Raw genomic sequence first — 144,179 nt, forward strand, 5'->3', positions numbered from 1 at the left:
TTCATAATTTACATAAGCAAAAGGGATTCTTCCAACACGTTTCCAGAAAATAAACAGGTAAACTGTAGAAATGAGGATAATAAAAAATGATGGCAATACCGTTTCATTTAAAAGCTTGAAAACTAATATTGCCATAAAAATATAACGCAACTGATGAATAAACTCCAACTATTATGATTTGTAAAAGAAGGAATTTCTTTTCAGGAAAATAGGTCTTTGGGATGCCAGTTGTGAACTATTCCCAACTCCCATGATCTCCCACTGTAAAGCTAGAAAATGTGTGACATTGTTGTAGATTTCCCATGTAATATCCTGATAAAAGAACAGCAATATGAAGCTCATTGCTATTGCCATTTTATGTTTTGTGACTGGACATTTAACTTATAATAATTTTCTGACCCAGAGCGAAAAACAAGCACTTCTGTCAAGTAGTACAGAAAATGGCATATGAATTTTAAACTTCCTTTAGGGTAGATAAAAGTATTCTGAATAGGTAAGAACACGAAGTATAGCTTTATTATGCTACTATAATTTTGATTTCAGTCCAATTTGCTCAGCAGGAGATCTGCAGTTTACAACCTACTGCCCTCAGATCTGATATGACTACATGGAAGAGAACGGATCCCTTTCTCTTTTTTTGGGGATCAGAGGTAAGCGGGTGTAAATGGACACAAGTCCGTTTACACTCGCCAGTCCATAGAGATGAATGGTCCATCCAATCAGGTCTGCCTGAAAAACTGACAGACGGACCGAATCGGAATGGTCGTGTGAAAAGGGCCTAAATCTGCAGCTTTAATTAAAATAATACCTGGAGATCTTGCATTTAAGTTCTTGTTCATGGACCGAAATGAACTATATGTCACTCTGTCCATCTTTAAATTGTGCTCCTACATTGTCACCCTGTCATATGGTCTTCCAAAAGAGGCCATTTTAACACAATTTACACTTGGCATGGTCCACTGTTCACATCAGGAAAGCTGCCCTGAGAAATGAGATGCAGCTTGAGTGGCATGCTAAACAGAAAGTGGCTGCAAAGCGAATACAGAGAATCAGCAGGTGAATTTAGTCTAGTTGGGGAGTATATCTATTTTAAGTATAGACCATTTGTAATAATTACAATAAAGACAAAACAACTTTATTAAGACAAAGGATTGTTAAAAAAATCCCAGCTTTTATTATAGGCATATCTTTTGTACAATATATGTTTTTCATTTTGTGATTAGCAGCCATCAACAGTGTAAAGAATTCTACAATCAGTATTTAAACCTCTGCACTGGATGCATGCTCAAAATTAAAATAGATAAATAATATTAACACCCTCCTAAAATAATTATCCAGAATCAGTCATAAATGAATGCAAATCACTGCTGCCACCTTATCTAAGAAATATAGCAACTCTGTATCAAAAACATGTACACATCAAATAAAAAATTTTAAAAAGTCATTATTAACATAAGTCCATCAAATCATGTGGGTGTCACATTCAATAATTTTATCACTTTACATCCCAAACCAATATCACCACGTGCTCATGAGAAAACATTCCCTTCTGGGCGTACATTCACCAGACCAACATGTTTCCCACTCTCATGGTTGGCATGCATCGCTTGTTGAGCCTCCATTTAAAATTGAAATTTGTGGTTTTATATATTTATACATTTATTTTTTATCATTATGTGGCTATTATACATAAATATAATTTTTGTATCATTTTAGTTGCTTTTTTGTTGTTATATGTAATATTTACTGTATTAAGGGCTATATGGAATGGCGTCACATCTCCTCTTTGCCATTAGGTAGGCATATTGGGGAGTGAGATATATATATATATATATATATATATATTGGAGTCCTTCTTTCCTGTTTAATTTTTAACTCCTGGTCTGTGGGAGGTTAAATGCATTGGTGGTTTTTATTTCGGCAATGCACGGTAGGTTATATGTTTAATTGGGCAGTTTAGCAGAGTGTTCCGTCCAATGAGAACGATGGACCAGTATTGGTGAAGAGGAGAGTATATATGGGCAGTTGCAGCCGTCCCCTATGACTAAGTTGGAAGTGACAAAACATGTCACGGTGAGGCGACCAGATGTGACATCAGAGCTGGGACCGGAAGTGACGCGGGAGCGTTGTCTGAGAGGTCCGGTGGTGGTGAGAGTACACATGCCCACATCTGATATCGATCTACAGTGTTAAGATAAGTGTTTTTAGCTCTTTTACTTTGTGAGTGGCTTTCCATTTTTATGGAATAAAACTTTGAACATTGGTTTTTGTACCATTGGAGATTATTTTTTTTCTTTCCATGGCAATGATACCTGGTGGAGAAGAGTAAGGAGGTTTGTGAAGCTTTGCTTTTAAGTGGGGGCTCAACAAGCAATACATGCCAACTATGAGAATGGGATGCATGTGGGTCTGGTGAATGTACACCTAGAAGGGAATGTTGTCTCATGAGTACGTGGGGATATTGGTTTGGGATGTAAAGAGATAAGAAGGGTGAATCACTTATGGTGACACCTACATGATTTGATGGACTTATGTTAGTAAGGACTTTTTTTTTATTTTTATTTGATGTGTACACATTTTTATTCAGAGTTCACAGCACCATTGGGGAAACTGTTTCTTCACATTAGTTAAAGAATTCCACAGTTGAGCAAAATATTCAAGTATTATTTGCAAAAATATTAAGCCATCACGTAGGTCTAGATACACAAATCTGCAGCAACCCGTGACCTATGTAACTATTTTATTTTTTTTGCCTTTCAACAATGGAAACAAAAATATACAGTAGATACATATAACATAATTCTCATCAGTCTACAATGTCATTGACTCACTGCCTGTTCCAAGAAAGCTTGAGGTTAAATTAAAGACAGACCATTGAATGGCATAATGAATGCTTTCACCTTTTGGTAAGATATCTGCAGCCATGTGATTACGGTGATGACAGAACCTCCTGCTCGGATCTCATTTTAAAGTGAATTCTATAGGATATCCAATCTTAAAGGATAAGTTCACCTTATTTCACCGTATTTCAGGTGTAACATTTTAGAGCACATTCACACTTAAGTGACTTTGGGGTTTAAAGTTGCATGTCACGTCGCACCCCAAGTTTCCCAATGAGTACCATTCATATATGTGCGACAATGAGTACCATTCATATCTGTGCAACTTCAGGTCACAGCAACTTAAAAGTATTTCCTGCACTACTTTGATCTGACTTTATTGCGACTTGAGGGCCATAGACTTCAATGTAAACCCTCCAAAGTTGCACCTGAATAATATACATGTGACTTGTGTGTGACTTTGTACAGCACAAACAATTATCCTTGGTCAAAGCTGAAGTCGCACTTATCCAAAGTTGCATTAAAGTCGCACTGTAAAGTCCCAATGAAAGCCGCACAATTTTGAAGTCACAATGAAAGTGTGAATGGAGTCTTACAGTACAGCACCTGCCCGCACTACTCTCAACCTCCCCCATGACAGTGGGCGGGAGATCTTTTTCCCAAAACCACTGTCAGAATTCAAAAACAGTGCAGCCTTGCAGTGCTCCACCCACACAACCGCATCATTCACAGTTTCCTGTAAATGAATGAACTACAAGTACCATTAGATGGCTTGTAGTACAAGTAGCATGGCAGATGGCTTGTAGTTCTAAATGAACTACAAGGTCACTGGTGAGTTCATTGATTCTTCCTGCAGTTCATTAACCACTTGCCCTCCAGATTTACCCCCCATCCTGATCAGGCCATTTTTTGAGATACGGTGCTGCATTATTTTAACTGACAATTGCACGGTCATGCAACACTGCACCCAAATGAAATTTTTCCAACAGAGCTTTATTTCTGTGGTATTTGATTGCCTGCCTGTGCGTTTTTTATTTTTATATACAAATAAACATCGACAATTTTAAAAAAAAACTATATTTTTTACTTTTTGCTATTAAACATGTCCAGTTAAAAATCAAATTTCATCATAAATTTAAGCCAAAATGTATTCTGCAACATGTCTTTGCTAAAAAAAAATCCTAATACATTTAAATTAATTGGTTTTTGTGAAAGTTATAGCGTTTACAAATGGCGATATATATACTGGAATTTGTTACTAGTAATGGCTGTGATCAGCGACTTATAGCGGGACTGCAGGAGTGCGGTGGGCATGCTGACATTGGGGGGAACTGACTTGTTGACTTGGAACTGACATCCCCAGTGACACCAGTACAGTGATCAGTGCTAATAAAAAGCACTGACACGGTTCTAATGGCACTGGACAGGAAGGGGTTAACATGTGGGGCGATCAAAAGGATAACTGTGTGCTGTGTGTTGTTTTACTACGTGGGCTGTGTCTGTGTTTCACTGTAAGCACACTGCTATGCAGAGCCATACAATGCAGTGTGCAGGAGCTGACAGGGGAGAGATCTATGTTGTTTTTACATAGGTCTCTCCCCCGTCGGAGATACACAGCGATTACCGGGTGCCAGCGAGTAATCATCGGCGGAGACCCAGTGATTGACAGCCGAGGAAGCGAATGGCGGTGCGCATGCCCTATCCAGAACTGCAAAATCACATATATACACGTGATTTTGCACACCCATGCTGCCCTGTAGCAGTATTTCTATAGGGTGGCGCAGAATTGGTCAACAGTCTGCATGTATTGGAGGTTCAGGCAGACAGCTGACTGAGAATCTGCAGGATCCTGGCATTGCACCCACAAAAGGTGAACTTATCCTTTAATGTCCACAAAACAGAAGCAAGAAGTGATTTTCAACTAAGTTTGCTAAAAATCCTTGCAGCATATTTAACTGACCAGAAGCATTCTTCCCCCTAAACTGCAGTTTCTCAAATATCAGTGCCCAAGGCCAAACTGCCCCAAAGTGTCCAAATTTTACCAATTGAGAAACTAATTATAATATTTTTCTATGTACTAAGTACATCCATAAATTATTTAAAATAATATAAATAAAATTATATTTTCTGTAATCAAAGTGATCAATCTGTCTCAACATAGAAGGTTGCATTGCTATTCTTTGACCATATTGCCCGCTTCAGTTCACTTGGCTTGTTATATGCTGTTTAACTAAAGCAAGATTACGGTCATTATTATTATTATTATACAGGATTTTTATAGCGCCAGCAGTTTGCTCAGCGCTTTACAATATAACGGGAGACAATACAGCAACAATACAAGAGGGAAAGGAGGGCCCTGCTCCTTGGAGTTTACAATCTAGGGTCATTATGGTGTAATCTCTGTTCCAGCAAGAGTTAATGTTGACTAAATAAGGACACAATGAAGAGTATATGTCCAAGAGGTAGTTCAATATATATCACCAAACAGGATGCATTTATAGCACACTTTTACATACACACTACTTAAAGAGACCCTGTCACCAATTTAAAAAAGTGCCGGTAAAAACACTGGAAACATCAGTTATATAAATGCTTACTTCCAGTGTTTTTACATAAATTATTTATATTAACTTGCAATGTGCCTCTGAACTTGAAAAGGAACTTGACTACACTATTTATTTATTTATTTCAGGTACTTATATAGCGCCGTCAATTTACGCAGCGCTTTACATAAACAGTTGCAAGAAAAAGTATGTGAACCCCTTGGGATTACGTGGAGTTTTGCATGAATTGGGCATAAAATGTGCTCTGAACGTCATCTAAGTCACAACAATAGAAGAACACAGTCTGCTGAACATAATACTACACAAACATTAGATGTTGCCATGGTTTAATTGCACATAACATGTAAACATTCACAGTGCAGGGAGGAAAAAGTATATGAACCTTTGGACTTAATAACTGGTTGACCCTCCTTTGGCAGCAATAACCTCAACCAAACGTTTCCTGTAGTTGCAGATCAGACCTGCACAACGATCTGGAGTAATTTTGGACCACTCCTCTTCACAAAACTGTTTCAGTGTAGCAATATTCTTGGGATGTCTGGTGTGAATGGCTCTCTTAAGGTCATGCCACAGCATTTCAATCGGGTTGAGGTCAGGACTCTGACTGGGCCACTCCAGAAGGCGTATTCTGTGCTGTTGCAGCCATTGTTTTGTTGAATTACTTGTATGCTTTGGGTCATTGTCCTGTTGCATCACCCATCCTCTGTGGAGCTTCAGTTGGCGGACAGATGGTCGTACGTTTTCCTGCAAAATGTCTTGATAAACTCTGGAATTCATTTTCCCATCAATGACAACAATCCATCCAGGCCCTGAGGCAGCAAAGCAGCCTCAAACCATGATGCTCCCTCCGCCATGTTTTACAGTGGGGATGAGGTTTTGATGTTGGTGTGCTGTGCCTTTTTTTTCTCCACACATAGTGTTGTGTGTTCTTCCCAAACAACTCAATCTTGGTTTCATCTGTCCACAGTATATTTTGCCAGTAGTGCTGTGGAACATCCCGGTGCTTTTTTGCAAACTTCAGACGTGCTGCAATACTCTTTTTGGACAGCAATGGCTTCCTCCGTGGTGTCCTCCCATGTACTCCATTCTTGTTTAATGTTTTCCTTATTGTAGATGTGTCAACAAAAATGTTAGCATGTGCTAGAGATTTCTGTAGGTCTTTAGCTGACACTCTGGGATTCTTCTTTACCTCATGCAGCATTCTGCGCTGTGCTCTTGCAGTCATTTTTACAGGACGACCACGCCTAGGGAGAGTAGCAACAGTGCTAAACTTTCTCCATTTGTAGACAGTCTGTTTTACCGTGGACACACGAACATCAAGGCTTTTGGAGATACTTTTGTAACCCTTTCCAGCTTCATGCAAGTCAACAATTCTTGATCGTAGGTCTTCTGAGAGCTCTTTTCTGCGAGGCATGGTTCACATCAGACAGTGCTTCTTGAAACCAGTAAACCCAAAACAGGTGTGTGCTTTTTAAGGGCAGGACAGCTGTCAGCAACACATCCAATATCATCACACTGATTGGAGTCAAGGTTGGCTCACTCCTGGCTCCAATTAGCTCTGGGAGAAGTCATTAAGCTAGGGCCTCACATACTTTTTCCTCCCTGCACTGTGAATGTTTACATGTTATGTGCAATTAAACCATGGCAACATCTAATGTTTGTGTAGTATTATGTTCAGCAGACTGTGTTCTTCTATTGTTGTGACTTAGATGACGTTCAGAGCACATTTTATGCCCAATTCATGCAAAACTCCACGTAATCCCAAGGGGTTCACATACTTTTTCTTGCAACTGTATATATATATATATATATATATATATATATATATAGTACATTCACATCAGTCCCTAACCCTCAAGGGGTGGACAATCTAAGGTCTCTAACTCACATTCATAAATACACATACTATGGACAATTTATACAGGATCCAATTAACCTACCTGCATGTCTTTGGAGTGTGGGAGGAAACCGGAGTACCCAGAGGAAACCCACACAGGCACAGGGAGAACATGCAAACACCAGGCAGTTGGTGCCGTGGTTGGGATTCAAACCAATGACCCTAGTACTGCCAGGCAGAAGTGCTAACCACTAAGCCACTGTACACTAGAAAGTCTTTCCTAGCACAGCCCCCTCCCTTCTTAGACTCCTCCTCTGGGAGTGTCTAATTATTCTCTGTGCTGGCCGAGCTCCCATGTCTATGTTATGTAGAAATCACAGGGAGAAGCACAGGGAAGTGACAGGTCTGAGTCTGCTAGGGCTGCTGACATCTCATTCATGATGGTGGTGCTCACAGCAGGCTCAGAGCTTTTGAATGACTATACAAGGGAGGCTTTTTGTAGGTAATTTGCATGCCAAAAAACCTAAAATGCACATACATCATTATGGTAAGATTGTTCCTGAAATTAATGGTCTGACAACAGAGTCTCTTTAGGCATTACATTATCTGTACATTTTAAGGTTATAGTGTCCTTTTCCAAGTCACTCTCTGTTATGAAAATCACAACCTAAACTAATAAAGTATACAAGATTCATTATTGTGATGTAAAAATTAAATATCCACGGTCACTACTGTATTATTAGATAAAAACATTTATGCTGAACGAATACACTCATGCATCAACATCCAACGGAAATCATCCCTTGGATCACTGAATTGGGAATATATTGTTTAGCATAGGATAGACTAAAAGAAGGCAGAATTCTCAAAAAAAGAAATAGCTATAAACATATGAATCAAATTCCTCTACCCATGCCACATGTGGCATTCTGAGATGATGAAAGCACCATGTCAGAATGCCTCCCAATGCCATACTGTGTATGTATCAAGGCATCAGTGTCCATAAAAAAATGCTTTTTTTATTTACTGTGTTACACACACACCGTATGTACACACACACCATATGTACACACACCATATGTACACACACACCATATGTACACACACCATATGTACAAATACCTGAAAACAAATCATCGCTACCATACACTTTACACAATATAATTCACATTATGATATATATAATCCTCTAAAACCAATTGTATTTGTATACCTATAGCTAGATTGTATCATTTTATTCCTCAATGCTCAATAATAGGCATAACAAGTGCTAGCTGTGCAGAACACTGCAGATTAAACGACACATTCAATTATACAATACACCTAAACATATACAATGGATGTAAAACGTCTACAAACCCGTTAAAATGTCAGGTTTCTGTGATGTAAAAAAATGAGACAAATATACATCATTTCAGAACTTTTTCCAACTTTAATATGACCTATATACTGTACAACTCAACTGAAAAACAAACTGAAATGTTTTAGGGGGGAGGGAAGTAAACATAAAAAACTAAAATAATGTGGTTGCACACTTATGCACACCCTCTTATAACTGGGGATGTAGCTGTGTTCACAATTAAGCAATCACATTCAAAATCATGTTAAATAGGAGTACGTACACACCTGCCATCATTTACAGTGCCTCTGATTAACCTCAAATAAAGTTCAGCTGTTCTAGTAGGTTTTACCTGACATTTTCTTAGTTGCATCCTACAGCAAAATCATGGTCCACAAAGAGCTTCCAAAGCATCAGAGGGATCTCATTGTTAAAAGGTATCAGTCAGGAGAAGGGTACAAAAGAATTTCCAAGGCATTAGATATACCATGGACCACAGTGAAGACAGTCATCATCACGTGGAGAAAATATGGCACAATAGTGACATTACCAAGAACTGGACTTCCCTCCAAAATTGCTGAAAATATGAGAAGCAAATTGGTCTAATGTTGCTGTAGGTGTCTTGGCAGCCTCCCAAAGGAGCTGCAGGAATCTCTGGCAAGTACTGGCTATGTGGTACATTAAAAACGTTGGTAGCGTCAACTGTAGAATGCCACGTTAAAAATCAAACGTACACATATGGGAAAGACCATCTGATTTACCCTGGTCACTTCCTGGAGGAGAGCAAAGCTGTAGTATGGTATTTCAAAGCGTTTTTAAAGCTGGCAAAATGTAAGCACCTTAATTAAAGGTCAATTTTATGATTTATCTTGGCGGTATTATACTATTTTGTCCCTTATATGCTTATACTTATATGTTTGATGGGGACATATGGAGTCTCAAGGCTTTTGGATCCTGATAGTATTATGAAGGCGGATTAAACTGAGTAAAGATCCACAGGAGGACTATCTCCCACCTATCTTTTTGAAAGATATAAAAAGCTTCTGTTTTTTGGAATATTGGTAAGGGTATGCATTCCTTACTGCATTTGGAAGTGTCACAGTGTTTGTTTGAGTATGAGCACTGAAGAGTGATTCACATTCACAGTGGTACTTCACTGTTTGGATTCACGGTTTTATTTTTGTTCACTTTTTCACAGATTATTAATGTGATTGGGTATTCACTGGAATGAAGTCACTATAATTTATAATTGTTTAAATTTAAAAGATAATACACTATGTGATATTTTTTCTTTTTTTGAGGAATATTACCGGGGAAGTTTCTGAAAGATTTTTTCGAACACATTATCACTTGAGAAGGATTTGATCTAATTTTGGACTTATAGGGTTTGGACTGCACGGATTTATTTATTATTGAGGACTTATTTTATAGCATCTTCTGCTTATTAATATGTGGTATATGTGACAACAATCTTCCGTATTCTTCATATGTCTGGGCTATGGGGTAGAGTGGCAAGACGGAAGCTTTTTCTTATGAAGAAAACCATCCAAGCCCGGCTAAATTTTGCAAAAACACATCTGAAGTCTTCCAAAAGCATGTGGGAAAATGTGTTCTGGTCTGATGAAACCAAGGTTGAACTTTCTGGCCATAATTCCAAAAGATATGTTTGGCACAAAAACAACACTGCACATCACCAAAAGAACACCATACCCACAGTGAAGCATGGTGGTGGCAGCATCATGCTTTGGGGTTGTTTTTCTTCAGCTGGAACTTAGTCAAGATAGAGGGAATTATGAACAGTTCCAAATACCTGTCAATATTGGCACAAAACCTTCAGGCTTCTGCTAGAAATCTGAATATGAAGAGGAACTTCATCTTTCAGCATAACAACGACCCAAAGCATACATCCAAATCAACAAACGAATGGCTTCAACAGAAGATTAAAGTTTTGGAATGGCCCAGCCAGAGCCCAGACCTTAATCCGAAGGAAAATCTGTGGGGTGATCTGAAGAGGGCTGTACACAGGAGATGCCCGCGCAATATGACAGATTTGGAGTGTTTTTGCAAGGAAGAGTGGGCAAATATTGCCAAGTCAAGATGTGCCATGCTGAAAACTCATACCCAAAGACGGAGTGTTGTAATAATATCAAAAGGTGCTTCAACAAAGTATTAGTTAAGGGTGTGCACACTTATGCAACCATATTATTTTAGTTTTTTATTTTTACTTCCCTCCGCCTAAAATATTTCAGTTTGTTGTTCAACTGAGTTGTACAGTTTATAGGTTATATTAAAGGTGGAAAAAGTTCTGAAATGATTTATCTTTGTCTATTTTTTTTACATCACAGAAACCTGACATTTTAACAGGGGTGTGTAGACTTTTTATATCCACTGTAGATATAACATTATATCCATCTTCCATTGACATACAATATCATTCACCAAAAAGGAGCTAGGGCAATATATTTCCACAAGACAGTAATAACTTTGAGCTCTAGTGATTGATCCGAGGTACATTATACATTACATTATAGTGAATTGCCAGCACACACTATAATACACACAGAAAAATATGACAAGTAACTTTGTAAGACTAAGGCAAATCTATTGTTTCATTTTACTAGCTAAAACAGGGAGGTACAGTATCTGACTTTGGACTGCTCAGGCTACTGGACCCAGTAGTGGTTGAACCCACTGCATCCCATGTAATGATGACCCTGAGATAGATATGTATTTATAATAAAAAGCAAAGATACCTCTACAGGTGTCCACTATAATATAGTATAAGTGTATGTGAGATGTACTGTGCCATTGCCCTAAAGTCGTCTAAAAGCAAACAATTTGTAACCTTAATGTATTCTATGCAATAAGGTAAAAAACATTCTGGGTGCAGCCCCCCCTTAGCCCCCCTTATACCTTCCTGAGTTCAATCCAGCAATGTGCATGAGACCAATGGCTCTCTCAGGTCTCTCTCTCCTCATTGGCCCACACAGCAGCAGGAGCCATTGGCTCCTGCTGCTGTCAATCACAGCCAGTGAGCCAATGAGGTGAGAGTGGTGTGGCGGGGCAAAGCTGCGCTCTGTGTGTGAATGGGCAATGTCCATTCACAGGAGTGCATCTCAGAAGCGAGCATGCTCGAGTGCCCCCATAGCAAGAGACTTGCTATTGGGGACACTTGGCTGAGGGGTGGAGCCAGTACCACAGGCGGGGAACCCAAAATGAAGAGGATTGGGGCTGCTCTGTGCAAAACCAATAATACTGAACCAACCTATAGAGTCACTTTAATACTAAATAGTCTGTGATACCTGCACATAGCCTTGAAGCTAACATGCAAATGCCCACACTTCCTGGTATTTTTGGAAGCCCCCCCCACCCCCTATTCCCTGCACATTTTTACTCCTCCATTATCAGAATGTGTGGCCTTGCTGCCCAACAAGAAGCTGTGGGAACATGGACAAGGTCATCCAGTTCTTAAAAGTGTTACAATTTCCATTTTAGTGTGGATAATGAGTTGGGGTACTTGAGGCACTCATTGAAGATATCCAATTGAGGTTTCTGAATTGTATTACTGCAGCCTATTAAGAACCATTATGAAACTGGCAGATTTACTTTAACATCCATTAATGTTTGCACTGTGTTTTAGATGGAAGGGTCTTATTTAGTTGGTCATTTTAACATACAGCATGTATTTTTTATGTGTATGGCTAGTGTGAATTAGGCTAACAAAAATAAAACTTTTAGCATAATCTGAACTAAAAAGTGAGGTAAATTGTGTCAGTTAGACTTAAAGCGGAGTTCCACCCAAAAATGGAAGCTCTGCTTTTCTGCCTCCTCTGCTGCCACATTTGGCACCTTTTGGGTGGGAGGGTGGAGTAGGTACCTGGTTTTGACAGGTACCCACTCCCACTTCCGGCTGAGTTCGCTGCAGTCAACTGAACCGAAGGTTCAACATCCCCCGCAGCCCTCTGGGACACTTCCATGGTCCTAGAGGACTGCAGCCCATTCACAAAGCACAGCGCAGTAGGAAACTGGCGGTGAAGCCGACTGAAGAATCAGCTCAGGGTGAGAATACCGCTGGATGCATGGACAGGTAAGTGTCCTAATATTAAAAGTCAGCAGCCACAGTATTTGTAGCTACTGACTTTTCTTTTCTTTTTTTTGGGAGGTGGCTGGGCCTGGAACTCCACTTTAAGAGACTTGCCAGACATGCAGGAATGATGTAACCACCCTCAAGAAAAAAGAAAAGAGGTAGGCATAGATATGCACGCTCACCTTTTTCAAGCTGAAACCTTAACTCTACAGAGAGTGGAGGGGTGAGCAGAAGAAAACAAAAGCATTACAGTTTTCTGATAGGTTGTACCCCCTGCAGAATGGCTGGTTGAGGCACCACAGACATCCAATGTCTATGGGTAACTTTCCTAGGTGAAATCCCAGATGCCCACGTTGCATTCATTCTGCTCAGATTGCAACCACCTCCAATATGTCAGTTCCCTTTTGTTTGGTTTACATTTATGTATCACAATTCTGAATTCTAGAACATACCTAATTTTAGATTTTCCATTTATGGTGAGCTTGCTCCAAACTACACATTCAAAAATATTTCAATAACCTAACATTTCCACAGGCTAGCTATCCTTGGTCCCCTGTACTATGTCAGCAGCAAGGCCTATACATAAACATTATTGCTTTACTAAGATTAGCACACTTTGGTCAAGACCACAAATTAAAAAAATGATGTACTGACTATGCCAAGGCTGCTTCTTAGTCCCACTCCAGCTACTCCTAAGCTAAAACTAACTAAGCCCAAATCAGTAGCCAGGAGAATTCTACAAAAAAACCTGAGGTTTGTGGTGTGTTGCCTGTAGATTGTTTTTATATATATTTCCTGAGATGTATGACCAAAAAAATGTATTTTCCCTGGTTTCATAAGAACTTTTTGCACATGCCTTTTAAATTGATCTATTCCAGATTCTATAACAGTAGCATACATTTCCATAACCCACACTGTGTGGATTTTCATTGCTATATGACTGATTACTGCATATTGGTCTGTATTTTTAGATTGCAAAATCTTCTTAGATTGCAAAATCTTCTTTTAGCGTCTATTGCTGGGGTATAAATTGGAGAGATTGCAGCCATTGGAGTCTTCATGTTTCTGTTTTGTAAAAAAAAAATATATATATATAATATTCAGTCATACAATAAAAATAATGTTATCCAATAAGGTAGTGCAAAGAACAATAACTGCAAATAACAATTACTGCATTAGAACCACTGGCAGTGGTGGTCAATCACTCAACAATGCATGTTCACACTCAAACAAATTGCTGGAAGACTGGCAGATAACTCCATGTCTACTGTGATATAGGGTTGCTTAGCTCTTGTGGTAGATGCATTTTGTACAGTGAGCCCACAGCAGACAGGGACTATACTTAAGGGGCTGGTAGCCCACTTTTATTAAAAGGAAACAGAAAAGTAAAGTCTTTACAACATAGGGCTTCCTACGCAGGGGGTTTCAGCTTCACGCAAAACAAAAATGCAATACCGTTCTGCACGGGCCCACTCCTGGCCTCCAAATATGGTTCTCCAGCCCCTAGGGAGAGTTTTTCCTGATACCACAGGCGCTCTTATCCCTCTGAGACTCAGATTCCTCTGGCCCCCTGGACTCTCTCCCAGTTGCCTCAGCTCTAGTCTCCCAGACTTTCTTAGCTGGCCCAACTCTCTTGGTCCAATGGTCTGGAACCTCCCTCACATGGAGTGCTGTCTCAAGGATATATCCTTGGTCTCCAGACAGGAGCACACCTCCCTCCTGGCTGCAGCAACTGCAACAACTCCAACTCTACCTGCTACTGTAGTAACACCTCATCAAGCTTATATCACCCCTGGACATCTCTGAACTCACACAGGCTGCCAGCATTTAGCAAATCTAGACACCAGATTAAAGATTCCATCCCGCAGCCCGCCCAATACTCTTTAGAACCTTCCAGATCCAAGCTCTGATACAGAACTACCAAATCCGGAGAAAGCACAGAACACCACTTTCTCCATTCACAGCCAACCTGCCAGAGCTTCTCAAACTGCTGCTTTGAGAATCCCAGATCACTTTTATGCCATTTACATAGTGGCAGGGTCTCACACTGTCACACCATCATTCTGGGGATGATATTTGCCCTTCTAAGGCCACACTAGCTTTATTTTGTTAAAACATGAGAATATTGTTATTCTGATAAATTATGCTCTCCAGTAGCGTGTTTCAAGCTAGCTAGTGAAATAAGGATTAATGAAAAGATTGCCTCTTCCTGAAGATTTAGCTTGATCTGTGCTGTCTTGTACCCTGTCATTTCTTTCATTTCTAGCTGGTCAGAGTCCTGCATGCATGATGTCTAGCAAATGGAAAAAGAAAATGTTATCAATTATTTTTTTTTTTACAGGTGCGATACAAAACTTGCATACATCTTAGCTACACGATCTCAGCTATTGGCAATTTTAAGCAACCCCTATAAAATTATTTTGGTGTTTAGAAGATTCAGGAACCCCCCTCTAACTGTGAAGCATGTTTTACTTCACTTCACCTCACTCTTAATTCATTCATTCACATTACATTCTATTTACAATAGACTGCACATAATGCTATATATCAGGGGTGTCAAACTGGCAGCCCTCCAGCTGTTGCGAAACTACAAGTCCCACCATGCCTCTGCCTTTGGGAGTCATGCTTGTAACTGTCAATCTTGCAATGCCTCATGGGACTTGTAGTTTGGCAACAGCTGGAGGGCCACCAGTCTGACACCCGTGCTATACATCATGCTTACAATTCATTTCAATCATTCTTAACATTTTATCTAAAAAATGCACACAGCATTATTTTAGTCACCGTACCAACACTAAGGCTGGAATGCAGTCAACATCAGTAGAACGAGAACTTTTTTATATGCAAGAAGTGAACATAAAAGAGGGATGTTGCTGTGGGTGCGAAAATGTGTGTGTCTATAGGCTTTTGTTAAGGAAATCTGGCTTCAACACATAAACACTAACAGCCTCAATCAATAAAAGCATATCTAAAGACAAAACCCCTGTCTGTGTCCTATTTGGGAGAGTTCCTTCACTTCCTCCCCCTACAAGCATACAAGGAAATGATAGGTACGTTAGCACACTTTTTTTTATGAGAATATATAAAACAGAGATATTTAAGCCATTAGCCAAAATATTCTGGGCTGCTGGCAGATCCTTCTCTTTTGGCCTGTACCTATTTGGTAGTATGCTGTTCTGTTTCTTATCAATCCATTACTTTGCTGCACACTAAGGTCCATGTAAGCCTGGAAACACTAACAACACTTCTCCTACAGCAGAATCCCTGAAAGTAATCACTGCTATGAGAAAGGCCACTTAGGCTGATATTTCAATAAAATATGTTATGGGGCACTTACAAAGTGCTGGCACGCTTTATTTTTTCATATGTGTGATCCCACATATAGGGCTTTAACTGGGGGGCTTAAATTATAACTAAGGCATTTTTTTTTTAGTTTTGGATAGAGTGGAGATGGATTAGAACACCTGTCAGGTTTTTATTGCTGTCTGCGCCCAGACTCACACTCTCTATTTGCCCTGTTTACCATTATCATTGAAAGCAAAAGTAAAGCAAAGCCCACATTTTGGGTTGTCCCCAAAAAAGTAATAGAAATCTTCCATTGGGGACACTAGTTCTGGTGATCTGGGGGCCCCCAAGGGATTCCTTTAATTTGTAGGGATTTCCTTACATTTCCTGTTTTGGCTATGGGACAGGAAATGATGGTAAATCTCCCCAATGGGACACAGATGCAAAAAAAAAATGACAAGGGCTATAATCCTCTATCCAAAATGAAAAAAAGTTTAGTCTATAGTTCTACTTTAATTGGAGGTAGAGCAGGGTTATCTAATGTTACTGAACCATTGAAATCAAACTTTCAGCATCACTTGTGAAAGTTGGTCTGCCCTTCCTCAAACCACTCCAAAGGATAATGTAAGAAGTATTTCAGCACTTCTGTTGCTGGGGAGAAGAACCCAGCACCAGAATCACCCACCAGACATAGGACACCCTTTGTTCTCTACACCTGGCTAGTCTCTTTTGTACTGTATATTCTCACACTCAAGCAGAAAGTCAAAATAGGATTCCTGAATTATGATGCAGGGAAAGGTGGAGGTGGTTATACAAAGAAACAAAGATATATTCAGATGTGTGTGTGTGTTCTCATTATTAATCACTCCTAATCTAAGAAAAGATATTTACTTTGCAGAAAAAGCAAAAGTAAAGTCAATGTAATCTGCTATGCTGTACAAAAATTAAAAATGTATGACCGTTAAATTCAAAATTCTCCTACTCTAAAATGATGTTCATTTCAAATAAACACACAATCATGTGTACAGAATAATTGGAAAATGTTATCATACCATATCTAGTAGAACATTACTACAAGGACGCTTCTTCTGCTTCTGTATGTGTAGAACAGCATCATGAATTGTCAGGAAACAAATGCCAGGTTTTATAGTGTCTTGGAAGAAACCACATGATTCCAGTTGTCCAAACACTTTGTCTGCACAGGGTAAAATGTGTCACATTAAACAAAAAGCCTATTCCATTCACATTATTTATGTCAGTCATTCTTATCCAGGGTTCTGTGAAACACTAGGGTTCCTCCAGAGGTTGCTAGGGGGTCCTTGAGCTGTGGCTGATTGACCTCCACTTTGTGCATAGCTCCAGGGCCAATGCCACTTTGCAGAGCCAGCGGCATGACATCAATGATCTTTTTAAAGGTTTGTAAATATGGCATTCTAACCACTACTGTAAGGAGGTCATTTTTTCCACTGACCACCAATGAGCTGCTCATAGCTGGGATTCCCCAAGATCTGAAAACTATTTCAAGGGTTCTTCTGGAAACAAGAGGGTAAGGAATGCTGGGCTTTTTTGCTTTCTTCAGTAAAAATGTAGTTGCAAAGTACATACAGTTATGTATAGTCATACAGGCAATATAACAAAAGAGACAGTTATTCAAAGAGATTTTCTTGTCTTTCATCTTTTTTTGTTTCACAGATATTCCTCTGTTTTGTACAGGATTAGCAATATGTGTATTTTCATATATACAGAAGAACTGTTTATTTTATGTATACAGTATATTATTTCCCCTAATTATCCTGAACATTTTTTGTTACCACAGGGCACAGATGTCTGCACATCAGGTCCATTTTCCAAAAGAGTTGCCCCAGTCTCCCAAACCCAGAGCACTGTGGTATACAAATATCAACCCCATTTATGGATAATAATCTTCCCTACTTCTCAAAGTTCGCTAGCCACACCATTGTCTGGTTAAATCACCCATCACAGTGATAGGCTAGTAGGGTAACATACGCATTTAGATATAATTCCTAAATATACCAGTTAATAAATAAGAAGAAAACAGAAAACTAAGAAGAAAACAGTAAAAGAAAAGGTAAAAGGCATGGCAGAGAAAACTAGGATGGAGAAAGAGAAAAATATACAGTATATTTAGACACTGAATTTACACTAAGAAGCAAGCAACAGTCAACTTACCATCACATCCTGCAATATATACCTCTACATCAATCCTCTGGAATTCTTTATATATCTAAAACACAGGAGGAATCTCAATGGAATAATGCTTATTTAACAAAAACGTGCAAAACACAACTGTTGTATTAGTAGTAACAAAGTATATGTACAGTATGCAAGAAATATTATTCATTGTTACTGATTCAGATGAATCAGTAACAATTATTATTTTCTACTTATATTATTATACAATGAGTTGATATTTTTGAAACAAAATACTAGGAGGAATTATGAAATGAATATTGTTGTATTTATATTTATATCCTGAAAGGGATTCAAGCAAAACATGTTCTTAAAGGAGAGTTATGGGAATCAAGAAAAGGAAACCTTCATACTCACCCTATGCTGCAGCATTGCTGTGCTGCTTCAGCTATCCCATGTCGGCTCTAAGACTGAGAACTGAGCAATCAAATGACCACTGATCGCTCAGCTCTTGGACTTCTCAGAGAGCAAACTGTTGGCGCTCGATAAATCCTGTATAATAAAAAAAATGGCCTAAAAAAGCTTTGGCCATACTTCTCTTTTAATCTCCCTGGCGATATGATTATTTCAGATTTTTGGTGCTGAAAGCGGTACCATTATTTTGCATGGAAATTTGGCATTTTATATTGTAGGCCTGTAATTCTTAGGAATAACTCACTGAAATCTGTCCGAACAAGAGTCTAGTAAACATCCCAGGTAGGATAAAACTTGAAACACGAAATCATAAATTATAATTTAATAAATAATCATAAAAAATAATAATATAATAGTAATAAATTTAATTCAAAATATAATCAAACCAAAAACACAGAAATTTGAAATATAGCGCCAAGTTCGCACATCACTGAGCAAAGTCGGAAAATCGTTTTCAGTGTCTGATGATGAATTTCTCCACGAATCATTATCACTCAATTTTGCAAGTAGTTCTAATTTACTATCGCTGTTCTCTAGCTGGTCTAAAACCGCTTTTGACCTAAAGGGACGCTGTAAAATATCGTATTGTCTCGATATTTTATTAACTTGTGTTGATGAGAAATATTCAGATAGAAAGTCCTTCCACTTTTTGCAAAAACTCAAAAAGATGATTTAATAATAATGTTGCATAAAATTAGAAATACAATATTGGAATACAGAATGTTTAAATAAAGTCCAAAAAGTATAGTTAAGTTCTTAATAATAAAATTGTATGTAATTGTGTGTGTATAATATGAATCTGTGTGTGTATGAACAAGCAGCTCCCTTCGCCTTGCTCTGAAAAGAAAGTGTGCTTAAAAAGTCTTTGTTCTGCTCTTAAAAGAGCAATCCAGCCCCCACCTTTTCCTAAAAATGGGCTGGTATACTTGTAGTCCCACAAAGATAATTGGAAACAGATGTGTATATATAACAAACGTCCAGTCTACTTCTCCTAAAGTCTGAGCGTAACCTAAGAAGGCCTAGACATTCCATCAATCAGAGTAAATTAGATGTATTACACACACACACATATATATATATATATATATATATATTTTCCTAAAAATAATCTTAACAAGAGTTATCTCATATATAAATATCGCAATCAAGAAATATTACAGTACAAACCTAGCATGTATGAAATATATTTTTACAATTCTCTAGTTAGTGAAACAATCTCTTACATAGATGGGGGAGGATGGATAGACCAATTGCTACCACATGTGTGGCTTGAATGTAAAGAAAACCCAAGATATATGTTCATATGTATATTCACAGACTATGAAGTCTAATTACTTGCTTTTCCCAATCTAGAACAAATATAAATAAAATAACTCAATTATTCTATTAAGATCCAACTCATTCATACTTATGTTAGTACTGTTAATAAGAAGATATTAGATATTAGGTTAAGGAAAGCTTCTAACATTTCCCTCTCAAAATGATCGATTTTATCGAATCTTAATCATTTTCCTTATCTTAATCCATTTATACACATTCTCGTCACTTTCGTATCCATTCATGCGTTTTTGGATCTTAAGATAATTGATCTGAACATATCTTTAATTTGATTCTATAATGGGAAAACAAATTCTTTGATAAACCTTTTGTTATGTATCACATAAAAATATTTTTACCCTTATTATTTTCCTTTTACCAAATAATTCCTCCCCTTAATAAATGTATAACTGTAACATTATAGTACAATACTTTAAAATATGTCACTTAAAAAATAGATGTTTCGTATTTTCCCTCCAAAATGTGTGTAGCACACAGTTCTATAATCCACTACATCTTTTCAAAATACCTTATTAACATTTAAACATAACATATGTTCTCTAGCTTCAATTCATACATGTATATCAAATTATTTTTTATTTTTTTTTAAAAACATACATATAACAATGTAAAGCTTGCCTAAGTTTTTCTATATGTACCTTAGAAAAACTTATCTCTAGCTTAATTAACAACAGATGTTCTAACTAAGTAGAGTGACTCTGTTGTAACAAAAGTTTAACCCTTTCACTTCTGAAAATACATAGTGTGTGATTGCAAATGTTCATGTGAAAACTGATCTCATCTTGATATGGTAAACATTAGAGATGAGCGAATCGAACCTGGCGAAGTGGAATTCGTTTCGAATATCAGGAAAAATTAGATTCGCATCGAATCCGAATTTTAGCAAACTTCGGGTGCACGAATCGAATTTTTCCAGTTCAGCCGGCAAAAGTGTCACTGCAGAGAGCTCCGCTATTTCTGACAGTTCTGACAGTTCATTTACAGCGGTTGAAACATTGTATCTATTTGTTTCCATTTAGGATACAGATGTTTTTATTCGGAAATAAATAGATACAATGTTTCAACCGCTGTAAATGTGAAGGAACTGTCAGAGAACTGTCAGAAATAGCGGAGCTCTCTGCAGATACACTTTTTGCTGTACTGGAATACTTCTTCTTTTCATTCTTCTTCTTCTTCTTCTTTTCATTCTTCTTCTTCTTCTTTTCATTCTTCTTTTCATTCTTCTTCTTCTTCTTTTCATTCTTCTTTTCATTCTTCTTCTTTTCATTCTTCTTCTTCTTCTTTTCATTCTTCTTCTTCTTTTCATTCTTATTCTTCTTCTTTTCATTCTTCTTTTCATTCTTCTTCTTCTTCTTTTCATTCTTCTTCTTCTTCTTTTCATTCTTCTTTTCATTCTTCTTCTTCTTTTCATTCTTCTTCTTCTTCTTTTCATTCTTCTTTTCATTCTTCTTCTTTTCATCCTTCTTTTCATTCTTCTTCTTCTTCTTTTCATTCTTCTTCTTCTTTTCATTCCTCTTCTTCTTTTCATTCTTCTTCTTCTTCTTTTCATTCTTCTTTTCATTCTTCTTCTTCTTCTTTTCATTCTTCTTCTTTTCATTCTTCTTCTTCTTCTTTTCATTCTTCTTTTCATTCTTCTTCTTTTCATTCGTCTTCTTCTTTTCATTCTTCTTTTCATTCTTCTTCTTCTTCTTTTCATTCTTCTTCTTCTTCTTTTCATTCTTCTTTTCATTCTTCTTCTTCTTCTTTTCATTCTTCTTTTCATTCTTCTTCTTCTTCTTTTCATTCTTCTTCTTCTTCTTTTCAATCTTCTTTTCATTCTTCTCATTCTTCTTTTCATTCTTCTTTTCATTCTTCTCATTCTTCTTTTCATTCTTCTTTTCATTCTTCTTCTCATTCTTCTTTTCATTCTTCTTCTTCTTTTCATTCTTCTTCTTCTTCTTTTCATTCTTCTTTTCATTCTTCTCATTCTTCTTTTCATTCTTCTTCTCATTCTTCTTTTCATTCTTCTTCTTCTTCTTTTCATTCTTCTTCTTTTCATTCTTCTTCTTTTCATTCTTCTTTTCATTCTTCTTCTTCTTCTTTTCATTCTTCTTCTTCTTCTTTTCATTCTTCTTTTCATTCTTCTTCTTCTTCTTTTCATTCTTCTTCTTCTTCTTTTCATTCTTCTTTTCATTCTTCTTCCTATTCTTCTTTTCATTCTTCTTCTTCTTTTCATTCTTCTTTTCATTCTTCTCATTCTTCTTTTCATTCTTCTTTTCATTCTTCTTCTCATTCTTCTTTTCATTCTTCTTCTTCTTCTTTTCATTCTTCTTCTTCTTCTTTTCATTCTTCTTTTCATTCTTCTTCTTCTTTTCATTCTTCTTCTTCTTCTTTTCATTCTTCTTTTCATTCTTCTTCTTCTTCTTCTTCTTCTTCTTCGTCGTGCCCCGTGACTGCCCAAATGAGTAAAGTGTGCGGTGATTCTAAGATTGACGGCACTCATCTGCATGTCATACTGACTGACAGTATTATTTCTCTTCCCCAGCAGACTCCAAGGGCATTTAAATTAAAGGTACAGTGTTCTGCACTAATATAAAGGCTCTCTGAAGCCTAGAAACCCTTTTAATAAGTTAAATTCGCGGCGAATAAATTCGCATCGAATCTAATTTCTCCCGCAAATTCGGCGAATCAGCCGAATCGAATTTTTGAATAATTCGCTCATCTCTAGTAAACATATCATGTCAAAATAAAATGTACACACAAAAAAACCAATATATCTGATGAATGAATTATTTCATCAGTAGTCAAAAGTCAATTGTTTTATAAGTTCTTCCTCTATGAGATGCTTTGAGATGTCTTGTCTTCTTCTAGCGCTCTGTAAAGTTAAAATAACTTTATTGAACATAAAAAAAACAACAAAAACTATGATGAATGAAATTCTTGTTGCAAAGCTTCTTCCAGAATAAATTTCTTTCTTGGAAAATGTATTATCATCTGAAAGGTTTAGAAATATTTGAACTTTCTTCCTTTAACAGTTACTCTTAGGTCATTTCCTGTAACAGAAATGCAGTATCATTATTTTGGCATTGATAATTTTACATTGATTAATCCTCTTACATTTATCTGTTAACATTACATATCATAATCACAAACATTTCTAGTCATGACATGGAAGACATATTTTCATTATAACATTTCTTATTGACTTGTAGTGTTCTATTTTAGAATGCGGGCACTTCCGCCTAACAGTACTAGGGTCGCTGATTCAAATCCCAACCATGGCATCACCTGCCTGGAGTTTGTATGTTCTCCCTGTGCTTGCGTGGGTTTCCTCCGGGTACTCCGGTTTCCTCCCACACTCCAAAGTCATGTTGGTAGGAGAATTGGCTCCTATCTAAATTGGCCTTAGTATGTGTATGTATGACTGTGAGTTAGGGACCTTAGATTATACACCTCTTGAGGGTTAGGGACTTATGTGAATGTACTATATATGTAAAAAGCACTACGTAAATTGACGACGCTATATATGTACCAGAAATAAACAAAAATAAATATAACAGGACGCTACATCTCCATTATTAGTCATGAATCAAAACCTTGGTTTCAAAACCAAAGAAAGGTTTTGTATCAACCCAGAGATGACAAAGGATCATGCCTTTGATCTTATCTCTATAAAATTGGAAAAATGCGTAACTGTTTTCTGTGTTGGCTCACTTCTTGTAGTGTAAGACTGATCTGCAGTAATACGTACTGGTTTCAAACTTTTCTCAGTTCCTATGTTGAAAACATGAGGTACAAACTTCTCACCTACAGCTGTACAAACATGTGTTGGTATGTTTTCCTGAAAATGTCTTTTTGTTACATCTATCTGAATGTGTTTGGAAGACAGTGTTTTGTACCATATAGGATAATTTTCACGATAATTTTCTGTTGAACCATCTTCCTTTAGGAGTTTCAGTGATGAATCAGGTGTCTGTAATATGATATTACTAGACCTCACAATGCTTTCAGTTACCTTGACTGCAAAGAAAACACTTAACAATTTTTTCATATGTGCATCAAAGTTTTTCTCCATATTTGTCAAAGTTCTTGAGAAGAAACCTATTATTTTCTGATTACCTTCTTTTAATTGTGACAAAGTTGCTGAGATTGCATTATTGGAAACACTGGTTTCTAAAACAAAAGGAATTTTACTACAAAACTCAACAGTATTTAATGTAGTAGCATTCTGCAAATCCCATTTCAATAGTTCAAAAGCTTCTTTCTCAGTTTGATCCCATTGGTCAAACACACCATCTTTTTGTCTAAAACGATCAAATAATGATCTAGACTTCTCTGCAAAATTGGGTATAAAATCTTTACAATGATTTACTTCGCTCAAAAACTGATGCAAAGCCTTGCGATTTGTTGGAATTGGATAAGCAGAAATAGTTCTAACTTTTTCTTGCAACAACTGTCTCTGTCCATGACTAATTTGCATATGAAGGAATTCCACCTGTCTTTTCATCAACTGAACTTTCTCTGTATTCAATTTCAATCCTGCTGTTTGTAACAACGTAAATATTTCAGACAAAAGAGTGATATGTTCAGTTATATTTTGTGTAGACAAGAGAAGCTTGTCTACATGCTGGACAATACATTCTGGCCTAGAGAATTTAGATAATATTTTTCCCAAATACTCATGAACAATTCCATCACTTAAATCTAAGCCTGGGGCTAATCTTGTGAATGTATACGTTTCTTTGTTGAAGCTAAAGGCAAGTTTATATTGACAACTCTTAGCTAAGGGTACTGACAAATGGCTATTGGCGATTTCAAGTACTGAGAATATTTTGGCCTTGGCATCCAGATGTGACATTATGTTACAATCAGGAACAATAGATTTGTTATTTGTGATGCATTTGTTCAATGTCCTGAAATCAACTGATAAAGAATATGAATTATCAGCTTTGATAGGCCAAATACAATTATTCACCACTGATTGTACTTTCTTTAAAATTCCTTGCTGTAAAAACTCATCTACAATGGAAGAGATTGGATTAATTGATTCTAATGGCAATTTGTATTGAGGTTGAGGCTTAGGGTCTCTACCTTCTATGTCAACTTCAAAATCTGTAAACAAACCTACATCATGTTTGCTTTGACTCCAAAGATCTTTATGTGATCTAACCAATTGTTCCAATTCAAGATTGGTTCCTGTATGTGGCCATTTATGATCTGAAGACATGTCAGCAGTTGCTGTACAAATACTTCCAACATTACAGTACATGGAAGAATCAATTAATGTTGATTTGGGCCTTCCACTTTCATCCAATAAAATTGGAGCAACATATTCCAACGGTAAGGAAGAAGAATCTCGATTTGATCCTGATTTAAATTTCGGCAATGGCAGTAAACCATTCCTATTAATGACAACAGCACTGTTTACCATATTGTTTAAGCTGTTGTTAACTCTCAGTGAACTGATCTTGTTAACTTCTGAGGCATAAGGCAACTCAGACAGACTATTGTTGGAACATGGAGGAGCAGATTGTTCAGAAATTATATTTTGGTCTTCTAATTCCAAAGCTTTTCTTTGTAAATCTAATTTATAATGAATACAATCTCTTTTCAAATGACCAAATCGTTTACAATAGAAACAAATAGTATTTCCTGTCTGCTCTGAGACTCTCGTCCTGCCTGTGACGTATTCATCATCATAACTGGGTGTGGCTAAGCACATGGTCTCTCTCTGTTCTCCATTTTGAACAATTAAACTTTCCTTCTTCTGATTGTTTAATGTAAGTTGTCTCCTAACTGTATCAATAACTTTGGCTGCGTGATCTAAATCATTTTTTCCAGTAGCAATAATAAAAGATGCTGGATCAAGATACTTGAATTTTTTAACAAAAGCATTTACCATAGAAGGAGTCTCACTGTCTAAATTAAATATCATTTTGTATACTTTCGAAAATTTATTTTTAAAATCAAAAGGATCATCATTAATCGTAGCTCTTAAGGAGTCTAAGATTTCCAAAGAAGGAGTTTCCTCTCCAGTAGTAAATATCAATAATTGACGTAGTCGGTCTGATGCATTGCTATGCATTTCCTCATCATCCTCAATATATGGCGTTTTGATTAATCTACGTGCCATAACGCTGGGGAGCCATAAACAGAATAGAAAATTTCTTTGCTCCTGATTTAGACAAAAATTATTACAAAAATTTTCATAAACTTCCATGTTATGGAAAGCATCAGCTTCCATATCATAGGCTGGCATATCCTTCAAAATTTTCATGAGCTGATCAAGGATTTTAAGATTAAGTTTTGCAGCTTTATCCCTTAATTTTCTCTTAAACATTTCTTCCTGATCTATAGGGTCTCCTTCTATAGACTGGATCTCTGGTACAAAAGATTTTTGTTTCTCTGCCTTAGTATTCACACAAATTATTTTTACATCATTCTGCAGGTCAGATAACTGAATGTCTTTTGTTTGAATTACACTTTGCAGATCATCAATTTGCTCAGTCAAAGTCTGGCAATTAGCACATACACTGCTCTGATCTTGCTTCATTACACAAGCAGCAGTCTTAGGAACATCAAAAATCATGGCGTTAAAAACATTAACTAACTTCATTACATTTCTAACTTGTTTGCTCAGTTTCTTAAAGGAAAACTTAGATTTTTCTATCTTAATATTAGCCTGTAAGCATTCATTATACATGTACCGCCAAAGTTCATCATCTTTAACAAATGTAGACAGATTCTTGAATTCTAACTTACTCTCTCTAGATAATTCATCAATAAAATCCATTACTTACCAATTAAGAAGGTCTTTCTTTACATAACGCGTCTTTTCTCTCTTGGCGGGAAATGATATCACCAAGGAACAGCGTTTCATGCAATTGCGCAAAATTCTCACCAATTCTGCTTTTAGGTTCTCGATTATGCCGACGATTCATCTGTGGCAGACTTTTACTTCTCCTGAAAGCTTGATTTCATATTTTGCTGAGTTTGCAAACATCTTTCCTCTCATCAAGGTGAAAGAGAAAAAAGTCAAAAATAAGCGATTGTCGGAAACGAATCGAACTGGAGGCTCGCCACTGTAAAATATCGTATTGTCTCGATATTTTATTAACTTGTGTTGATGAGAAATATTCAGATAGAAAGTCCTTCCACTTTTTGCAAAAACTCAAAAAGATGATTTAATAATAATGTTGCATAAAATTAGAAATACAATATTGGAATACAGAATGTTTAAATAAAGTCCAAAAAGTATAGTTAAGTTCTTAATAATAAAATTGTATGTAATTGTGTGTGTATAATATGAATCTGTGTGTGTATGAACAAGCAGCTCCCTTCGCCTTGCTCTGAAAAGAAAGTGTGCTTAAAAAGTCTTTGTTCTGCTCTTAAAAGAGCAATCCAGCCCCCACCTTTTCCTAAAAATGGGCTGGTATACTTGTAGTCCCACAAAGATAATTGGAAACAGATGTGTATATATAACAAATGTCCAGTCTACTTCTCCTAAAGTCTGAGCGTAACCTAAGAAGGCCTAGACATTCCATCAATCAGAGTAAATTAGATGTATTACACACACACACACACACACATATATATATATATATATATATATATATATATATATATATATATATATATTCTCCTAAAAATAATCTTAACAAGAGTTATCTCATATATAAATATCGCAATCAAGAAATATTACAGTACAAACCTAGCATGTATGAAATATATTTTTACAATTCTCTAGTTAGTGAAACAATCTCTTACATAGATGGGGGAGGATGGATAGACCAATTGCTACCACATGTGTGGCTTGAATGTAAAGAAAACCCAAGATATATGTTCATATGTATATTCACAGACTATGAAGTCTAATTACTTGCTTTTCCCAATCTAGAACAAATATAAATATAATAACTCAATTATTCTATTAAGATCCAACTCATTCATACTTATGTTAGTACTGTTAATAAGAAGATATTAGATATTAGGTTAAGGAAAGCTTCTAACAGACGCTTTTTGGACGCCATGGACGTTTCTCAGTTTCCAGGCAGAAAGAACAGTACAAATGCAGGCAGGGCACAGGACAAAGCATTAGGGACAAAATGTATGTGAAATGCTTTGATACAGTAATGTTTTACTATGTGATTTTAGTGATTTTTGTGAATGTCACTTTTTGTCATTTTCAAATTTCCCGCCATTCCGTCCCCCGTACGTCCCGACACTCGCAGAGGACTGAACCCAGATGACAGATGCCGGCATCCACTGGATTACATTACGGGGACACTGCAGGAGGGACATCGCGGGAGCGCAGGACCAAGGTAAGTGACCAAGGTATCGCAGAGCAGCGCCGCATGGTAAGCCTGAGTGTAGCTCGGGGTTACCTCTTGTGGTACTGAAACTTTACCCCGAACTACACTCAGGAATACCGCCAGGGAGGTTAAGGTGCAGGTTGTCAGGAACCACAAACCAAGAAGAGACAGAAAGTGCAGTTAAAATCACACCTTTAATGAAATAGCAAATATAACACAGTTCAGGAACATAGTCAAACACTGAAGCCAGGGTTTGGATGCAAGAGCGGGTAATCAGACGAGCCAGAGTCAGAAAACCAGATATCAGCGTAGTCAGGAGCCACAAGTCAGGAACATGAATCAGAAGTCAACCAGACCAAGTTGTACACAGGAACACACTGGAGATCATAGACCACGCAAGGGCAAGGGGGAAATGAGCTAAGCTGCTAAATTAGCAAAAAGGGCTGGCTGTAGGCTGGACTAGTGAGGCAGATAATGGTATCTAGGTGAGTCACTGTGGAGACAAGTGGCTGGTAAATAACCGTCAGCTGAGCAGCTTCTGAGCACTGAAAGAGAACAGCTGCTTGTTAAGTAGCAGGAGCCCAGCCCTGACACAGGTACAGGACTAAAAGTAATGACATCAATAAAAGATATGCCTCCCTCAAATAAAATGCTTGATGGATGAATGCATTACAATGTGCACAAAGGCAGACCTAGCCAACACCCTACACAAAGTTTTTGACTGAGGACTAGGCTATCAAAAAGTACTATAAACTGTAGACTGACAGGTAAGTTCCTATAAGGTAAGTGTTTGCGTTTACTATCTGCATGGTCAGCCACATACTTTACATCATACTGCTGTTTCTGATTTATTCTGAGAGAGTTGCGAACCAATTAGAGCACTTGGAGTATGTCCAGTATCTACGACTGTGCACACTATAGTGTGTATACAATATTAGCTATATATTTGGCCACATAATACATATCCCTAACAAGTTACTGTAAGATATGTGTAGCACAAATATTACATAATAATTTCATATCCTACTAAGTTGGGAATGTTAAATGATGAGTTCTTGCATGATACAGAGTATTACATGTAAAATAGAGCCTGCACTAGAAAATATACTGAACAGCTATTTTGTTAGTGCAAACTGTTCTCCTGTATGACAAATGTCCTCTATAGTTATATAAAGTGCTAGAGTAGAATTCCATGGTATCATTAAGGCTGGCTATACATTATACAATTTTCTCTTACAATTTAGATTTCCGAAAAACATATATCAATATGAGGTCATACCAAAACACTTTCAATTTGTATGTAATCAGACATAGTTGAAGGTAAATCTAAAAGGAAATTGAATAAGAAAACTATATAATGTATGGTCAGCCCAAGTGTAGAGTTCTAATAAGATTGTAGCAATGCACCACACTGTATAAGAAACAAGATAGACAAGGGGCACACCCTTTAAACATGGCAAAATGGTAAAAAGAATAATAACATTTGCATTCACAGGTTTTCCAAGATATACCAGCTTATCACAGTTGTCCTGGGAAATGGCACTCTAAAAATCAGCTTGCTAGAGTTGTCACATGATTTTCCAACACACATTGGCTCTTCACAGTCTACCCTTGATAACGGCCTAACACTGCTAGTGATGGAGAGGAGAAGGACAGTGGAATCTAAGAATGGTGAATGAAGAGCAAACACTGAAGCAGAAGACATACAGAGTGCAGATGCAGAGTCTGAATGATCGCTGCTGCTTTGCTACCACCTACAATTGTGGATATTTGTATCTAAAGTGAAGTAATTTTTTGACGTCTCCAATTCTTCTTCAAGTGTGCTGCAACGTCTCTTTTAATCAGCACATATTGTACTTCAGCGGAACTCTATCCTGAACAACAAGATATGTGGGATAAAGAGGAGACCGTTTGCAGCAGAATGAGGAGGAAAGTGGAGCCATCCATTCAGTATGCCTACCCGGGTTAAAAGGGAAAGGCGGTATATGACCTATGCAATTTGGGTCATATAAAGAGGTGAGAGTATGTCGTATGTCTCTGGTGGAGGAGCACCTTTAAGAATACATGTGGATATAAGCAATAAAGAGCACCTGTTTGGGAATTAATCATAGAGAAACTGATATAATCACACATCAAGTACTTTTAAGTTTGAATCATTGTATTCACATGTTTAATAATCACATGGTCTGGATGTTTTGATGTATATAAGGATACATGTGCAGCACTAATATATGATAGATCTAACACTGCTAGATTGTAGAATACATATTGGTTTATCACCATTGCCCTGCAAGATGGCAGTCCAAGAATCAGAAAATGACTTCAAACTGCCCACAAATATGGAACCAACAGACACTGCAAATAATGCACGTGTCGATCTGTCGTAAAGTGAAAAACAATAGTTCCACTCACATGCAAGGGAAGTGCTTTTAGCTTCTACATGGCCTCTGGTTGGTGTAACTAGTCTGCCATGGCCAGTGGTCAGGCTGTGGACCAGGTACTGCCCTCCTGCTCTCAGCAGAAATTCAATTGCCTGCAAACCCCCAAGAGATGGCAGGACAGCGGCATCCTCCAAAGCTGGGAAGCTATACAAAGCAATCCTGTGTGAGAGTGCAAAACACTAGTCAATGTGTATTGGGGATTTCCCGTTTTCTTTCTAACTGCACTGGGATATTCTACTAGCATGTATTTATAGCATGCTGGTGCATAATAATTAGAGATGAGCGAAGTATTCAAAAATTCAATTCGGCTGATTCGGTGAATTCGCGGAATAAATTCGATTCGAGTCGAATATATTCGCTGCGAATTTAACTTATAAAAAGGGTGTTTCTAGGCTTCAGAGAGCCTTTATATTAGTGCAGAACACTGTACCTTTAATTTAAATGCCCTTGGAGTCTGCTGCGGAAGAGAAATAATACTGTCAGTCAGTATGACATGCAGATGAGTGCCGTCGATCTTAGAATCACCGCACACTTCACTCATTTGGGCAGTCACGGGGCCAAAGCCAGAGTGTGGAGCCACAGTGTGGCGGTGGAGGCAGCAGCAATGGGAGGCCATACAGCACCCTAGGACAAAATGGAACCCACCAGCAGTGTGAGGAGACCTGAAAGTGGCACATGGCAGAGTGTGGCGATGGAGACAGCAGCAATGGGAGGCCGTACAGGGACCCATGACACACTCTGGACCTGGCAGCAGCATGAGGAGGCGGTACAGGGGCCCATGACAGATTACGGGCCTGGCAGCAGCATGAGGAGTCGGTACGGGGGCCCATGGCAGATTACGGGCCTGGCAGCAGCAATGGGAGGCCCGTAATCTGCCAGCACCCTATGACAAAATGGAACCCACCAGCAGTGTGAGGAAACCTGAAAGTGGCACATGGCAGAGTGTGGCGATGGAGACAGCAGCAATGGGAGGCCGTACAGGGACCCATGAGACACTCTGGACCTGGCAGCAGCATGAGGAGGCGGTACAGGGGCCCATGACAGATTACGGGCCTGGCAGCAGCATGAGGAGTCGGTACGGGGGCCCATGGCAGATTACGGGCCTGGCAGCAGCAATGGGAGGCCCGTAATCTGCCAGCACTCTATGACAAAATGGAACCCACCAGCAGTGTGAGGAGACCTGAAAGTGGCACATGGCAGAGTGTGGCGATGGAGACAGCAGCAATGGGAGGCCGTACAGGGACCCATGAGACACTCTGGACCTGGCAGCAGCATGAGGAGGCGGTACGGGGGCCCATGACAGATTACGGGCCTGGCAGCAGCAATGGGAGGCCCGTAATCTGCCAGCACCCTATGACAAAATGGAACCCACCAGCAGTGTGAGGAGACCTGAAAGTGGCACATGGCAGAGTGTGGCGATGGAGACAGCAGCAATGGGAGGCCGTACAGGGACCCATGAGAGACTCTGGACCTGGCAGCAGCATGAGGAGGCGGTACAGGGGCCCATGACAGATTACGGGCCTGGCAGCAGCATGAGGAGTCGGTACGGGGGCCCATGGCAATTACGGGCCTGGCAGCAGCAATGGGAGGCCCGTAATCTGCCAGCACCCTATGACAAAATGGAACCCACCAGCAGTGTGAGGAGACCTGAAAGTGGCACATGGCAGAGTGTGGCGATGGAGACAGCAGCAATGGGAGGCCGTACAGCAGTGGTTCTCAACCTTTCTAATGCCGCGACCCCTTAATACAGTTCCTCATGTTGTGGTGACCCCCAACCATAAAATTATTTTCGTTGCTACTTCATAACTGTAATTTTGCAGTGGGAGGACTAGCGCCCCATCACTGATGTCAGTGGGGGGAGGAATAGCGCCCCATCGTGGGCGTCAGTGGGGGGAGGAATAGCGCCCCATCGTGGGCGTCAGTGGGGGGAGGAATAGCGCCCCATCGTGGGCGTCAGTGGGGGGAGGAATAGCGCCCCATCGTGGGCGTCAGTGGGGGGAGGAATAGCGCCCCATCGTGGGCGTCAGTGGGGGGAGGAATAGCGCCCCATCGTGGGCGTCAGTGGGGGGAGGAATAGCGCCCCATCGTGGGCGTCAGTGGGGGGAGGAATAGCGCCCCATCGTGGGCGTCAGTGGGGGGAGGAATAGCGCCCCATCGTGGGCGTCAGTGGGGGGAGGAATAGCGCCCCATCGTTGGCGTCAGTGGGGGGAGGAATAGCGCCCCATCGTTGGCGTCAGTGGGGGGAGGAATAGCGCCCCATCGTTGGCGTCAGTGGGGGGAGGAATAGCGCCCCATCGTTGGCGTCAGTGGGGGGAGGAATAGCGCCCCATCGTTGGCGTCAGTGGGGGGAGGAATAGCGCCCCATCGTTGGCGTCAGTGGGGGGAGGAATAGCGCCCCATCGTTGGCGTCAGTGGGGGGAGGAATAGCGCCACATCGTTGGCGTCAGTGGGGGGAGGAATAGTGCCCCATCGTTGGCGTCAGTGGGGGGAGGAATAGCGCCCCATCGTTGGCGTCAGTGGGGGGAGGAATAGCGCCCCATCGTTGGCGTCAGTGGGGGGAGGAATAGCGCCCCATCGTTGGCGTCAGTGGGGGGAGAAATAGCGCCCCATCGTTGGCGTCAGTGGGGGGAGGAATAGCGCCCCATCGTTGGCGTCAGTGGGGGGAGGAATAGTGCCCCATCGTTGGCGTCAGTGGGGGGAGGAATAGTGCCCCATCGTTGGCGTCAGTGGGGGGAGGAATAGTGCCCCATCGTTGGCGTCAGTGGGGGGAGGAATAGTGCCCCATCGTTGGCGTCAGTGGGGGGAGGAATAGTGCCCCATCGTTGGCGTCAGTGGGGGGAGGAATAGTGCCCCATCGTTAACGTCAGTGGGGGGAGGAATAGTGCCCCATCGTTGGCGTCAGTGGGGGGAGGAATAGTGCCCCATCGTTGGTGTCAGTGGGGGGAGGAATAGTGCCCCATCGTTGGTGTCAGTGGGGGGAGGAATAGTGCCCCATCGTTTTTGTCAGTGGGGGGAGGAATAGTGCCCCATCGTTGGTATTAGTGACACAAATGATGGGGCACTATCCCTCCCACTGACACCAATGATACTTACCTTGCTGACTCCTGCTCCAGCCTGGGCTCGCTCTCTCCCTCTCCCATCTACAGCCTGCATACCTGGCTGCAGCAGCAAAATTTGCACTTACCTGTCAGCTGTCTTCCTTCTCTGGCCTCTCTCTTCACTCGTTCCTGCAGCTCCCTCGATCTTCTTCGATCTCCGCGTGCTGCCGCTCGGCTCCTCCTCTCCAAGCTCCACCTTCTCGCCGGTGATTGGCCGCCTGTGTGTCTCTCCTGAGCTACAGTTCCGGTGGCCAATCAGCGGCGAGGAGGCGGTGACAGGGGCAGCATATCATCCCGCCCACACATCGCCGGAGACAGGAGCGCCGTCTCGGTTCCTAAGACCATCGGAAATATGTGTTTTCCGATGGTCTTAGGCGACCCCTGGGAAATGGTCGTTCGACCCCCAAAGGGGTCGCGACCCCCAGGTTGAGAACCGCTGCCGTACAGGGACCCATGAGACACTCTGGACCTGGCAGCAGCATGAGGAGGCGGTACGGGGGCCCATGGCAGATTACGGGCCTGGCAGCAGCAATGGGAGGCCTGTAATCTGCCAGCACCCTATGACAAAATGGAACCCACCAGCAGTGTGAGGAGACCTGAAAGTGGCACATGGCAGAGTGTGGCGATGGAGACAGCAGCAATGGGAGGCCGTACAGGGACCCATGAGACACTCTGGACCTGTCAGCAGCATGAGGAGTCGGTACGGGGGCCCATGGCAGATTACGGGCCTGGCAGCAGCAATGGGAGGCCCGTAATCTGCCAGCACCCTATGACAAAATGGAACCCACCAGCAGTGTGAGGAGACCTGAAAGTGGCACATGGCAGAGTGTGGCGATGGAGACAGCAGCAATGGGAGGCCGTACAGGGACCCATGACACACTCTGGACCTGGCAGCAGCATGAGGAGGCGGTACAGGGGCCCATGACAGATTACGGGCCTGGCAGCAGCATGAGGAGTCGGTACGGGGGCCCATGGCAGATTACGGGCCTGGCAGCAGCAATGGGAGGCCATACAGCACCCTATGACAAAATGGAACCCACCAGCAGTGTGAGGAGACCTGAAAGTGGCACATGGCAGAGTGTGGCGATGGAGACAGCAGCAATGGGAGGCCATACAGGGACCCATGACACACTCTGGACCTGGCAGCAGCAAGAGGAGGCGGTACAGGGGCCCATGGCAGAGTGGCGAAGCGTAAGCAGCTTAAATTGAAGGCCATACAGAGGCCTATGTTAAAAATAATAACATGTTTGGGGCATGATTCATGGCGGATTTAGTCAGTTGTGTCAGGAACTGGTGGTTTGAAATCCAGACTAATCCACGCCTGATTCATTTTCACAAACGTGAGTCTCTCCACACTTTGGGTGGACAGTCGTGTCCTCCGCGGAGTTACAATACCTCCTGCCGCACTAAACACGCGCTCCGATGCCACGCTACTGGCCTGGCATGACAGCCTTTCAAGGGCAAATTCAGCTAGTTGGGGCCAAAGGTCAAGTTTCGTTGCCCAGTAGTCAAGGGGATTGTCTACCTCGGTTGGCAGGGTGCTGTCCAAGTAGGCCCAAGCCTGTTGTTTGAGGTCCTGCTCCAGGTCCACCTGATGCTGCTGCTGCTGCGGCTGGTTAGTAGTTTCCTCACTGCGCTGGTGAAGAAAGCTACTCATCATCGACTGCAGACTGAGGCAGCCGCTGCTGGTGGAGCTGCCACTGCTCCTACCACCCCACCCCTCCCCTGCTGCCATGGCAGCGGAACGCGAGCGCACAGGGCCCACAGTGTCTGAGGATGGACGTTGGCGCAGAAAGGCAGAGACCAACTGACTACATAGGTGGTTTTTATAGTACGTTATTTTGGCCTCCCTCTCAGCAGGTGTGAAAAAGGCCACCATTTTTGAACGGTAGCGAGGGTCCAACAAGGTGGACAGCCAAAAGTCATCCCTCTGTCTGATGGTTATTATTCGGCTGTTGCTACGCAAGCAACCGAGCATGCTATGGGCCATTTGTGCCAAGGAATGCGAGGGACTCCCTGCCTCCATCTCCACAGCATACTGCCACGGTGCGTCTGGGTCCTCTGTCTCCTCCTCCTCCTCTACCAGATGCTCCTGCTCCTCCACTCCTGTCCGCTGAGTGGAAAAACCACCCATTTCACTCAATAATTCCTGAGCACCAATGTCCTCCTCTACCTCCTCCTCTTCTTCCTGTCCTGCCCCCACAGGGGTCATGTGGCGTTGAGATCTGTGCGCCACGTCTACCGCACCCTGACCAGCCATTGTTAACAGCATTTGTTCCAGGACGTGCAACAGAGGAATGACGTCGTTCATCCCATAGTCCTGCCGACTCACGAATAGCGTGGCCTCCTCAAAGGGCCTGAGCAAGCGGCAGGTGTCACGCATGAGCTGCCAATGGCTGACATCTAAGTTACACAGGGGAGTACCTTTATCCGCTTGTAACATCAGGAAATCGGTGATGGCCTTTCGCTGTTCGTAAAGGCGGTCTAACATATGTAGGGTTGAATTCCACCTTGTTGCAACGTCGCAGATCAGGCGATGCTGTGGAATTCTGTTCTGCCGCTGCAGCTCAAGGAGGGTGTGCTTTGCGGTGTAGGAATGGCTGAAATGCATGCAAAGTTTACGTGACATTTTAAGGATGTCTTGCAGTGGGATGGTGGATTTTAGGAACCGCTTGACAACCAGATTGAACACGTGAGCCATGCATGGCGCATGGCACAACCTTCCTTGACGCAGAGCAGACACCATGTTCTTTCCGTTGTCGGTCAACATGGTTCCGATTTTCAGTTTGCGCGGAGACAGCCATCTGTCGATTTCTCTGTTCATTACACTCAGAAGTTCCTCCCCTGTGTGACTACGTTCGCCAAGGCATTCCAGGTGCAGCACAGCGTGACACCGTTGCGCCCTGCACATGTGATATGCCGGTCGGGTAATGGGACTTGGCACGGGGGTGGCGGCTGAGGACACGGCGGAAGAAGAGGTGGTAGAGGCGGACATCTTTGCTGGACCAAGGACGTGCAAACGTGGAGGCAAAAGCGGCGTGACCTGTCCAAGTTGCTGGTGCGGCTGTGCCGGCACCACGTTCACCCAGTGAGCCGTAAATGACATGTACTGTCCCTGACCGTAGTTACAGCTCCACACGTCGGCGCTGCCGTGCACTTTGGCAGAGACTGACATGCTCAAAGACTGGCCCACCATCTCTTCTACATGTGAATGCAGGGCTGGCACTGCCTTTTTGGCGAAGAAATGCCGGCTTGGCACTCTCCACCGCGGCTCGGCACAAGCCATCATTTCTCGGAAAGGTGCTGAGTCCACCACTTGGAAAGGGAGGGACTGCAGCACCAGCAACTTGGACAGGAGGACGTTCAGCTTCTGCACCGTCGGGTGCGTGCTCGCAAACTGTTGTCTCTTGGAAACGGATTCCAAGAAAGACTGCTGATGGAATCCGTGAAGAGGAGTAGCAGGAGAAGGAGCATCTGAACGAGCGGAAGATGCCAACGAGCGACAACTCCCCTCAGCAGAGGTGTTGGAGCCTTGACTGGCTGATAGAGGGCGATTGACGTCGGGTGACGGAGCAAGTAACGGAGCGGGTGATGGAGCGGGGGCTGGGGCAGGCAGAACCGCCGTATCTTTATCACGGTTTTCCCAGGCCACCGAATGGCGATGCTGCATATGCTGACGCAACGCTGTAGTCCCAACATGGGCCCCCTGGCCACGCTTGACTTTCTGGCCACATAGTCGACATACGGCTACGTTTACTTCCTCGGGCGGCTTGACGAAAAATTGCCACACCGCCGAGTAGGAAACTTTGCCCCCGCTACTCCTCACTGGCTGACTGCTACTTCCTCCGTGCACACCGGCACCACTACTGGCCGTGGTGGTAGGCTGCAGTGGAGCTGGTGCTCTACTCCATGGCCGTTTGCCTCCACTGACACTGCTGCGACCCTGCTGCCTCCTGGGCAACCCACCGACTGTTTTGCTCGCTGCCAAGCTGGCACCCTCTTCTCCTGATGATGCGGAAGCAATAGCCTGATGACGACGAGGCTGCCAAGTGCGATCAGCCTCATCATCATCAATTAGGGTCTCCGCCTCACTACTAGCCCCCTCGGCTGCGTGTGGGTCAGGAGACAGACCTGTCTCTAGACCGGCTACCGAGCCACTCTCCTCGCCAGTACTTCTTCGCCTGGCTGCTGAAGAGGCGGATGTCTCCCCCCGTTCCTGACCGCCCTCTGTTAGCTCTTCTTCACTATACAGTGGGGCTGAGCCCACAGCATGCGATACTTCGCTTGGTGAGGGAACACCAAAGGACAGGGGCAGGTAGAGGACACGTGATTTCAGTGGGCTTGCTCCCGGGCCATGCCAACTAACGGTTGTGTCTGACGTACCCACCGACCGTTGGCTGTAGGTGTCAGAGGTGACCTGGGAAGAGGAAGACGACCGAGCCAACCAATCAATGACGGCAGGGTTGTCGGTGGAGACACGACCGCTGGATGACACCGGGAGCACTGGCCTCTGGCTGCGACTAGTGCTGCCTCGACCCCTTCCTCTGCTGCCACGTCTGCTCGCTCCTGAAACATTGCCTCCTCTGCCACTCCTCTGCGTGTTGTCTGACATACTCTTTAATTCAACGATTCTGTGTCCCTGAGTAACGATTCTGTGTCCCTGAGTAACAATTCTGTGTCCCTGAGTAACAATTCTGTGTCCCTGTGTAACGATTCTGTGTCCCTGAGTAACAATTCTGTGTCCCTGAGTAACAATTCTGTGTCCCTCAGTAAAAATTCTGTGTCCCTCAGTAACAATTCTGTGTCTGTCCCTGAGTAACAATTCTGTGTCCCTCAGTAACAATTCTGTGTCCCTCAGTAACAATTCTGTGTCCCTCAGTAACAATTCTGTGTCTGTCCCTGAGTAACAATTCTGTGTCCCTGAGTAACAGTTCTGTGTCCCTGAGTAACAATTCTGTTTCCCTCGAGTAACAGTTCTGTGTCCCTGAGTAACAATTCTGTGTCCCTGAGTAACAATTCTGTGTCCCTCAGTAACAATTCTGTGTCCCTCAGTAACAATTCTGTGTCTGTCCCTGAGTAACAATTCTGTGTCCCTCAGTAACAATTCTGTGTCCCTCAGTAACAATTCTGTGTCTGTCCCTGAGTAACAATTCTGTGTCCCTGAGTAACAGTTCTGTGTCCCTGAGTAACAATTCTGTGTCCCTGAGTAACAGTTCTGTGTCCCTGAGTAACAATTCTGTGTCCCTGAGTAACAATTCTGTGTCCCTGAGTAACAATTCCGTGTCCCTCAGTAACAATTCTGTGTCCCTCAGTAACAATTCTGTGTCTGTCCCTGAGTAACAATTCTGTGTCCCTCAGTAACAATTATGTGTCCCTGAGTAACAATTCTGTGTCTGTCCCTGAGTAACAATTCTGTGTCCCTAAGTAACAGTTCTGTGTCCCTGAGTAACAATTCTGTGTCCCTGAGTAACAGTTCTGTGTCCCTCAGTAACAATTCTGTGTCCCTCAGTAACAATTCTGTGTCCCTCAGTAACAATTCTGTGTCCCTCAGTAACAATTCTGTGTCTGTCCCTGAGTAACAATTCTGTGTCCCTCAGTAACAATTCTGTGTCCCTCAGTAACAATTCTGTGTCTGTCCCTGAGTAACAATTCTGTGTCTGTCCCTGAGTAACAATTCTGTGTCCCTCAGTAACAATTCTGTGTCTGTCCCTGAGTAACAATTCTGTGTCCCTCAGTAACAATTATGTGTCCCTGAGTAACAATTCTGTGTCTGTCCCTGAGTAACAATTCTGTGTCCCTAAGTAACAGTTCTGTGTCCCTGAGTAACAATTCTGTGTCCCTGAGTAACAGTTCTGTGTCCCTCAGTAACAATTCTGTGTCCCTCAGTAACAATTCTGTGTCCCTCAGTAACAATTCTGTGTCCCTCAGTAACAATTCTGTGTCTGTCCCTGAGTAACAATTCTGTGTCCCTCAGTAACAATTCTGTGTCCCTCAGTAACAATTCTGTGTCTGTCCCTGAGTAACAATTCTGTGTCTGTCCCTGAGTAACAATTCTGTGTCCCTGAGTAACAGTTCTGTGTCCCTGAGTAACAATTCTGTGTCCCTGAGTAACAGTTCTGTGTCCCTGAGTAACAATTCTGTGTCCCTGAGTAACAATTCTGTGTCCCTCAGTAACAATTCTGTGTCCCTCAGTAACAATTCTGTGTCTGTCCCTGAGTAACAATTCTGTGTCCCTCAGTAACAATTCTGTGTCCCTCAGTAACAATTCTGTGTCCCTCAGTAACAATTCTGTGTCTGTCCCTGAGTAACAATTCTGTGTCCCTGAGTAACAGTTCTGTGTCCCTGAGTAACAATTCTGTGTCCCTGAGTAACAGTTCTGTGTCCCTGAGTAACAATTCTGTGTCCCTGAGTAACAATTCTGTGTCCCTCAGTAACAATTCTGTGTCCCTCAGTAACAATTCTGTGTCTGTCCCTGAGTAACAATTCTGTGTCCCTGAGTAACAGTTCTGTGTCCCTGAGTAACAGTTCTGTGTCCCTCAGTAACAATTCTGTGTCCCTCAGTAACAATTCTGTGTCTGTCCCTGAGTAACAATTCTGTGTCTGTCCCTGAGTAACAATTCTGTGTCCCTGAGTAACAATTCTGTGTCCCTGAGTAACAGTTCTGTGTCCCTGAGTAACAATTCTGTGTCCCTCAGTAACAATTCTGTGTCTGTCCCTGAGTAACAATTCTGTGTCCCTCAGTAACAATTCTGTGTCCCTCAGTAACAATTCTGTGTCTGTCCCTGAGTAACAATTCTGTGTCCCTGAGTAACAGTTCTGTGTCCCTGAGTAACAATTTTGTGTCCCTGAGTAACAATTCTGTGTCCCTGAGTAACAATTCTGTGTCCCTGAGTAACAATTATGTGTCCCTCAGTAACAATTCTGTGTCCCTCAGTAACAATTCTGTGTCCCTCAGTAACAATTCTGTTTCCCTCAAAAACAATTCTGTGTCCCTCAGTAACAATTCTGTGTCTGTCCCTGAGTAACAATTCTGTGTCCCTGAGTAACAGTTCTGTGTCCCTGAGTAACAATTCTGTTTCCCTCGAGTAACAGTTCTGTGTCCCTGAGTAACAATTCTGTGTCCCTGAGTAACAATTCTGTGTCCCTCAGTAACAATTCTGTGTCCCTGAGTAACAATTCTGTGTCCCTGAGTAACAATTCTGTGTCCCTCAGTAACAATTCTGTGTCCCTGAGTAACAATTCTGTGTCCCTCAGTAACAATTCTGTGTCCCTCAGTAACAATTCTGTGTCTGTCCCTGAGTAACAATTCTGTGTCCCTAACAGTTCTGTGTCCCCGAGTAACAATTCTGTTTCCCTCAGTAACAATTCTGTGTCTGTCCCTGAGTAACAATTCTGTGTCCCTCAGTAACAATTCTGTGTCCCTCAGTAACAATTCTGTGTCCCTCAGTAACAATTCTGTGTCTGTTCCTGAGTAACAATTCTGTGTCCCTGAGTAACAGTTCTGTGTCCCTGAGTAACAATTCTGTGTCCCTGAGTAACAGTTCTGTGTCCCTGAGTAACAATTCTGTGTCCCTGAGTAACAATTCTGTGTCCCTCAGTAATAATTCTGTGTCCCTCAGTAACAATTCTGTGTCCCTCAGTAACAATTCTGTGTCTGTCCCTGAGTAACAATTCTGTGTCCCTCAGTAACAATTCTGTGTCCCTCAGTAACAATTCTGTGTCTGTCCCTGAGTAACAATTCTGTGTCCCTGAGTAACAGTTCTGTGTCCCTGAGTAACAGTTCTGTGTCCCTGAGTAACAATTCTGTGTCCCTCAGTAACAATTCTGTGTCCCTCAGTAACAATTCTGTGTCTGTCCCTGAGTAACAATTCTGTGTCCCTAACAGTTCTGTGTCCCCGAGTAACAATTCTGTTTCCCTCAGTAACAATTCTGTGTCTGTCCCTGAGTAACAATTCTGTGTCCCTCAGTAACAATTCTGTGTCCCTCAGTAACAATTCTGTGTCCCTCAGTAACAATTCTGTGTCTGTCCCTGAGTAACAATTCTGTGTCCCTGAGTAACAGTTCTGTGTCCCTGAGTAACAATTCTGTGTCCCTGAGTAACAGTTCTGTGTCCCTGAGTAACAATTCTGTGTCCCTGAGTAACAATTCTGTGTCCCTCAGTAATAATTCTGTGTCCCTCAGTAACAATTCTGTGTCCCTCAGTAACAATTCTGTGTCTGTCCCTGAGTAACAATTCTGTGTCCCTCAGTAACAATTCTGTGTCCCTCAGTAACAATTCTGTGTCTGTCCCTGAGTAACAATTCTGTGTCCCTGAGTAACAGTTCTGTGTCCCTGAGTAACAATTCTGTGTCCCAGAGTAACAATTCTGTGTCCCTGAGTAACAATTTTGTGTCCCTCAGTAACAATTCTGTGTCCCTCAGTAACAATTCTGTGTCCCTCAGTAACAATTCTGTGTCTGTCCCTGAGTAACAATTCTGTGTCCCTCAGTAACAATTCTGTGTCCCTCAGTAACAATTCTGTGTCTGTCCCTGAGTAACAATTCTGTATCCCTGAGTAACAGTTCTGTGTCCCTGAGTAACAATTCTGTGTCCCTGAGTAACAGTTCTGTGTCCCTGAGTAACAATTCTGTGTCCCTGAGTAACCATTCTGTGTCCCTCAATAACAATTCTGTGTCCCTCAGTAACAATTCTGTGTCTGTCCCTGAGTAACAATTCTGTGTCCCTGAGTAACAGTTCTGTGTCCTTGAGTAACAATTCTGTGTCCCTGAGTAACAGTTCTGTGTCCCTGAGTAACAATTCTGTGTCCCTCAGTAACAATTCTGTGTCCCTCAGTAACAATTCTGTGTCTGTCCCTGAGTAACAATTCTGTGTCCCTCAGTAACAATTCTGTGTCCCTCAGTAACAATTCTGTGTCCCTGAGTAACAGTTCTGTGTCCCTGAGTAACAATTCTGTGTCCCTGAGTAACAGTTCTGTGTCCCTGAGTAACAATTCTGTGTCCCTGAGTAACAATTCTGTGTCCCTCAGTAACAATTCTGTGTCCCTCAGTAACAATTCTGTGTCTGTCCCTGAGTAACAATTCTGTGTCCCTCAGTAACAATTCTGTGTCCCTCAGTAACAATTCTGTGTCCCTCAGTAACAATTCTGTGTCCTTCCCTGAGTAACAATTCTGTGTCCCTGAGTAACAGTTCTGTGTCCCTGAGTAACAATTCTGTGTCCCTCAGTAACAATTCTGTGTCCCTGAGTAACAATTCTGTGTCCCTCAGTAACAATTCTGTGTCCCTCAGTAACAATTCTGTGTCTGTCCCTGAGTAACAATTCTGTGTCCCTGAGTAACAGTTCTGTGTCCCTGAGTAACAGTTCTGTGTCCCTGAGTAACAATTCTGTGTCCCTCAGTAACAATTCTGTGTCCCTCAGTAACAATTCTGTGTCTGTCCCTGAGTAACAATTCTATGTCCCTGAGTAACAGTTCTGTGTCCCTGAGTAACAATTCTGTGTCCCTGAGTAACAGTTCTGTGTCCCTGAGTAACAATTCTGTGTCCCTGAGTAACAATTCTGTGTCCCTCAGTAACAATTCTGTGTCTGTCCCTGAGTAACAATTCTGTGTCCCTCAGTAACAATTCTGTGTCCCTCAGTAACAATTCTGTGTCTGTCCCTGAGTAACAATTCTGTGTCCCTGAGAAACAGTTCTGTGTCCCTGAGTAACAATTTTGTGTCCCTGAGTAACAATTCTGTGTCCCTGAGTAACAATTCTGTGTCCCTCAGTAACAATTCTGTGTCCCTCAGTAACAATTCTGTGTCTGTCCCTGAGTAACAATTCTGTGTCCCTGAGTAACAGTTCTGTGTCCCTGAGTAACAATTCTGTGTCCTTGAGTAACAATTCTGTGTCCCTGAGTAACAATTCTGTGTCCCTCAGTAACAATTCTGTGTCCCTCAGTAACAATTCTGTGTCTGTCCCTGAGTAACAATTCTGTGTCCCTCAGTAACAATTCTGTGTCCCTCAGTAACAATTCTGTGTCTGTCCCTGAGTAACAATTCTGTGTCCCTGAATAACAGTTCTGTGTCCCTGAGTAACAATTCTGTGTCCCTGAGTAACAGTTCTGTGTCCCTGAGTAACAATTCTGTGTCCCTGAGTAACAATTCTGTGTCCCTCAGTAACAATTCTGTGTCCCTCAGTAACAATTCTGTGTCCCTCAGTAATAATTCTGTGTCTGTCCCTGAGTAACAATTCTGTGTCCCTGAGTAACAATTCTGTGTCCCTCAGTAACAATTCTGTGTCCCTCAGTAACAATTCTGTGTCCCTGAGTAACAATTCTGTGTCCCTGAGTAACAGTTCTGTGTCCCTGAGTAACAGTTCTGTGTCCCTGAGTAACAATTCTGTGTCCCTGAGTAACGATTCTGTGTCCCTGAGTAACAATTCTGTGTCCCCCAGTAACAATTCTGTGTCCCTCAGTAACAATTCTGTTTCCCTCAGTAACAATTCTGTGTCTGTCCCTGAGTAACAATTCTGTGTCCCTGAGTAACAGTTCTGTGTCCCTGAGTAACAATTCTGTGTCCCTGAGTAACAATTCTGTGTCCCTAAGTAACGATTCTGTGGCCCTAAAGTCTCTCTGGCCCTAACTCTGTCCCTAATACAGACAGGTCTGTCTCTCTTGAATGACCGGAGGCTAATGGAGAATTCTAAGATGGCCGCAATTTATAGCTCGACCATTACACAGTGCTGGCTGGCTGGCTGCTGATTGGCTAATGCGATCACATGTCATGAATGAATGCATTATGGGTCAGCGCGCCTTGTCTGCGCGCCTTCCCAGAGATCCCCGCTCCGTCGCCACACATGTCGCCGCCATTTTTGGAAAATTTCGATTCCGAAGTCTGCTAATTTTCGGATTCGGCGCGAATCAAATTTTTCCTAATCTTCGAAACGAATTCCACTTCGCCAAGTTCGATTCGCTCATCTCTAATAATAATAAGAACAAAATAATAAAGTTCATCTGAATAGTAACCCACTTCTTAAATACTCCTAAAGATACTCAATTCTTGTGAATAAATAGTATTTACTTTATACTGTACATATACTGTAGCATACTGTCTATACAGTACAAACACATGCACTCATAATTGGATGGAAATATATAGAGTTGTATTGCCACCAGATGGAGCTATAGCACTCCAAACCCAATTACAAGACTCATTTACAAATATACAATCCATTATGATTATTATTATTATTATTATTATACAGGATTTATCAACAGTTTGCTTAGCGCTTTACAATATAACGGGAGACAATACAGCAACAATACAGTTCAATACAAGAGGGTTAGGAGGGCCCTGCTCCTTGGAGCTTACAATCTAAGAGATCATTGTATGTGGTTACAATAGATACAATGCCAGTCTAAAACTATTAAAGTGAATGTAAAGGTTCCAATTTTATTTTTTTTAAATAAAAAACATGTCATACTTACATGTTCTGTGTAATGCTTTTGCATAGAGCAGCCCTGATCCTCCTATTCTGGGTCCCCCACCGGCACGCCTGACTCCCCATCAGTTCAGAGCACCCGCTGCTATTTTTCTTCCCCCCAGTTCCTATGGTTTTTGAGTTGAGTCACTTCGCCCAGTTTCTATGTCCTATGCACGGAAACATAGGAACTGGAGTGCAGAAAAATGGCAGCAAGTTCTCTGGATTGAGGAGTCAAAATTTGAAATACAGCTGTAGCAAAAGGCAATTTGTTTGGGAAAGGCTGGAGAGTGGTACAATGACTGTCTGCAGGCAACAGTGCAGCATGGTGGAGGTTCCTTGCAAGTTTTGGCCTGCATTTCTGGAAATGGAGTTGGAGATTTGGTCGGGATCAATGGTGTCCTTGATGCTGAGAAATATGGGAAGCACAGTGGCTAAATGGTTAGCACTTCCGCCTGGTAGTACTAGGGTCGTTGGTTTGAATCCCAGCCATGGCACCTCCTGCCTGGAGTTTGTATGTTCTCCCTGTGCCTGCATGGGTTTCCTCTGGGTACTCCGGTTTCCTCCCACACTCCAAAGACATGCTGGTGGGTTAGTCGGATCCTGTCTAAATTGGCCCTAATATGTGTATGTATGAATGTGAGTTAGGGACTTTAGATTGTACACCCCTTGAGGGTTAGGGACTGATGTAAATGAACAATATATATGTGTAAAGCGCTGCGTAAATTGACGGCGCTAAATAAGTACCTGAAATAAATAAATATAGGCAGATACTTATGCATCATGTCACACCGTAATACAGGACTTTAGCCCGCTGTCGGCTGAAAACAGGTCACAGGAGTGCAGAATGACATGCACTACTGTGATCCATAGGAGAAGCAGGGTGAAAAAAGCTTTGGCTACACTTCTCTTTAACCACTTCAAGTCTGGACACTTTTACCCCCTTCCTGTCCAGGCCAATTTTCAGCTTTCAGTGCTATCACACTTTGAATGATAATTGCGCAGTCATGCAACAATGTACCCATATGAATTTTTTAGCATTTTTTAAACAGATAAAGCTTTATTTTGGTGGTATTTATTCACCACTGGGATTTTTATTTTTTTTTGCTATGTACATGAAAATGTCCAAAAATTTTGAAAAAAAGTGTTTTTCTTATAAAATTTTGCAAATAAATAGTATTTCATCATAAATCTTGGCCAAAATTTATTCCGTTATCTTTTTAGTAAAAAAAAAATAACCCAAATTAGTTTATAACCAAAAGTTATAATTTTTAAACATTTTTTTTTACATTTTTATTTTAGTTTTTTATATTATTATTTATGGGGGTTTTTTTTAAGTACTGTCACCCTAGCAGTAGAGTGTGGGGGGATGAAGATTTTTTTTTTTACACTGATTGCTATGATTATTCACAGATTTCACACGTAGTAAGCAATGATGTCAGAAGTGACATCTTGCTTACTACTCTGCATGTGATCACTGATTGGCCAATCAGTGATCACATGATTGGGACCTCGCACAGAGGTCCTGTACGACGATCGGTGTTCCACTGTGTCCGGAGGACACAGCAGGCATCGGATCGCTGTGCTGTGCGCTCCCAGGGAGCGTGCACAAGCAGGGTGCAGGGAGGCCGTTTATAAACGGCCACCCGACCCTGCACTGCCACCGTCCAGCCGTTTATATACAACGGCCGGATGGGAGGTGGTTAAGAGGTCAACCAAGGAGGGTAAGAGTCCAATTGTCACACACGAGTGGAGGTGGTTTACGACTGAAGGTGAAGATTTCTTTGATGAAGAGGGAAAAACATATTGTAAATTGTATTTTGATTCACTGCAAGCATGTGTTTGGGACTTTGCTATTGCTGATTCACCTAAATATTCACAAGATTGGATGTGGTTTTGGAAATTCATTATTGAATTGTTGCACATATATAGTTCATATTGTATAAAACACTCATATAGCTTGTTTATATTTGGTTTGTGCATAATTTGACACACATCTATTTGAGCAATTATTTGTCTTTGGAATATTTTTTTTGTACTGTAGCGCTGACATTCTAATTTAAATTTTTAGGTGATATGAATGATTTGCATAGTAGTGGGGGCTGGCTCTGTTAGAATTTGGATTTAAAGTGGTAGTAAACTCCTTTTTTGAACTTGTACCTACAGGTAAGTCTATAATAAAACTTACTTGTAGGCGCAATGAATATCTCCTAAACTTGTGGTGTTTAGGAGCTATTCACACTGGATGCAGCTATCAGGGCCCCGGGTATGACCAGAGGTGTGTGGACTGACACAGGGAAACGCAGGCTTCAGATATAGTATAAACAATATAATTTATTTAAGACTAAACAATACATAAATGCAGTGCAAGACTAAACATAAACACAGTGCAAACAAACCAAACCAAAACCCCCAACAGATAACAAAAGAACAATACTAAGCGTAGTCGGACGGGCCGGGTCAGGAACAATCAGGCAGACAAGGTACCAAAGGAGCAGACTGGAGAGTGGTCAGGAATAGCAGAGGTCAGGACAGGTGGAGTTCAATCGGAGTCAGGGATCAAGCAGGATCAGACAGGAAGCAGACAGGATGCAGGTACAGAGGCTCTTGGGAAAACATACACCAAGGAGCTGATTGCAAGTCTGGCCATTCCTTATATGCACCTCCTGCAATCAGCCTCAGGTGTTTTGGCTGACTGCAGAAGTGAGCCTCTGGTTGCTGAGAGCACCCGCTGGCCAGTCCTGGTACTGCAAACCACAAGGCAGGTGAGTCCCACCACTATTGGCGAGTCCATTCCTGACAGCAGCTGGTGACATTACCGGCGCATGCACTCTGAAGGGACAGAATACTGTGTCCTCCCTTCAGAGCTCTGTGCTGTAAACCATGGCTCCTGTGCACATGTATAGGAGTGATGTCTGTTAGGAATGGACTGGCCAGCAATGGTGGGACTCACCTGCCTTTTGATCTGCAGTACCAGGGCTGGCCAGCGGGTGCTCCCAGCAATCAGAGACTCAACCTTTCAGCCAGCTAACACCTGGAACTGATGATGCTGGGGTATTTAAGGGATGGCCAGACCCACAGACTCTGCCTTGGTGTTGTGTTTGTCCTGGGCCCTGTATCTGTCCTGCATCCTGTTTCTGTCCCTCTGCCTGACCCTCTGTACTACGCTGCTTGTTACCTGTTTTGATCTCTGGCTTGTGACCCTGACCATCCCTCTGCCTGACCCTCTGTACTACGCTGCTTGCTACCTGCTGAACCTGGCCTGTGACCCCGACCATTCTCTGCTTGCTCCCCCTGTACCTACCTGCCCAATTGATATTGACCCGGCCTGCCTGACGACGCTTGCTTGTATGTACTGTTATCTGTGGGTGGTTTGGTTTGGTTTGTTCGCACTGTATTATGTTTAGTATTGCACTGCGTTTATGTTTGTATGGTTAGTGTTAATAATTTGTATTGTTTATCACATATCTGAAGTCTGCGTTTCCCTGCATCAGTCACACACCTCTGGTCATACCTGGGAGCCCTGACAATGTCATTGTGGCTCAGCCATTCACAGGACCACAGCCAATGAACCTGGAAGGAAGACTGGGGGGAAAATGGAAGCCCTACCAGTGGTGACTGCTGAAGGGCTTTGTTCTAAGGTATTTTATAATGTGCTAGTATGCGATGGAGAGTTTGATTGCTCCTGTGGACAGGTGTCTTTTATACAGGTAACAAAATAAGATTAGCAGCACTCCCTTTAAGAGACTGCTTCTAATCTCAGCTTGTTGCCTGTATGAAAGACACCTGGTAGCCAGAAATCCTGCTGAATGATAGGGGATCAAATACTTATTTCCCTTATGAACATGCAAATCAGTGCATAATCTGTTAGACATGCATTTCTTTTGAATTTTTGTTGCTATTCTGTCTCTCAGTGTTACAATACACCTACCATTTGATTTTAAGGCTGATCATTTCTTTGTGAGTGGGCAAACATTCAAAATCAGCAGGGAATCAAATATTTATTTACTTCACTGTATATCAGTTAATCCCTTTAATGCCAGATGTTCTTTAGCTGTCATGTAATTTGTATACTTGAAAATATCATGGCAAATCTGCTGCAAATAATACGTTTTCTAGTATGCCAAAAATAATTTTTAGCAATGTTGTCCAAGGAGTTAATCTGCACAGAGTTCTATATACTGGATTCAAAGTCTTTTTGTTCTTGAATGCTATTATGGGTAATTTTCATACTTCTAATACTAATCTGTTTACCAATAGGTTTGTAATAAATCTGTATAAATTCTTAAACAAAATAAAAGGGTTAGGTCTGATGTCTGGTGCAAAATTGAGAAAATAATTCCATAGTGAGGAATTGCAGGTGTTTGTGTACCTGACATTTCTTCACAACTTTAGTAGTGTTCAGTCATATTCCTCACTCCTGCCCATCAGCCATTAAAGCCCAAAATTGGAAGTAGATATAATAAAGCTAATGTCAGTATTTGCGGGCTCCTACTGTATATGATGGCGTTTTTATAGGTAAATTCTATAGAAATTGAATTAACTTTCCTTTTGCATTATATTATTTACAGGGGTTTTTAATGTTGTTATTTGGTTGATGGTGTTTTTCTGGCTTAAGCCTTTTACACGAGAATATCAGACAAATGATCATCCTTTTTATTTTTTTTTTTATTTTTGCGTGCTAGACTCCATATTGAAAAGTTCCGAGAATTCTTGTACGACAGAAAAAAATTCAGATGTAATGTACTGTATAGTATTTTTGGATGAAAAATGTACTATTTAAATGAAAACCATATGATTTGGTATCGTACGTGAAAAAGTTTTGTGCTTGTCCCTTCAAATAATTTCGGATGAAAACTGTGTATTAATGATCAAGTTATCGTATAACCGCTTTGAAAGCAGTATTTTTCGTATGATTTTCTGATCGTGTGTACTTGGCTTTACTCTGTCATTCTGTGTTATTTTTTTATTAACACCTTGTGGAGCCTTAATTGAGATCCTTCTGTTATCGTACCCCAGCATGCTATAAATGCATGTTAGTAGCATATCCATCCAGCAAGTTAAAGGTTGGAGTGCCATTTTCCAGGACAACTGGAATAAGCCAGTATATTTTGGAATACCTGTGAATGCAATTGTTAACATCATTCTTTTCACCATTTTGTCACGTTTAATACACTATGGTGTGCCCATTGTCTTTTCCTTTTTGTTTCTAGAAGACACATTGTCCTACATAAAACTACTATCCATCCTTTGCAATATGTACTTGTGGGTTAGATGTTACAATAGCTGATAATATAAAAAAGCTTAATACTAATGGCTTAATGATACAGCTTTAGTGGCTAAGTATCTAATATCCACTACAGGAATTCAATTGTTTTTAAGCCTTAATCAATCATTTAGAATGGTATTTGTCTAAAGAATTATAGTATGTTGCACTATCAGGGCTTTGCTGTTCTTGGTGCTTAAGCTAGCCATAGATGCTGAACTAGCTGAGATTCGAACCGTCTATCGGTAGGCTGATTGTACCCAATGCAATTGTTGTATGACTTGGGTACAACCAGCATGATTTTCAGATTATGACACGTGATTATTGCCATTGGCTCTAGTCGCTGGCAATAATCACTCTGTTCTCCAGGCAGGGATAGCTCCCGACCCCCCACCCCCCACTGGGAAAACACAATAGCTCCGAGGGAAGAATTCCCCCATCAACACTGACTGTTACAAGAAAGAAAATCATATCATCCATGGCTTGTTTTACTTTCTCATGTGATTGTACTGATAGCACACCTAAGGTTGTGAAAGATGTAATTACCAAATGTCTGTTTTTTAAGTAGACTTGTCTAATAAGTTTAGTGTATAAATACATTTGTCATAAGGTTAGCCTAAAACTGAACTGCTGGCAGATATAAAAGACAAAAATAATGCAGCTCTGTAACCATTTTAATTTTTTTTTTGAATTCTAGTAGTGTATCTGAATTTGAGTTAGTATCAGCCTCTTCAGCGGCGTAACTAGAACCTTCAGGGCCCTGGTGCAGGAAACCATGAGGGGCCCCCTGACCCCTGGCTAGGGCCCTTCCCTCTGAGCCTGGCGGGGCCAGGGCGCAAGTGCAACCTTTGTAACCCTGGAAGTTCCACCAATGGTGTCAGTAGTTGTTTATTTTTTTATTTTATTTTTTTAACTTTTTTTAAACAATATTATTTTTTACAATTTTTTTAGGAGCCCCCGTTGGGGGACTTTGGTGAAATATCAAGGTTCTAAACAGAACTCAGAAGTTCCACCTTTGATATAGAGAAAGAACATTGAGGACAAAGCCCTCAATATCCTTCTCTGCATCCTCAGCTGCACATAATGAATGGACAGGATTATTATTTATTTATTTCAGGTACTTATATAGCAATGTCAATTTTACGCAGCGCTTTACATATATATTGTACATTCACATCAGTCCCTAACCCTCAAGGGGTATACAATCTAAGGTCCCTAACTCACATTCATACATACACATACTATGGCAAATTTAAACAGGAGCCAATTAACCTACCAGCATGTCTTTGGAGTCTGGGAGGAAACCGGAGTACCCGCACAGGAACAGGGAGAACAGCCAAACTCCAGGCAGGTGATGCTGTGGTTGGGATTTGAATCAACAACCCTAGAACTGCCAGGCAGAAGTGCTAACCATTTAGCCACTGTGCTGCCCAGCCCAATACCTATGGGAGGGAGAGGAGGAGAAGGGGGCATTCAGTGGCTGCAGGAGGAAAATGGAGAGATTGATTACTCTATATGCAGCCGCCCCTGCCACTCCTTCTATCCAGGCATACAGGGGGCCACACAGGCCACCTGCTGCATGGGACCGGGTCACAATTGCAACCCCTGTAGGTACTCCCCTGAGCCTCCTACAATCCACTGTACAGCAGAGCTCAAACCCTTAAAGGAAGAAGCATCACATCCAATTAGTTGTGTTGCAGGACTAATGTGCTAATGATAGCATGTTGATAGGAGGATAGAGCAATGTGACAAGTTTATACATTGTCCAGTCACAGGCTGGGGGATAAACAAGACCTGTAAGTATTCCTTAACTGCTGAGGAGAAACCTTAGGTTGCTTGCCCTGCCAAAAAGGCTTGTGCTGTGTGGCAGAATTTTGTACACTAAATATCTGAACTAGCTGGACAGAATGTATCTGTTTCCCTGGAAGAGTGCTAGCCCACATTAAAAAACAAAAATATTCATGATAATTATTTGCAGTAGGTCAAATTTACAGGTTGGCTTATAGGCAAGGAAAATTGCTCATAATCCATTAGGCACAATTACTTAGCACCAGTTTATTAGTATAATTTTTATATTGCAGCTTTATTCAATCTAATAAACAAACATTACTTACCCCCTTTAAAGTATCCACTGCTACCACATCAAGGAAGATTACTTGTCCAAAATCAAAAATGAGGCTGTGAATGGTGACCAATGGGACTGACACGCTGACAGGGAGCTCTGCATTCCAATCTATTTGCAGCATTATATCATTGGTCTCTTTGTTTTCTGCTTCATCCAAGTCATCATCCATCTCCGAATCTTCATCAGTATAGGAGTCTCTCCTGATCTCATTCTGGAACAAAATATCATAACACATGTGGTCACTGGACGCATTCATTTCATTAAAAAAATACATACATTTAATTACATTAGTTGAAAAGCATCATATAAGATACCTCATTTGCTGACATTTTCTTTTTCTTCAGAAGCTTATTAATCTTCTGCTGAGCCTTTGTTCTCTTGGTAAAAACTCTAACGGCATCAAACCCCACCTATGAAAAATATTTCAGTTTATTACCTTCTCATAGCGTTGGCAACTAAGAAATTGTCTCTTTCTGTACTTACACAAACTACCGTATATACTCGAGTATAAGCCGAGTTTTTCAGCACATTTTTTGTGCTGAAAAACGGCCCCCTCGGCTTATACTCGAGTCAACATCTGCAGATAGTAGGGCGCGCCCCCCCTGAGGCTCCGTCAAGGGGGGCGTGTACAGGGGTGGGCAGAGGGCTGCTGTCTCTTACCTGGCTCCGGTCCCACGATGATCCATCCAGGAAGCGCTGCTCCTTCCGTCACTCCGGCCACTCCCTCACTCCTGCCGCTCGGCTCCGCCTCCTCACTGGTGATTGGCCGCCAGAACTGTAGCTCAGGAAAGGTACACAGGCGGCCAATCACGGGTGAGGAGGCGGAGCCGAGCGGACCCGCAAAAATCGAGTGAGGGAAAAGCCGGTAAGTGTGCAGTGCAGAGGTGCTGCTGCAACCACATATGCTGGCTGCAGCAGCACCATACTGCAACAGGGATCAGCAAGTGTCATTAGTGTCAGTGGGAGGAATAGTGCCGCATCATTGGTGTCACTGATACTAATGATGGGGCATTATTCCTCCCACTGACACCAACGATGGGGCACTATTCCTCCCACTGACACCAACGATGGGGCACTATTCCTCCCACTGATACTAATGATGGGGCATTATTCCTCCCACTGACACCAACGATGGGGCACTATTCCTCCCACTGACACCAATGATGGGGCACTATTCCTCCCACTGATACCAATGATGGGGCACTATTCCTCCCTCTGACACCAATGATGGGGCACTATTCCTCCCACTGACACCAATGATGGGGCACTATTCCTCCCACTGACACCAATGATGGGGCACTATTCCTCCCACTGACACCAATGATGGGGCACTATTCCTCCCACTGATACCAAGGATGGGGCACTATTCCTCCCACTGATACTAATGGTGGGGCACTATTCCTCCCACTGACACCAATGATGGGGCACTATTCCTCCCACTGACACCAAGGATGGGGCACTATTCCTCCCACTGATACCAGTGATGGGGCACTATTCCTCCCACTGATACTAATGATGGGGCACTATTCCTCCCACTGACACCAATGATGGGGCACTATTCCTCCCACTGACACCAACGATGGGGCACTATTCCTCCCACTGACACCAATGATGGGGCACTATTCCTCCCACTGATACTAATGATGGGCCATTATTCCTCCCACTGACACCAACGATGGGGCACTATTCCTCCCACTGACACCAATGATGGGGCACTATTCCTCCCACTGATACCAATGATGGGGCATTATTCCTCCCACTGACACCAACAATGGGGCACTATTCCTCCCAGTGATACCAATGATGGGGCACTATTCCTCCCACTGACACCAATTTTTTACATTGACTAGTAGGTGCCTCATTTCCCACTCTCGGCTTATACTCGAGTCAATAGTTTTTCCCAGTTTTTTGTGGTAAAATTAGGTACCTCGGCTTATATTCGGGTCGGCTTATACTCGAGTATATACGGTACTTACAATAGATTTAACTCCATCTTTTAGGGTATCAACATTTCCATAGAAAATGGCACTGGAAAAGCGGACAATTTTGATCCCTTCTGGCTCTTCAACCTATAAATTACCAAGCAGAACTATAGGTTAGCAAGCAACAATGTGAACATTACATTATAAAAAACACTTCCGGGTAAACTTTAATAGTCATTTGAAAAGATTACTACTTGTAATAAACTATAATTTGATATAGTTGCTTAGGAGCAAAACTACATACAGTATGCAGTTACAGGCTGATTCTGCATCAGTTGGCTGCATTGGACATACAGTGTATGCTGTGCACAATTTATTTTACATTTTTCATATTTTCCATTGTATGCCAAATGTTTTTAAACAAGACAGTAAATTTGTTGGATGACTATCCTCTTAAAGTATTACTAAACCCACAGCAGTAAAATCAGTCTGTATATGCAGTAAAGCATGCTTGTTATACTTACTATGGAACTTAAGGGGTTAATTCTCTGCATTGGGTAAAAGGGCTGTTTGATCCTGCCTTCCCTGATCCTCCCCTTCTCCTAATATCCCCTATCCATCTCCTGATAGTACAGAGCTCTAGGTGTCACTCTGCACATGCTCAGTTTAGTGCTTATTGCTAAAAAGTTGTTTGTTTGTTTTTGGGAGCATGCACGTGATCAGCACAGGGCCAATCAGTGCTGTCCAGACACAGAGTTAGGGGTCATGCAGCCTCATAGGACAGTCAGAGCAGAATAAAAACTCCTACAAGCTTTAACCAGTGCTCAGCCAGACACTGATAGAAGTCACAAGACTGCTATATACTGAAGCTGAGAAAAGGTATTTAGCAGTTTATATTTACTCAAATAATTGCATTTCTATGTTCTGTGTACAGTGGAAGACCAGATAGAGTGAATGCAGGATCCTGGGTTTAGTATTACTGCTAGATAAATAGAAATCTTCTTTATGACAATGGAGGCACCATCCTTCTCTTAACAGCACCAACAGATAACAATATACGGTGTAGCATACAGATCACTAGTCTTCATCTATAATGCCTGCCTTGTATTCATAGTGAAACTCCAGTGTATCGTTTGGTTTTTCTAGTTTTGCATTGGGGAAGGGTTAGAACTTTTATCAGGTATTTAATGATGTGTATCATCAATGTTAACAAGACTGAAGCTCTAAAATTTTACAGTTGTCACCGAGAAAAAGATAACATTTCCTAATGGGGATCCCTGTTTTGGTGACAACTGTCACTGTTGAGACACTGTTCCCTTAAATAATTTAGAGAGATTTCCTCTTACTTCCAGTGGCACAGGAATTGAAAAGAGATCTTCCCAATCAGCACATAGACAGCAATAAAAACCTGATCAAGGCTTTGATTCTTCCACACTATCCAAAGATAGAAAAAAAAGATTGATTGGAGTTCCAAGAGTTCTAGTGAGGTATAGGCGTGTTTTAATACCAAAACTGTTAATTGTTAAGTTACGGTTCTGCAGCTTATGATATGTTAAAATATAATATATTTGTTATAACTATAATGTAGCCAGCCCATGCACTGGTTTTGATTTAAAATGACCCTGTAAGGGCAGAAATATGAAACTAGACACCATGGACATTGGAGGTATAAGCATTATAACTGCCATTTTCACCCTTGCATTCCTTTCACCTACTGAGTCACTGACCTGGAATAAACACAGAGCCAGAAAAACCTATGCTCCTATCCTGTCTGTCCAGATCAGTGAAGTCAAGATCACAAGGACAACTAAAGCCTTAATTTTTTACTTTATAAGGCCAAGCCATAGAAACTTGGTCTGCATGTCATTGGAGACAAACATGTTAGCTGTTAGTAGAAAAAAAAAAAAAAAAAAGCTGGTGCACCAGGCTGAACGGGTTTATTATTAGGTAAAGTTTTTAAAGTGCAATTTCATACATACATTTTTGTATTTTTCAATATCTTTGTAGATATCTGTACCAGGGATATTGCCAAGAGAATTGTATGATGGACTGAAAAATAAATAATTGAAAGTACAGTTGACATATGCCTTATGAAAGTCTAGTATGTTAGTTCAGTAAAATGAATAGTTAAATAAAACATAATATCACTGATTATCAAACTTATTTAATAACAAAAGATATTCCCCTTCAAGTAACAACATAAGTCACTATAATTAATAATATGACAGAGTGTGCTAGTCCCATTAGTATAACCTGTCAAATAAGCTAGATGTGTTCTTTGCAATCTCACAGGGGAGGAACGTATTATTATTACAAATATTATTATTATTATTATTATTAAGTTAACCTCCCGCCAGTCAAAATCCACCCCAATATTAGGTGTAACAGAATGTCACTCTCTCTAGAGCTGCAAAAGCTTGGAATACCAAATTACATCTCAGCTAAGTGTGTTCTTAGATCTATCCGTAGCATAACTGCTGTTGTAAAAGCTATGGTCTGGTATAATAAAAGGATCCAGTCAGATCCAGAATTTTTGTAATTCTAAATAGCATTTTAAGGGGGTTCCATTACAAAGCAGTCAATTTTTGAAGTCTCTGTACCAGAATATAAATGCAATTTATTTGTTGAAAAATGGCTGCTTTGATTACGCATGTTATGGCTTTGTGCAAAAGTCCCCAGTATTGGTCATCCTGGCTGTGAAATATTCAATAATTGTGACTCTGGAAGTAAACAATTTCATAGTGTAAAATGTCATACTTACTACTGGACACGAAGAAATACAGTAAACAATCCGAAGATGATACCAACCAATAATCCTAAATCAATGTCCAAGAGCAGAGATGCAAAACATGTGAAGAGCCAGATAGCCTGAAATGAAACACGTATATAATATCCGTAAAAAACATTCATTGCATAAAAGCCCATCCTATTAGTTTATCATGGATAAAAGACAGCAGGCTTCTTATACTGTACATCATTAGAGTACGTATCTTCAGCCACTAAGACCTTTAGCACCACTAATTATTTTGTTTTGAGTGGGTTGATGAAGGTAGCATGTGTGTAAAGTTATCCCATTCCACCTGAAATTACATTTATTAGATGTACAGTTGTGTCCAAAATTATTCAACCCCCAATGCTGTAAAGGGGTTTAGGGACTATAGTGTACATTTGGAATTGTATTCAGAATCAAATCCTACAAGGACGTTGTAACTACCCAAATGCAACTAAAATGACATCAATTGTTTATGTAATACAGTAGTAAATGGTTCTTATGTGGTTTCTTCATTGCCACAATTATTCAACCCCTTAAAGACTACCACTCTGAAGAACAGAGGTTCATACAGGTGCTTTCCATCAGGTATTGAAAACACCTGTGGATGTCACCGAGCAGCAATCAAGCATAATAAGCACCAATTAGGCAGCTTTAAAATGACTGTGATACTCAGCTCCTTCTAGACATTTACTGGTGTGGTTACAAACATGGTGAAGGCAAGAGAATGGTCCAGGAAGACAAGAGAAGAGGTGATTTCTCTTCACAGGAAGGGCAATGGCTATAAGAAGATTGCAAAGATGTTAAACATACCAAGAGACACCTTAGGAAGCATCATTCGCAAATTCAAGGCAAAGGGCACTGTTGAAACGCTACCTGGTCGTGGCAGAAAGAAGATGCTGACTTCGACTGCTGTGCGCTACCTGAAGCGTAGAGTGGAGAGAAGTCCCCGTGTGACTGCTGAGGAACTGAGAAAAGATTTGTCAGATGTGGGTACAGAAGTTTCAGCCCAGACAATAAGACGCACACTGCGTAATGAAGGCCTCCGTGCCAGAACTCCCAGGCGTACCCCCTTGCTGTCTCCAAAGAATAAGAAGAGTCGACTGCAGTATGCCAAAAGCCATGTGGACAAACCACAAAAGTTGTGGGATAGTGTTCTGTGGACTGATGAAACAAAATTAGAACTGTTTGGGCCCATGGATCAACGCTATGTTTGGAGGAGGAAGAACAAGGCCTATGATGAAAAGAACACCTTGCCTACTGTGAAGCATGGTGGAGGGTCAATCATGCTTTGGGGCTGTTTTGCTTCTGCAGGTACAGGGAAGCTTCAGCGTGTGCAAGGTACCATGAATTCTCTTCAGTACCAGGAGATATTGGATGGAAACGTGATGCAGTCCGTCACACACCTGAGGCTTGGGAGACGTTGGACCTTTCAACAGGACAATGATCCCAAGCATACCTCCAAGTCCACTAGAGCATGGTTGCAGAGGAAAGGCTGGAACATTTTGGAGTGGCCATCGCAGTCACCAGACTTAAATCCGATTGAGAACCTCTGGTGGGACTTAAAGAAAGCAGTTGCAGTGCGCAAGCCTAAGAATGTGACTGAACTGGAGGCCTTTGCCCATGAAGAATGGGCGAAGATACCCGTAGATCGCTGCAAGACACTTGTGTCAAGCTATGCTTCACGTTTAAAAGCTGTTATAACTGTAAAAGGATGCTGTACTAAGTACTAAGATTGAATGTCACTTGGGGGTTGAATAAAACTGATAATGCTGTGAGCACAGAAAAGACATTTGTGGTTATTTCATTATAACTGTTATGTTATATTTGTCTGACCTACAAGTGCCTCTTTAATGTAAATGTAAGCAAGATGACTGAATGATCAAAAGCAATGTCAAACTGGCCAAAACACTCAATTTCAGTGGGGGTTGAATAATTTTGGACACAACTGTAGATGGACCTCTCCATTTTTTATGGTTAAAAAACATTTTACCTGGCGGTAAGAATATCTGTCTCAAAATAACTAGTAGCCCCAAAGAAATCATCAATTATGTTCCTGTTAGTGTCGTTCCTTTAAATTCTGTGTTCAAAAGTTGGTCTGACCGCACATACACTCACCAACCACTTTATAAGGTACACCTGTTCAATTGCTTGGTAACACAAATTGGTAATCAGCCAATCACCTGGCAACAACTCAATGCATTTAGGCATCTGGACATGGTGAAGACGACTTGCTGATGTTCAAACTGAGCTTCACACCCGGTTCACACCAATGCGGTGCGGGAAACACTGCGAATCCTGTGTGTTTCCCGCACCGCATTGCAATCGCATCACATTGCATTTCCTCTGCGAATTTCATGCGGTGTCCTGCACCGCATAATGTGAACCCAGGCTCATAATGGTGAAGAAAGGTGATTTAGGTGACTTTGAACTTGGCATGGTTGTTGGTGCCAGATGGGCTGGTCTGAGTATTTTAAAAACTGCTGATCTACTGGTTTTTCACACACAACCATCTCTAGGGTTTACAGAGAATGGTCTAAAAAAGAGAAAATATCCAGTGAGCAGCAGTTGTGTGAACGAAAATACCACATTGATGTCAGAAGTCAGAGGAGAATAGGTGGTTTGAGATGATAGAAAGGCAACAGTAACTCATGTCAATATGGACCAAAATCTCTGAGGAATGCTTCCAACATCTTGTTGAATCTATGTCACGAAGGGTTAAGGCAGTTCTGAAGACAAAAAGGGGTCCAACCCGGTACTAGCAAGGTGTACCTAATAAAGTGTCGGAGGAGTGTATATGAGGTGTGACAATTTAATTCCCATAATGGAATGGTAATTGAAAGGATTAAATGGAATATAACTGAATCCATTTTGTATACACTAATACAAGATGCTAGTTTAATATACATATATGAGATATGTGCACACTAACAAAACTGTCTATGTCAGCTTCATGTAGAAATGAGTGTTTTTGCAAACCCTTACAAAAAAGCAGATAAGGTTTACTCTCACTTCTGAAAAGTTTTAACCACAAATTGGGTGTTAGGTCAGATTACAGCCATGGTCTGGGCGATAGAGCAGATATGGTATGATAGATAAAGCAGAAGAGTGAAAATGCAAACCTCATACAAATAATTGTTGAGTTAAGGTAAAACAATGTACATGTATCTGATTGGATGGTCTGAGGGTGTGTTTGCCTAAAGACTACAGTATAATAACCCTGATGTTATGCCAATAAAACTGAAGTGTTTGCAATCGCAACTGAGGTGATTTGAGTGCATTCACTTTCCGAGATCTCGTAGCTGTGTCCAGGTGTGACCGTTGGTATCTTGAGGGGGCCCCCAAGGAAAAGGAAAATGACCACCTACCTACTTTCAGTGGTGTCAGAAAGTGGGATAATTGCCAAGGTAAGTGAGAGTTTTATTTTTTAATGCTTTCTTTATCGAGGTAATTATTCTGAACTTAAGGGAAATTTGGTGGTTGGAGTTTTAGGAGCGAGACTAAGGGATTCTCGGCTCGGGGAATAATACCAGGACACACCTGGCACAGCACTATGTATAATTTGTAAAAAGTGTGTTATTGTTGTTTTTTTGTCTTGTTTGTTAGTTTACTAATTTACTGCTATGGGTAATTCCTCAGGTAAGGAGGAAGGACCTCGTCATGTGCCGCCACAAAAGTTGATTAAGTTGTTTAGAAAAACTAGAAAGCTGAGGGGAAAGAACACATCTACCTTAAATGAAACTTGTAAAGAATATGTAGCAAGGGTATCTCCTTATGATATTTATTATGTTAATCCCTGGGTGGATAATTTAGTGGGATGGTCAAAAAGACTGGGTGGAGCTAGTTTTCCTTGTGAAGGGGGAAATGACACTATGTGTATGGATATGATTAGAGGAATGTGTTTGCATGAACAGCCTCAGGTAGGTATCTGGGGGACTGGAAATCCAGATTGGGACAAGAAATATATGTATGAAGGGGGTAAGAATTGGTTGAAGTATGCACCAGGCTATAAGACTCTAATTGTAGCAAATGATTTCACAGCACCACTGCCATACAAACACAGCGAGGCACGTCCTGCCCCTACAGCTCCACATGCAGCCCCATTATACCCAGCACTCCCACAGGTAAAACAAGTAGATGAAGATGAAGAGGTTCTTATTGCTGCTTCCCAGATATATACAGGGGAGTCAGAAGAATCTAGCTCAGATGGGGAAACTGGGAGTGTTAGTCAAAGGGATACTGAGAGGGGTAAAGGGAAAGTAAAGAGGAAGATAAAGAAGGTAGAAAAGAGTGATAGAATTCTTAGGTCAGCAGAAAGTAACAGGGGGGAAGTTAAAGATGAGACAGCTGAGCTAGATATGATGAATTCAGCCTTTCCATTCATGATGATTGGGGAGCAGCTGATTTTAAAGGCAATAGATCCCAAGGAGCTGGATGCTATAGTACAGGGATGCCCTAATCCAAGGAAACCCCCACTTGCATTACACCTCCCCTCCCGGTACAAGCAAAAGATGGACAGGTCTGGTATCATAAATTTCATGTGCTCCCGCATTGTCCTGTGTCCCTATTGGGCCGAGATTTGTTAGCTGACCTTAAAGTCGTGATGTCTATCACGGAGGAAGGTATGCTATTGGACACACCTTTCTTAATCTGTCCAGCTATGGATCATGATTTAAATAAGCTCCCTGAAAACCTATGGACTAAGAACACAACGGATGCAGGCCTCATTGACTGCACACCGTATAAAGCCACCCTTAAAACCAGGAACCCTGTTTATCATAAACAATACCCACTGTCCAAAGAAAAAATAGACGGACTTAAACCTATTGTGGAGGATTTTAAAAAGCGGGGAATACTGAAGCTGGTAATATCCCCCTACAATACTCCCATTAATCCGGTAAAAAAGCCCAATGGTGAGTGGAGATTAGTACAAGATCTCAGGGCGATTAACGATCTGGTCATTCCTATTGCCCCTGTAGTCCCAGATATAACAACTTTGGTAAATGCTATACCTGCCAACGCCACACATTTTACAGTAATTGATCTGTCAAATGCATTTTTTAGTGTCCCAGTTGACCCGGAGACACAGGTATTGTTTACTTTTTGTTTTCAAGGGGAGAGGCTAACCTGGACCCGTCTCCTTCAGGGCTATGTAGACTCGCCGGCAGCATATACCATGGCCAGTAGATCCATGCTCAATGACTGGGTACCCACCCATGGTTCAGTACTTATCCAATACGTGGATGATTTACTGGTTAGTTCTGTGAGCGAGAAGGCGTGTCAGGCTGATTCATTATCATTGTTACGGTTTCTGGCTGATCAGGGACAGAAAGTCTCTCGCAAAAAGATGCAGTTTGTGGCACCACAAGTTGAGTACCTAGGATTTGTATTGTCTGAGGGCCAGAGGGGGCTGAGCCCAAGGAGAGTGGCAGCAATATGTCAACAACCAAAACCAGAAACTAAGGTTCAGATGCAATCCTTCCTAGGTATGGTAAACTATTGTAGACAGTGGATTCCTGACTGTGCTTATTATGACAATGTATTACATCAAGTAACACTGAAAGATCAACCAGACCGTATTGAATGGACGCTGTCATTGGTGCAGGCATTTGAATATTTGAAGACAGCACTGGTCTCGTCTCCCGCATTAGGGTTACCGGATTATACTAAATCTTTTCATTTGTATTGTCAATCTGCATGTAAAACCATGGCTGCAGTACTAGCTCAAGAGCACGGAGGTGCCATGAGGCCGGTAGCATATTTATCAAAAACAATGCCCATCCCGGTCCAGGGCATGCCGGGGTGTCTCCAAGCTTTGTCTGTGTGTGCCTTGGCTGTGGAAATGGCATCTATCATAGTTTTGGGAAACCCATTGATATTACACACATCTCATCATGTCCTACATGTACTGAAAAACATTAACACTCAACACATGTCAGCACAACGCCTGGCGGGATGTGAAGTAATTTTGACATCCACCAATAATCTCACAGTGAAATACAGCCCATCTACATCAGGACCATCTCTTTTATTGTCCTCCCTGCTTAATCTTCACAACACAAGGTCACCAGAATTGCAGGAGGAGCACAATTGCCTGGATGTTATCCAAGCTGACACTTCTCCGCGACTAGATATGTTGGAGACTCCGATTCCTGGAGCCCCTGATGTGTTTGTCGATGGATCTTGTACACGCCCTAGTGATGCTACATACATCATAGGCTATGCAGTAGTAGAACCACCTCTTATTATTGAAACAGGTTCCATCCCCTACCCCAGTGCACAAGCAGCTGAATTAGTGGCCCTAACACGAGCTTGCACTCTTTATCAAGATCGAGATGTTAACATATACACAGATTCTAAATATGTCTTTGGGGTTGTACATGATTTTGGCCGTATTTGGCAACGCCGTGGTTTCACTATGGCCGATGGCAAGTCAATATCCCATCATTCTTTGATCCAGGATTTGCTTGCTGCACTCCAACTTCCAAGAAGGATAGCGGTCATTAAAGTGCTGGCACATACTAATGCCAAAGACCCAGTCACAAAAGGCAATGCTATGGCAGATGCAGCTGAAAAAACTGCAGGGCAACTGCATAATCGAGCAGATCTATCTATGGTAATGTTGTCCACTGCATCCCTACTGTCAAATGAGCTTTTAGGTACACTGCAGGCACAAGCCTCTGAGAGTGAAGTTGATTTTTGGGCTAGCAGAGGTTTGACACAAGACAAACATGGTCTTATGTCAAAAGAGGGGATTGTAGGACTTCCACAGGCAGCTGCTGTATTATTCATTCAAAATTTTCATGGTGTAGGTCATAAGGGAAAACAGTTAGTGGAGAAAGAAATGCGCAAACGATTTTGTGTATGGTTTCTCCATGATTTGGTGGAGGAAACATTGGGAAGGTGCCTTACTTGTTTACAAAACAACCCTGGGCATGGCCAGCATGGGAAACATGAACATTTAACACCCCCTGAGGCACCATTCACACATCTACAGATAGATTTTACACATCTCCCTAAATCAAAAGAAGGAGATAAGTTGTTGGTGGTAGTAGACAGATTTTCAGGTTGGCCAGAAGCTTTCCCATGTAGGAATGAAACAGCAGAGACAGTGGTCAAGGTTTTGTGTAAGGAAATCATCCCTAGATGGGGTTGTCCTTTGTTTATAGAAAGCGATCAGGGACCAGCTTTTACTGCAGCAGTGACTCAGGGAGTCTCAAAGGCTTTGAGTATTCAATGGAAGCTCCATATTCCTTATCACCCTCAGAGTTCTGGAGTAGTGGAAAGAATGAATAGAACAATTAAGGATAAATTAGTGAAAGCCACGGGAGGGACTCTGAAGAATTGGCCAGCTGTGTTACCTGCTATACTAGCTGAAATAAGGATGACACCTCATAAACGGAGTAAGTTGTCTCCCTTTGAGATACTAATGGGCAGACCATTCCCTACCCCTTGGACTAGACAGCAACCCCCTCTGTGGTAGAAAGGAGATTTAAAGGTGATACAGGCAGAATATGTAAAAGCATTGTGTGAAAAGTTGAATAGCGAATAAAATGATGCTGCTGTTTTTTTCTTTTATCCGCAGATCAACCAACCCACCCCTTCGAGGTAGGTGATCAAGTGGTGATCCGAAGACTGGATCCAAGGGTGAGACCCCGGTTTGGAGAACCTACAGTGATCGTGGCCATTACACGTACAGCTGTTCTTACTGAAGGATCAGGCACCTGGATCCATGCATCAAGAGTCAAAAGGATTTCCCAAGATGAGAGACACAATCAAGCTGATCAACCAACAGAAGAAGGAGCCAAGAACTTTGCTACCCAACCTATTGGATCCCCATGAGGACTGGATGAACTTGATTATTATCTTATCAATAGTGACTATTATCATCGTCCCACTATGGTTTCTATTGGAGATTTCATATGATAGAAAGGAGCCAGTGGTTCAGAAACCCTCTGGGAGTTCAGGATGGATGAGGGGTTACCTCATCACAACTGAATGATCATGTGTATGAAAATGAGAATTAATGAGAAGGAAAGGGAGGAAATGTTTTTGCTTCAACAATATGAGGAAATGCATGGGATTGAGACGATAGGGAGAGTAAGTCAATGAAAAGTGTTATCACTATGTGATAAAAGAGGGGACTGAAAGGATTAAATGGAATATAACTGAATCCATTTTGTAAACACTAATACAAGATGCTAGTTTAATATACATATATGAGATATGTGCACACTAACAAAACTGTCTATGTCAGCTTCATGTAGAAATGAGTGTTTTTGCAAACCCTTACAAAAAAGCAGATAAGGTTTACTCTCACTTCTGAAAAGTTTTAACCACAAATTGGGTGTTAGGTCAGATTACAGCCATGGTCTGGGCGATAGAGCAGATATGGTATGATAGATAAAGCAGAAGAGTGAAAATGCAAACCTCATACAAATAATTGTTGAGTTAAGGTAAAACAATGTACATGTATCTTCTGATTGGATGGTCTGAGGGTGTGTTTGCCTAAAGACTACAGTATAATAACCCTGATGTTATGCCAATAAAACTGAAGTGTTTGCAATCGCAACTGAGGTGATTTGAGTGCATTCACTTTCCGAGATCTCGTAGCTGTGTCCAGGTGTGACCGTTGGTATCTTGAGGGGGCCCCCAAGGAAAAGGAAAATGACCACCTACCTACTTTCAGTAATAACCCTAACAAACACCTCTGCATTCTTCAAAAGATCGGATGAAATTTGAAGACAATGTTCTTTCTGATCTTCTGTCAAGATTCGAGGCACCATCTTTGCCGAAATCTTTCTCATTCTCAAATCCTCGTTTAGAATCTGCTGTACTGCTTCCCTGTAAATTGTAAATTCTTCTGCCATCATTCCCACACTCAATCTTCGATCTGAGGTGAAGGTTCGCACTCTGTCCACATTTGCATCCATCGTTTGTGTTTTTGACTACCCACTCTTTCTGTCATCATGGACATCTTCCCACCCCTCCTTAAACCACTTATGCCATTCAGAAACACTTGGTTTCTTCATGAAATGTGCACCATAAGCATGTTCTAACAGAGCTAAAGTTTCACTTGCACTTTTTCCAATTTAAATTCAAAATTTTATGTTAATCCGCTGTTCCAGATTCCTGTCACTCTTTTTCCACCAACAGTGTAATGCACATACTGTGCATGTTATTCCTCTACTACTCTGTAAAGACTGAGTCAGCTGGTCTGTGGCCCAGGAGAGTGCAAGTTAGATCATGTCAGAATGCTGTTAAGTGCAAATGGCTGTGTGACTTACCACCATAGTGCTACACCATGGGCATTCCAGTAATTAAATTGTCACACCTTATACAGTGACAGGAATTTGCACCATTGACGCTGCCCTTGCACATATTGTGCAGTCTGAATGGTCAACGTTTGGCAGGCCAATATTCTGTAATATTGTTCATAGTTATCCAAATGCACTGTACAGAAGGCACACAGGCACATGTGCAAGTTGACTGACCCAATGCCAGTGATACCATACAGGGAAGCAAACCCTTTTGGCTAGTTCTCAGAAAACAAGGTGCTTAACAAGTACCCCATCTAAGCCTTGGAGGAGCCACTCACCCCAGAAGAAATGGATGGTCTCTTATTAGGGGAGGGCAGATTCTCTTTGTTTTAGTATGAATTTAAAAACCTGTTACACAGAGAACCTTTTTAAAAGAATTTCTAACTAATTAAAACAAAATGAATTGTGTATCACCTTTAAATACATTTGTATTGTCACAAAAAGGGATGCTACAAATGCTCTGAAAGATAAGTTGATTGTCATATATGGTAGATAACAATTAAATGTCTGACAACACATATTGGATATAACATAGTATGTTTAATTTCATATTGTTAAAACATGTTCACTCTATATAAAATAGTCAAAACCTTTGGATTTGAAGAATTTTCTGCACGGACTGTGTGATTTTTTTCCTGTAGCTTTATAGATAAATGACACAACATAGAGCACCATTTAGTTATGTAATGTATTGCATTATTGTTTGCCTGTGAAACTACAAATTATCTGTAAACAAATGATGACATTATCCCTCAAAATCCAGTGACACCACTGTATATGAATACTCTATGATGAACTGATATAAACACCTACATTGAATAATCTAAACTTTTCTTTTAATAGAAATGCTTGAGATAATATTTGCATTGATGCTTACTGTATCCCACTTGCTTTGTCTCCACAAGCGAGGAACATCCACCACCTGCCAGAACATCCCCTTTAGGTTGGATATAACGATGGCAGCCAAAACAGACTATAATGAAAACAGAAGTGCACATTTTACAATATTTTAGGAAATTAATATAACAAAAACATCAGAAAACACTAACTGTATTAGGCCTATTGGAGCTAAACATGGAAAAATCACATGTCAACACGGTACTGTGTTTACCCACGTTTAGCGCTTAAATGTTTATTTATTTCATTGGCCAGAGTGCTTGCCATTGAAATGAATAAACGCCCGAACTCACGTTCATGAGCAGCAGTGTGCATGAGGGCTTCGGGGTACCTGTATTTTTGACGTCATTTGGGACTCGTAGGGGGGGGGGGGGAACTGTATACGATATTATGCATGCTTCAAATGCAGGAGGTTATTGCCGCTCAAAGAAATATATTGATCACCATAGTTTCCATGGGTCACTGTTATCTGTTTGGAGGTCCAATAATTATGCTTGATCTTCAGTTGGGCTCTCCAAGATACACACAGCACATAAATACATCAGGCACTCTACCTCTTCCTATCTACATAGGCATTTTTTCTAATGTGTTGGCTTTCCTTCACATAATACTGCAAGATGAAAAATGAATACTGTCAGTCTGTAACTACATGTAAATCTGTGTGTACACTTCTTTGTACCAATGTACTACTACTATTACTACTACTATTTACCTTTTGCAGAGGCTCCAGGTATGTACCAATTGACAGCAAGGATATCATGACAACAACTGCAGTAAGCAAACCAGCAATCTGAATAAAAGAAAGAACAGAAAATATCTTCGTATTATCAAAACTAGAATAGATAAAAATTCTGCAACAGCTAAATTTGTTAAGGGCATCTAAATTAAAGGAGGGGGGCGGGGGAGAGAATGCAGCATGGATCCTGACTGTGGAATGGTCAAGGGCAACTACATAACCTACAGTAAATCTGTTGTACTGCCTCACCTGTGTTTTACCACCAGTGCTTTCTTGCACAGCAGAACGGGATAGGGCCGTTGTAGCACAAAAGCAAGAGAAACATCCACTGAATATATTGCTGACGCCAAATGCAATGAATTCCTATAAAGGAGATCATATAAAATAAATAATTTTCCCACTGAAGATAACATTTTTGTAAAATAGATTTTCTTGCAATAGATATATTTTACATATTTGCCTGTCTATATACAGAAGGGGGCTATGAAATTGTTACCTGATTTCCATCAATTTCATAGTTGTACTTTATGGCATACACTTTCCCCAAAGAGACAGCTAAAGCATAAGCCAATATTCCAATGGAAAAGGCTGGTACAATCATCTGAGAGAACAGGCTTACATCTGGTGCCACAGGTGGAATAAAGCTGTATTTAAAATAAAGAAAACATTTTTAAGTTCTATACTTTCTAAAAATTCTAGAAACATCTGTGACATTTCTATTGCACAGCAAGGGCAGTACAAGGAAGAGGTACATGCTGTAACTTATAGAATGACCATAAGTAGGGTCAACGTAAGCAAGTTAAAGATGTTGGTGCTAGTGTTTTTAACATCTCCCACCCCAGCATGTATACATATGTCTCTGTACTTGTAAATAAAAATGGGCTTCATGTTCGAGTCGAAATCAGTCCTCTGTAGGTTGATCATTTTAATTTCCATCAAATGACAGGGCATCCTTACATTCCTAACATATTACCCAGTCCATATCAATATAGATATCCAGCATGAGATTTTTCTCCATTGAGAGCTGATGTGTTTTCAAAGTGTTTTTTTAATTTTGTTGAGCAGTGTATATATTTAAAGAGATGTTCCATGCAGTAAAAAAACATTTAGTATTATACTGATCTCTCTAGCAGCCTGTGTCCTCTTCGTTTTCTTCATTTAAGCACTGCAGCTTCTGTTAGAGTTAGACAGAGGGCGAAACCACAGAGCAACCAGAAGGACACCGGCAACTGACATTCCTGGAAATGTCTAATACTGAAGAGTGTGATGGAGGTGTAACAGTGGAGTGCAAGGTAGGAAACACTGTCCAATGGAGAGAGGAGTATAAAACCTCCTCTATTTTGATGAATTTATATTATTTTTTTAAGGCATTGGTAGTGCGACTTTAAGGAATATAACTAATATCCTATAACTATATGCGATTACCACAAACAGATGAATTTCTTGGCCACACTTACCCGCTTGGAACATTCTTCACAATAGCAGCATTATAGTTCTCCTCTAAATTGACTCCATATGAAATCCCTGTTGCAACTATTGCCTGATAAAACAGTGACATATATGGAAATAAGCAAATACAAGCACATAATAAATAGAATGCAGGATGCAATACATAGAGTTGTGTTCAAAATAATAGCAGTGTGTTGAAAAAAGTGAATAAAGCTCAAAATCCTTCTAATAGCTTTTATTTCCATACACATAAATGCATTGGGAACACTACACATTCTATTCCAAATCAAAACATGAAGAAAAATATATCAAATTTGTGTTGTTCCTCTAAATAAATTGAAGAAAAGTGAATATTAGACTGTTCAAAAAAATAGCAGTGTTTGTATTCTTCTTTACAAACTCAAACATTCACTATATAAACTGAAAAATGTTTGAAGATTTTGCTTTCCTTTGAATCACTTAATTAATATTTAGTTGTATAAGCACTGTTTCTGAGAACTGCTGTACATCTGTGTTGCATGGAGTCAACCAACTTCTGGCACCTGTGAACAGGTATTCCAGCCCAGGATGATTGGACTACATTCCACAGTTCTTCTCGATTTCTTGGTTTTGCCTCAGAAACTGCATTTTTTATGTCACCCCACAAGTTTTCTATTGGATTAAGATCCGGGGATTGGGCTGGCCACTCCATAACGTCAATCTTGTTGGTCTGGAACCAAGATGTTGCACGTTTACTGGTGTGTTTGGGGTCGTTGTCTTGTTGGAACACCCATTTCAAGGGCATTTCCTCTTCAGCATAAGGCAGCATGACCTCTTCAAGTATTCTGATGTATTCAAACTGATCCATGAACCCTGGTATGCGATAAATAGGCCCAACACCGTAGTAGGAGAAACATCCCCATATCATGATGATTGCACAACCATGCTTCACTGTCTTCACAGTGTACTGTGGCTTGAATTCAGTGTTTGGGGGTCGTCTGACAAACTGTCTCCAGCCACTAGACCCAAAAAAAACAATCTTACTGTCATCAGTCCACAAAATGTTGCGCCATTTCTCTTTAGGCCAGTCAATGTGCTCTTTGGCAAATTGTAACCTCTTCAGCACGTCTTTTTTTCAACAGTGGGACTTTGCGGGGGCTTCTTGCAGATAGCTTGGCTTCACATAGGTGTCTTCTAATTGCAACAGTACTCACAGGTAACTTTAGACCTTCTTTGATCTTCCTGGAGCTGATTGTTGGCTGAGTCCTTGCCATTTTGGCTATTCTTCTATCCATTTGAATGATAGTTTTTCGCTTTCTTCCACGTCTTTCAGGTTTTGGTTGCCATTTTAAAGCATTTGCGATCGTTTTAGCTGAGCAGCCTATCATTTTCTGCACTTCTTTATATGTTTTCCCCTCTCCAATCAACTTTTTAATCAAGGTACGCTGTTCTTCTGAACAATGTCTGGAACGACCCATTTTCCTCAGAATTTCAGAGAGAAATGCACTGTAACCAGCATGTACAACATTTGCTGCCTTCCTTCCTTAAATAAAGGCAATAGTTGCCACCTGTTTTTCCAAGAATGAATGACCTCACTAATAGAACTTCACACTGCTATTATTTTGAACATGCCCCTTTCAATTAGCGATTCAATTACACAGAATCAGCAGCATGCATGTCATGACTGTTGGGTCTGTTGGATTTCTATTACTCTACTACACCTGCTAGTAAATTATTTGTCATGTAGAAATATCATTTCTACCAAAAACAGTGATTGATCAGGTTAGTGATGTCTGACTGCTATTATTTTGAACACAACTGTATATTCTAAAGTAAGTATTATGTTTAAGTACAAAATTTCTACAACAGGTCAGGACCAATGGTGCATACAAGTGCCTTCAGCTCATCTCTCTTTCAGGGCCTTTAATTTGTGTTTATTACCAAGGGTGGGACTGGAATATACAATATATAAAAAATATATAAACTGTAAATATTACACAAATATTTGATTACAGCCCTAGGAAAAGGGAGCATGTAGTGTAGGATAATACACACAAATTCACATAAGAAAACATTTGACTGTCCTATTCTGTAAACTAGTGATAAAGTGGAACTTCACTCTCTCAATCAACATTGACTATTTTTAATCCTTATGCTGCTAGCATTAGTAAATAGATAGGAAAGTATATCATATTTACTTGTTTTAAACTTGTTTTTTACATTTCTTTAGTTACTTCCTAGTTTCTATGCCTAGGCAAATGATGTCACATATCCCAGGAGCCTTCAGGAGGGGAGGGAGGGTTCTCAGCTCAGCCAATGCCTGAGGTAAGGGTAGATGGATTCCAAGAAGTAAATGCCACATAAATCATCTTCCATTTCTCAAGATGGCCACTGCCAGAAATACCAGGGGGTGTTTTTCAAAATGAATTCTCAGCAAAATAAAGCATGGAGACATGGATGGATGGGTGAGACTGCTTTAAATGTTAATAATGAATTAAATTGCATTTTCGGTTTGTGGTGCTCATATGCAGTGCAGTTCCACTTAACGACTTCACTATTCAAATACCAAATGACAGTTTATTACTTTTATACAGTTAAATAGTTATATTATAAGACAGCTGTACCTTTAATTAAACAAAAATCTCCCTTTGTGCCCCCCACTCCCCCTTAAGAAGTAGGCCCCAGATACAGCACAGTATCTCTCTATACTGCCAGGCTTTCAATGGTACCAGGCAGTTTTCTTCCTGGTTGTTGTGTTTTCCAGTGCAAGTGCAACAATGTGTGTCGTGGACATAAAATAAATGGGAGAGCCTATCTCTTTCATCTATACGAAGCTTGCATACATGCCTGAACAGTATAGAACCACAGCCGGGGAGAAAATAGAGTACAAAACCTAGAGGGGTACAACACAATATCTGAGTATCTGAGGTCTGAATCTTATGCTTGCCACCTTAGAGGGGAGGGAGCACATAGGGAGTATGTTGTATAGAGGTGTAGTTACACATTAATGTTGTCATACTTCCTATATGGCTTGTGAATTGGGAATAACTCACTGTCAGTTGTATTTGAGGGTCACTTTGAGAACTACTGCTTCACAAAATACATAAAACTAATAAAGAAAACTAGTAGAGATATTGCGTACCTGTTTCTACTATATATAATAATTCATAAGTGAATTGGAATAATATACCAACCAGATTTTATAAAACATTTCTTTTTCATAGTAAACTGCAACTAATAGCGTTGAAAAAAATATTACATAGGCTTATAAGCAAAATTGCACATTTTGAATCTTATCAGTATTTAACATTTTATCTAAATCAAAAATTTCAGACAGACTTTATGTGGTTTTTCTAACTTATTATTTAAATGAACCTAAAAAGCACAATCGTGTTTCCCGTTTTTCAAGAGATACTGATAATTCATGTCACATATATATATGTTTTACCTAAAATAACTTTTAGGTCTGGTTCACACTAGTGTAATTTTAGATGCGACTTGAGTCACACAGAATGGCATGACATGGGAAATTACATTGTTTTCTTGTTCAATATTTTTTTAATCAATAGTAACAAAAAGGCACAGTCTTACAAGGAGCACCTAGTCTGTCCACACAGGGGTTATGACTGGCGCCATCAGGTGGAACAAATATACCGTACATAAGAGGCATAAAGGAGGAGGAGCATCCTCCATGAACATATTGAACACAAGGCATAACATGTGAATCCACCGGGGATATCCAGTGGCTGTCAAAGGTAGCCCAGCTATCAAAACTATCAACACATAGTGTAACAAACTTGGGTGTAGATAAATCTAAGAAAGGCACAGGCCGCCTAAAGAAAAAGGAAACAAAAGAGAATTCAAAGGGAAGACATAGGCAAGAGAAAGGGAGGATAAGAGATAAGGGATCTGGGACTGTCGGAAACACCAGCCAGAGCCGGCCCACATGTGTCAAAGAAAGATCAGGGAAGGCGTACATCCACCATGGTTCACATTTTTTTTTAAATTTGGCATGGGAATCATTAAGAATACTAGACATGTGTTCATTAAGCATCAGGACCGTCAAATGGTCTTTCACCCCCTGAAAGAAAACTGGGGGTTTCTTCCATACCTGGGCAATGCTACAAGGTGAATTTCACCTCCTTTTAGATGGTCAGACGGAACAGAAAATACATTAGGCCAAACACACGAGACCAAAAGCCTACCAGATGTGGACATGTCCACCAGGTATGTAAAAAGTCCCCACGATGGCCACACCCACAAACACAGTGGTCAGCAGAAGTTAGGTTAGCGTCAGCTATGCGAGCAGGGACCCAATACCACAGCAGCAATGCTTCGTATGCTGCCTCTAGGATGGCAGTGTTTAATGGGAATTTAGTGGTAGAAGACAAAGACTATGCTCCAGTCCATTGCCTCGATCTCAAATTCCAGGTCTCATTCACATTGGGCCACATAAGAGAGAGAGGCATGAGATGATCAATTATTCAGAGACGCATAGAGTGAGGAGAGGAGACTGGGGAGTGCTGGCAGATATGCTCAAATGTGGTGTTTTCCGAAACAGATAAGATGAGGTACGTTGAAGGGAAGATATCCAGTGCTGAAGTTGAAGAAATCAGAAATACTCTGACTGTGGATCGTCATGGGATATATGAAAGGCAGCCCACGTCAGGGGGGACTGGGTGGTCAGAAAGTGTCGCACTTGTATGAGGTCCACCAAGAGAAGGCCCAAGGCTGGTCAAGGAGAGGGGGAAACAGGAAGTTGTTAGTGATAGGTAGCAAAGGAAAAGAGGGAGACACAAGAGAGCTTGAGTAAAGCACCGAGTCCTAAAGATGCAAGCAATGTTGCATTACAGGGCTTAAAGCCACTAGTCACATTTTCTGAGGGAGCCATAAAAGCATTTGGATTCAGAAAGGGCGCAGTTGGGAAGCTCCAGCAGCACCCATAGGTGTACATTGAAAGATGCATGGAGGCAGGTCAGTGGGGAAATTTAGGCAGCCAAATCGTATTTAGAAGTATGAGGGCCCCCCAATCCCCCTTGTAATCTATGTAACCTATGTATGAAAAGGGTAGCCTTGGAGATTCTGGGGTGTTTATCGGCCCAAATAAAGCATAGAATTCTACTCTGGATCAGGCAGGGGAGATGTGGGGGTACTCGTACAAGTAGGGTGTGGAAATAGTACAGGAGTATATTAAACAGTCATCTTCACTGAATTAATATGACATATGCAAGACAGATATGGACACCCCAAAACTGCATAAGAGAGATTAGTGAGTGAAGCAAAGGGTAATAGTTGACAGAGAACAGGGAGGAATAGGTAGGGGTCAGTGGAATGCCTAAATAATTAATGGATGAGGCTGCCCAGCGAAACAGGAAATGGGATTGTAGACGAGTAATCAGAGCCAGATCCTGGGTGACATTCAAAGCTTTGGAATTGTCTAGGTTGACCCAGAGACCCGATATAGATGAAAAAGGCATCAACTAGTGTAGCAAATTAGGAAGAGTCATAAGTGGGTTAGTCAGCATAAGGAGGGCATCATCCACAAAAAGATGCACTTTGAAATCATGGCCTGCATAAGGGATTCCAGTAACACTTTGGTTCGTGTAAAGCGCGACTGCTAAGGGTTCTAGTGCTAAAAGAAACAGTGCTTAGGACACCGGGCAACCCTGTCTGGAAAGGTGCTAAAAGATACCCAGCATATTTAAACGATGCTGTAGGTGTGGAGTATAAGGATTTGATCCAGGTTAGCAGGGAGTCTCCAAAACTCCAACGAGAAAGTACAAACTGTAAGTATTCCCAGGATAAAGAGTCAAAATGCCTTATAGATATCCAAAGAGAAAAGAAAGCCAGGAATCTTCCAGTGATGTAAGAGATGGATGAGATGTACAACTTAGAGAACATTATCGCCCGCCTGCCTACTGGGCACAAAGCCAACTTGGTCTCTATGTATTAGATGGCACAAGATCTTCCCTAGAATTTTCAAGTCTTTGTTCAGAAGGGAAATCAGCCAGAAAGCTTGGGGATCACTCACATCCTCTGGTGTTTTGGGGGTGTGAGATGAGGGCATTGACACAGTTTTCAGGGCATTTAAATAATTGGCTAAGTGAAGTGCTAGAAGGGCAGAGAATGTCTTATAATGTCTTATAATAGAGACCCAAAAACCCATCAGGGTCGAGAAATCACATTGTTTTCAATGGTATCTGGTCACATCAATGCAATGGAGCATTTTTTAAAAAGGTTCCTGTACTACTTTGATATAATTTAATTGCAATTATGCCCCCTAGAATATACAAACCTTATCAAAGTTGTATCCACATGGCACTACATAATTGCACTGAAAGTCGGATCAAAATAATATTGCAGCAGTGTGAACCTTGCCTTACTTTGACATTGGAACAATTGAAAAGTAATTGCTATTAACAGATTCAGGGACTTAACCTACCACAATTACTTCAATAGGAACTGGAATACGTAGAATATGTTTAAATCGCTCATTTAAATCTTTCACCCCCAAACATAACACTAAAGTTATGAGTCCAGCAGTAAGATCAGCAAAGTTGGTTTTACCAATGTTGGCAAAAATGTCCATAGTTGTCTAAATAAAAAAGAAAAAAAATGTGGTTATGTTTTTACTATACAACCAATATAAAAAATTATGCCTCTAAGAAATACACTCAACACAATGAACAGTATACAGTTCCAAATAATGCTACAACATTTCAGACAGGTCCATCATTTCCCCAAATGCCCTGATCAAAATCCATCCCTGGATTTCCTTGCTTACAAAGCTGCATCGAATAAGGATTTTTGTTTTCTTTATTAGATTTGTTCTCCTACTCTAAACTGGCTAAACGGGGAAAAGAAGGTCTAGTACTTTTACATTTTCAATTATTAAAGGCTTTTTATTTTTGCAAGAAAATCTGATTTTTTTTTCACTCGCCCAAAAATCCTTTTCCACAGTAGTTGTTTGAGAGACACAGGATTCAAATCATTATGTATGAGTATAGTTGTTGCCTGGAGGAGACTGGACCCTAGCGGCTATACCTCTGCAGGTACACCACAAATTCAGAAGTAGGAATAAGTCAGCCAACTGTAGACATGGAAGGAAAACTTTTAAAGAATATCTGGGACACAACAACAGGTCAACAAAGCAAAAAAGACAAGCACCTGATGGGAGGGTGCTAAGTCTCCTAAGGAATTATTGGAGAAAATGATTTTATAGTGAGTACACAAAATCCTATTTTCTCCAAGTGTTCATTGAGCCCTGGTTCACACTAATGTGGTGCGGGAAATGCAGCAAATCCTGTGCGTTTCCCGCACCGCACTGCAATCGCACATCATCCATGCAATCTGGTACATGTGTCAATGGTAAATTAACGACAACCCGACACAGATCACAAAACGCAGTACGATTACCAAAATTCGCATTGCATGGTTGTAAATACTCATGCAATGCGAATCAGGTGCGGGGAAAAAAGGTTCCTGCACCTTTTTGGTGTGGATGCAATTTGAGCCATACAAAATGTACTTCTCTAATCACACTGCATAAACATCGCATGTGATTTGCACAGGAATGCAGTGCGGTTCCTGTGTGAATCACATGTCATGTGCCGCACTGCATTAGTGTGAGCCAGTGTTCAAGGACGCAGCATATAACCGTCTACATATGGGATAGCCAAAAACAGCCCCATTGAAATGGAAAGGAAGAACAAAACAAGTGCCAAGACATCCCTCAAGGAGAATTTGTGTGGCCACAGCCATAAGCAGGACTTTACATTCAAAGTTAGCATCAGCCAATGCAGCCACATCTTCACAATAAAAAGTAGTAAAGTGTGAACTAAAAACCAGAGAGAAGCCTTGCATACCTAGGAGTCTGATGCCTGTGCCAGAAGGCACACCCTGAAAGCCTTCACCACATATAAAGGGCGTAAAGCTATTTTCTTCTAGAGCAGTGGTCTCCAAACTGCGGGGGCCAGATGCGGCTTACCTTTATCTGGCCCTTGAGGCACTATTCTTCCCACTGACATTAAAAATAGGGCATAATTTCTGCCACTGACAGCAATGGGGCACTATTCCTCCTTCTGACACCAATGATAGGGCACTATTCCTCCCACTGACATCAATGATGGGGCACTATTCCTCCCACTGACATCAATGATGGGGCACTATTCCTCCCACTGCCACCAATGATGGGGCACTATTTCTCCCACTGACATCAATGATCGGGCACTGTTCTTCCCACTGACACCAATGATGGGGCACTGTTCTTCCCACTGACACCAGTGATAGGGCACTATTCCTCCCACTGACACCAATGATGGGGCACTGTTCCTCCCACTGACACCAATGATGGGGCACTGTTCCTCCCATTGACACCAATGATGGGGCACCGTTCTTACCACTTACACCAATGATGGGGCACTATTTCTCCCACTGACATCAATGATGGGGCACTGTTCTTCCCACTGACACCAGTGATAGGACACTATTCCTCCCACTGACACCAATGATGGGGCACTGTTCCTCCCACTGACACCAATGATGGGGCACTGTTCCTCCCACTGACACCAATGATGGGGCACCGTTCTTACCACTTACACCAATGATGGGGCACAGTACAGCCCACTGTCACTAATGATTGGGCACTATTCCATCCACTGACACCAGTGGTGGGGCACTATTTCCCTCACTGATGCCAATGATGGGGCACTATTCCTCTGACAGACACCAACAATGGGGCATTGTTACTGACACCAGCACATTTTCTACTCCTACAGGCCACAGTCCAGACCCTCTAAAGTCTGAAGGGTAATAAACTGGCCCTTTCTTTAGAAAGTTTGGACACACCTGTTCTAGAGGGAAAAGTTAGGAAAAGAAGGTAGAAAGCAAAAATTTGTAGTTGCAAGTCCTTGGTTCCTGGCATGAATATCTAGTATCTGGGGTTCCAGTATGATAGTGCCAGCAGATGCTTGATAGAAAAACCTTTATCTGTAAGTTTTCAATCCTGCAGAGCTGGAAAGAGACATTCCCTGGGGAATTCAACAGATCCATTAATATCACTTTTCTGGTGGTAGTTCCTTTTAAAACTACCTGCATATAACCAGTTAGAGAAACATTACTGACATGTATAACAAATTCAGGTAGTTCTTAATACTGCCATTTTAAGAAACTGTTGCTATGGCAGTGAAAAATAATCGTCAGTTTGCAGATTAGGATACTGGCAGTATTTAAAGAGCAGCTCTGAGATGACATACAGAGGTACCCCAGTGCTCAAAGTGGGATACTGTATGTCTGCGCTGGGAAGCTATCATGAATGTGACAGCTTCCTGGACAGGGCTTTGTCCCCAGCCTCATTTACCTGTCAGTCGGGCAGTAGCACAGCCAAAGCTAAATGTAAACAAAGGGGCCGTGGACATTTGTGATATTACCCAAATACATCAATGCCCATTTCTGGAAAAAGAGAAGCTCACAGGGGTGGCAAACCTAATGGTGAGCTAGTCTCCATGGCCACAGCATGCGTTGGGTGGGTAAAGCCTGATGCGGAACTGAGAAACTAGTTTTCCATCAGTTCCGCCTTGCTATTGACTGGTGGTGGATGGAATAAAAACGTATCTTGGACTAAACAGAGACTATGGATCCGCTGACTGCCATGAACTGTCAATCAAAAAGAAGGTGGAACTGTTGAGTACCTAGTCTCATAGTTCCCCATCAGGCTGTGCCCACCACACTAGAAAACTCCCTGGCCATCCACCTGTCTGTGTGACAAGTGTAGTGGCCGGGAAAAGAGGCACACTGATGAAGGAGTGCCCACTGTGGACATCCTAAACTCAGTGCTGCCCCTAAGACATTCATGTACATGTTTCTGATGGGTACCTGAATCTGGGACTAACACTGACAATTTCAGTGCGAAAACCTGATAGAATCCTAAAAGATGTCTACGACACTCTTAATGATTTCCCTTGACTCTTCAGGATGGCTAAGCTAAACTGTACATCCAAAGCTATAGCCACGACATGGGGCTGTGCCTTTTGCTTTATCTAGTGTCCAATGTCCTGGAGGTAGCAGCTATATGCACATGTAGAGGATTGAATCCCCTTGCCCAATGAATGCTGAGCGGAAAGGTTTTTTGAGAATTGAGAAGTGCATTAAGTGAGTTTACGAAATATAAATACTCTAGATACAAACTAAGTTAGACTTTACAATCCAGACTCAATTTCCAATGTATAATAAAAATACCACATATTACGTGGTATTTTACACACCAAAAACTTTTAGCCCTCATGCACACAGAGCGTTAATAATACTGCTTCTAAGGGCATCTAGCATTTTTTTTCTGCCTCTAAATGTCCCTCCATGTTAGCCTACTGTATGTGCCCATGCACACATAGGCATATAGAGGCAGAAAAAAACCCACTGCCAGTGTGTCCATGAGCAGCGATGAAATGAATTAACGCCCAATCGCTTGATTGCCAAAAGGAAAGGTGTTTAGAAGAGCTGGGAAATCACCATGTGCATGAGTTCTTAAGTCAATAAGTAAGCTCATTTATTTTATATTGCCCTTCCATCGGGTGACTATAATCTCTCTGGATAAATTTCATAAACTAATGAAGGACTAATCTCTCCGTGAAAAGACTGAATGTTCCATACATTGAAATTTGGCATAATTATTTGTCTTTTTAGAGCTCATGGCATTATGGAGAATCAAAGGAGGAGTATGACACCATCACATATTATTAAATATTATAACGGCACCACCTGCCTTGAGTTTGCATGTTGTCACTGTGCCTGAATGGGTTTCCTCCAGGTATTCTGGTATCCTCCCACACTCCAAAAACATGCTGGTAGGTTAATTGTATTCTGTCTAAATTGGCCTTAGTGTGTGTATGTATGAATGTGAGTTAGGGGCTTTAGATTGTATGCCCCTTGAGGGTTAGGAACTGATGTGAATGTACAATATATATGTAAAGCGCTGCGTAAATTGACGGCACTATAGAAGTACCTGAAATAAATAAATAAATAAAATAATGGTTGCAGACATTTCGATGGAATTAGAACTCCCAGAAGCTATTTGGTCACGAGTGTGCCAGATGTGAAAGTAGCCAGCATGAGAAACAACTTGCCTGTAACTACACAAAAACTTTAATAGAACTCATAGGTAAATATGTATTTTTAGGAGGTTTCAGAACAAAAGATAGTTTAAAGAAGCTGGTACAATAATAAGCAATCATTTCAAGGACACAGCTGGCTTCCTTTCCAGTAGTCACAGAAAGAAACCTTCCAGCTCATAAATTCCAGAAATATGAAATATAATTTTGTACTTTTACCTACATATTTGTGAATGATATCAGTAGCTCTTTCATATATACTGTGTGTACAATCAATAAAATGTAAGCTTGCTTTTACACACTTACATAGACCATTGAGAGGATTCCACTGTAGTTTGTTGAGGGTACATTTAGTATCAATTTGACCTGTGAGATAAGAACTTGGACTGCAGCAGCTGTGGTAAATCCACGGACTAAAGGATCCCCCAAATACCTAACAACGAAGCCAAACTGGAAAACACCTAATATAAGCTAAAGGGAAAGACAAGATTGTTAAAAGTGTCCGTGCAAGATTTAATATACAGTATACCACATAAACCTTTACAGTACTGTGCAAATTTAATTGTATGACATTATGAGGCCTTTGACCCAAGTATAATGATAAATGAGGTTGTACATTGAGACTGTACTTTGTTCATAGAAGGTATGTAATGAAAACATTAGGGGGAAAAATGCATGTATCTTAGTATGTTTACATGTATAGTCAAAACTTTGTTCCTTAGTTAGTGCCTGGCAGTACTAAGGTTGTTGGTTCGAATCCCAACCACGGCACCACTTGCCTGGAGTTTGCATGTTCTCCCTGTGCCTGCGTGGGTTTCCTCCGGGTACTCTGGTTTCCTCCCACACTCCAAAGACATGCTGGCAGGTTAATTGGATCCTGTCTAAATTGGCCCTAGTATGTGTATGTATGAATGTGAGTTAGGGACCTTAGATTTTAAGCTCCTTGAGGGTTAGGGACTGATGTGAATGTACAATATATATGTAAAGTGCTGTGTAAACTGACGGCACTATACAAGTAACTGTAATAAATAAATAAACAGAACCCCCATCAGGATTCTAATGCTGTATGCGCCGCTGGTAGGGAGATTAAATTTCTCTTTTAGTTCTGGTGACCATTGTCACTGAAACAGAAAGTTATGGGAAATATTAAATTTTACAATTGTCAACAGTACAAGAGATAAAAAGAAATCTTCTGAATGCGACACCTGTTCCAGTGGCAGTGGTCTAAGAAGGAAATGTTTCCAACTTCGTAGAGATTTTCTTTCACTTTCTGTTGCCTCTTCAGGACAAAAAAAAAAACTGACAAAGATTTTAGGCCGCCTGCACATGGGCATAAAAAAATCCACTTTTACAAGATTATAACATATTTTTTATGCATTTAAATGCAGTTCTACATTAGCCTATGTGGCATTGTACATTAGGCATTTAGATCAGTATTTTAAGGGCAGTGTTTAGGGACATTCAAAAAATGCCCCAAAGCTGTGTTCTGAGAGGCACTTATTAGCATAATTTACACACGCACATGCATATGTGCACATAAACTCATGCGTATGCGTGTAAATTTATTCCAGTGTCCAGGATACAAAAAATGCCCCAAAGCTGTGTTCCGAGAGGCACTTATGAGCATATTTTACACACGCACATGTATAGGTGCACATAAACTCATGTGTATGCGTGTAAATTTATTCCAGTGCCCAGAATACATTAAAATTCTGGACAGTAGAATGAGTTTATGCTCAATGCCATTTGCCTGTAAAATGCACAAACACGTGTAATTACTCACTAAAACGAGCAATTTTTACACTTGATTCTTCTGCAATCTCCTGGCAATGAAGAAAGAAGTGGTGAGAGAACACAGGCAAGCTGAATATTAAAGGGAGTGGGGCTCCCTTTGCAAGAACAATGTCACTTTGCTCTGCATGGACAAGGCAATGGTGTCTTCTCAAGAGACAGTTCTGTATCTGTATCGCCCAACATAATATCTAAAAACACAGCTATATTACTAAGATTTTATGGACAGAACTCTGTTACAAATACTACAAACAAACCATAAAGATATTACCTGCCTCAATTACCTGTTTAATAGACTTAAAGATTGCTTCGATTAATAACTAGGTGTGCTGTCTATGTAGTACATATCAAGCTACACTCACAGTAATAAGCACATTAACAGCCACCAAAAGGCATAAAGAATTGGGAAAAACAAAGATGCTGAAAAATGTACTCAAAGAGCCTAATATGTCCCTCACACTAATCAAGAAACTCAGAACCTAATATATTGTACATAGGAGAACGGGAGAATGAGTGAACATTTCCCCGAAGACGTAATGCCACACACTTTGAACATTGACCTAATGTATTAAGTAGTTAGGTCCCATTCAGTATTTTGACCTTAGCACTGTGTGTGGACTGTGCTGTTTCCTGAGATTGTTGCTTGCAAACACAACCTGTGTATATTAGAGGAATTTTTACATGTAGAGCAATTTTTAGCAGTCTAAATATATGTTAAAGTGTTACTAAACCCAGGACCCTGCATTCACTATATCTATTCTCCCACAGTACATAGAACATCAAAATGCAACCATTTTAGTAAGTATAAACTTACAAATACCTTTTCTCATCAGCAGTTAGAGTAGTCTTGTGACTTCTATCAGTGCCCAGCAGAGCACTGGTTAAAGCTTGCAGGAGGAGTTTTCTTTCTGCTCTAGGAGGATGCAGAACCCCTGACATCTGTTTGAACAGTGCTGATTGGCCCTGTGCTGATCACATGCACACTCCCAAGATGAAAAACCTCTCTAGCAATGCACACCAAACATGAGCATGTGCAGAGTGACTGATCACACTATGTCTTATCAAGAGATGTAAGAGGAGTACTGGAAGAAGGGGAGGATCAGAGAAGTCAGGATCAAACATTATTTTTACACAATGCAGAGGATTAACCCCATAAGTTCCACAGTGAGTATAACAAGCATGTTTTACAGACTGATTTTACTGTTGTGGGTTTAGTAACACTTCAACGTTACATTAAATTTATGAGTATTCTGCCTGCCTAAATCATTTTTTTCATTGTCATTTTAAGGACATACAGTATAAGGCTTTTATTTTGTACACTGTTTGTAATAAATATCCTGCCTTTGTTTTTCATTATACCTCATGCACATCAAGCACTTGGCCCCTGTGCATGGGATCCCAGAATTTATGTACATGTGTAAGGCACAGGCGCACCATCCAGCCCTGCTGATAGCAGCCTGTAAAACTGTACAAGAGGTTTAAAAATGCTGTATCTGGATGGGGCACCAAATAGTACATACGTTTCGGGCAGTATGCACCCAGGGACAAATGCCCAGACAGCAGACTTCTTGCAGGCATTCACATACTCCCCTAAACGTTAGTGCCACTCGGTACACTGGGGTACAGAGGGGCTGGATGGTGTGCCTGTGGTTTCCACCCCCCCGCACAAAAAAAACGGGATCTCTGGCACAGGGAATAAACACTCAGTGTACATGAGGCCTTAAAGATTGACAAATAGATCATGTCAGACATGCAGTATTTGTAAGAGAGTATCCTCCCAACTGACTCAATCACATAAGTACCATCACAGCCGTATTGATCTCTCATGTGACACTTGCTTTGCAAAAAATTATTACTATACAGGATTTATATAGCGCGGACAGTTTGCTCAGCACTTTACAATATAAAATATGTGCATGAATGTGCTGCTATAATATGTACTGTAGTATAAGAAATATGACAAGCATTACCTGGATAATTCCAATCAAGAAGCTCAGTGTACTTGAAATGACAACTCTTGCAGCATCCCGGGCTTCGTAATCTATCATTGTTCCATTTGATTCTGTAGAGTTAGTAATAATAAATTTTTCATCTGGAGCCATGGCCAGCACGACTTGTCCCACCATCAAACAGATAACTGGAAATGGTCCTATTGGGAAAGAATGCCAATAAGGAATAACCACTCATAATAGATTCCTAGCTGGAATTATTTTGCTAAAGCACTGTGTAGCATGCTTTCATTCGAGCACTGTCTGGATTGGCTTCCTCATAGTTACAAAGCAGGACCATACCTGAGAAATGTGTCAGCATGGCCACCTAGAGTCTCCATCTGGTTGCATGTGAGATGGGGACATAGGAGAAGCAAAGCTTGGAGACATTTGTCATCCCATTAAGGGAAGGGACTAAATAAACCCCTTCATGGTAAGATCAACAAGTATTATTTAAATGACACTGCAGATTTAAAAACAACTCTAAACATGACAATAACATGTTAAAGCTAATAAGAGATTTTAGTGATTGTGTTTAGATCTACTTTAAATCACAGCTGTTCAACATTAGTTTACTTTCACTTTAGTTTATGTAGTGGCAGAAAATTAATAACTGGGGGTACTTAGAAGTATGGGAAGATTTTTAATTTTAAAATCGCACTTATCTAGGTAGATGCAGCATCGATCTGATGCGGCATCTGTCCCCTGCTAGCTCTAAGGGTGAGAACTGAGCGATCAGCGGTGTCTGCTCTGCCCCACCCCAGTGCTCACTGAAGTGCTGAGCTGTGGAGGAGCAGGAGTGACTGGCTCAGGCATCAGAGACTCACTGAGAGACTGAGCCAGGTGCCAGGCCAGGCTCCTGGGTGGATCCCAACCATATGATTGCGATCTTTCCCCAGCCTGGACCAGCTTTGTGACGTCAGCTGACAGCAGGCTTTAGCCCACTGTTGGCTGAAAACAGGTCACAGGAGTGCAGAACAAACTGCACTCCTGTGATCCACAAAAGTACAGCCAAGCAAGCTTTGGGTGTACTTCCCCTTTAATTAAAACATCATTATGCTGACCTGCTGCTAAAAAAGAAGTGTTTTATGTATAAATATAGAAATGTGTTGCTGTATAAGTAAATAAATAATAAATGAATAAGGCCCCTTTCAGACAGATGGTCTGATTAGGTCTGCCTGTCAGTTGTTCATTTGAACCCGATCGGACCATCCATAGCTCTCTATGGAGCGGCTCTTGTCAGGGGACTTGTGTTTGCTGACACCCGCCGCATTCGCTCTGATCCTGTACGCTAAAACAGACGGATCTGTCTAACAGATCGGATCGGATAACAGTCGGGTGGAAATAGATAGACAGTCCATTGCCATCTGCTTGCCCCGTAGAAAACAGCGGGCTGTGTCTGTGTCCGCTCTGCAGCAGCGGAGCGGACACAGACCTGTCTCTCTGCTGATCTCCGCTGAGCAGGCGGATCTACTGATGGGTCCCGTCCCCCCATCTGAAAGGGGCCTACATGATAAATGGGTATCACCATGTCTCGGTGCGTTCATCAAACATTTAAAATGTTTAAATTGCATAAAAATACTCAAAACATTAACACACACAAATAATCAGTTCCATATGGTGAAAAGTAAAGACCAAGATGATTCTAACTTTAAATTTAGATCTGGTTAGAATATAAAGTGGCTCTAATGTCAAAAGGTTTTTTTCCTTACTGCATTCCCTGCAGTAAGGATAAAACCTTCCACTTGCTGTTTCCCTTCCCTCCCTAAATACTTACCCGAGTCCTCTACTGATGCAGAGCTGTGCAGCACTGGTCTCTCTTACTGCCCTCATAGGACAGACTGGGAGCAGCAGGAGCCATTGGGTCCTGCTGCTGTCAGTCAAATCCTGTGAGGAACTAGCAGGGGCATCAGTGAGCCATGTTGTGTGTGTCTATGGACACACACAGCCTGACTCAAGACCACACATGGCTTGCTATGGGGAAATACGCACAAACGGAGGAGTGGCTTTCACAGAGCCGGTAAGAATAACATCTTTTTATTTTTTGGAAAATAAATACAAGGATATAATATCACTTTAATTAAGAATCAAGCTGGCTGCTATGGGCTATATAAAGATATTTACTTTCCTTTAGTCTTTATACATAAGAAATCACTAAAACTAAACAAGGCTATTTGGTCATGTTACCTACCAACTGCGATGTGCCGAGAGGTTCCCAAGAAGAAGTATGTCAGAATGGGGAAGAATGACGAATAAAGACCGTATCCAACAGGAACCTCAGCAAGTAATGCAAAAGCCAGACCTGCAATCAAACAAAATATATGGTAATTTTATTTGTCATAGAGTTCTGCTAGAGAATCTGTCCAATCCATCCTGCTGGATAAGAGAAACCTCCACAGTATTAAAAGGCATTAAAGGAAACCTGTTATAGAAGACACATGTCTAGTGCCATCATTGTGCACCTATAACAATGCTAGTGGCCTGACCATCTTGCAGATCCTCTAGCCTTCACTACTTAGTAGGTCATTGTCTGAAGGAAGTTTTGCAAGTCAGAACTTCCAACTTCACAAAGTATACCCTTATTCTAGGTTAGTAACTCACAAAGTAGTGACGGCAAAATATCATAATGGCAGCCAGGCAACTAGCACTTTAAAAACCACTTGCCGACCGCAGATAGCTGAATGACAGCTACATTGTGGCCGGCCAGTTCTGGGAGGACATCATGGGGTTTATTTACTAAAGCTGGAGAGTCCAAAATCAGACTCCCTTCTGCATAGAAACCAATCAGCTTCTAACCTCAGCTTGTTCAATGAAGCTTTGGCAATGAAACCTGGAAGCTGATTGGTTTCTATGCAGAAGGGAGTCTGATTTTGGACTCTCCAGCTTTAGTAAATAAACCCCCATATGTCATCCTCCCAGAACGTGCACTCTCACGTGCACCCGGCAATCTCTGTGAACACTGTGTATTATGGACACAGCTGATCACGTGATGTGGTAAAAGGCCAATCATAGTGGCCTTTTACCACGTGATCAGCCGTGTCCAATGACACAGCAGATCACTGGTGAATGCAGTTGCTGGTTATCAGCTGCACTTTCCTCACGGTGTCACAGAGTGAGGAAAGTACTGCCGATAACCGGCAATTTCAGAGGACAGATCAGCACCGATCATCAGTGCCCTGATGATCAGTGCTGCCCACCAGTGCCGCCCATCTGTGCCCAACAATGCCACCCATCTGTGCCCAGCAGTGCCGCCAGTCAGTGCCGTCAGTCAGTGCCACCCATCAGTGCCGCCTATCAGTGCCCATCAGTGCCGCCTATCAGTGCCAGCTCATCAGTGCTGTTTATCAGTACCACCTCATGAGTGCTGCCTATCAGTGCTGCCTATCAGTGCAGCCTCATCAACGCACATCAGTGAAGGAGAAAAATTGCCTGTTTGCAAAATTCTATATTAGAAACAAAGAAAGCTTTTGTTTTCAAAATGTTTGCTCTTTTTTGTTTATAGAGCAAAAAAAAACACCCAGCGGCGAGTACATACCACCAAAAGAAAGCTCTATTTAAAAATTTCATATAGGTACAGTGTTGCATGACTGCGCAATTGTCATTCAAAGTGCGACAGCGCTGAAAGCTGAAAATTGGCCTGGGCAGGAAGGGTTATAAGTGCCCTGTAGGCAAGTGGTTAATTAAGGAGAAGATGAGCAATGGCAGCATACATATTTATCTCACTGTAAACCTTTACTAACACAAGCAGATATGTATATGCTTGCCTTTTGGCTAAATACATCCTGGATGAGGGATCCTAGACTCTTTGTATCCAAATAAAAGGATTGGGGTTCCTTGAGGCACAGATTCTTGGAAGCATTCGGTCTCCATTAGGAATACATGCAAGAAGTACTGGTTTGAACACAGAGATCCTGTCTTGCAGCCCTCAGCATCACCCTAGTAATGTCAGCTGAAGTACAGAAGGTGGCCACAACAAAACATCAAAACAGTAGATTACAGCATAGTCCATAATCAAGGTGTAGTTACGGCAGGTGGTGCTAAGTCAGAATCATAAAACAGGCACAGGTAAGGCCATGTGGAATACAGAGAGAGTCATAACATAGACCCAGGACAGGGAGTTCAGAGAAGGTAAGAGTCATAATAAACATAGCAATAGGAATCACAGATGAAGAACAAAACACCAGAGCAGACGGAAAAGTTTGGTCAGGTGCAGTACCAGTTCACTGAGCAGAATGTATATCTTACTACTGAGGCACACTTAACAGCATGCTCAGCAGGACATAGCAATGCAAGTAAAGCTAGTCTCTGGGACAGAACACTGGTGTGTGGTGTCTGTCCACTATGGGAGTTAGGTATGAGTGTCTCTTTCCTCTCTTATGGCCCCCAAATGGACTCACCACCCTCATGTTATCCTAAATGTTCTGGACGCAATTTTTGTTCCAAATGGCTGGCTCACTCAAGTAGGTGGTGCCATATGTCAACAACCAGTTTGACAAGGAATACTGGCCTACCTCTAGTGTACTTTTAAAGCATACTAGTTATCTTAACATATCTAGGGATACCAATAGCGTTTATACATATCACCGTTTTAGTCCGTGTGCCTTGAGAGGTGTTATTACAGTTCCACAGATCATGTCTGAAATTATGATTTCCATGCTGCAGTGCACTCATGCAGTTATTTGTGATCAAAAACACCAAAAAGCAGACAGCTACTAAGTGAGTTTTACTACAGAGCAGAGAGAGAACATTACTACAGGACAAGGGTGCGGTTTTAGAGGTGCTTAATTGTTATCTCTTTGAATCTTTTCTTTTTTTGGGGAAGGCCCATACGTTTTTTTTTTTTTTTTAGGAAAGCGACCTTTTAACTCCATGTTAAATTTTTAGTGACCTCTCTAACAGTCCAGTTCTGTTTTCATGGAGGGGCACGGTGAAATAGGGAGCCGTCCATTATCCCTAAAGTCACTGTTCCCTTGCGAAAATGTAGCACCTCCAAAAATGGTCCATTTTGAATGGGGCATAATATTGTGCTGAGCATATTTATCACTGGTATAGGCAAACACATTGATTTAAGCTGTTAAAACACGACATCCATTCAATGATCTTTACCTCATGGACCTTGATATGATTTTCTGAGGTTTCTTGTATGTCCCCTTGGTTCTGCATAAGAATTATGGTGCAGAATTGGTAGTGGGGACTTTTAGGCTTGTTGCTTTCTGTACAAACTTTGTTTTTTTTTTTTCTTCTGGACAAGTTAAAAAATTACTCATCACAAACTTTTTTTGTATGTTCGGAATACTTTATGTATTTATGAAGTCTACTATTCCGCCCCATAAGTAAAACAAGCACACACAGTCTTTGCTATACATTTGATCATAATCCTTACTAAAGGTTAAGTTTTATTCCGGTGGTCCTTTAGTGACAATTAGGTGCCATACTGGAAAAAATCGGGTTTGGAATAGTGAAGGCTTTTGTTAGTTGATTTTTTTCAGAGCGAGAACATGTCTTCTGGCCAAGACTAAGAACAAAGAAGGAATGAGGGATCCTTGTAGATGTGAATTCTGTTTTCCACAATTGGCTGTTTGGAATCAAATGCTATAGGTTTATGGGCAGAACTTATTTTTTTAACATTATGCAATGAATGTCTGCTTTTAGCACTTCACATCAATATGGAGTACAGGCACAATCTATATTCGTGCATCCTATCTAATCAAAAGGTGAAAAAGTGCTCAGCTGTGAGAAACAGTTATATTTTAATGAAGGCTATTCTATCTATATATGCTACAAGGCTAAGAGAGTTCAACGTGCATTGTGAGATTCACTTTGTAAGTATCAGAAAGCACAGATTAACAATAAAAATATTATGTAGTGAGATTGGTATAAGAAAGTTATAGATAAAATGTCATGGTCACACTGACATATCTTGAAGCCCTTTGACTTCTTCAAGCACTGATCACAGTACAATCATATTAAAAAAAACAGATAAGATGTACCCTAATCAATGTAAGCAATGCACTCAATGACTAGCATTCTTACCTATTTATTGCAGGGCAATGTAATAATTTTATCTGAATAATTCTGTTAGTGAACTCAATGTAACTGTACAGTATATCCTATACATGTTTGCTGATATGGACATATTAAATGTCACCAGGCAGATGTCTACAATGCAAAACCAATTAGATCTGCAAAGGAACCAGTAGGCTAAGGATAAGAACCATTCAATGACTATGATCCCAACTTTGATCAATCCTTTGACCTTGATTCACTAAATACACTTATTAGGTTGGTCAAAATCTTGTTGATCTCCAACATACCCACTTTCTTTGTTTTGTGGCAGTTTTTAATACTTTTTAAAACCTTTTTTTCCCCTATTACTTTCTATCACTAGCAGGAAAAAGATAGTTCAGCCATACCTACAAGGCTGCTATTCAAAGATTGAAGTATAAATGTTTAGTAAAATATATCACAAGGAACAAACTCATATGAGGAAAAAGCATACCTTGTAAAGTGGCGACGAGTCCTGTGCAAAGTCCTGAGACAAGGTCATGTACAAGCCATTCTTTCCATCGGTATTTGGGCAGCCAGTTAAGGACAGGGAAAAATTTCTTAAGTTTTTGGCGAGCTGTTACAGGTGTGCAACTGTCAGTCAAACAACAACAATTTAGTCATAACAATCACACAATACATATTTCTTTAAAACTTTGAATGCAGCAAAAAAGTATACAATGAAATGGGTAAAGAACTATAATAATAATAGAGTTTTATACAGAACACACATTTTGTGTCTACCAGTGGCTGTTTGGGATTTAATACTGTATGTAAATGAAAATCCATCCATAGACATGAACTATGCTTTTCAAAATTTGTAGGTGCATGCATAATGGTGCATGTCAAGATTTTATTATTATTATACAGTATTTATACAGTATTTATTATTATTATACAGTATTTATTTGTCACCCATTTAAATAAAGATTATGCTAGTACGGTTGCCTTTATGTAAAGTTATCACCAACTCACAAACAAATACATGTGTATATTCTGGATCTTCATTCCGATGCCATGCCCGTTATTTCTGTCCTGCCATGGGTAATGACATGGAAAGCATTACAGAGGCATCTGAAAGTGTAATAGGATTAATGGCCACTTTAGAGATTCTATTGAGATATCCCGGTTAATCATCACCATGTCTATTCATGAGTAAGACTGGTATAATATAGAAAGGTATGTGAAATCTGTCTCTGAAACATGCTGAAGACGCCAACAGTCTGACAGCATTAGTTGTTAGAGTCATTGTTGAAAATGCTTAAAGTATAAGTGAACCCTCACCTTTTAAATTAACAAAATACATTTCAAATAGAAATGAAAGGTAAAATGAGTCTGTGTGTATATAATATATAAAAAAGTATATGTACTTTTTTTTTAATAATCACATGACCTCTGTTCTCAGCTGCATAAGGAGCTTAGAGAGCTGAGTGATGGAGACTGCAGGGAGGATCATGTCAGCAGGAGACAGAGAAACAGCAGGACACTGATCTTGCCAATAAAAGGAGTTTGCAGGGAATTGTGTCAACAGTCAGGCAAAATGTGCTCCCAAGTAGAATGCAAAAAAGAAAACTAACAAGGCTGGGATGGATGTGCTTCTATGCCTAGCGTTTTCAGTTTGACATAGGAAAGCAGGACTGGCAGGATCACCAGAAATTTCACACAAAGGAAGCAATGGAAAGAGAACAGGATACTTTTTTAAAAAAATACATGGTAATGCAGACACATATCAGAAATACAAAATGTTTGGGTAACATACACTTTAAAGTGGTATTAAACCCACTTTTTAAAAAAAAATTGCTGTAAAGTAGAGTTATCGGTCTCTTATGTCATGAATGCTTCTCCTGTCTGTCAGCTGTGATGTACACTGAACAGTTCAGCGTGCATTACCACCACCCAATCTGCACCCAGATGATGTGGGTCCCCTGCACATGCATGGGAGTGACATCATTGTGGCCCGGCCATTCAAGCGGTCGTAAAAATGGAACCTGGAAGAAAGACCAGGCAAAGTGCCCAGGACCCACAGGATCCGAGACACCACAGCGCTGTAGGGCACATTATGCCAAGTAAGTTTCTCATACTGTGATAGTATACAGTACATACTAGTACATTATGACTTAAACCTGCAGGGTGCCATTTTTTTATTTTATTTTTTTTAAGAGATTACTACCACTTTAAGTGCTGCAACTGAGAACACAGATTTACCATGAGGTATCCAAGGTATGTGTGGGTAAAATGTCAGAGTAAAATGCATTTCCTTTTCCGTAATAATATATGGATCACTTGAGTTCACCTCAAATTCTATTTTGCTTGGTGGGCGAGCAAGCTTTCTTACATCGCAGGTCATAACTTTCAACTCTGTCATGGTTACAGTAAAGACATATAAAGATTTCCCATAAAGGGAACAAAAATATGTAAACAGTATATCAGTTCTACACACATACATGTTCCCAGCTCCAAACCCAGGAGATACAGGTTTCCCACACAGGAGTATCTGCATCCTAGAAAATACTCCCATCTGGACAGGGGGCAGGTCTAGGAGGGTAGAGTGGGAAGCCATCACACATTACCAGCTCCCCCTCCCCTCATCAATAAAAATCCTAAGTGAGCAGCAGATACGATTGTCAGGCTGCCACATAACATGGTTAACCTGAAAAGTCTTGAAGATTTATCTTTGGTATATGTAACTCTGCAGTATTAAATTTCATTCCAATGATAAGTAGATTTGAGGCATTGACCACAAATCTTCAGCTTGTAGAAAAAGTAGTGTTTGAGTCTGATACCTTGGGTTTGGCAACTATCCACAAAAGGACACCCCTCCCCCCCTTTCTCAAGAAGAGGGGGTCACCTACATTGAAAAACCCAAATGTAGTGAAGCCTACATAAGCTCCAAACAAATATCCAAAATTTTCCATTTTTCTGACAAGTGTCAACGAGGAAACAAAAGACAGCCAACACATTTCAGGGGTCATGGTTCCCTCTTCTTCAAAGCTTAAGACACTGTATCAAAATGTATAGTGGACTCAAAAAGAAGAGCTCCAGGGAAAAAATTAATCTGTACTATAGCAGGAGATGTTTAGGACAACAGTCAAATAGTTGTTCCAGAATCAGTGGTAGTATAATGGAACCTCCACAATGAAGGGAGATAAGGGGGGATGAAGGGGGATTTGTGACTTTTCAAACGCTTTGGCTGCTGTTTTGTTTTCTTGTTGCGAGTTGCGGAAATAATAAAAAAAAATGTTGGCACTTATTTTAGCTCAGCTACACCTGTAAACAATTGCCGAGTATTGACTAGGTATTGTAAAGCATAAAACAAGTATAGTCTCTCAAGATAAATGAAGTATGGGTCACAGACACTTCGCCGAAGGGCCTGTTGGTGACCGAGAGCAGTATCTGTGGGACGAGATAAGCGTTCCACTGTCACTCTCCTATAGCGTTCTGTCATACTGTCATATGCTGCCTACTCATATCAGGAAAGGAGTACAAATTTCCAGATCCCTATTTTGGTTGTAGCCATTCAAAAGAATTATGTCTCAAACAAGTGAAAGTATTCCAATCAGAGAGTAGATGTCTACAGGGCAGAGTAATCATTGGTCAAAAAACAGGTGACTAGCAAATGGTTTTCCTGATTGTCTTAATCTCCAATGTTTGTTGCACACCAAACTTCAGTCTTCTGTAGGTGGAGGAACTGTAACGTCTTCGATCCAATCTGGGATATCCACAGGGTTTTCAGGAAGCCTATCTTTTCCCCTGTAGGGATGCTGTTGGATACAGTAATCTCTACTTGCTGTAAAATGAAATGGGACCCCCCCCCCCCCCCCCCAGCAATATAATACTTTTTATTTCCAGAGCAAGTCCAGGAGGGGTTCCACACCCTCTGCATCATGGGGACTGGAAAGCATTAAATCTTAGCCAAATCAAAGTCAGAAGGGACACTATCTCATGTTTTTCATGTTAGCCTCTTTTTATTGTAAGGAAACAATTTACAGATCATATCTCTGGGCTTGTTGATATCCTCACCCTTCAGTATGAGGATCTTTAGAACTCTTTATGTTTCCATAGACTGATTAGTTGAATTTTCCAAAATCTGATTAAAGATGCCTATCAAAGTAAGTAATAATTCCTTAGCTCCAGTGACCTCTAAGAGCCCTTGATCCAGATGTGATTTCTGTTTTAAATTCATTTAAGCTATGTTGATATGTAGGTTCCATTTCTGTGAACAAGGGCCTTTAAGTCAGCTTAGGTTGGCAGGTGTTTTAAGTATAGATGAATGTCCTAGGAAAGACTCCCTTGCAGGATGCTGTCCCCTGCCCCAAATTTTCCACAGACCGGTGAATGTGAAGGAATACTTTAATTTAGATTCATTATTAGTAAATGGAGTTAATGGTCTGGCTCTCTCAACAGGGTCAGCACATTCACAGTGTCTGCATGCTCAGCATTTGAAATATTTGTGCCCATCACCTTGGAGCTTATGAAAATGTAGATTTATGCTTCAATCCCTCTGTGTGAGGATTTGGCAGTGCTTTTAAGGTATCCAGGGTGTCCTCACTTATTTGGCATCATAATGCTGGCACTTCAGGGACTGTATCATATTTTGCTCAAGCAAATCAAGGACGTAGAGCGGGACTTATGACTTAAGAGTGAAAACCACATGGCCCACGTGCTTTATTCACATTTATTTTTCATAATTGCATAGTCTTAAAGAACTTGTTTGATGGGGACTTTACTAGGCACTTATTACCTGTTTGGGTTATGTTGGCATCATTAAACTGTTGATAATATTCAAGTTTGGGATCGTCTGTACTCAATCTGCAACCCGATAAACAATCAAATTGTAGTGTCCTTTGGATGTTTGAGATTTTTTTCATTGACATATGATACACCTATGTAAGATATAAATGAGGCTCCTTGCAGGTCTTTAAACACCCTTGCCCACGCCCAGTGGTGTATTTTGGTTTTGTGCTGCCCTAGGCAAGACTAAAATCGGGCACCCCCCCAGCATCTAAATTTGTCCCACCCCTTCCTGTTTAAGATTCCCCCCTTAATCTGTAAACCCCACCCCTTCCTATTTAGGCCCTATCTCTTCCTATTAGAGCTCCGCCCACTGACAACGATGGGGCGTTATTCCTCCCACTGACATCAATAATGGGGCACTATTTCTTCCACTGACACCAACAATCGGGCACTATTCCTCCCACTGACACCAATGATGGGGTACTATTACTTCCACACTGACACCAATGATGGGAAACTATACCTCCCACACTGGCACTAATTATGGGGCACTATTCCTCCCACTGACACCAATCAGAGTGAGAGAGAGAGGAAGGAGGGAGCGAGAGGAGGGAGAGAGAGAGGAGAGAGAGGGAGAAGGGGGAGATAGAGGGGAGAGAGAGGAGAGAGAAGAGAGGAGAGAGAAGATAGAGAAGAGAGAGGGAGAGAGGGGGGGAGAGGGGGAGGGAAGGGGGGGATGAGAGAGGATGGAGAGAGAGAGAGGAGGGTGGGAGAGAGAGAGAAAAGAGAGAGGGAAGAGAGAGGGGAGAAGAGAGAATAGAGGGGGAGAGAGGGGGGAGAGGGGAAGAGAGAGAGGGGGGAGAGAGAGGGGGGGAGAGAGAGAGAGGGGGAAGATAGAGAGGGGGGAGAGGGAGAGGGAGAGAGAGAGAGAGAGAGAGGGAGAGGGAGAGAGAGAGAGAGAGATGGGGGGATAGAGTGGGGGGAGAGGAGAGAGGGGGGAGAGAAGAGAGAGAGGGGGAGAAAAAGGGGGGAAAGAGAGGGGGGAGAGGAGGGGAAGAGAGAGGGAGAGAGGGGGGAAGAGAGAGGGAGGGAGAGGAGGGGAAGAGAGAGGGGGAGAGGGGGGGGAAGAGAGAGAGGGGGGAGAGGGAGAGAGAGAGGGATGGGAGAGAGAGGGGGGATAGAGAGAGGGAGAGAGAGGGAGGGGGAAAGAGAGAAGAGGGGGGAGATAGGGAAGGTGGGGAGGGAGGGGGAAGAGAGAGAGAGATGGGGGAGGGGGGAGAGAGGGAGGGGGTAAAAGGGAGAGAGATGGGGAAGAGGGGGGAGGAGAGAGAGAGGCGGGTGGAGAGGGGAGAGAGAGGTGAGAGAGAAGGAGAGAGGGGGAAGAGGGAGAGAAGGGGGGAGGGGGGAGAGGGAGAGAGAGAGAGAGGGAAGAGAGGGGGGGAGAGAGGGGGAAGAGGGAGGGGGGGGAGGGAGGGGGGAGAGGGAGGGGGAGAGAGAGGGAGGGGGGAGAGAGGGAGAGAGAAGGAGAGAGAGGGGAGGGGGGAGAGAGGGGGGAGGGAGGGAGAGGGAGGGAAAGAGAGAGAGGGAGAGGGGAAGAGAGAAGGGGGGAAGAGAGAGGGAGAGGGAGGGGGAAGAGAGAGAGAGAGGGGGGAGAGGGAGAGAGAGGGAGAGGGTAAGAGAGAGAGGGAGGGGGAAGAGAGAGAGAGGGGGGAAGAGAGAGAGGGAGGGGGAAAGAATGCACAAGGCTGGCTGGAAGTGTGGGTGGGGCAGAAACAGGAATAGAGGACAGGAGGAGGAGGGGCAGCTTTCTCTTTCCTCTCCCGTCTGTGTGAGGGAAGGGGGGGGAAACTGTCAGCACTGGGGACTGCATATGCTGACAGATCGCCTGCAGTGCTGGAGGGGGGGGGGCGGCCGTGGGGGAGCATACAGTAGCTGACCGCATGCAGGAGATGGATAGGGGAGGTGACTGGCGGCACATAGAGCAAAAGAGAAATGCAAGGTCCTCTATGTGCCGCCCAGCCCCCTCTCCAGCCAGCTCCATGGCTGACAGGTTCTCTGTCTCCTTACCCATCCTCGCCGCCGAGCACACACGAACCCGCCCGAGCACGCCCCCCTGGCCAAGTACAGCCCTTTGCAGCGAGAGCACTAGTCCCTTCTGCCTGGGGGTGGTGCCGCCCCCATGAAAAGTGCTGCCCAAGGCAGATGCCTTGTTTGCCTCGCGGCAGATATGCCCCTGCCCACGCCTCCCCCACCCCGTCCCATGTGGGATGCTTGGTTGGATTGTGTGCGCCTTATTAGCAAAGCGTTATAAGCAAAATTATTTATTACTTTCTCTCTCCTGAAGAAGCAGCTTTAATATGTGGGAAACATGTTAAGAAGTGATCTCCTCCCTCTGCAATTATCATCTGTAAAGTTGAATGATAATCTAATATTTGTTCAGTAATAAATAACCTGCATAAACCGATAAGGCAATATTCTAAAAAATTGGAGGTTACTTTTTTCATGAGATACACACTCACCGGCCACTTTATTAGGTACACCTTGCTAGTACTGGGTTGGACCCCCTTTTGCCTTCAGAACTGCCTTAATTTTTCATGGCATAGATTCAACTAGGTGTTGGAAACATTCCTCAGAGATTTTGGTCCATATTGACATGAGTTACTGTTGCCTTTCTATCATCTCAAACCAGTCTGCCCATTCTCCTCTAACCTCTGACAAGGCATTTTCATCCACATAACTGCAGCTCACTGGATATTTTCTCTGTAAACCCTAGAGATTGTTGTGCGTAAAAATCCCAGTAGATCAGCAGTTTTCGAAATACTCAGATCATCCTGTCTGGCATCAACACCAATGCTGCATTCAAAGATGCTTAAATCCCCTTTCTTCCCCATTCTGATGCTCCGTTTGAACTTCAACAAGTCGTCTTCACCACGTCTAGATGCCTAAATGTGTTGAGTTGCTGCCATGTGATTGGCTGATTAGCAATTTGTGTTACCAAGCAGTTGAACAGCTATACCTAATAAAGTGGCTGGTAAGTGTATATATGAAAAGAAAGACAAAATTATGTAACAGCTTGCAATTTTGTGAAGTATATTCTTTTAATGAATTTATATGAACAGAAATAAAAAAAACTGTAGATGGTTTAAATGTTATAATGTATTTCTTGCTGGTTTACATACATTTTGATTATCGGTACACTTAATTCCCCATGTGATTCATAGTATGTTTATGGTAGACAGTACATTTTATAGCTTAGATTAAACAAAATCTACTCTGTTACCTTGCTTTTGTAATCATGTTTTCATTTGACATTAACAGACCTATAGGAGCATCATTTTCCTGGAAGTGTTGAGAAACTGCTTAGTAATACTCCTCAGATACATTTCCCATCTGTAGTATCAACACTGCCATTACACTGGTTAAATTTAGAGTAATTAAAAATCTTCCATGCAGAGTAGATTCCAAAGTAGATGCAGCACAGTTATGGGCTTCTTTCTCAGTCACTCTGCCAACAATTTTATCCTAGTTCTGCTCTGCCATGTACAGGGGGGAAGGGGCTTTGTCCTGCAAAAGCTTTGCCACAGCTCATTCATATTCAAATTACAGCAGGGTCCACATAAGAATGAACCAACTGTTGATTTGGATATGAATGAAGCCATTGGGTTTCCCCATGGGACCCATTCATATGAAAAGCGAACTAAAGCTCATTCTCAGTTCTAATATATGATAAAAACAAAATTGTTATCCAAAACAATAACAAACTGTGATACAATAAATACCCTATACATTGACACTCAAAAATCCTTCTTTCACCCTTGAAAGTCCAAAATTTTAAATCATAAACCTTTTTAGTGACAGTGAAATAATTCCAAAATTCCAAAATTATTCTTCAATATAATAGTCCCAAATTCTAATCCATAATCGCCATGTGTCTCCAAAAATGCTGTATACCTCCAAAAAATGAAAATGAAACTGGATAGTGTATTATCCTCAGTATAACAGTGATTAAATCATATAAATACGTGTAGAAAATTGTGCAAGCACAAAACCACACAAAAAACATCATGAAAACACATGAGATAGTGAAGCACTCCGTATACACTTCTATATACACACTTCTCTGTGAACACTCCGTGGACACTTCTATGTGACTAAATTAAATACCTTTACCCTAAATAAGTGATATAAAGGCCTTCTAAGAGAATACTCCAGTGGGTCCACAATCATCAGCACTATCCCACAGGATTTATATCAGATGCCAAGTTATCCCTTCCTTCCAATCATGCCTTAATATTCCTCAGAGCCATCCATAGGTAGAGAAAGAGAAAATAGCCATATAGTGTAGTATATCAAATCAAACAAGATCCAGGCTTTATTCCATATGCTTACATTAGATAAAACATAAAATCGCATGTATTCCCAATCAGGGGTGGACTGACAACTCATGGGGCCCCCAGGCAATAGGGGATCATGGGGCCCCTGTGTCCTTGCCCAAACTCAAAAAAACCTATGAAAAAGGTACCAGGGGCATCTTATGGGGCCCCCTACTGACCCTGGGCCCGCGGGCAGTGCCCGAGTTTCCAAATGGTCAGTCCGCCCCAGTTCCCAATTCCCATCCACAAGCAGCTTCCTGTAACTCCAAATAGCAATATAACCTCACTTGAGATGGCTGCTCCGCCACTTCCAGTTACCGAGCAATGTTCATCGTCACATCCCTTGGCCTCAAGGGTGACATCAAGGCTAATGGTACCCCTAGGCATCGCCTAAACGGCATTCTTTATTTAGTGTGGATATGGGCAGGTGTGTGATTACACAGCTTCCCGCAGCTCACACTAATGTGAACCTAGCCTAAATGTGGTGGCTGTATTAGTTTTATTTTTTAGACTTTTGTCCTTTTATTCACATGGTGTTCCTGCCAGTAAAACACCTCCTGTCTAGGCATGTCTCAACACTGGATGGAGGAGCAATGGAGACACCTTTGGACAGCGGCATTGTCAAATTAGGGAGAGGGTGGCACAAGATGCGCAAGCAGATTTAGATGGACCTGTCTAAAAATGTACAGCTGAACTGAAGCTAACTCTTTTTAAGCAATTACAGCTGCAGTTTTTTTTCTTTTTGCTATAAAGGTTTTAGATAAATTAATCAAAGCTAATCAGAGGCGGACTGACCATTTGAAAACTCGGGCACTGCCCGAGGGCCTGGGGTCAGTAGGGGGCCCCATGAGATGCCCCTGGTACCTTTTTTCATAGGCTTTGTTGAGTTTGGGCAAGGACACAGGGGCCCCATGATCCCCTATTGCCTGGGGGCCCCATGAGTTGTCAGTCCACCCCTGAAGCTAATCATAGTAAGCACTCCTGTCAGTATTTAATAACTTGTTCCAACCCTATAACTGCCATTTTTGCTGGACAGCTTTGTCTGTTAAAGGGAAGTTGAAAAATAACAGACTTCCTGGCCGGCTTGCCAGGTGAAAATAAAGGGGAAAAGCTTTAAAAAAGTAATGGAACCACCACATCTAAGAACTGACATGCTGCAATATATTACATTTAGTTTTTGGGTTAAATGCCATGTTCCGGATGATTGATCCTGGTGATAAAGATTACAGAGCAGGATGAATGTGTGTCTTTTATACACAGGTTCTGGGGATACATTCCATATACTTTTATTATGTTTACAAGAGTTTGTCTTCACATTGACATGGATGGTGGTATAAAAGGAAAGCTCAATGAGCACACACTGAGCTCAATGCCAGGATAAATGTCCAAATCACCTCTCTGGATTTGTGGATAAACTGTCTCACAATTAGAAATTATGAATAAACATAATGGATCTGTTTTATAAATGCATATACTATGTGAAAGCTACTACCCACCTGCAGCTGTTTATCAGTCTTTTTGGAATACTTTTCCGAACAATTTCTTTCTTTTCATTTTCTTGCTGGAAGTTGAGTTCGGAGTAAATTGATCGAGATACAAGATACTCATCATATGCAAGAATAGGCACATCCATCCTTTCTGATGTTTTCTGAGAGGGAACAAAACAAAGAAATATTTATTGGGAAGATAAGTGATTCAACACAGCAATGTGCCTTAAAGATGTCATCTCCTTGATTAACAGTCAGGGTTTGCTTTCAATTAAAAGACTACTAGCCCAGAAGCTGCTATCAGCTGGAAGTGGTAGACAACCATAGTAATGAAGGGCATGTGACAACACAGATCAAAGATGATGTTTTCAGGCTCTCTACTGTAACAAGGGTAAGCATGTACCCATAATATTTATTGTACTAAAATATTGACAGACGTTTTTATACTTTCTTTTTATAGTTTGAGTTCAAAAGTAGAACTGAGGGCTGGTTCACAGCAGATGCTATCCAGTGCGATTTTAAACTGCATCCAGAATGCAGGCACAGTGTTTGCCATGTATTCCAATGGCCCTAGATCACACCAGTGTGGTCAGTTCAGTGTTTTCAACTAAAGTATAACCTGCTGCATTTTTTTCATCTGGAACACATCAAAACATGTGTAAAAGCATGTAAACGCACCAGAGCACATATTGTCTTAAATTAAAATAAAATGCATCAAAAATGCATGTAAACACATATGCAAAAAACGCATCTGGAATGCAAAAATTGTGGTATGGACAAGCCCTGAAAGCGATAACCATTGCCAGGACAAATACAGTGATTCTTCCTAATGGGGACACAGACAGCAATAAAAGCTTAACAGGTGTTCTAATTCCCCTCCACTAAAAAATCTATTGGCTGTAATACCTGGTAATGCACTAGGTCTTTGCTCCCTTTTGTTCTTTTTGTATATCTGTTTTCAAGATCTCAAAAGGGCAGCACTAGCACAGCTTACCAGGATGTAGCCAGAAGTGATATTTGAATGGTCTATACCAGTGGTCTCCAAACTGCAGCCCGGGGGCCAGGTGCGTCCCTTTGCTTGCTTTTATCTGGCCCTTGGGACTCAATTTTTATCCACTGAAACCAACAATGGTGCATAATTGCCCCCCACTGACATCAATGAAGGGGCAGAATTCATCCCAATGACACCAAAGAGGGGGCACAATTGATCCCAATGACACCAACAATGGGGCTCAGTAACACAAAGAATGGGGTGCTATTCCTTCCACTGACACCAAAAATGGAGCATTGTTTATTCCCACTGACACTGGGACCTTTTCTACTCCCAGTGCTGACAGTCCAGCCCCTCTTAAGTCTGAAGGACAGTAAACTGGCCCGTTGTTTAGAAAGTTTGGAGACCCCTGATCTATACTACAGCTCTGTTGGTCCTTACAAATCCCTTAGCGCTTGAAGAATATACTCGTGTTGGTGAAACCTTTTTTTTAGTTTTGGATAGAGTGGAGAGGAATTAGAGCACCTGTCAGGTTTTTATTGCTGTCTCAGTCCCTGTTAGGAAGATTCACCTTCTCTATTTGTCCTGGCAACAGTTATCACCAAAAGTGAAAGAAAATACCACATTTGTATTGGTCCCCAGAACAGGAATAGTAGGGAAATCTTCTAATGGGAATACTATTTCTGGTGACCCTGGTGACAACTAGGGTTTTCCTTCCAGGCTGGATCTAGCCTGTCTAATGTGGGGGTGCAGTAAAAAAATGTCAGTGGGGCAGAGGATGGGAGGTCAGTAGGGTAGTGTACAGGGGGTCAGCAGGGCAAAGGATAGGGTCAGTAGTTTGTAGGGGAGAGTTCAGGGGTCAGTAGTAAGCGAGACAGAGTTCAGGAGTCAGTAGTAAGTGAGGCAGAGTTCAGGGGTCAGGTGTAAGAGATGCAGAGTTCAGGGGTCAGTAGTTGATTACACAGAGCACTGTTTTTTCCTAAAGGTGGGAGGAGCTTGTTGTAAATGTAAAGCATAACTTATAGAATGCAAGGAGTAACATGCAAAACAGCATATGTCATACACCATCAGATTGAGCCCACCTGTTTACAACAGATTCCAAACCTCCCCCACATCAAGAATCGCCATTAGAATTCCTCCTCCCCCAAGGTTCCAAGAGTCACCCCCCCAACCTCATGGTCCCCAGAGTAATCCCCCTTACATCAGGATCACTACCTAACATCAGGGTACCAAGAGTCACCCACCTAACTTCAGGGTCCATGGGGTTCCTCAGCCTTACCTCAGGGTCCCCATAGCCTCCCTTCCTCCTTCACTTACATCAGGATCTCCAGAGTAACCCCCCTTACATATCAGGGTCTCCAGAGAAATCCCCAACACAACAGGGTCCCCAGAGTCACTCCCCCCCTAGCATCAGGGTCCCCGGGGTTCCTCAGCCTTACCTCAGGGTCCTCAGAGCCCCCCTAATATTAGGGTCCCTAGAGTCCCCCCCCTAACATCAAGGTCCCTAGAGTCACTCCCGCCCCCCCTTGTGTCAGGATCACCAGAGAAATCCCTCACATCAGGGTCCTCAGAGTTATCCCCTCAGAGTGATCCCCTTACATCAGAGTCCCCAGAGTCACCCACCCCTAACATCAGGGTCCCTGGGGTTCATCAGCCTTACCCCAGAGCTGCCCTAACATTAGGGTCCCTAGAGTCACCCCACTTACATCAGAGTCCCTAGAGTCACTCCCTTAAAGGAGAGCCCCCAGAGTTTCCCTAGTTACATCACATCCCCAGAGTCCCCCCTTTACATCAAGGTCCCCCTCCTTCTTACATCAGGGACCTAAGAGCCCCTCTTGAATTATAGACAGCAAGAATAAAAGATAAAATGAAGGGAGTGCGGCTAAAGCTGACCATAGACAGATCAAAATATGGCAGGTTCAGCCAGAAATAGCTGAATTTCGATCCATGTATGGGCAGACTGGTTGTACTGAAGTCAATCTATTGATCGACTTCAGTACAGCCACCCTGTCTGGTTTTTTTTTTGTACGATTACTGCCAGGAGCTATAGCCGCCAGCAGTGATTAATGTATTCTGACGGCTGGGAAAACTCCCACTGTCAGAAAACAATACCTCCACAGGAGGGATTCTTCCATCAACACAAACTGTGTTGTTGAGGGAATCAAGCGATTTTCTTTCCTTCAACCTGGGGTTGAAGGAAAGAAAATTGCATAATGTATGGTTTGCCTATGAGTAGCCAAACAATCAATTCCACAGAATTAAAGAGTTAAAGCAAAGTAAAGTTTCTCACCTGATAACAGAACCTTCAGTGTACACAGCCTGATTTACTGCCCAGCTGATTGTGTACCTCCACCTCCACTCTATACTGGACTGACTGTCAATGTGCAGCTATCGTTCAGTATAGAGTGGAGGTGGAAATACACGTTCAGCCTGGCAGTAAACCAGGCTGTGTGCAGAGAAAATTCTGTGATCAGGGGAGAAGATTTCCTTTAATTCCATGCTGAATTCTGTGTCTTCTTTTACAAGGAGGATGAGAGCTGCTGGAGCTCTCAATGGAACCCTGCCTGTATGCAGTGCACCTTCCTTGTCATGTTCCTGGAAGAAGTAGTTAGCGACTGTCCTGGGGTGGAGGCAGGAGAAGGGACTGTTTGCTTTGGTGGGGCACAGCTGAAATCTGGAGGGGCACAGCCCACCCCAACACCCCCCTAGATCCAGCCATGGTTTCCTCTCACTTCCTGTAGTAGTTAGGGGTCACAAACCTCCATTACCTTATCCAAAGAGGGGAAAAAAGTTTTGCCTTCAATTCATTTCAGAGTGTATATTGGGGAAGGGTTAGAATTTCTGCCTGGTGTTTACTGCTGCCTGTAAATCTATTAGAAAGATTCTTACATTTTAGTAGTGCGAGGAAGGGTTAGAATCTCTGATAAGTTTTGTTTTTGCTGCCTATGTCCTCATCGGGGAGATTCCTCTGACTTTTTGCACGATCACTGGAACAAAAAGTGAAGGAACATGTCCTAAGGTGGATGCTGGCAGCAAATATAACAAAATGTTTAACTTTCCAACACTTTACAAAACACTAGAAAAGAAAATTGGTTGGGGTTCCACTTTGGCATTGTTGGTGATTGTATATGCTCATCTTCAACTGTATGGCACACAGAAGACCAAAGCAGTGCCGTGGCACACGGATACATTGTACTGATTTCAGATATTATATTCTACTTGAAGAAGCATTAGGTTAGTAGCCTTAACAAATTGCAGGTAAAAGCACAGAAAATCATAGTATTTCAAAAGCTAACTTGCTTCAATAGGGTAAATGCCTCAGCACAGCCCTCTCTTTTCTAGCACGCTATAGCCCTATCATCTTCTAGGAGTTTCTAATTCAGCCTTCTCAACCTTTTCAATATGAAGGCACCCTAGAAATACACTTCTGATCTCAGGTCTGGTAATTGTGTAGGGATCTGCCCTTTGTTAGCCACTAATATCACAGTGTTATGTATAATAATGTATTAACATTTCCTAACTCATTGAGGGGCTTTGAAAACCCCAAAAGGAGGAAGTAAAGAGAGAGAGAACATCACAGCCACATGTCCTGTCCATTGCAGTTGCTGCTGTTGTAATTTTACCCAGACATGAAGTGGAGACAATTAAGCAAGTATTCCTATGTTCTAAAAGTTTTAACCGCAGCTGCCCATAATTTCTTGAGTGAGCATCTGGATCCTCTGAATCTCTGTCCTATTGTTCTTATCCCACATGCACATTGCCAGATAGCTAGGTCTGTGCTACAGTATTTATATAGTGGTCACCTTCCAATTAGTAGGTAAACCTGTTTAATGAACTAAAGTTTATATGCAACTCCTCCTATTTAGTAATTCACAGCTCTTGTTATTATACATTGTAGTTAACCTTATCCCTTCTGGTCTAGGATTATATAGCTAGTTTTAGCTTTAAGTTTTAGTTTAATAGCCAGCATAGGCTAGAGACAGGTTAGACATCCGATCGACACTGCTGGAAGGCAGAGGTCCGGTTGCATGTCAGATAACAAACTACTAGGGAGGGAATAAAGCACAGAGTAGATAGACTAACCATGAGTTCTGGTACCACTGCTGGAGAGAAGCTCTGTTCCAGGCTGGTTGAACAACAGTTGGAGGATCATCCTTTACCTGCTGATCTTGTCTTCAGGTCTCCGACATAAAGACAGGTGCTACATCATCATCAGGGGCCCTTGCAACTGGACTTTGCTTCACATTCATCTTGGGGTATGTCTATTACCCACTTCCCCACCAGCCTATATTAGAAGTAGTGCTACAGGATGGCAGGGCTGTGCGAAATCACATATATATATATACAGTTGTGTTCAAAATAATAGCAGTCAGACATCACTAACCTGATCAATCACTGTTTTTGGTAGAAATGATATTTCTACATGGCAAATAATTTACTAGCAGGTGTAGTAGAGTAATAGAAATCCAACAGACCCAACAGTCATGACATGCATGCTGCTGATTCTGTGTAATCGAATCACTAATTGAAAAGGGCATGTTCAAAATAATAGCAGTGTGGAGTTCTATTAGTGAGGTCATTCATTCTTTGAAAAACAGGTGGCAATTATTGCCCTTATTTAAGGAAGGAAGGCAGCAAATGTTGTACATGCTGGTTACAGTGCATTTCTCTCTGAAATTCTGAGGAAAATGGGTCGTTCCAGACATTGTTCAGAAGAACAGTGTACCTTGATTAAAAAATTGATTGGGAAAACATATAAAGAAGTGCAGAAAATGATAGGCTGCTCAGCTAAAATGATCGCAAATGCTTTAAAGTGGCAACCAAAACCTGAAAGACGTGGAAGAAAGCGAAAAACTACCATTCAAATGGATAGAAGAATAGCCAAAATGGCAAGGACTCAGCCAACAATCAGCTCCAGGAAGATCAAAGAAGGTCTAAAGTTACCTGTGAGTACTGTTACAATTAGAAGATGCCTATGTGAAGCCAAGCTATCTGCAAGAAGCCCCCGCAAAAGTCCCACTGTTGAAAAAAAGACGTGCTGAAGAGGTTACAATTTGCCAAAGAGCACATTGACTGGCCTAAAGAGAAATGGCGCAACATTTTGTGGACTGATGAAAGTAAGATTGTTCTTTTTGGGTCTAGTGGCCGGAGACAGTTTGTCAGACGACCCCCAAACACTGAATTCAAGCAACAGTACACAGTGAAGACAGTGAAGCATGGTTGTGCAAGCATCATGATATGGGGATGTTTCTCATACTACGGTGTTGGGCCTATTTATCGCATACCAGGGATCATGGATCAGTTTGAATACATCAGAACACTTGAAGAGGTCATGCTGCCTTATGCTGAAGAGGAAATGCCTTTTGAAATGGGTGTTCCAACAAGACAACGACCCCAAACACACCAGTAAACGTGCAACATCTTGGTTCCAGACCAACAAGATTGACGTTATGGAGTGGCCAGCCCAATCCCCGGATCTTAATCCAATAGAAAACTTGTGGGGTGACATCAAAAATGGAGTTTCTGAGGCAAAACCAAGAAATAGAGAAGAACTGTGGAATGTAGTCCAATCATCCTGGGCTGGAATACCTGTTCACAGGTGCCAGAAGTTGGTTGACTCCATGCAACACAGATGTACAGCAGTTCTCAGAAACAGTGCTTATACAACTAAATATTAATTAAGTGATTCAAAGGAAAGCAAAACCTTCAAACATTTTTCAGTTTATATAGTGAATGTTTGAGTTTGTAAAGAAGAATACAAACACTGCTAATTTTTTGAACAGTCTAATATTCACTTTTCTTCAATTTTTTTTTAGAGGAACAACACAAATTTGATATATTTTCTTCATATTTTGATTTGGAATAGAATGTGTAGTGTTCCCAATGCATTTGTGTGTATGGAAATAAAAGCTATTAGAAGGATTTTGAGCTTTATTCACTTTTTTCAACACACTGCTATTATTTTGAACACAACTGTATATATATATATATATATATATATATATATATATATATGTGTGATTTGCATTTCCGGGTAGAGTGCGTGAACGCCGCCCTACCCACGCTGCCATTGGCGGCTAGACATGTCAATCACTGGGTCCCAGCCAGAGATCACCGGCCAGCACCCCGTGATCGCTGTGCAAAACTGACAGAGGAGACATCTGTGTGTAAACAACACAGGTCTCTCCCCAGTCAGCATGGACATGAGCAGCAGAGAAATACAAAACAGCATGCCTCCCTAGTAAAACGGCACACAGCACACATAGTAAAACATACACAGCACACAGTTAACCCTTTGATCCCCCAAAAGTTAACCCCTTCCTGCTCAGTGTCATTAGTACAGTGTCAGTGCTTTTTATTAGCACTGACCACTGTATTAGTGTCACTGGGGATGTCAGTGGTAGTTAGTCAGTTCCCACTCAGTGACAGAATGCCTGCCACAATCCCGCTATAAATCATTGATCGCCGCCATTACTAGTATTAAAAAAAAAAATTCCAGTATATATACCGCCATTTGTAGACGCTATAACTTTCATGTTTTTAATTAATTTACACCTATTGGGATTCTTTTTAGCAAAGACATGTTTAATAGCAAAAAGTCAAAAATATCAGTTTTTTTTCAAAATTGTAGATTTTTTTTGTTTATAGCGCAAAAAAAAAAAAACACAAAACCCAGAGGTGATCAAATACCACTGAAAAAAATTTTGTGGGAAAAAAAGGACATAAATTTAATTTATGTACAGCATTGTATGACTGCGCAATTGTCAGTTAAAGTAACGCAGTGCCGTATTGCAAAGAGTGGTCTGGTCAGGAAGGGGAGTAAATCCTCTGGCGGGCAAGTGGTAATAACTATTGTAGTCATTGGGAAGTCTCCTCTCCTTACAGATAAAAGGATCATTGGCGCCAGTAGTTACTTATCCAAGAGGCAGAAATTGCTCATTGCTCAAAGAAACCATAGCAACCTCTGATTAAGAATGGCTGGTCTAATTACCCTCTGTTCTTTATACAGTTTCAAGGGTGGGTGAAGGGATGAATTTTGCATGCAATTCCATGCATTCAAATTCATGTGTAGTGTATTATAGATGTGGTACCATTCACAATGAAAATTAACTCATTTCAAACTGCACTCAGGATGCAGCAAGCACGATTTTTTTTAAATGCTATATATTTATATGCTATATATTTATATGCTGAGTATTTATATAGCACCAAAGGGTTTGCTCAGCGCTGTACATTAGAATGGGGAACAAGACATGAGACAATACAGTAGCAAAACAATACACGATACACAAGGGTTAGAGGGCTATACATTAAAGTGCATAGATGAGTGCAGTATTATATGCATTTTGGTGCAGTTTAATATTTGATACAGTTACACTTACACTACATTTCTCTGTCCTCATCTCCAGCCTCCTTCTCAATCTTATTTTCCCCAGTCTAGTGCAATGTTGTCCATGAGGCTGCACACCAGCTTGTTAAAATCTTCTTGGCCAGACCTGTGCATGCATTCTGCACTCTCAAGATCTCTATGGTGAGTTCTGGGGAAATGGGGACAGGTAGACTACAGTATAACTGCTCCAAAGGTAAAGCCAAAATGCTTTAATTTTGTAGAGGATGGAAAGAGTTACAATTCTGTCAGGTTTTTTTTCTGTCTGTGATTTCATTTAGATTTTCTCTCACTTCCTATCCCTGAGACACCCATGCAAGAAATTTAGAGAAAGGGAGTCATTGGGATAGAAAAGCACAGATATCAAGAAAACCTTTCAGAACTTCTCACCCTTTCTTAAAGCCCCACTCTGCGCAAAAACTAACTTTTAACCAAACCTACTTATTATCCCCCCAACCCATTCTCCTAGTTTCCCCACCCCCTTATTTATACTGTGACAGTGGGAGCCTCTGTCACTGTGGAAATGATCAGGAGAAGGACTCAAGGTTTGCATGTGTGCCAAGTGCAGGACTACAGAGCATTCATTTTGCATGGAGAAAGCTGTTTTTGCACCTTTCTCTGGATTTTGGTATTGGGGCTCTGTAGTTTGGAGATTCCAAAGAGTCCTAGGCGGGGCGTAATCTCCAACCCAGTTGAGAACAATCAGCAGGGCTTGTGCCCAGGTGCACACAGCCCTTATAATGATGGGTTGGTGAGAACAGCTAGTGAAGGTGGTATTGGAGTTGAAATTGCTGCAGCCAGAAGGGAGGTATGCTCCAGTCTAGATACCAAGGCAATCCAGTTGAGACAGCACTCCATGTAGCAGAGGTTCCAGGTCAGTGGACTGAGAGAGTTGGGCCAGCTGAGAGAGTCTCGGAGACTATAGCTGAGACAACCCTGGGAATGTCCTGGGAAACAGAGGAAACTGTGAGTCTTGGAGGAGTGAGAGCCTGGAGTGTCAGGAGAACCCCTACCTAGAAGTCAGGAGTGGGCCTGTGTAGCAAGGTACTGCAACCGAGGCTGAGTGAGCCTTAAGAGCCAGAAGGCTCTGTATTTTTCAGTTGTCTTTGCTGAAGCTGAAACCCCCTGCATGGGAAGTCATGCATTGTAAAGACTTTGTTCTTTCTTAATAAGTGGACTACCAGGCCCTTAAATTTAGTTCTGGTCTGGCATGGACACACTGAAAAACACATGTATCACTAAACATCCCCAGTTCACAATGCCCACCTAAGTTCCTGGATCAGGCTTCTTACTGTGGTGCAGGGGACCACTGGTCCAGTGCTGCAATGGCACCCCAAGACCACTGGTCCTCTGCCATCCCTCTGTCATGATGTAGCCTCTTCTCTCTCATGAGAGGACCCTGCCAGCAGCTATCCAACAAGGAGTGGCCACATAATCTGGAGGGAGCAATGGGAGAGGTTCATTTGTACCATGGAGAGGGGCTTTAAGATTATTATTATACAGGATTTATATAGCGCCAACAGTTTGCGCAGCGCTTACACTTGATTTCCCCATCCACGCAAAAGGCATTTACCCTTGCGTCCAGTTCCTTTGATTTTCAGATGGAAGAGTGTCAAGCAGAAGGACACCATCAGGGTCACCCACAGCTCAGATTTCATCAGGAACATGCTGTATAATCAGCTTTAGTCTACTATTTATTTAATACAGGTGTATATATATATATATATATATATATATATATATACATACACAGTAGTATATAGTGCCAATACTTTATGCAGTGCTTTACATATATTATGCAATCACATCGATATAGAAAATGTTATCTTGTCCCCACTGGAGAGATCTCTTATCCTGACAGGAAAAAGAGGGGATAATCTCCCCAATAGAGAAACAGTCAGCAATACAAACATGACAGAGGCGCTTATCTTTCCCAGTTCTATTCAAAACAATAAAATGTTTTTCCTATTATGAGGCTTTTTGGGGCATTAAAATATATCTAAAGCACAAAGGTGTAAAGACTTTCTTAGCCTTCTGGGCATCTGAGGCAGTTTATACTTAATGAAATATTGGCTGCTAGAAAGTGCTTTGTTACCAGTTAATGTTCCTTGAAAGATTTATAGGCTTAGAATGACCTGCCGGTGCCAGAGCTTTCACGAGTCTGATGTAGTATTGCAATGGAAGAAAGTGCTGTTAACAACTTTTTATTGTTTTCAAAGTGTTCCAATTCAGTATGAGTTCATGAATGAAGTTCCTTTCTTGTTTTTTTTACTTTTCTCTGAATCCAGCAAGGACCACCACCACATTATATCAGCAGCAGGGCAGTCACCTGGAAAATTGAGGGGCACAGAGCAAAAGTCATCCAGTGTTTTAGCAGTGCCCTGTACACATGCACTTTAACACTATGTTCTCAAACTTTCTCCCCATGGCCATGTCACTCTTTCAAAGAGTGCTAAATAAAAAAAAAAGGGTACATAGAAAATTTAAATTTCTGTTCTGACTTGCAAGTGAGACATCGTACAGAATAACATAAAAAAAACATAAATATGGGGGACCGCTTGAATTAAATGCTAGTGTAGTAAGTCATTGACAAGAAACAAAGAAAGTAGCATAAACTTTAATAGTTGCTTGCCTTTTGCAGCTCATTTCATAAGGACATGAAATCACATACAGACTTGAGGGCTCCATAAAGAACATAAAAAACATTATAGTGACAAACTATTAGATCCTAACATTTCTAGAGGTGGGAAGGGGCAGTTTTTAGCAAAGAACTAGCTATCATTTAACTTTAGGAACACCCCTTGGAATGTTGAAAATTGAATGTGTAAAGTTCTATAAATATAGATACATATGAACACATATACATACCCATACACTTATACATATCATATGCAAAGGTTTAGGCTTTCATAATCTTCTTAGTAAAATTAAGATAAGTTAAATGTCTGTTTTACAAATATCCTAGCATTTGGAAAAACTTGGGCACCCTGCCAGTCAGTAACACCAATGTTGGTAAAATGATAGCCTCCAAACAGGTATGTAGCCAGTTTAAAATCTGCCACCTTTGTATTTCCATTGTAAATTAGACATTCACTTTCTCACTACAGTCATTTCAAATACGTATTCTGTGCAAGTCAAAACCATTTCCAGGCTTGTTGAAGTCTTCACTGACTAATTTTATAAAACTTGGTATAAATAAGAAGGATAATATGCAATAATATTGATTACCAAAAAAGTTACATTTACATTACATATAAGCATGTAAGCCAGATAATAGAAATGTTGGTTTAATGACAGTACCTGCAGCTTGTCGGCCCTTTCAGCCACAAAAGGTGGAATCTGGTACACATACATATAGGAATCAGAATATATAGACCCTGTAGCTTGGGGCAAGCTGTGATTTGGGTAAAACCAGTTGGAGTAAGAATGAACCTGCCAGCTGACACATGCATACTGATCCTCAGAGATTTCATCCATGCTAGTTAATCCTTCAGTCATTAATGCCAGATGTATGTGTAAGAGCAGAAGCTACACTTTCCATAGGAAACAGAATCAATTGCAATGTCATGTTCTTAGCATGGCATTCAACTATTTCTATATAACATACACAAATCTCAATTCAGCAATGTCTAATTCCTTTTTATTCTAATTACAACTCCAATTCCCAAAAGGTTGAGACGCTGTGTAAAATTTACATAAAAACAGAACTCCATGATTTGCAAATCTACATTTATGACAACAGCATGGCTGCGTAGTAGGAGAGTCTGGGTGCGTAACTGGCCTGCCTATAGTCCAGACCTTTTCCCAATTGAAAACATTTGGTGCTTCTTCAAAAAAAAATACGACAAAGAAGACCCAGGTCTGTTGAGCAGTTAAAATCTTTTATAAGGCAAGTATGGGACAGCATTCCTCTCCCAAAATTCCAGCATATGGTCTCCTCAGTTCCCTGACATTTTACAGAGGGTTGTTAAAAGAAGAGTGGACACTACACCATTTTTAAACATGGTACTGTCCCATCTTTTTTAAGACGTGTTGCTGCCATCAATTGCCTTATTTTTTTTTTTCAAAATGGTGCCCTTTCTCAGTTTAAACATTTGATACATTTCCTATTGTGAATAAAATATGGGTTTATGAGATTTGCAAATCTTTGCATTCTGTTTTTATGTAGATTTTACACAGCATCTCAACTCTTTTGGAACTGGCATTGTAAATACATTTGTTTCTTTGCATAATTTTTACCTAATGGTACTATTAGCATATTACAATTGGCCACATCATTCAGTGACACAATAAACCTGTTATAAGGAGGTCTAATCAGTTGCTAAGGGTTGCCTCATGGTACAGCCAAAAATAGAGTGTAGGTTTGTAGAGAATTTATTTTTCTTTTGCTTATTGTCATAAACAGTGTTCTCATGATTTAGCCAGAACAATTCAACCACTTGATCCAGGGAAATTTTTTAATTTTTCATACATCAGCATTTTGTGCTATAAAATTACTTAGAACCCCCAAATTTTATATATTTCTGGATAGCAGAGGCCCTAGAGAATAAAATGGTGGCTGTTGCAGCGTTGTATTTATTTCTTGTGCTGCCCTTGGCAACACTATAATCGGGCACCCCCCCGCAACACCAGAACCCCCCTTGGAAACCTCCGTCTGACACTGCCGCCCACCACAACACCAACCTTCACTGCCCACCACAACAGCCCTCCTGCCACCAGCACCCTCCTCAACCACAAGATTCAAGCACTGACCTTACCCGGAGTGAAAGAAGAAGCAGCCAGCTATCCCTGCAGCCTCCAGCAGTGCACAGCCTCAGCCTCCTATGCAGCTTTGTCAGTGCCTCACCAGGTCCTTATCCCTGCCACATCTTCCAAGAGGTGGCATAGCCCCCCTGAAAATTGCCACCCAAGGCAAACGCCTTGTTTGCCTCACGGTAAATACTGCACTTGGCTTTTGCAATTTTTTGGGTCATGCGATATTTGCACAGCCTTTTTTCAAACGCATTTTCAGGAAAAAATATATTAAAATTAATTTTAGTGCACACATACACAATATAATACCCTTTTTTGGTCAAATATAAAACATGATCGTGTTGAGTAAATAGATACCAAACATTCAAGACTCAAAACTGAGCATGCCCATGAAATGGTGACTAACTATGGCACCTAAAATTTTTCACAGGATACATTAATACAGTAATAAATAGTTTCTGGATTATTACTCCTTTAGGGCCCATTCACACTTGCATGCCCTTTTTTCTGTGTTTTTTGGTGCGGTGCATTCAGTTAGTCCATTTGTTTTGAATGACCCCTAATGCGTATCCACGGGCAAAAAAAATTGTCTAATTTTTCCAATGCCTTGCAAGGAACAGATCTGCATGAGGAATGTAATGGCTGGCGGATAGAACGAAAACATGCAGCTGGATGCTGGGGGGTTAGCTCTGTAAAAGAGTGTGGACTAGATTTCCCTGACTAGTAAATATTAGTAATGAACTTTTGCAGAATATTTATTTTTTATTTTTACAGTCACTGTAATCAAAAGTTAACAATACTTAAAAAAATTTAGTTTAATAAAAAAAATTGTGAATAGAACAATATTATTAGTACATTGTATTCAAATACATTTACTATTAGATTGCACATTGATTGCACATGGAGACTTTTCAGCATTCAACATCAGTTACAGGCATATTTTCTTGCCTGGGATAGTCAAGTGTAGATTACAGCCACCCGTAGTAGTGAATGGCTATACATTGCAAGTTTACTCAAGCATGGTGTATACTTGCGTACATCCATTCATTATGGCTGGTAGTTTGGTGCAGCTTTTTCTTCCGTAGGTAGAAATACACCTGTGATTTACATCAGATGCCTGAAAGTGTTTGTGTGCTTGAGGCAAAACAACATCATATACAAGTCTTTTAATGGAAAAATGATAATGAACCACAGTAACAATATGTAAGTATATTGTATGTTCAACCAAAACAATGTAAAATGTGTCTTGTCAATTTTATGATCCCCCTGAAGGTCATTTACCTCTGTTTCTTTACGTAATGCTCAGATGTATTTATATAGCTAGTTGTATGCAGCTGGCACAAACTGGCTCAATCACCCACCGGTCAATACAGGACAGATCACAAATATCTGCCAGGAAAACCTGACACACAGTGATTACTTTGTATATTATCCATGAAATCATTTTTACATAGAAGTACATAATAATGATATAATTACTCTTTCTTTCTCCATGCTATAAATAATTAGCTGTCATCATTAATTAAGAAAGACTTTCCTTCTTGCCGTCCCAACATTTAGGAGGTGTTAGTGCATGTCGGATCCACTGGGATATTATAGTGTATATTACATAAGCCATACCTCACTACACAAACCAGAACCTATACTTAGAATAAATAATTGATAACCATTATAGAATGGAGAATGTGTCTTATCATGTAGTGCAGAGCTTATAGGTATAGATCTGTTTTATGGAAAATGCTCCGGTGTACCTCCTACCTTATATTGTCCCGCTTAAGTGTCCTGTCAGTAGAAGGACAGTTATCGCCGGAAAAAGATTGAGATGGACAGCTGAAGTCAGTCTGTCTCAGTTGTCACTGCCACAAGAAGCAGCTGCAACCACCAGCACAACAGAAGGTCAATATCACCTCTTGCCATGTTCTCCAATAACTTACTAATTCGCTGTTATTATGTTATGTATTATCAACGACTCATTTATAATGTGAGAACAGAATTGTACTCAAAGATCTCTCAGGACATCTTTTTCTGGTAAGATTCTAGCAGATTCTTTGGCTTTTATCCAATAAACATACTCTAGGCAGGCGGTTCTCAACCTTAGCAAGACTGGGGCTCAGTAAAGGCTTCCAAAACCTTCAAAGAAAAATAGTAATAGGAATACAATAAAAGTATGGGAATGCAAAATATATATTTAAAAGGGAGTAATCAGCCAAAAATATGCTACTGCAATTAAAACAGACATTTGTGTCAGTGGGAAAGTTGTCCCCAGTGGGAGAATTGCCCCCCAAATATTGATGTCAGTGAGAAAACAGCCCCCAAATCACTGGTGTCAGTGTGATCATAGGATCCAGGAGAGAATACTTCCCAAATAATTGGTGTCAGTGTGGTTGTGGTCCGCTGGGGAAAATAGTCACCAAATCATTGGGATTATGACCCCCTGGGGACAATAACCCCATATCATTGGTGTCAGTGGGATTGTGGCATCCAGGCAAGAATAGTTCCCAAATCACTCATGTCAGTGGGACTGTGGCCACCAGTGGGAAAGTACACACCCAAACCATTGGTGTTAGCGGGATCATGGCCCCCAGGAAAGAATAACCTCACCCACCTTACCACCCCCATTGGTGCCAGTGCAATTTTGGCCACCAGTGGGAGAACAGTCCCCCAAATCATTGGTATCAGTGGGAATAGACCCCTTATTATTGGTGTTAGTGGGATATTATTATTATTATTATAATACAGGACTTATAAAGTGCCAACAGTTTGCACACCACTTTACAATATAAAGGGAGAGAGTACTGCTATAATACAGTAAAAACAAGAGGATTAAGAGGGCCTTACTCATAAGAGCTTACTATCTAATAGGGTGGGGCAAGTGGTACAAAAGGTTATAACTATGGGGGATGAGCTAATGGAAGTGATAAATGTCTATTCAGCGGCGTAATAGGTTTCCCTGAAGAGATGAGTTTTCCGGAATCGTCTAAAGGCAGCCAGAGTAGGGGATTCCTAGACAGATTGAGGTAGAGAGTTCCAGAGAATGGGAGAGGCTCTGGCAAAGTCCTGGAGATGAGCATGGGAGGAGCTTGAGAGCAGGAGATCATGAGAGGAGCAGAGAGGACAGTTTGGGTGATACTTGGAGACAAGATTAATGATGTAGCTCAGGGCAGAGTTGTGGATGGTTTTGTATGTTGTTATTAGTATTTTGAATTTAATTTGATGGGCAATTGGAAGCCAGTGGAGGGATTGGCGGACAGGGGTGGCAGACATTGAGCAGTGGTAAGGTAGATGATCCTGGCAGCAGCATTCATGATAGACCGAAGAGGGGATAGCCTACAGAGAAGTAGGTCTATGAGAAGGGAGTTGCAATAGTCAAGGCGAGAAATAACAAGGGAGTGAACGAGTAGCTTGGCGGTTTCATTGGTTACAAAGGGGTGAATTTTAGCGATGTTATGGAGGTGAAGTCTACAAGCTTTTGACAGCGATTGGATTTGAGGCCAAAAGGATAGGTCAGAGTCTAGGATTACACCTAGTACCCTGGCATGAGGGGAGGGACTGATAGTTGTATTATTGATCTTGATGGAATAGTCATGCAGGAGTGCACGAGGGGGAGAGAATATTATCAGCTCGGTATTAGAGAGTTAAATCTCTCTAATACCGAGCTGATAATATTGGTGCGACATTCATGCTGATATGTCATTTAGTAAGTTAGTAATGCAAGAGGAGACTGAAGGAGTGAGCTGTGGAATAGAGATAGATTTGAGTGTCATCGGCATATAGGTGGTATTGAAGCCATGGGAGGTTATCAGGTGATTAAGAGAGGAGGTGTAGATAGGGAAGGGAAGGGGTCCAAGAACAGAGCCTTGGGGGACGCCTATAGAAATAAGAAGTGGAGAGGAGGAGTGAAGAGGCCAGAGTCTAGGATTACACCTAGTACCCTGGCTTGAGGGGAGGGACTGATAGTTGTATTATTGATCTTGATGGAATAGTCATGCAGGAGTGCACGAGGGGGAGAGAATATTATCAGCTCGGTTTTAGAGAGATTTAATGGCACGACATCCATGCTGATATGTCAGTTAGTAAGTTAGTAATGCAAGAGGAGACTGAAGGAGTGAGCTGTGGAATAGAGATAGATTTGAGTGTCATCGGCATATAGGTGGTATTTGAAGCCATGGGAGGTTATCAGGTGACCAAGAGAGGAGGTGTAGATAGAGAAGAGAATGGTCCAGGAACAGAGCCTTGGGGGACCCCTACAGAAAGAGGAAGTGGAGAGGAGGAGTTATAGATAACACTGAAGGAAAGCTGTGACAGGTAGGGAGAGAACCAGGATATAGCAGAATCTTGGAGACCAAGGCAGTGGAGTTTATTGAGAAGGAGCAGGTGGTCAACAGTATCAAAGGACGCAGAGAGGTCTAGTAGTAAGAGTATGAAGAAATGGCCATTGGTTTTAGCAGTTAGTAAATCATTAGTGAGTTTTAGTAGGGAAGTTTCTGTGGAATGCTGCGAGCGAACGCCAGAGTGTAAGGGGTAAAGAAGGTTGTTTTTAGTGAGGTAGGAGCTAAGACAGTTGTAGACTAAGCGTTCTAGAAGTTTAGAGGTGAATGGGAGCAAGGAGATGGGTCTTAAGTTGTTCGGGTTGGCAGGATCCAGTGAAGGGTTTTTAAGTATGGGAGTGATCTGTGCATGCTTTAGGGGGGAAGAGAAGGTGCCAGTAGAGAGGGAGAGATTGAAGATGTAAGAGAGGAAAGGATAGAAGAGGGTGACCGTAGTAGTTGTGAGGGAACAGGATCCAGGGGACAATTGGTGAGGTGGGCATCTGGGAAGAGTTTGATAACCTCCAGTAGTAGCCAGGTCCAAAGAGGAAAGTGTTGACTGTGCTGTTGGACAAACTATGTTAAGTGGGGAAGATATCTGTAGAGTGGATGTGTCCTCACATATTGCATCAATCTTGTCTTTGAAGTGATTGGCAATCTCTTGGGCCGTGAGTGAGTTAGTGGATAAAGGAGGTGGGGGGACAGAGCAGAGAGTTAAAGGTAGAGAAGAGTCGGCGAGGAATGGATGACCAGCTATTAAAAAAAGAGACAAAGTAAGGTTGTTTGGCAGCATGGAGGGAGGAATGGTATTTTAGAAGGGCAGATTTATGTTGGGTGAAGTCCTGCAGTAATTTGGTTTAACGCCACAGTCGTTCAAGAGCACGACAACGTCTCTTCAGATTTCTGGTGTTGTCAGCTTGCCAGGGTTGTATCGGTCGAGTCTGATTCTTCATGTAGTCAAAGGAGCAAGTGTGTCCAGTGTGGATGGTAGTGAACCATTGTAGACAGAGGTGGCCATGTTAGGACAAGAAAGGGGAGAGATTTTGTCAGAGAGGTGATCAGCAGAATAGAGAAGTGAAGGGTTAAAGTGGTGAAGGTTTCTACAAGTAATCATTTGCTGCTTGGAGGGATAGATGGTTGAAGACAATGATACTGACTACTGCAACTCCCTCCTCACTGGCCTACCCAAGTGCAGGCTCTCCCCGCTCCAGACCATCCTGAACTCAGCTGCCAGACTCATCCACCTCACCACCCGCTCCACCTCTGCCACCCCCCTCTGCCTCTCCCTCCACTGGCTCCCGATTGCCCAACACATCAAATTTAAACTCCTAACCCTGACCTACAAAGCCGTTCACAACACTGCCCCTGACTACCTCACCAACCTGATCACCAAGTACCACCCTACCCGTACCCTTCGCTCCTCACAGGACCTCCTTCTATCCTGCTCCCTGGTCTCCTCCTCCCATGCACGACTGCAGGACTTCTCCAGGTCCTCCCCCATCCTCTGGAACTCACTGCCCCAATCCATCAGACTGTCGCCTTCCCTATTCACATTCAGGCGCTCCCTCAAAACCCATCTCTTCAGGGAAGCCTACCCCACCCTCACCTAACGGCCATCCTCCCTCATTCCTCCCACCACTTCATCCCCCTCAGCCACTTCCTACTGTACCTTTACCCCCTCCCTCCTAGATTGTAAGCTCGTAAGAGTAGGGCCCTCTTACCCCTCGTACGTTGTTTGTTGTTGTTGTACTGTGCCATGTATTGTCCCCCCTATTGTACAGCGCTGAGCAAACCCTTTGGCGCTAAATAAACTCGTAGTAGTAATAATAATAATAATAATAATAATACTGTGAAAGTGATGTGGTTGTGATCAGAGAGAGGACAGGGGGTGTTGGTAAGGTTGCCAGGAGTGCAGAGATGGGAGAATTCAGGTTCAAGGGTATCACCATTGGAGTGAGTGGAGGTGTTAAGTCAAAAGATGAGGTTAAGTTGCGAAGTTAAGCAGTAGCCAGGTTGTTAACATTAACAGGAATGTTAAAGTCACCGAGAATAATAGTGCGTATTTCAAAGGAGAGAAAGTAAGGTAGCCAGGCAGAGAAGTCATCAAAAAAGTGTGATATTGGTTCAGTAGGCCTATAACTCACTGCAACCCTCAGAGAAATTGGCGAAAGCAGACAAATACAGTGCATCTCAAAAGAAGGGAGGGATAGAGAGGGAGGGGTAGGAAGGACTTGGAAGGTGCTCTGTGGGGATAGAAGGAATTCAACTCCACCTCCTTTCCATCCACTTTGTCTGGGTGAGTGAATCCAGTGGAGGCCACCATGGGGGAGGGCAGCAGGAGTCAGAATCTAGAAGCCAAGTTTTAATTATAGCAAGTATGTTAAAGCAATTGGAGATAAAAAGGTCATGCACAGATGTGAGCTTGTTACAAACTGACCTGGCATTCCAGATGGCTAATGAGATTGGGGGGACTGGCTTTTGGGAGCAGGGGTACAGAAAGTAAACTGAGTAGATTGTGGCCAGATAAAAAAGGAGGCCGAATGTGGGGTTTGCAGTTAGAAAATGGCGGGCCAGGATTGGGGGAAATGTCCCTAGAGATTAGGAGAAGAAGGCCTGGTGTTTGTGTAAGCATGTGGGTTCAGTATATGAAAGAGGTGATGGGTGCAGTAAAAGGGAGAGGGTAGAAGTGAGGGTAATATGTATGTGAGATGGAGATGAGGGGTAAAGTAAGGACAATTTGAGGACAGAGAACACTAATGTGAGAAGGAAGAGTAGAGGGAGAATATTAGTGGGAATCAATGTCATAGGAAAAAAAATATCAAATGTTGATTTGTTTGCCGTTTTTTGTTGTATCTTCATACAGCTTTTGTTAAACCACGACGGTAAAACTCCGACAGCACTCGTTAAAGAGACACTCAGGAAAGAGACATATTGTCTGCGACTAACCCCTGGGGGTATATAGCCCCCCAGGAGAAAATTGCTCACCAAATCATTGATGTCAGTGAGATAGTGTGCCCCATGTGAGAATAGCCACGCAAATCACTGGTGTCAGTGAAATAGTGGATCCCAGGAGAGAATGCCACCCTGAATCATTGGTGCCAATGGGATAGTGTGCCCCAGGAGAAAATAACAGTCAAAATTACTTATGTCAGTTTAATAATGGGTCCTAGAGGAGAATGCCCCCCCCCCCTCCAAATCATTAGTGTCAGTGAATTTGTTTAAACCCCCCCCCCTCCCCCAACACCTACACTAACTACCATGTAGTGGAAAGACCTATATACTTGCCTATTTTCAAGCAGCTTTGGTCCAATCATGTGATCAGGTCCCCTGTGCCAGGCAGCACCCGCTGTAGTGGAGAGGATGGGGCATCAACAGGAGATGGGCCACAGTAGGCATCACCACTCACCATTGTTGAGTACTCTCTCCCCTGTAGTTTGTGCTGACTAACACAGGGGAGATAACATGACTGGACTGGAGTGACCTAAGTATAGGTAAGTATATACATTTTTTTACACAGGTTACATAGTATAAATGTTAGCAGGGGGAGAAAGCTTTCTAAGCATAGTTAGTAAAAAAAGTCTGGAATTCTACTTTAATTCACCTTTAGCCAGCCCCACCCACAGATTAAGACTGACGATCCTGCATGCTGGCCTCCGGTGCCTCCTTTAAATGATGTCTTTCTGTGTGTAGGTGCAGCAGCGCCATAACTATTTCAGATCCATCGGGTGCAGATTTATCCACCCATGGAGTAATTTCACCAAGGGTACTTTCATTCATAGGAAGTAGTAGTAGAACTCTGGCATTTTTCAGTTACGAAGCGGGTGGGGGCTCAATAGAGAATCCTCTGGTTCTCCTGCCGGCCAGTCCAAACCTGGTGTGACAGCAGTAGCTTTTGGAAAAGCAAAGACGCTAAGATCCAAGAAAAAGGAGACTTGGTGGTTGAGAACCACTGCTCTTACTGTTTGAGTTCTTACTCTTTTCTGTTGTCACACTTACACTAATACAAGTTATGTAATCCTAACCTAAGCATGTTTGCTTTTCATGGTGTCACTCATGTCTTGGACAACTCTGTGATTTATTGGTTTCCATGGTTCAGTCTGTAAGCTCTTTTCAGTGTCAAAGGGAAAAGACACCAGGTGACATGTCTGGCTCACTAATGTTACTGTTTTGTTATTTTTTTTAATAACCAAGGCTGAAAGAAGAATCTATCTGAAGACTTTGACTGATCATATAATCAACAATATCACTGCTTGGCATGGAATGTAAATGTACCAAGCGCAGCACTGAAGTAACTATAACTAAAAAGCCCAAATAAAAGGGACACTATATGATATCCTTAGGACTCATTCTGCATTTGGATCTCCGCACCCGTCCCTGCCTGCATTTCAGATTTTTACATGCAACTATGCCCATGCAGCAGCTGCATCTGCATCCACTTCTATGGGCTGCTTGCATGCAGCTCCAAGGTGGATACAGACACAGCAACATGTGGCACAGAGGATGGGACTCATCGCTTGTCTGAGCCCTTATTCTCCAAAAATAATCCACACATCCATTATTTAGGGTTCATGTACACTGCAACTGATAAACTTCAGGAGCTTTTCTGCATTTTTTTTCAGCAGCCCCTGAACTCTCCCTAATGTTTTCCTATGTGTCCATGTACACATAGTCATTTACAGTTGTTTACAGGCAGTTGAGTTTACAGTCTTTTTTTGAACGCACCAAACTTGTGTTCAGGAGTAGATTTATTAACGTTTCAGACGCCAAATGCTTGTAAATGCGTGTAAACGCGGCTAACCACGTTTATAAGCATTTGTGTTTAGAAGCGTTTTTTAACTGTTCCATATCCAAATGCTGTCCAGAGCCTTTTTTCATCATCAGAAATGCATGCAAAGCATTTTCCATGTATTCAAATGGACCAAGTACACCAGTGCAGTCAGTTGCAGGTGGTAGAACGTGTTGCATTATGCTCATGATGGGATCCATAGTGAATACAACCAGAAATGACAGCTAATCTCAACACATACTGCTCTCTCTGCTTCTGCTCTCTCTATTTCTCTCAAAATGTCTGAAATAGTAAATTTTTTACTGTTTTTCAGTGCATTCTGGGCATTTTGGAAGGTCTACTGAGGTTATCTTTAAAAAACACTTCTAAACGCACATGCACATCACATTCAGAAGCATTTTTCAAACGCCCCATGTACATGAAGCCTAATGTCCTGTAATCTATTTTTCATGAACTAGTTTTTTTGTCTGTCTTTTTGTAACATCATTCGTGTGCTCCGACTTAATTTGTTTGGAATGAGCAGTGCAAGTTAATTGCGGTCATGTGCACTGCTATGCACACTATACAGCCCATAGTCCATGATCAATCTCAGGAGCATGGCTATGTTCCTACACACAGTATGACCATGGAGAACAAACATAGCCACCTTCTAACAGTAAGTCAGATAACTGTAGCAAAAACAAGAATTTGGAGATTTGGAGGAGGCTGAGAACAATAAAAGGAGTTAAGAATACATGTTTGAATAGAATTTTCAGTTTAGTATCAGTTTAAGTTTTGAAGAGAGTGATGAAAAGTTACTACCTCCGTCAGTTTTAAATTGTTGTCTGTGTCACTGCTAATTAGAATTCCCCTCATGGGCTGTCCTCGTGACATCACAGGAAGAGAAGAGGAATCACTAACTAAGCCAAAAAAAAGTCCAAGAGCTATATTTGCTTTATTGTCTCTCTGACTGAACAGGAAGTGAGGTTTCTCTCCTTTAAAACATCCCCAATCTACACAAAACTAAAATCAAAACTTCAATTTCAGTAACATTCTGCTAAATTAAAGCAAAGTTTGCACACCCAGTGCAACTTCTGACCCAAACATTACATTACATTTATTTGGAACACAATTTCTTGAAGTAAGCCCATGCTTGAGTATGTACACAGTGTTTCCAAAACTCTTCAGGGACCATTAACAGATCATGTTTTCCAGATTTCCTCACATAGGTGAGAAAATCAGGATCTTTTTTATTTTTGTTACTGACCAACACTGCACCCTGCAACCTGGAAGTAAAGAAAACATGACCTTTTTGTGGTCCTTGAGCTCTTACATAAAGACAGAGAAATGAACCAACCCTCTCAGACTTCTAGAGCTACATGCACACAGGTGGTTTGGCCCTCGGGCATCAAATCCCGGCATTCCAGACATTCAGCGTCAAATGCAAGTTCTGCTATGTACAGGGTACAACCATCATGTAGTTCAGCCTGTCATAGATTTTGACTGGATTCTGTACCTGTGCCTTCCGGGTGCTTGAAAACTGTGGGCTTTGACACACAGGGGCCACACGGCCCATGTCCATGAGGTCTAACAGGTCACATTTTCCAGATTTCTTCATAGAATTATAGGGGACATGTTAAAGCATTTTCCTGATTCAGCAGCTGCAGTCAATCAACTGCAGCCACTGCTCAGTGTATTCTGAGGGGGATTCCTTCATCCACCTCATTTGTGCAGATGAGGGAATCTGTTTCTAACAGCATAGAGTGAGGTTTAGTCCTAATGTGAGCATCTTGCCAGGATGATAGGCCGGTAACCCTAGTGGCCGCCAGACTACTTTACTGCAAGATGCCACAAGGTCAATGCTCTCAGAATTGCACCACCACTGGCTAGCAAGCAGTTTAAAAACACACTTGGGGAGCTAGTGCATGGCTGTCACCTGAGCTATATGACAGCATCCTAGCAACCAGCGTTGCTGTGTAGCCGACAGAATCTTAGTAAGAAGCAATGCTGTATGGCCTGAAGGCTGAATATACACTGAAGACAGAATGGCAGCAATATAGGATCTCTGGCCCCACTGCTGCCCCCCACACACCATTCCTCCAGGAGATAAATTCACATACCTGTTTCCAACTGGTACACAAATCAATCGCACCAATATTTGGCATTCAGATGCACAACACAATTCTAAAAAGTGTCTGTGACGCTCTTTATGAATTCCAGGAAATATTTGCAGCAGACCTTCATGCGCGTGGCAGGCCTTGCTGGCCCTCTAAAAAGCAATCAGCGGTGGATCATTGGCTCAAATGAACCAGGGGGAGATTTAATTTTTGCTGCAGCATGTGTTTAGCCCTAAAAATGGCTGTTTGGGTAGGCTGTGTCAAGAGGGCAGTAAAATCACAGGTCAACTACGTGTTTTAAGGCGTGCGGCCCTTTGGTATATGATGTGCAGTCCTCAGCAGTCTGTAGTGGGAACATTGATTAGTGTAATAATATTGATCTCTAATAGCCTCGTGTAACATGTTCCCAGTTTCATATTGTCTTTTATAACATATCCTGAGCCAAAAAATATAATATAAACACTATCTGATCCTCATTTCCTCTATTAGGTTGGCAGTCTCTGACAGTCCTCTCAAGTGATGCATATATTGAACATTAGCGTGTTACCAAACCCAGGAACCTGTATTCACTATATCCAGTCTCCCACAGTACACAGAACATGGAAATGCAATTATTTTAGTAAATCTAAACAGTCAAAAACTTTTTCTCATCAGCAGTTAGAGCAGTCTTCTGACTTCTATCAGAGTTCAGCAGAGCACTGGTTAAAGTTTGTAGGATGTGCTCTCACTGTCCTATGAGGCTGAAGGACCCCTGACCCTCTGTCTGAACAGTGCTGATTGGCCCTGTGCTGATCACATGCATTCTCCCAAGAAAAAAAAAAACTATCTAACAATACACACCAAACTGAGCATGTGCAGCTTACCTCCAAAGCTCTATTCTATCAGGAGATGGACTGGGGACAGTGGAAGAAGGGGAGGATCAGGGAAGACAGGATTAACCTCCCTGGCGGTATTCCCGAGTTTAGCTCGGGGTAAAATTTCAGTACCACAAGCGGTAACCCCGAGCTACACTCAGGCTTACCATGCGGCGCTGCTCCGGGATCTGTTCTGCTCTTACCTTGTCCTGCACTCCCGCGATGTCCCTCCTGCAGTGTCCCCTGTAATGTCCTCCGGCGGATGCCAGCATCTGTCTTCTGGGTTCCGTCCCCTGCGAGCATCGGGACGTACGGGGGACAGAACGGCGGGAAATTTGAAAATGACAAAAAGTGACATTCATTAAAATCACTAAAATCACATTGTAAAACATTACTGTATCAACCCATTTCACATACATATTGTCCTTAGTGCTTTGTCCTGCGCCCTGCCTGCATTTTTACTGTTCTTTCTGCCTGGAAACTGAGAAACGTCCATGGCGTCCAAAAAGCGTCCCTTTAGGTCAAAATCGGTTTTAGGCCAGCTAGAGAACAGCAATAGTAAATCAGAACTACTTGCAGAATTGAGTGATAATGATTCGTGAGGAAATTCGTCATCAGACACTGAAAACGATTTTGTGACTTTGCTCAGTGATGTGCGAACTTGGCGCTATATATTTCAAAATTCAGTGTTTTTGGTTTGATTATATTATTGAACTAAATTTATTATTAAATTATTATTTTTTATGATTATTTATTAAATTATAATTTATGATTTCGTGTTTCAAATTTTAACATACCCGGGATGTTTACTAGACTCTTGTTTCAGTGAATTATTCCTAAAAATTACAGGCCTACGATAAAAAAAATACATATTTCCATACACAAAAATGTACCACTTTGAGCACAGAAATATGGACATAATCAGACCGCTAGGGAGGTTAAACATCCTTTTACACAATGCAGAGGATTAACCCCTTAAGTTCCACAGTGAGTATAACAAGCATGCTTTACAGCATATACAGATTGATTTTACAGTTGTGGGTTTAGTAACACATTAAGTGTGGCCCTTTAGTGATGTCAGGGGCCACATCTGAGGCCCCCTTTAGCTCATAGGTTGACAACCACTGCCTTAGACGTTCAACTCCAGAGTGGAATATGTTGAAAATGAGTTAAATATTTCTATTGAATACAGGTGTACCTCGGTTTATGAATTGAATGCGTTCTGAAGGACTTTTTTTGTATTGCGAAAATTTTGTAAACCGAAACGCGGTTTCCCATAGGAATGCATTCAAAACCAATTAATCCGTTCCAGAGGTCAGAAAGAAGTTAAAAAAAGTCTTTTATCAGTTCAAAACTCTTTATAAAGTGCACTTTAAAGGCATAAGTACTGTACAGGGACATGACTAAAAATGAATTCGTAAATGCACTGAAAACCAACGAATCTGTTCCGGAGGTCAAAAAAAGTAAAAAGAAAGTTAAAAAAAAGTCATATCTGTTCAAAACTCTTTATAAAGTGCACTTTAAAGGCATAGTACTGTACAGGGACATGATTAAAAAAAATTTATAAATGCATTGAAAAACAATTAATCCGTTCCGGAGATCAGAAAGAAGTCTTATCTGTTCAAAACTCTTTATAAAGTGCACTTTAAAGGCATAGTAGTATACAGGGACATGATTAAAAAAAATTTGTAAATGCATTGAAAACTAATTGATCCGTTCATATTGTGAAAAAAAAATTGTAAACCGAGGCATTATTTTCAATGGATTTTCAATGGATGTAAACCGAAAATGACATTATCCGAGGCGTTTGTAAACCGAGGTATGCCTGTATTTGCAAATATAGCAGATGAACACAATTAGAAATCACGTGGTGGGAAAAAAACTTTCAAATGTATGAACGGCGATTCTCTATTTAGACGTTTTTGGCATTTCTTCTTATTATGGATTAGACCTGGAAAAGTCATGGGGGCATTTATGGAGTACAGCACCTATGGGTGCCTTGTGATGAAAACAGCTCCTGTCCATTAAATAGCTGCTCACATATAAATCAATCCTTCCCCCGACTTTCTTCAGCACTGTGATGGCAGCCAATTCAATTATTACTCTCTGTGAACTCCAGCAAAACCTGTTTGGTGCTAAACAGCATGAGCTATCAACACCATCCTTGAGTATGTAGCTATAAAAAGTGTTAGTCTTCCAACTGCATCTTCCCCGGCTGTGTGATGGACATAGACACAGTATGCCACCAGATCCCATGCTGTGTCTGTATATATTCTATGTCTATTATTAGATATTGATTTGGCCCTGCTCATTGTAGTTACAAAAACACTTGTATCTCACAGCCTGACAGTCATGTGATAAATCCGTGACAACGGAAAGACCACTGGCCTGTTTTAAACGTTAATAAAGCCCAACTCCGGGAAACATGAAAATTCTCCCATGAAATGTGCTGCTGCCACACTACAAGCGTTAACAACATTATGTCTAGGAGCCATGAAAAACAATGTACAGTTGTGGTCAAAATAATAGCAGTGTGTTGAAAAGAGTGAATAAAGCTCAAAATCCTTCTAAAGCTTTTATTTCCATACACACAAATGCATTGAGAACACTTCACATTCTCTTCCAAATCAAAACATGAAGAAAAATATATCAAATTTGTGTTGTTCCTCTAAAAAAATTGAAGAAAAGTGAATATTAGACTGTTCAAAAAAATAGCAGTGTTTGTATTCTTCTTTACAAACTCAAACATTCACTATATAAACTGAAAAATGTTTGAAGATTTTGCTTTCCTTTGAATCACTTAATTAATATTTCGTTGTATAAGCACTGTTTCTGAGAACTGCTGTACATCTGTGTTGCATGGAGTCAACCAACTTTTGTCACCTGTGAACAGGTATTCCAGCCCAGGATGATTGGACTACATTCCACAGTTCTTCTCTATTTCTTGGTTTTGCCTCAGAAACTGCATTTTTGATGTCACCCCACAAGTTTTCTATTGGATTAAGATCCAGGGATTGGGCTGGCCACTCCATAACGTCAATCTTGTTGGTCTGGAACCAAGATGTTGCACATTTACTGGTGTATCATTTCTACCAAAAACAGTGATTCATCAGGTTAGTGATGTCTGACTGCTATTATTTTGAACACAACTGTACTTGATCCTCTGCTTCTCTGGCAGGATCTCAAGCTGTGGCAGCGGACTGTCCCTTGGCATCCTCGTGTCCAATGCACTGCTGGAGTGGGGAGGGATAGGGATACACCCTGCAGGGACTAGTCTAGCAGCACAGAGGATCAGGTAGCTAAATCTACTTTTTCAAATCCTTTAGATCCAAACATACAGTCAATCCATGGAGTGTGGGCACAGGCCTACTGCAAGCGAGAATGTTCTTGCTTTCTGGAGTTCAGCTTTAAGTATGTGTTGCTAGATCTTTAAAGCGGAGTTCCACCCAAAAGTAGAAGCTCCACTTATCTGTCTCCTCCCCCTTCACTGCCACATTTGGCACCTTTTGTGGAGGAATGGGTACCTGGTTTTGACAGGTACCTGCTCCCACTTCCGACAAGCTGGACGTTCACCCCCCCTTCTTTCTTCCTGGAAGCCATCTGGGACACTTCACAGGTCCTAAAAGAATGTGTGCTTTGTGCATGCGCAGTAGGAAACCGTCTGTGAAACCGCAACATCTCACTGCCGGTTTCCCTTAGTCAAGATGGCGGCACCAGCATCCGATAGCCGACAGAAGAATCAGCTGGGGTGAGGACAGGCAAGTGGGGATCCCTGGACAGGTAAGTGTTCTAATATTAAAAGTCAGTAGCTACAGTATTTAGAGCTGCTGACTTTTATTTATTTATTTATTTATTTATTGTTTTTTTGGGGGGGGGGACTCTGCTTTAAAGTAGAACTATAGGCAAAAAAAAATTTTTTCATTTTGGATAGAGTAAAGAAAGGTTATAACACCTGTCAGATTGTTGCCATCTGTGTTCCATTGAGGAGATTCACCAGAACTAGAGTCCCCAATGGAAAATTTCCCCTCTATTACTATTCTGGGGGCAACACAAAATTTGGGGTTTTCTTTAATTTCATTTTTGATGATAATAGTAAACAGGACAAATAGAGAGGGTGAATCTCCCTATAATGGGGCAAACATCAGTAAGAACTGACAGGTATTCTAATCCCTTTCCACTTTATCCAAAACTGAGGGAAAAAAGGTTTTGCTTTTAATTATACTTTAAAAAGATGGATGAAAAATGACACGCAATAATTCCCTAAGTGATCACTTGCATGTGGAAGAGTAATCCTCTCTAAAAAGAATTTTGCAGAACTGTCCATTATAAAAGTGTTGGAAATAGTGACAGTTTGATTGCTATTGATCAATTTACCAGATTCAGAGCAGAAGAGGAAAACAACAGCCAGAAATGACAGTTTGAACCTGATACAATGAATATAGAGAACCAAACTACTCCATGCATGGTTTGATATAGAAGTTTAGGCAATCAAAATGATCTATAAATCAATGTCACAGCCGACATTAGCCCTACAAAACACACACAAAAGAAAGAACAAGATAGCTCTAAGGGCTCATGTACACGGGGCGTTTGGAAAACTCTTCTGAATGATGGAAACTGACCTTCTCAAATGCCCAGAATGCACTGAAAAATAGTGAAAAATTATTTCAGACGTTTTGAAAGGAATAGAGTAGAGAGAGCAGAAGCAGAGAGAGCATTATGTGTTGAGATTACTTATCTTTTCTGGTTGTATTCACTATGGATCCCATCATGAGCATAATACAGCACGTTCTACCATTTTTTCCATCACACGGAACCTGGAACTGACTGCACTGGTGTGTCACAAACGTGCGCAACACACAGTGAAGGACGCAGACTCCATTTTGTTAAGAGTATCCATTTTCTCCCCTCACTCCCTCCCCCTCCCTCTCTCAGAGGAGACATTTGGCCAGCGTGTGTGTGTGTGTGCTGGTTGTGGGTCACTGGCAGGCCAAGGCATCTTTGAGCTAGGTGCCTAGCTGTCTCGGAAAGCTGTACCATTTCACACCTCGGAAGAGATAAGACAAGCTTTCTCAGGAATTGAAAGAGATTCCAACCTCATAAAACCTAACTCGGCGTAGGTGACAGAATCACATAACCCCTGTTAAATCCATTTTTCCCCTATGTCTCATATCTTGGAATATGAGAGACTTACATAAAAACTGAACATATCGTCAAATGGACGATGAGCAGGCGAACAGTTTGATGGGTCACTCGCCTTGTCTCGGACACACAGGAAAGCAGAAAAATAAATCTCGTGAACCGTTTAGTGTACATTTTTCATAATTCATATCTAATCAATCCTCAGACTTGTCTGCATAATAATCTACCCGCGGGTCGAATGTCACTTGTGCAGCTGAAAAGTTATAGGCCAAATATGAGTTATGGGAGATTTTTGCTCTAGTTGAGGCATCCACCCATCTCTCCACGCCATAAGTCCTTGACTGCAGAGCCACCACCTGCTGGGGACTACAAAACTGGCTGTCAGGCCTAAGATTAGTAAAGTTGAAGACGTCTCCCATTTTTAACATCAATACCACCTGGGAAGACCCTTGCCTTTTGCTCTGAAATTTGGATCTGCTAACCCAGGACTTTGGCAAGTACCTTAACCCTTTCACCTCTCTCTGATATCTCTTTGCTGTGCTATGGTTCTTTCTATATTTATTTATATATCTTAATTACATCTTGTTTCTGTAAATATTTTTATTGCACCCGTTTGACCTTTTAGTAATAAATCTTTCTTTCTGAAAGTGTTGAACTGTTTCTATAGCTCTGTAGTGCAATTTACGAATCCCTGCCTCTAAAAAGAACGCTACTGTTTGTTTAACCCTCTGTATAACAGGCCTGTGTTATGACCGTTTTATACAGACAATTATCTCAATCATTATAGTGTTATAGCTGATATCGCCGAGTTTCTTTCTCTGTACAAAAAGGAGGTGGTGGCAGTGTGAAGGGTTAATTGCGTAATTAACCTGACCCAGTAACAATCGCCCAGGCTACCGGTTCATCGATTGTGGTCTGTTAGCTGGAAAATCATTGTGCAGGGTGCAGCTGGGTGTGGCATTGTTACACACGTCACATCGCGGTTTTAGATTAGCTAGTCCTTCGGTCACGAGTTTGGTGAGAAGGTCTGGGGTCTGACGCCACGATCGTGACATGGTGTACCAGGTCCATTACATGGAAAGCGCTTTGCATGCATTTCTGATGATGAAAAGAGGCTCTGGACAGCATCTGGACATGGAACAGTTAAAAAAAGCTTCTAAACGCAAACACTTATAAATGCGGTTAACCGTGTTTACAAGCGTTTACACGTGTTTACAAGCGTTTGGCGTTTGAAACGCCGGTAAAATCTACTCCTGAACGCAAGTTTGGTGCGTTCAAAAAAATGACTGTAAACTCAACTAAATGACTGTAAACAACTATGTGTACATGGGCACATAGGAAAAAAATAGGGAAAGTTCAGGGGCTGCTGAAAAACCCGCTGAACAGCTCCTGAACGTCAGTTTAGGAGCTGCAGTGTACATGAGCCCTAAGGCCCCATGTACACGGGACACTTCTGAACGATGGAAACTGCTGGAAAATGTAGGTTAAAAAACGTCTGTTTAGCTGAGTTTGCATAACGCGTTTATGCGCATTTGCGTTTAGAAGCGTTTTTTAAAGATAAGCACAGGATAACCTCCCAAATGCCCAGAATGCACTGAAAAGTGGTAAATTGTTAACTATTTCAGACTGTTTCAGAGAAATACAGAGAGTAGAAGCAGAGAGAGCAGTATGTGTTGAGATAATTAGGTGTGAATTGCTTAATAACATTTCTTTTGTTTCCAAGGGTGGGAAAGGTGTCTGGTGGAGTGAGTCATTAAGGTCACCTGGCAGGGTGCCTTCATGAGGAATTTGAGGTGTGAATGGGCATTAACATATCTTTTGTTACCTTTAAATTGCTTTGCATGCATTTTTCATGATGAAAAAAGTCTCTGGACAGCATTGGGAACTGGAAGAGTTAGAAAAAAATGATAAACGCGTTCTGCCTCATTTAGACGCGTTTAGCCTGCGTTTACAAGCGTTTTGCGTTTGAAACGCTGATAAAATCGACTGCTGAACGCAAGTTTTCTACGTTCAAAAGAACTACTGTAAACGAAGATGTGTACATGGACACATAGGAAAACATTAGGGTGAGTTCAGGTGCTGCTGAAAAAAGTGCTGAACAGCTCCTAAACGTGAGTTTATCAGCTGCAGTGTACATGAGCCCTAAGGCTCGGTTCACACTGATCCGACTTATGAGACCCCAAGTCACATGACATGCAATCCCATGTTAGTCAATGAAAGATGTCTTAATTAGCACTACTGAAGCCGTTCTGACTTTGGAAAAGATTCCTGTACTACTTCAAGCCAACTTCTATCCGACTTGTGCCCATAGACTTTAATGGAAGTAGCTTCCAAGTCGGATCCACATCTATATTATATAGATATGTGTGTGATTTGGATCCAACATTACTGGAAGATTACCCGGCAAAGTCACGTGACGAGAAAGTCATGCATCAAGTTGCATTAAATCTGTACTCAAGTCGCATCAAGTCACCAGCAAATCACCAGGAAGTCACCTGGCAAAGTCGCACAGTAAGTTGCGTGACTTTCAGGTCGCAGTAGTGTAAATCAAGCCTTATACCAATTAAAACAATGCAACTACCCTGCACAGTGCACAGCACAGTCCCATCTTTATAAGGCTATTGCTCTAGAATTACAAATCATTCATATAAATGACAACACATACTGTACATAGATGCATTCTGGAGAACAGTACCATGTGCAGTATGCAGTACATCTGGCTGTATGGTAATCAAAGGATGCTTCTCAGGGTTACTCTCCTGATGTGACATGTATTTGCACAACATATGGCAACTGATGTAACGGACAAAATAGAACTAAAGGCATTTTTTTTTTCATTTTGAATAGAAAAAGGGAGGGTTATAGCCCCTGTCTGTTTTTTTACCATCTGTGTCCTATTGGGGAGGTTTCTCCTTATTTCCTGTCCCATAGCCAACACAGGTGAAAAAAAATCCCCCAAAATGAGTGAATCCTTGATAGTCACCATGATCACCAGAACTAGGGTACCTATTGAAAGATTCCCCCTCTATTCCTGATGACAACTCAAAATGTGGGATATTCTTTTACTCTTGGGGACATTGGTCACCAAGTCACCAAGTCTATAAATATTATTAGTATTATACAGGATTTATATAGCGCCAACAGTTTGCTCAGCGCTTTATATTATAGTGGGAGACAATACAGTAACACTACAATTCAAAACAAGAGGGATTAGAGGGCCCTGCTCCTTGGAGCTTACAATCTAGGAGGGAGGGGTTAGTGGTACAAAAGGTGATAACTGTGGGGGATGGAGTGGTTGGAAGAGTAGAGGATTCCAGTATTAGCTGAGAACGGGGTAGGCTTCCCTGAAGAGATAGTCTGATAGATTGGGGTAGGGAGTTCCAGAGGATGGGGGAAGCCCTGGAGAAGTCCTGGAGAGGAGCATGGGAGGAGGAGACAAGGGAGCTAGAGAGTAGGAGGTCTTGCAAGGAGCGGTTTGGGTGATATTTAGAGACAAGATCGGTGATGTAATTAGGGGCAGTGTTACGAACGGCTTTGTACGTCAGTGTTAGTGTTTTGAATTTTATCCGTTTGGCAACTGGGAGCCAGTGGAGGGATTGGCAGAGAGGGGTGGCAGATACAGAGTGGTTAGTAAGGTGAATGAGTCTGGCAGCAGCGTTCATGATAGACTGAAGTGGGGATAGCCTGCGATGAGGTAGGCCAGTGAGGAGGGAGTTACAGTAGTCGAGGCGTGATATGACAAGGGAGTGAATAAGTTGCTTAGTGGTTTCCGGGGTTAGGAACGGGCGTATCTTGGAGATGTTGCGGAGGTAAAGTTTACACGTTTTTGTCAGTGATTGGACCTGGGGCTGAAAGGACAGATGGGAGTCTAGAATTACACCTAGTACCCTGGCATGGGGGGAGGGACTGATGATAGTGTTATTGATCTTGATGGAGAAGTCAGTGGGGGTGGCGCGGGCTGGGGGGAATACTAAGAGCTCAGTTTTGGAAAGATTGAGTTTGAGGAAGTGGAGTGACATCCATGCCGATATGTCACTTAGTAGGCTGGTAATGCGAGTGGAGACTGAAGGGGTGAGGTGAGGGGTAGACAGATAGCTTTGTGTGTCATCAGCATAGAGATTGTAATTGAAGCCATGGGAGTTCATCAGTTGACCAAGGGAGGAGGTGTAGATGGAGAAGAGAAGGGGTCCGAAGACAGAACCTTGAGGGACCCCAACAGAAAGAGGAAGTGAAAATGAGGTGGCAGCGTTCTAGGTAACACTGAAGGAGCGCTGTGATAGGTAGGAGGAGAACCAGGAGAGAGTGGAGTCTCTGAGGCCAAGAGATTGTAGTTTTTTGAGGAGGAGGGGATGGTCAACCATATCAAAAGCCACAGAGAGGTTGAGTAGTAAGAGTACTGTATAGTTTTAGCAGTTAGTAGATCATTACTGAGTTTTAGTAGGGCAGTTTCAGTGGAGTGTAGAGGGCGGAAGCCAGACTGTAAAGGGTCGAGAAGGTTGTTGTCGGTGAGGTGGGAGCTCAGGCGATTATAGACTAAGCGTTCTAGGAGTTTAGAGGTAAATGGCAGCAGGGAGATGGGTGTTAAATTGTTCAGGTTGGTGGGGCCATTGAGGGTGACAGGGCACAGAAGGGTTCTAACCCTCTCCATTCTATCTGAAACTAAAAAAAATAACTAATGGTACAACGTTTTTTTAGTTTTAGACAGAATAGAGAGGGATTAGAACCCCTGTCAGATTTGTATTGCTGTCCGTGTCCCCGTTAAGGAGATTCTCCATCACTATTTATCCTGTTCACCACTAGAATTGAAAGTGAAAGTAAAAGAAAATGCCAAATTTTGGGTTGTCCCAGAAAAGTAATAGATTAAAATATTCCTATGGGGACACTAGTTCTGGTGACCTGGGGGTCCCCAAGGAATTCCCTTAATTTATAGGGATTTCCTCTTACTTACTTGGCTATGGGACAGGTAGTGAAGGGAAATCTCTCCCAATGGGACACAGATGGCAAAAAAAAAAAAAATCTGACAGGGGTAACCCTCCCTTGCTCTATCCAAAATGAAAAAAAAAAAGTTTTGCCTACAGTTTTACTTTAAGGTGAAACTTTAGTCCAAAAGCTCTGGTTTAATACTGTGGTCAGGAAGAGTAAATACTTGATGACATGTATGTTGCTCAGTAATTCTCTCTAACATGTGCAGCATTTGGAGCATTGGTTACATTCCAGAGTATGGATTCCCATTGCTTGGGTGATATATCAGACATGCTGTAAAGCAGTGGTTCTCAACCTTTCTAATGCCGCGACCCCTTAATACAGTTCCTCATGTTGTGGTGACCCCCAACCATAAAATTATTTTCGTTGCTACTTCATAACTGTAATTTTGCAGTGGGAGGACTAGTGCCACATCATTGGTGTCAGTGGAAGGAGTAGTGCCCCATCACTGATGTCAGTGGGATGAATAGTGTCCCATCGTTGGTGTCAGTGGGAGGAATAGTGCCCCATCGTTGGTGTCAGTGGGAGGAATAGTGCCCCATCGTTGGTGTCAGTGGGAAGAATAGTGCCCCATCGTTGGTGTCAGTGGGAGGAATAGTGCCCCATCGTTGGTGTCAGTGGGAGGAATAGTGCCCCATCGTTGGTGTCAGTGGGAAGAATAGTGCCCCATCGTTGGTGTCAGTGGGAGGAATAGTGCCCCATCATTGGTGTCAGTGGGGGGAATAGTGCCCCATCATTGGTGTCAGTGGGGGGAATAGTGCCCCATCATTGGTGTCAGTGGGGGGAATAGTGCCTCATCATTGGTGTCAGTGGGAGGAATGATGCCCCATCATTGGGGTCAGGGGGGGAATAGTGCCCCATCATTGGGGTCAGGGGGGGAATAGTGCCCCATCATTGGTGTCGGTGGGGGGGAAATAGTGTCCCATCGTTGGTGTCGGTGGGGGGAGGAATAGTGCCCCATCGTTGGTGTCGGTGGGGGGAGGAATAGTGCCCCATCGTTGGTGTCGGTGGGGGGAGGAATAGTGCCCCATCGTTGGTGTCGGTGGGGGGAGGAATAGTGCCCCATCGTTGGTGTCGGTGGGGGGAGGAATAGTGCCCCAACGTTGGTGTCGGTGGGGGGAGGAATAGTGCCCCATCGTTGGTATTAGTGACACAAATGATGGGGCACTATTCCTCCCACTGACACCAATGATACTTACCTTGCTGACCCCTGCTCCAGCCTGGGCTCGCTCTCTCACTTACCTGTCAGCTGTCTTCCTTCTCTGGCCGCTCTGCTCTTCACTTACTCCGGCAACTCCGTCGATCTTCTTAGATCTACGCGCGCTGCCGCTCGGCTCCTCCTCTCCAAGCTCCACCTTCTCGCCGGTGATTGGCCGCCTGTGTGCCTCTGCTGAGCTACAGTTCCGGTGGCCAATCAGCGGCGAGGAGGCGGAGCTGTTGAGTGATCTCGGAGGTGTGGCCAGGTGACAGGGCAGCGTATCATCCCGCCCACAGATCGCCTGAGTCAGAGGAGCGGTGTCTCGGTTCCTAAGACCATCGGAAATATGTGTTTTCCGATGGTCTTAGGCGACCCCTGGGAAATGGTCGTTCGACCCCCAAAGGGGTCGCGACCCCCAGGTTGAGAACCGCTGCTGTAAAGTATGGAGAAGACTGCAGCTAGAAAGGAGAATGTATTTGTATAAATGATACACTAGCAATAACATTGTAACATAAAAATGTATTTTACAGCACTAGTTCAGCAGATATGGGGGGCTGAGTTGAAAACCAGAAGCAGAGTCAGGTTCAAGCCAAGGACTTGAAATGGAAATTAAAGTTTAATAGAGAGAGAGGTCAACAGGGCTGAAAGCTATAAGGTCATTGGGGTCAGAGACAGGCATAAAGAATCTGAAGCCTAATCACAACAGAGTTCAGATAAAGAAAACCAACACAGTATGCTAAGAAGATCTCTCCACGTGTACTTTTGACACCACATAGGACTACAGAAGTGGGCTGACACCAGTACCCAGATATATTGGCATACAGCCCTAGAATCACCCACCAAGATTGAACCAAGCGTCTGTACCAGTGCGCGTGTCCCTGGCAGCAAAACATTTCTTATATATTTTGTGATCAAGATAACTGGGCTGAAGTCCCCAAGCAACCTGGTGCTGGTGAAGATGCTGGTAAAGATTCTGGTAAAGATATTGGTGAAGGTGAAGACCATGGCAAAAACCTGGAGAAGATCCTGGTAAAGATGGTGGTGAAAGTGATGGTACTGGTGAAATCCTGGTGAAAGTGAAGATCCTTGTAAAGATGCTGGTGAAAATGAAGATACAGGTAAAGATTATGGAGAAGGTGAAGATCTGGTGAAATCCTGGTGAAGGTGACAATCCTGGTAAAGATGCGGGTGAAGGAGATGATCTTAGTAAAGATGTTGGTGAAGGTGAAGATCCTGGTAACGATGTTGGTGAAGGTGAAGATGCTGGTGAAATCCTGGTGAAGGTGAAGATCCTGGTAATGATGCTGGTGAAGGTGAAGACCCTGGTAATGATGCTGGTGAAGGTGAAGACCCTGGTAATGATGCTGGTGAAGGTGAAGATCCTGGTAATGATGCTGGTGAAGGTGAAGACCCTGGTAATGATGCTGGTGAAGGTGAAGACCCCGGTAATGATGCTGGTGAAGGTGAAGACCCTGGTAACAATGTTGGTGAAGGTGAATATACTGGTAAATATGCTGGTGAAGGTGAAGATCCTGGTGAAGTTGAAGATGCTGGTGAAAGTGAAGATCCTTTTAAATATGTTGGTTAAGGTGAAGATCCTGGTAACAATGTTGGTGAAGATGAAGATCCTGGTAATGATGTTGGTGAAGGTGATGATACTGGTGAATTCCTGGTGTAGGTGAAGATACTGGTAAATATGCTGGTGAAGGTGATGATACTGTAAAGATGCTGGTGAAGGTGAGGATCCTTGTAGAGATGCTGGTGAAAGTGAAGATCCAGGTAAAGATGGTGGTGAAGGTAAAAATCCTGGAAAAGATGCTGGTGAAGGTCAAGATCTTGGTAAATATGCTGGTGAAGGTGATGATACTGGTGAATTCCTGGTGTAGATGAAGATACTGGTAAATATGCTGGTGAAGGTGATGATACTGGTAAAGATGCTGGTGAAGGTGAGGATACTTGTAAAGATGCTGGTGATGATACTGGTAAAGATGTTGGTGAAGGTGATGATACTGGTAAAGATGCTGGTGTAGATGAAGATACTGGTAAAGATGCTGGTGAAGGTGAGGATACTTGTAAAGATGCTGGTGTAGATGAAGATACTGGTAAAGATGCTGGTGAAGGTGAGGATACTTGTAAAGATGCTGGTGAAGATCCTGGTAAAGATACTGGTGAAGGTAGAGATTCTGGTAAAGATGGTGGTAAAGGTGAAGATCCTGGTAACGATGCTGGTGAAGGTGAAGATCCTGGTGAAAATGCTGGTGAAGGTGAAGATCCTGGTGAAAATGCTGGTGAAGGTGTAGATGCTAGTGATCAGAGTCCTTTACTGATGCTCAGTTCATGCCTCCAAGTCATGTGCCATAACACAAATATGTATTTACGAATTCATACATAAATATTATCATCCAACCAACAAACCAAATGTTGCACTGGCTGCATAAAAATGTATCAGAACTGGCACAGACAGAATTCAGAGCAGTTGCACGACATCCAATCAGTTTCTATCTTCTTTTTTTTTTCAGCTTTGAAAATAAAAGCTAGAATCTGATTGGCTGCCATGCACAGCTGCTCCAATTTTGATAAATTCCCCACATTGTGTGTAGTGACAACACACACTCATGGGTTCCCACACTTCCCCAGGACTACTTATAGATTGAGGTTAGTGATGGGAAAGCACCAATCAGTCTGCAATGTCTATGTTGTCCCCATACACATCCAGGAGACCAGGCATACTATATGAGAGGAGGAGATCTGTATAATGACTGACACTCAGCACTCCCTGTGGATATGACAATGGTGGGACATTCCTCTTACCTGGGACTGGAATTGGTCTCCTCCGGAGCGGTCCCTCTCCTCTGGTGACACCTGCCAATATGCAGCCTTGCCTCTAGTGTGATGGGGTCACTGATGGAGCACGAGCTACTTCCCCCCCAAGCCGCCGGATCTCCTCCTCCTCCCAACCGGCATCGCATACCACTGGAGGAGACAGCCTGACGTCTGCACTCCGCAATGACATTGTCTGACGTCACTGCACATCGGCCATCCCCTCTCATTAACGATGCCGGGGAGCCCCTCCATCTAGGCGGCTTCTTGTACATTCAGTGCGGAGATCGGAGCAGGACTGACAGGGACTCATCTATACCATGTCTATGGATGTGGATGGAGATCTGGGCAGGGACACCCCATCATAGAAGATCTCCTGCACTCATCTCCATTCACTGAACAGGATCAGAAGCACACTGTGGAGGGAAATGACAATCCATGATGACCCAAAGCAGTCCACAGTGGGCTCCTCCCAATTTGTATCTACTTACATAGAAGGGGGCGGAGTCACAATGACATCCAGCTGCAGCGTAGAAGTATGCGGCACTGTCATCGCACTGTACATCCTCCTGCCTATCCTCAGGGTCAGTGCTACCACTAGGAGAACTAGGCAACTGCCTAGGGTGCAGCCACGGCTACTGGTTTCCCTACTCTTCGCCGTGGTCGAATCTAGGGGGGTGCTGGGGTGGGCTATGCTCCCCAGATTTTTGCTAAAGGGGGGAAGATTTGGGTAAGGTGGGAGGAGTTTATGCTGGGAAGGGAAATTTGGAGGGGTTTTAGCTAAAGGAGGGATTTGGTGGAATTTGTCCTAGGTGGGAGCTGGGAGGGGGGATTGGGGGGATTTGTGCTAGAAGGTGGGATTGGGGGGAATTTGTGCTAGGACAAGGGATTGGGGGGATTTGTGTTAGGGGGAGAGGATTGGGGGGGGTGCTAGGAGGGAGGATTGAGATTGGGGAGGGCTGTACTAGGTGGGAGGATTTGTGCTAGGAGTGGGATTGGGGGGAATTTGTGCTAGGCAGCTAGGACAAGGGATTGGGGGGATTTGTGTTAGGGGGAGAGGATTGGGGGGGGTGCTAGGAGGGAGGATTGAGATTGGGGAGGGCTGTACTAGGTGGGAGGATTTGTGCTAGGAGTGGGATTGGGGGGAATTCGTGCTAGGCAGCTAGGACAAGGGATTGGGGGGATTTGTGTTAGGGGAGGGGAGGACTGTGCTAGGAGGGAGGATTGAGATTGGAAGGGATCGTGCTAGGAGGGGGGATTTGTGCTAGGAGGGGGGGGGGTTGAGCTAGGAGGGAGGATTGGGGTTGGGATGTGTTGAGCTAGGAGTGGGGATTTGTGCTAGGAGGTGTTGTGCTAGGAGGGGAGATTTGAGCTAGGAGGGAGGATTGGGATGGGTTGTGCTAGGAGGGGGGATTTGTGCTAGGAGAGGGGATTTGTGCTAGGAGGGGGGATTTTTGCTAGGAAGGAGTTGTGCTAGGAGGGGAGATTTTTACTAGGAAGGGGTTGTGATAGGAGAGGGAATTTGTGCTAGGAGGAGGGATTTGTGCTAGGAGGGGTTGTGCTAGGAGGGGGGTTTTGCACTAGGAGAGGGGATTTGGATGGGAGGAAGGATTTGTGCTGGGAAGGGTATTGTGGACGGGGTTGTGCTATGAGGAGGGATTTAGGGGGATTTGTGCTGGGGGGGGGGGTTGTTGGGGGAGAGTATATGTGCTAGGGTGGAAAATCTAAGGGGAAAGAGGATGTATGCTAAAAAGGGTGAAGTAGAAGTACAGATGAAGTTTTTTTTGTTTTTCTTTTTAAGGTGGGGGGGTACAAGTAGCTGGTCTTGCCAAGGGTGCAAAGTAGTCTAGCACTGGCCCTGCCTTTCATGATTAAAATGTAAAATCCCTAAAACTTCTTCTTCATCCATGTATATGAGCAAATTATGAATTATTGGAAAGACACCAATTTCATGCAAAATCAATTGATATCATCTGATCAGTCTATACAGAAAATACAACAATAAGAAAGTAAATAGATTAATATGATTGTTAAGTATACGTCACTTCGAGCAAACTTTTCATGCAATTCTGGTTATTTATACTATTTATTTAGAATTGCTTTATTACAATGTATTTATTATGCATGTATTTATTTTTTTAATATAGCGCCAATAATTTACGTAGCACTTTACATGCTATATTGTACATTCATATCAGTCCCTGACCTCAAGAGCTTACAATCTAAGGTCGCTATTTCACATACATCCATATAACAGGGCCAGTTTACCTACCAACATGTCTCTGGTGTGTGGGAAGACACTGCAGTACTCAAAAGAAAACCCACATAAACACAAGGAGAACATGCAAACTCCATACATATGCAGGAATTCAGTGCTGAAAAGTGCTAACCACTTAGCCACTGTATCAATGTTCATTTTATTAATTCGGTTGGGGGGCTGATATATGGTTATCTTTTTTAATCAAGGCAAATTTGATAGCAATGTTTGGTAAACTCACACAGCATTATAACCACTTAAAGCAGAACTTTACCCATAACAATTTAATAAAAAATAATGTTCAAAATAATGCAAGGACCATACATTGTACAATAATTATACTACCAAAGTGTGTGCTGTAAAATTCTTCCAGAATTGCTCCTGTTTCTGCTTGCTGAGGCTGAAATTTTGCTGAAGCCCAGAGCCTCTACGCAGCAGTAAATCGTTAAGCTGTCAGCAAATCGGCCTCTAGAATTTCAGCACAGTGCCTAAAAATAGAGAGCAATTGAGCATGTGCAGAACAGGGTGAGACAGTGTATTACTAGCGGTGATCTAGCAGGATTCAATTTTCTGACTAAAGTTCTACTTTAGGTTCCAGAAGGTTTTACCCCCTTCATGACTAGGCCATTTTTTGCTATTTAGCACTGCGCTACTTTAACTGGCAATTGCGTGGTCATGCAACACTGTAAGCAAATAACATTTTTATTATTTTTTTCACACAAATAGAGGTTTCCTTTGGTGGTATTTCATTACCACTGGGCTTTTTCTTTTTTATTATATAAACAAAAAAATGGCCAAAAATTTTGAATGGCCAAAAATTTTGAAAAAAAGCAATATTTTCTACATTCTGTTATAAAACATATCCAAAAAAAAAACAAAAACAAATTTCGTCATAAATTTTGTCCAAAATGTATTCTGCTACATGTCTTTGGTAAACAAAAATTCCAAATAAGTGTATATTAATCAGTCTGTGTGAAAGTTATAGAGTCTACAAACTATGGGATATATATTCGAAAAGTCATCAATTCTGATGAACTGATGGCTAATCTAATTTCTTGAGGCCTTAAAATGTCAAGACAGTACAAACCCCCCGCCCTCGTTACCTTTTTGGAACGTAGACAGTCTGAGGTATTTCATTGGAGGCATGGCGAGTGTTCAAGGTTGTAATTGTTTTGTCACAATTTTTTGAAAATTAAGAAATAATTTTTTTTCCACTATTTTTTACATACTGTTACCAGCGCAGTACAGCATCATCATATGACTGGTGTGGTGGTGATAGGGGACACTAACTGACAGTATAGAAAAAAAACCCCAAAAAACTAAAAACATTTTTTAAAACAATTTATTCATTCAATTTTTTAAACTTTATTTTACTTTCATCAATGTAGTTTAGTGTCACCATAGTAACATTGTACTTGT

The 144,179-nt window shown here is 41.8% G+C and overlaps 1 protein-coding gene and 1 long non-coding RNA gene across 2 annotated transcripts; one reads left to right on the top strand and one right to left on the bottom strand.

Annotated features, from left to right (window-relative positions):
• Positions 1-13,622: 13,622 nt before the first annotated feature.
• Positions 13,623-101,336, bottom strand: LOC149472911 (pendrin-like). Its single transcript, XM_089685164.1, has 20 exons — positions 101,197-101,336; positions 91,048-91,187; positions 86,740-86,850; positions 84,531-84,709; positions 81,076-81,240; positions 76,107-76,259; positions 69,694-69,776; positions 68,733-68,880; positions 68,486-68,599; positions 68,213-68,290; positions 67,481-67,576; positions 57,275-57,381; positions 56,493-56,562; positions 54,568-54,660; positions 52,906-53,001; positions 52,581-52,802; positions 18,143-18,197; positions 17,005-17,147; positions 14,871-14,960; positions 13,623-13,732 (listed from the first exon to the last, which is right to left on the bottom strand). Exons 1-20 carry the CDS (start codon positions 101,331-101,333, stop codon positions 13,673-13,675), a joined length of 2,340 nt encoding a protein of 779 aa, XP_089541290.1. The 5' UTR covers positions 101,334-101,336; the 3' UTR covers positions 13,623-13,672.
• Positions 60,127-67,209, top strand: LOC149472912 (uncharacterized). The gene is made up of 2 exons (XR_016313901.1): positions 60,127-60,690; positions 64,869-67,209. It is a non-coding gene; the product is annotated as an uncharacterized LOC149472912 (long non-coding RNA).
• Positions 101,337-144,179: the final 42,843 nt, after the last annotated feature.

The sequence above is a fragment of the Staurois parvus genome, unplaced genomic scaffold (assembly GCF_062004578.1).
Source record: "Staurois parvus isolate SC_StPar_1 unplaced genomic scaffold, SC_StPar_1.0 ptg000019l, whole genome shotgun sequence".
Taxonomy (NCBI): Eukaryota; Metazoa; Chordata; class Amphibia; order Anura; family Ranidae; genus Staurois; species Staurois parvus.

What these genes read in the sequence shown, in the direction of transcription:
- LOC149472911 (XM_089685164.1), bottom strand. Translation starts at nt 101,333, where the DNA reads ATGGATGTGCCTATTCTTGCATATGATGAGTATCTTGTATCTCGATCA. An exon ending in GACAAAGCAAGTGGGATACA is followed by an intron (nt 57,382 to 67,480) that starts GTAAGCATCAAT and finishes GTTTCATTTCAG; the next exon opens with GCTATCTGGCTCTTCACATG. An exon ending in GTATTTCTTCGTGTCCAGTA is followed by an intron (nt 56,563 to 57,274) that starts GTAAGTATGACA and finishes TTTATTTTTCAG; the next exon opens with TCCATCATACAATTCTCTTG.